This window comes from Primulina huaijiensis, chromosome 7 (genome assembly GCF_012295235.1).
Source record: "Primulina huaijiensis isolate GDHJ02 chromosome 7, ASM1229523v2, whole genome shotgun sequence".
Classification (NCBI taxonomy): domain Eukaryota; kingdom Viridiplantae; phylum Streptophyta; class Magnoliopsida; order Lamiales; family Gesneriaceae; genus Primulina; species Primulina huaijiensis.
The window spans coordinates 3,491,088-3,635,266 of NC_133312.1; the positions used below are offsets into that span (position 1 = coordinate 3,491,088).

Sequence of the window (144,179 nt, forward strand, 5' to 3'; positions counted from 1 at the left end):
ACCGTATTTTATTTAAATAATTTATAAATATAAAACGCAAAAAAATTTCGGTTGCAAAAAATTTTAATTTAAATAAATTCTAGCAAACTATCACATGAGGACATGAAAAAAATTAATAAGACACCAAAGAAAATTCACAATTCGATAATGAGTTATTTTTAAACTTTAATTAATTTAATTTACATAATAAAAAGATAAATAAAAAATCTAAATCATTGGATTGAAAATAACATATTATAATGTCGGTACGCATAAAAAAACAAAATACAATTTTTACATAATGAAAAGATATTATTGGATAAAAATAACATATTATAATTTGGGTAGACATAAAAAATTAAATACTAATAATCACACATATGTAAAATATGAATAAAAAGAAAGAAAAGACACATTTAAAATAAGCAATTAATGTAAAGCAAGAAATTAATAAGGAGATAAAAGGAAATTCACATATAAAGTCACATATTTATATATATAATAGATATATATAAAACCAAACAAGCCTATTGTTTTAGGATGTGAAAAAACAAAACATCCTAGCCCTAATGAAACTTGATGTGCAAACAACAATAAGAACTTAATTAATCCATGTGATTGAAATAAAGTGTGTCTCAAGTGATTCTCTAGCACTTAAAAAGCCCACAATAAGTACCAATTAACCCCAATCACAATTCTTCATACATCTTTGTTATAACAACATACATAAAATACAGCACTTTATAGGAAACAAGGAACATCAAATCTCCCTTTCACAATTAACCACATGTAAGGGAACATGCATGCACTTCTTTTTATTATTATTTATTTTCCCCCAAATCTCTTGCGTTATCACAAAAAATACAAAAAAATTCAGTGTTTCCCACATTCCTGTTTAGCCCTAATAATTACAATAGTAAGACGGGCCTCATGTTTTGTTTTGATAAAATACAAAAGATTTGGTGTATTAGATTTTTCAACTTGATGTGAGGCTTAGGAGAGATGTTATAAGCAATTGTGGTGGGTCTTGTGTTTAAAAGAAGATGCCTCAATTAAACAATAGTGATTTCATGTCAGTCGGAGATGGATTCAATCGGGGACATCTAGATACATATGTACTTGTCGGAAGGTTAGGCTCAACAACTCAAACAACGATGTTCGTCATGTTTTTTTTCTCGATATGATTTTTTTATTGTATGGATACAAAGTTTTTACGTTATCATCTGATATCGAACTCGTGTCTTTCTCTCGTCGATAGATGTTTTGACATTATGATTTTAAGTTGATATTATTTGTGAGAACTTTTGAATTCATCCCGCTAATCGGTTAGATTTCCAAAATCATGAATAATAAATTTAGTTAATTAATTTGTTTAGGCTTGAACTTTTGGATTCATCCTGCTAATTGGTTAGATTTCCAAAATCATGAAAACGGGTGAATAATAAATTAAATTTATTTATTTATTTATTTGGCTGGGCTCTCACGGGACGTGACAACCAATAGAGGGACACCATTTTTGTATATAACTAAATAAGTCACGAGACGTGACAACTTACAAAGTTGTCTCGCAATTTCTGAGATATTTTGTGGAATTCCCATGTTGTCCGTAGCATCTTACCAACTGTATCAAAGAAAAAAAAACAATATTTAAAATATTATACTGTTTTTGAATAGAGTATTAACTCTGAACAACTTATATGCGTACTATTTATTATAATTGAGACATGTTGTGTAATAAATCGATTTCGTCTTTTCAATGTGACATTAAATTAAATTTATTTATATTTCAACTAACTTACATACAAATAAATATTTACAAAAAAATATGTCTATTTAAAAAATCGTTAAATAAGTTTCAAAAGTCGATTTTTCAAAAATCAACATTTACGACATTAATATGTGACTTTTATCACTAATAACTTTATACAAATACAGACGGATGAAGATAATGTTGTATGGCCACATCTGCTGATAGATTAAATTCAGGTTGACATATCCTGTAAAGTTTATTTGATAAATATATATTCTTAGTTTTAATATATAATTGCATGTGGGCAGCTAAGTGACTAACAGATAAATAATTAGTCTTTAATTGCATTTTAAAGGAGTTAACTTCGGATCTTGCTTCTTCATGTGGTCGGTGTTTTCACCCTCTTTTAGTCACAAAACAAAAAGATTATTGACTATGACATGTTATATTGATTATTGAACTCTGATTATAATTATTTTATGACCATATTCATCGTTAATGGATAATATTAATTAATTGGAATTAAATTTTGTTGAAATACAATTTTCTCAAATTTAAGGAGCAAATCAAGTTTATATAACAAATATTAGTCTCAAGCTTTAGCGACATTGATCCTTATTTTAGGTGACTGAATCAACTAAGAACCAATTTAAAACATACATTACGCTTTCTAATGAGTTTCTTTATCTTACCTTGATATGCAGAAAACTTATTGTATAATCATGCATGAGCTTTATCTATGCAATTTTCATGGATATACATATAAAGTAAATGTTATAATTTGATAAAACTGTAAAATACTATTAAAATAAAGATTTTATTTATATAAGAGACAGTAAAGTTCAAACAACAAGTTAACTTGATGGACATTTACTCAAACAAATTTCTCTTGTTACATTATCCGAAAATACTTTCTTTGACATTCAAATATCTGAGAATCGTGAAATAATTAATCTTTGTGTTCTGCATGCCTTGAGCATTCAGTTCCCTGAAATAATTAAGATGTAGAACATCCCGAAAACAAGAATTTAATAATGAAAAGAAAAATTAATTTTTAGTCAGTTCTAATTAATATTTGCTTCGCACAAAAGGCAAATTACTGCATTCGGCCTCAGTTCATTTTTCCATCATTCCAGGTTAATCATAGTTTATATAATACTTTCATATTTTTTCTTCCTGACTCGTTTTTGTTTATATATAAAATTAGCTATTTTTTTTATTTAATTCCAAATCCTCCAATACAATTAATTCCAAGAAGCAAATAAAATTTTGCATCATATTAAATGAAAATATATAATGAGTTATATATGTGATGGTATATGGTAAATAATAATGCATAGGTTAAATTAATATCACACCTAACTATCAAGTCCATGTTTCTGTAGTACATAGCAAGAAACCTCAAGCATCCATTGGCAGATAATCACCAATTGGAAACCAACTCAATGAAACAAGTGAGTCCCCACTTTTCTTAATGTCTTCTACTCTCGAAGCATCTTAAACTTGATTTCAAGCAATCTTTTCAAACTTTAATCTCCAAAAAAAATCTCCAACATAACATGTGCATAGACCCATATAATCAATTTAGTGGCTAAATTCAAAGTCCTTTATGTCAACAATAATCCATCATGAAAAGATTTTCATTAAAAAAAAAATAACAATTGAGATTTAGACATACTTTTTGTAAGGTGGAACATGCATTCTTGCTTGAATTATCTTGATACACTGTCATGTGGAACTATCATATAGAACTAACGACCTGACATACGTGTTATGTGTACATACAATATAATTTATAAATATTAGTTATTTCTTCTGTATAATATATTTTTTTATCGGATCGATTGTGTAGTATCTTAAAAAAGAAGAAAATGGATGAAAAACCAGTATGCATGAATGAAACTTGTCGAAATGTATATTTGTAAGGTATGATTTTGGAAAAGGTAAATAATAATAAATTATAAAGGTTGAAAGAAATTAAATAATGATGTCCCATAATTTTTTTTTTTTTTAAAAATGTAAACTTTGAGATGATTGATTGTATTATTGAGATTGTAATAGGTAGTTGTGGTTGGTTGTTTCTAGGTTTGGGATGCATAGCCTAGGACATGTTAGGTGAACCCATGAAAATGCACCATTATCCTCTCCTTTAATTTCTTTCAAGTTGACTGTGATTAAACAAGTGTTAGCTAGAGACATTGATTCTTGATCTAATGTCAACCTGTCCAAATCTTTTATTATCCGGTCGTTAATGCAGACACAGTGATAGGAAGGCTAGTTTAAGCCAGACAGACTCCTAAAAATGAGATGAACGAGGCTTATTTATCAAGTGATATGATTTTCTCGAGTTTATGAGTCAATCTTTATTAGTTTAATATATCAATATGAGATATTTGTAATATTTTCAACTCCTTGAGAAGCTGATATCCACGACGATCTACTCTAAACGGCGTTTACTAACCTTTTCGGATAGTAGCCATTTTTAGGTATGTGTTAGATGTTAGAAGTAAAGCATAACTTGCAACGTTTAGTTTCAGCAACTTAATTATATGGTCATATATCCCACGGGTTGTGACTGATTGAAGATGGATAGTAAAATCGAGCTTATAATGTTAATTTCTCATATTATTTTGTCAAAATATACTTATCAACAATTTTCACATCTGATCAGAATCGAATACAATTATCTTACTCTGAATTTTTAATAATTAATTAATACAAAGTATTATAAAATTTGAAGTACTTCATAAACCTGATATACTTTAATGATATTATTTAATAACATAAAAACTATGGATTCATAAATAATTCAACCCGTAACTTTGAGTCCCTTAAAATCGTTCCATAAAATTATTTATGTCAAAATATATAAAATGAATCTAAAATACAGACTCACTGAGTTCAAAGTCTTTTGCACAAAAAGTCTAGTCCCAATCGCCACATTTGTCCATCACCAAAATCCGGCCCATATTCATTTATTGAAAAAGAACTTCACATATATAATTCGAGTATAAAATACAATACAAAGCGAAATTGCTCAACTCTGTAGATAATTTTCGAACAAGCTAGGCAAAATATCACATGTTGTAGAGTGGGCCGGTGATTCTTAAAAGGATGGTGTCGAAATTATGTACATGGCGTGCTCCGGATATTTTGATGGCATAATATATATTTTTTCCTTTCTTATGTTTAAGAAAACATTAATCCAACACCTACAAATAGTAAAACTAGCTATTCCCCCCTACAAGTGGTAATTCTTATCATATAATTTATCATCTCTAACTGTAGAAATTTATTAGTACTCGATTGATTTAATGGACTTGGTATAGATTGATAAAAAAATTTGTCTTTAGATGTATTTTGAGTTAAAGGTGAAAATGAGTTGAGTTACTCGTGAGTAGCTTGACTCATGTTCGGTTTGACTGAGCTTGAGTAGCTTGAGACCGTAATCGAGCCGAGCTCGAGAGTATTATCTGAGTCTCTTCGAGTACGCGAGCTACTTGTGTGTGTGTATATATATTAATTATATTTAAAAATAAAAAAAAATCGAAATTGAGTTTTTCGAGCTCAAGTAACTCAATGGAAAAGAAGGAGGCACACAATTAAAGGATAATTCTCTCTTCTCCTTCACTCTCTTCAACGTGAAACACAATGAGGCATATGAATTTTTCATATCTTCTCTAGAATTATAGTCTAAGTTTTTATTTCTGATTCAAAAGATATTTCTATTATTTCAATTTTAGTATTGTGAGGCTTTTTTGAGCTTTGATTTAGTATTCTTATTTGTTCAAGTATTTGTTGATTTATTTATATGAAAGTTATATGTCAGTTAATCTGACAATTTAATTTGACAAATAATTTCCTACTGCTATCCATGAATTCAGTGATCCGTATAGACTTGTCAAATTGGGTTAGGCCCGTCGGGCCAGCCCCGTCCTGCTGTAAAAATTGAGCGGGTTGAGTTGATAAAATGGCAGACCATTTGGAGGCGGGCCAAACGGACTTAACCCGTTTGGGTTGCGGGCCAAGACAGGGCGGGCCTAAACGGGACAGGCTGGCCTGCCAAATAAGAGTAGAATTTTATATTTTTAAGTTTTATATAGNTCAATCTTGATCTTCTACATTAGCATAGAGATTCAGATTTTACCAGAGTGAGTGATGGAGGCGAGGCGCAAGAGAAAAATAAGGNGATCAAGATTGAATAGAATTTAATGAGAATTGACTTTATAGTATTTGTTTAATTTCTTCATGTTTTGTTTAAACACTTTACCTTTTATGCATTATGTTGTATGCTTTCTTAACTTCTTATTTCAATATTTTTAAGTATTTTATGAAACTATTTGACTGAAGTATATTTTTCTTCTATGTTTACTGTGATACTGTGTAGAATTTTTTTCTTAAAAAAATAAGCGGGTCGGCCAGCCTAACCCGCGGCCCAAGGTTGGTTGGGCTGGGTTGGCCATTTAAAAGCCCGTCCCGCCAGCCCGTTTTGACATGTCTAGATCCGTATTTGTTATTAACGATTGGTACATGAGTAGCGATAGATTTGATGTGTTGTGCTATCATAGCATATTTAGTCTAAATAAATTGACGAAAAAAAATTTATAAATTACAGTTATCTCGATTGTTAGATTTTAGGGTTAACTGTTTTCACAAAACGAAAATGCTATTTTTAATCAATATGGAACACTATCGTGTCCAGTTGATTATTAATAAGTTTTGACTAGATGGTGGGCTTCACCAATTAAATTAGGAAAACACAAAGATTTTAGCGGCTATTCATATAATTCTAAAGTTAATTGCTTGTAACTGCATGAAAAAATAATATATTAACCGATGAACAGTGATACAGTTGAATAGGGAAAACCCCTTGAATCAGAGTTTGGTAATATTAAATTTTACATTTCATAGTTATTCTTCTTGATTGTTTATTCCTTCTTGCATGCTAAATTAGTTGTAGTAATTATTTATTTCTAATCAAATAAACCCTTTTTTATTATTATCTTTCCTCGAAAGAAACAAATTTCATGTTTCCTGTAGATTTGATCATATCCTATCCACCATTAAACTCATATTTTATTTAGATAATAGGAATTTAAGTTTGGTAGTTCAACGACACCAAATCAAATATGTTAGTGAAAATAATGAGAAATTTTAAATGTTAGAAAATTAATTTCCTAAGATATTGGAAAATGAGTATATCTCATTTAATACATGTGAAATGTGAGTTGGATATGAATTACACGAGCTTGCTCATTTTTAAGCGTCCACATGTATTACTCGAGTTCGAAAATATTTAAAAGAATTGGGATACATTATTCACGTTCTTTTTTTTAATGACATGGAAACATGCATCAGTTATTATTCAGTGTGCGGTAAGTAAACTATCGAACTAAAACAATATCTTACAAGCCACATTAGTCAGGTAAACCACATTACACAAACCATATGTGACAAGCTCGTTCAAGAAGGTGTTGGTAAGAGGAATCGAACTCCTGACTATTAGTCAAACGCTCACGTATTCCACCAACTCGGATACTCTCTCAAGAACATTATGCATTTTCTTGTTCACATCTTGAACGTATGTATTAACTCAATTCAATAATTTAAATTACGTGTAGAATAACATTTCAAATAAATGAGTCTGGCTTTTGGCCCAATTATTAACAGGTCAGATGAATCAGGCCTAACAATTTAGTACAATTCATAAGCCCTACCCATAATGCTTGACGCCGGTTGAAAGCCCAGACCCCGAGGGCATGTAAGTAATATAGTTTTTTTATATAAAAAAAATTAATTATCAAAATAATGACCTAGCCCGATTAGGTTGGCTCTTGGTACAAATAAGAAAACTAGGTTTACCGAGCTTGATCTAACCATTCCTGTCAATTTACGCCACTAATGCCAAGATTTGCACGATCGTCCATGCAACGTCGTCGCATATATAATACCATGGTAGGTGTTATAAATAGGATCAAAACTCAAAACATAAAAAGTTCGATAAGACAATATAACATATAAATTTAGATTTTCGACATAAATGAATTAGAAAAATAACAATAGTCGTTCTTTGAAAATAGTGTCGCTCTCGGCCATCTTCCTCCCTCTGCCTATGCAAATGTGAAGTCTTATTTTGCAGTAAATAATTTGTGCATTAATTGGAGAAGATGGCACTTAATTAAGTCAACTAACCATTCGATTCCCAAATCCTAAATTGCATTAATTACTCCGTGTCTCAAAAGTTACCTCTTAAAATATTATTATTATTATTATTACTGTATTTTTATAGGGAGACAGAAAATTAAAAGTACGTATAGGCTATGTTGTAAGATTAATGGCAGACTGCATGTTAGACAAATTTGAAATAAATTTGATAGGTATCTCATTGCATGGGAAGCTGAAAAATTCACCAAGCAGCTAGCACAGCTTACAATAAAAACAAAACTTTGGCTATCATTGCACTGCTCAGTTATAAAATACAATTTCTGTTATATATTATTATTATTATTATTATCATGCGCTCCTCCACATATATTTTCGTGATATAGATTATATATTTTTATTTTTTGATAGGGATATATAAATATTATGTTAATTAATTATGAATAATATTATTCGGGAAAATAATTTGTGGTCCGATAAATTGTATTTTTTTTAATTTTTATTTTGATCCATTAACTTTTCGGCTTTTTTATTTTTGTACAATAACTTCTCAATTTCGATTATTTTGATTCATATATCACTGAAATGTTCAATTTCGCCAAAGAAACGCTGATTAGATTATGGTTAAGGTATTTTTTGGTGTCGCAATCATTGAATGATTCTTGTTAATTTTTACAGAGTAAGTCTCTTAGTTAACCATGTGCCTATATTTAAAAAAAAACAATTCTTTTGACATAAAAAATAATATTTTTTCATAAACAATCCAAATAAAATATATGTCTCGTAAAATTGACCTTTTTTCCCTTGAGTTTTGCAATCATAGATAGACATGGAGGATTTTAAATGTTCGTGATTAATATAATACATTTTTTAATTTATTATTTTATTAATCCTGATAAAATGATATTTAAGATTTTTATGATAAGGCATAAACTTTAAACATAAACATTTTCTTAAACATTTTCATAACAACATATTCATATTCATATTAACATATTCATATTCGTATCAACATATTTGTATTCCCTTTCGTGTTTGTTGAATTCAGATCATGATTGTGACTCGTATTCTTAATCGTATTGGGCGATGGATCCATCTAGAGAAAACCACATTACTTGGTGGCGGAGACACAAACGATACTCTCATCTGCCAATTAGATCTCGACCAACGTATTACTTTAAAATTATATAATCGAAACAAAATTAAATAAATGCTTTGTTTCCTATCTTTTTGAATTCTTCCACCTATTTAAGATCGACGCAGCAGACTGAATGGAATAGTCAATTCACGAATGATGACTCCTACTGCTCCCTGTTGTGTACATGATTCTTGTCTGCTTTGGCTGCGTAATTAATTAATTGATATAAAAATCCATACCAGCTCCTCGAACATAATTAGAAATAATTGGTGGGATATTTTCCGATTTAAATTTAAAATCGAAAAGTCAAACGTTTTATGCAACAAAATAGTAGTTAATGTATAATTAAAAGTATTTTTAATCGAATTTATTTTGGTGCTATTTTTTAATACTCGATCGTAATCTACCTTTCAATATTAATTTTCTAAAATATATTTTCAATTTTCGACCAACATAAAAGTCAGTGATAGAGATTTATTTTTTTTATTAATTATTTAATTAGTTTTTTCACCCTTTTATTTTTTCCTTCCTTCTTTTCTTCTTTCTTTGAAATGATGATACTTTTTAGAAATTCATTAATGTTATTATATTTCCACACTGTTAATTGTTAATTACGAATATCAGATACATGTATTACTAAATAAAATACGATAAAATTAATTATATAAAAACCCTCATTAAATCATAAATTATTGTGTATCCATCATATCTTGAAGCATAGGATTTGGATGTTGGGGAAAATTCATATAAACACGGGATTCTCATTTTAAATAACAAAGAATGAAACTATAAATTATAACGGAAATGATGATCTTTCAAATCTATTCGTTCTTTATTTGAGAGTCAGTTTCTCTTCATATCTATTTTCTATAATAAGGTGAAAAATAGAGAATGTCATCAGCACGATCCAGGACAATAGCCATTATATAGACAATTAATGTTTATCATTATTGTTAAGATTTTCGTGTTCACGATTCACACCGCACTCAACTCGATCCAACGCAAGCAAACATTCTATCATGCAAAGCAAGAAAGTTCACGCGAGGATTACGTGGTTCGGCTTGAATTGCCTACGTCCACGGGAGAACACGCCACTCACTTTATTAATCAATCAAGAATCGAAAGTTACAATTGCAAAGAAGAATAGCCAAGAATTGAATCACACAAGAAAGATTCTCTCCTCTCAAATGTTCTCAATCTTCCTCACGCTACGCATACACTCTCTCTGCTCATGAGTTCCCTTTCTATCTTCTGTTGTGTACTATTGTTTCTTTTCCCACCCCTTTATACTCGTCCCCTTATTCCAGACTGCAAGGAGTGTCTCTTAACTGATTTCTCCCTGGTACCAGTAAGTCGTCCAGCTGAATACCTTCCCCAAGCTTATTGCTAACTAATTTCGGTTATGGCCATTAACCTCCCTTAGCATTTCCTTGGTGTATTCCAACGGCTACTAACCTTGGGAGTCATCTCTTGATCCAACAATCTCCACCTTGACTCCAAGGTTGGCGGTTCTCCTACCTGTTATTGCTTAGTTCCAAGCTACTGCCTTTACCAGGTTCATGCAGTGCACGAACTTGTTCTGTGACAGTGGTTTTGTCATCATATCTGCTGGATTGTCCTTTGTATCAATCTTCTCTACTTGGACTTCTCCTTTTGACATGATATCTTTTACAAAATGCAGCTTTACGTCGATGTGCTTGGACCTTTCATGGTACACTTGGTGTTTAGACAGATGTATTGCACTTTGATTGTCACAATGCACCACAACCTTGTCTTGTTTCACACCTAGCTCAGACACCATTCCTTTCAGCCATAGTGCTTCCTTGATCCCTTCAGTAAGGGCTATGTATTCAGACTCTGTTGTTGACAGCGCTACCACGGATTGTGAGTTAGCTTTCCAACTAACTGCTGTACCATACATAGTGAAAGTGAAGCCTGACATGGATTTCCTTGTGTCTATGTTTCCAGCAAAATCTGAGTCTACATACCCCACTATGGGATTTTCCAGGCTACATTTTTTCTCAAACATTAATCCAACGTTTGAGGATCCCTTCAAATATTTGAACACTCCCTTTAAAGCGTGCCAGTGAGCTTCACCTGGATTAGCCATGTATCTTGACACCACACTCATGCTATAAGACAGATCTGGTCTGCTACAGACCATTCCATACATTATACTTCCAACTCCGCTGGCATAGGGGATGTGTGACATGTCTCTTAATTGCTCTTCATTAGCAGGGGATTGTTCCTTGGACAGTTTTAGTGATTGAGACAGAGGTATCCCAGCTGGTTTGGATTCATGCATGTTGAATCTTCGGAGGACTTTGTGAAAGTATGAGTTTTGGCACAAGAAAAGTTTGTTTTCCTTTCTGTCTCTCACAATTTCCATCCCTAAGATTCGTTTGGCTTCTCCTAGATGCTTCATGTCAAATTCTGAACTCAGAAGTTGTTTAATAGCTTCCATGTAGACCTTGCTTGTGCTGGCAACTAGCATATCATCAACATACAATAATAGGTAAGTTTTAATCTCATTTCCTTGCTTGTAGATGTACACACAGTTGTCGTAGCTACATCTTCTAAAGCTATTGTTCAACATGAATTCATCAAATCTCTTATACCATTGTCTAGGGCTTTGCTTAAGTCCATAAAGAGACTTTGACAGTAGGCACACCTTACCACTGGTTTCTGGTGTGACAAAACCTTCAGGTTGATTCATATAGATAGTTTCTTCCAGTTCCCCATGTAAGAAAGCAGTCTTGACATCAAGCTGTTCAAGTTCCAGGTTTAATTGTACTGTCAATGCTAGTATCAGCCTGATGGACGAGTGTTTAACCACAGGGGAGAAGATTTCATTGAAATCTACTCCTTGTTGTTGTGAGAAGCCTTTAGCAACTAGGCGTGCTTTGTATCTAGTCTTCTCTTCATCAGGCATGCCTTGCTTCACTTTATATATCCATTTGCATCCGACCACTCTTTGATTCTTAGGTCTGTCCACTAGCTTCCAGGTTTTGTTTGTGCACAAGGATGTCATCTCTTCGTTCATGGCCTTAATCCACCTTTGACTGTCTTTCCCTGATACAGCTTCTTTATATGAACTTGGTTCATCATGTTCCAGCTTTTCTGCCACAGCCAATGCATAGTAGATCATATCGGCTTGACCAAACTTATCAGGGGGTCTTATTTCCCTTCTTTGTCTGTCTCTTGCCAGCTTGTATGATCTCAGATCTTGATCAGTCTGAGGTGTTTGATCGTTTTGCTCCAAACCTTGGTCTTGATTTGTCTCATTCTCATTGGTTGTGACGTCTATTGGAGGCTCCACCTCGACTTGTACTCCATCGGTTATCAGCTCATTCTGTCCAGTGCTGGTGGGTCTCAGTTTGTATCCCATTTTGGACTCATCAAATGTTATGTCTCTTGTATAGAAACACTTGGTACCGGTGCTTTCTAGATTCCAGACTTTGTAACCTTTTACTCCTTCGGGGTAGCCAATAAAAATGCATCTCCTTGCTCTTGGTTCCAATTTATCTTGTTTGACGTGAGCGTAGGCAAGGCATCCAAATACTCTTAATTTTGAGTAATCTTCTGGGATTTTATTCCAGAGTTCCATAGGTGTTTTGAAACCGATGGCACTGGAGGGGCATCTGTTTATTAAGTAACAAGCAGTGGTAATGGTTTCTCCCCAAAAAACCTTTGGAAGTCCAGCATTTAGCATCATACATCTTACTCTTTCAAGAAGGGTGCGATTCATTCTTTCAGCCAAGCCATTTTGTTGGGGAGTGCCGGGTACTGTCAGGTGCCTTGTGATCCCCTTTAACTTGCACAGGTCTTTGAACTGCTGAGACATGAATTCTAGTCCATTGTCGGTCCTAAGATACTTTAGCTTCGAGTCTAGTTTGTTTTCTGTCAAAATGAGCCACTCTTTGAACTTGGTTAGTGCCTCATCTTTAGCTTTAAGCACAAATACCCAGACCCTTCTTGAGAAATCATCAACAATGGACATGAAATACCTTCCTCCAGCATGTGTTGGGTTTCTTGAGGGACCCCATAAATCAGAATGCACATATTCAAACGGTCTGGTTGTATTATGAGTTCCCCTTTTGAAACTCACCCTTTTAGCTTTTCCAAGGATGCAAGATTCACACATGTCTAAGTTTAGGACCTGGTCTCCACAGAGCAAGTTTTGTTTGGATAAATGAATTAATCCTTGCTCACTGACGTGTCCTAGCCTTAGATGCCACAATTTTGATGCATCAGTGTTGGTTTGTGCCACAGTGGACCTGCCTATCACTGTGGTGCCTTGTAGTATGTACAAAGAATTTCTTTTGTGTCCTTTCATGACCACTAATGACCCTTTTTGAATTATTAGCATGCCATTTCCAGATTTAAAATTATAGCCATTTGAATCGAGTGTCCCCAATGAGATTAAATTTCTTTTGAGATCAGGGACAAATCTTACCTGAGTCAGTAATCTCTCCATTCCATCATGCATCTTGAGTCTTATAGTCCCAATGCCCTTCACCTTGCATGATATATCATTTCCCAACAACACTAAGCCTTCTTCTGCCTCGGTAAATGTCTCAAACCAGGATCTGGTGGGGCACATGTGAAATGAACACCCTGAATCAAGGATCCAATCACTGCAAGGGCTCTGATCTGTGACTGCCAGTACTTCAGCTGAGTCATAGCCATCAGATACCACTGCAGCTTCATCTCCTTCTCTTGATTTGTCTTGCCAGTGCTTCTTCCTTTCAGGGCAATTTCTTTTGAAATGCCCTTCCTTATGACATTGAAAACATCTATATTTATTTCTACTTTTGGATCTTGAGTGTTTTCTTTCAGTCCTTGAGGGCCTTTTATCAGTTCTCCCTCGAATTGCAAGGCTTTCTCCTTGCATGTGTCCATTAGATTGAATCTTCTTTTGTAATTCTTTGGATTGGACTGCTGATTGAACTTCTTCAAGGGAGATCGTCTGTTCTCTGCCATATAACATGGCATCCCGAAGATTTTCGTATGAGCTTGGGAGGGAGTTTAATAATATCAGTGCCTTGTCTTCATCCTCCAACTTCACATCTATATTCTCAAGATCATCCAAGATCTTGATGAATTCATCTATTTGGGTTGAAACCCTTTTATCTTCTGTGATCTTGAAAGAATATAGACGTTGCTTCATGTACAATCTGTTGGCAAGAGACTTCGTCATGTATAGGTGTTCCAGCTTGTTCCACATGGCTGCTGCAGAGGGTTCTTTTGACACTTCCCTGAGGGGCTTATCACCAAGACATAGAATGATGGCACTCTGTGCTTTGGCAAGAATTTGTATCTTCTCCTTTGAATCACCTGGGATCGCTTCTTCTCCCTTTAGTGCTTTTATCAGCCCCTGTTGTATTAATATGGCCTTCATCTTGATTCTCCACAGCCCGAAGTCATTGCTTCCAGAGAACTTCTCGATATCAAGTTTCATCGAACTCATCCTTTTCGATCTTCGTGTTTATGGCTTCGTTTCTCCCTTTTCCCACGGACGGCGCCACTTGTTAAGATTTTCGTGTTCACGATTCACACCGCACTCAACTCGATCCAACGCAAGCAAACATTCTATCATGCAAAGCAAGAAAGTTCACGCGAGGATTACGTGGTTCGGCTTGAATTGCCTACGTCCACGGGAGAACACGCTACTCACTTTATTAATCAATCAAGAATCGAAAGTTACAATTGCAAAGAAGAATAGCCAAGAATTGAATCACACAAGAAAGATTCTCTCCTCTCAAATGTTCTCAATCTTCCTCACGCTACGCATACACTCTCTCTGCTGATGAGTTCCCTTTCTATCTTCTGTTGTGTACTATTGTTTCTTTTCCCACCCCTTTCTACTCGCCCCCTTATTCCAGACTGCAAGGAGTGTCTCTTAACTGATTTCTCCCTGGTACCAGTAAGTCGTCCAGCTGAATACCTTCCCCAAGTTTATTGCTAACTAATTTCGGTTATGGCCATTAACCTCCCTTAGCATTTCCTTGGTGTATTCCAACGGCTACTAACCTTGGGAGTCATCTCTTGATCCAACAATTATCTTATGATATTTATGTTTTATTACATTATAAAAATAAAAATTACACTTTTGTCTCTATACGTCAAAGATCCACAACCTATCAGATACATTAAAGTTCAACAGCCAAAACTTTAATCGATCACTTCAAATTTGAGCTTAATTTAATAGAGAACTCACACCACATAGTTATTCACGTATAAACTCATATAACAAAATTGATCTGGAACAAAAACAACATTATATGTTCCAATGAAACAAGAATATGTAGATGCAGTCCAATCGACCAATCCAGCATGTATAATGTATATATAGAATCCTTGAATCTCTTGTTTTAAAACATAAAAAAATTATATGGGAGACATGTAAGGAATATTGCTTGATAAATGTGAGTTTATTTAACAGTAATAGTCTAAGATTGTAAATTTGTGTTTTATCAGAATTAAGTGTTGTGCGAAATGTTACAACATTTCAGACAACATGCAGCGGAATATTAAAGTTTGTAACACAAATTGAATTTAAATAAATATGATGATCAAGATTAAATTTGCACATGTATAAATATTTGTGCAATGCTTCAGGGAAAAAATTAATCACTATAAAACCAATAAGTTTACACGAAAACAATACCAATATTAATTATGACTAAAATCAATTTCCTCAACATGTTTGGAAAATAAAAGTTTTCTAAAATAACCAACAACACTAAAACATAAATATGAAAGCAAAAATGTGATGTCAAAAACTTGAAGCAACAAAACGATCTTCAGCCAACACTTGCACGCGTGTTGTCTGCAGATATCCCCAACAATCACGGCAACACGTGCAACATCACTCTTCAAACATCAACGTCCTTGGGGATGTTTTTCTTTGAAAACCACGACGTGCAAAAGTGCTTGAATAATTAGTCGAGAGAGACAGCCACCAATAGTGTCTTTGTTTCTCTTATTTATGGACTTTCTCTCTCCTAGAGTTTATCTCCACTAGGAAACCTATTGTACAAGGAAAGTATGAGTTTTATTAGGAACAAAACTTCTTTTGAACATTGATACTTTATAATCATAACATTTGCATAATTATCTCATTATCTAGAAAGACAAAATCTCATAAGATATTTTACACAATCAAATTAACAAAGAAAATATAATATTAGAGAAATCATTTAAATTATTATATTAAGAAATTATATTTTCCTTCAAGACATTTTCATGCATAGAAGTGATGAAAACTTTCAAATATATGTTGTTCAAATTTAGGAAAAAAACTAGAATTTTGCCCACAAAAGAGTAACAAAGTTGTCGGTTTTCTCAAAATATGTTAGGGACACTGAGATGAGTTTTAACTGTTAGAATTTATTATGATTAAAAAAGGAATAGATATCCTTCAAAAAAAAAAAAGGAATAGATAAAGAGAAAATACGAAATAAAGGGTAGAAAAAAGGTTATGAAAAGTGGCAAAAATAAGATGAAGCATGCCTGCCTATATATTTTCACTTCAAGAGATACCATTTCCCGTATTCCAATAGATTCTGCAGGCGTGAGCCTAAAGGCTGGCAAAGCGAAGCCTCCACAACTCCTTACCCCAACTCCAACCTTTAAATTTATCATTAATTCTTATATTAACAAAGATAGAAAAATATTTTGCAAATTTAAAGAAACTTTGATGTGAAAATTTACAATATTTAATATATTACTAAAGGATATTTTTATTTAGTTAAGAGAATCCGGCCATGATTGAGCTTTATTTATTACTAAATTTCTGGATGGCCGAGAACAAAGAAATGAAAATTAATCTCCCATACTCCTGTGTCAAGAAAGTGACCCGATTATTTAAATCTTTTGAAGTAAAAAAAATTCCAAAAAATTTGTTGTTTTGTGAATTCGTGATCATTCGAAAGACGACGCTTTAGACAGCCGAGCATTTAATTATTCGTGAATTAGATGTGTAATGTCACTTAATTTGATACAAACACATTTGAAGATGTGAATTATTTTTTCATAAAACCGAAGGGTGCATACTTTCAAGTTTGCGTATTTCGATGTTGTCTATTTCTGATGAAACGACGGACAATTTTCCTAATATAAAACAAACTTTTGGTACCAATTTTTATGTCAGAATTCAGAAGTTTACTGAGTTCAAATTTCAGTGCTTTTTAATGCACATTTTCTCTTCTTTCACAGTTTCCATTCTCTTTCTATTCTTCTATTTCAAACTCCCATAAAAGATTCCGCTATTCTTATTTCTTATCCCCATTTTTTTTAATAGTAAAAGATATAAGATAAAGGTGTAGTTTATTAGGTAGTGTGCAAGTGGAACACATGGAGTGCACTCAATTTCAAAACAATTAAATTTTGATAAAATTACGAAATAAAAATTTAAATAAAATTATTTGAAGGGATAAGTTTATTTGGTCGCACTGAAAGTTTATAGTAATCTTCTTTAAACATGAAACTTTTAAACCTTTTTAAAGCAAATCAAACTTTTGGATGAACTGATCAACTTTTCTATTCATCTACGTCTTAAAAGATAGTTGGAATGAAACGAATCGAGTCGGTTCGTGAACTTTTCGAACCGGTTCGATAAATATCTTATTTACACGTATTCTATTCGAACATGCTTGAAAAATTTCGAGACCAAATTATTTTTTTCCTATAGTTCATTCATATTATATATACATTTCGAGGAATTAATATATTTCGAGTTTTCAAATCTTTATTCTCGAATCTTAATACTCGAACAATAGTTTGAATAGCTCACGAATAAGTTCGAGCAGTTCGAATTGAACTCAAACTCAAACTTCATTTCGAGTGAAATTTGAGCTAAATAATTTATAACTTTCGATATTCGAATTGAACTCGAACTCAAATATATTCAGTTAGATACTTAAATATTACTAAAAAAATTTGACTCGATTTGATTGTTTTACACTCCTTAATTACTTGCACATAATTAAATACAGAAATTGAGCATTAACTCATTATGTTGAACATCCGCCTCATCTAATCATATATAAAATGTCAACCAGCTTTGAAAATGTGAGGTGTTTAAATTTTCAAACAAATTGAATATATGATATAATATAATATAAAATGACACAATATTGATTTAGTTCCTCGCGTATATCTAATTTCTACAGAGTAGTTAGAAATTAAATGTGCGATAATCTTTTGATCAACAAAAATATAATTTTCCCAGAAAATTTGGGGCCGAATGAGATGTTAGAATCGAATTTAACATTCATTCATAAGTAACAAGATACGACAGAAGTTATATGTTTTTTTCAAAGAAAAACAAGATATGACAGAAGGAAATAAGTAACGAGAACAAGAAAGAGCATTAATTTTTTTATTTATTTTTTTAAAAAAAACAGAGAGTCTATTGTAAAATTTTGTATTCAGTGTATAATGAGAATCGAAAATAAAATTTTTTATAAATTTTTTTAAGATATAACAATTATTGTATAAATCTGATCATACATATAACATTACTCGATATGAGAAAGCCTACCCACCTTGAGACATCCATGTAGGCTCCATGTAAAATGTATTAATTTGTCTTCACCAAGCAAACATGAATGATGACATATATCAAATTTCCATTGTCAGGATTTCATAAATGATTCATAAAGAGTAATACAAATGCAGTGTACGGATGCTAATTAATTTCGAAAATAATCTCATTCACAAATACTATTTCCAACTATCAACGAAGTAAGGATTCACTTCACGGTATCTTTTTCCATGCACGAGAAATTCGTTCGAGGCGAGGGGTTTGTGGCGTGTCAGTGTGGACCGAACCCAATGGAGATATGATTCAGATCTCAGTCTTTAAGCTTGAATGCCCACTAGCCTTACCTGTTGTTTAAATTTATATAATTTGAGAGCGAAAGTAATAGTTTAAATTAGGATTTGTCGAGAATAACTTGTTAAGATAGTTGTTTCATGTCGGTTAAATATGTTAAAAATTGAAACTTGATTCGAACTCAACTTTAAAAACTAGCTTAAGAGTTAAGGATTGTTCAAGTCTATATATGCAACTCCCAGAGATTTTACCGATGTGGGACAACAAACACACCGCTCACATCGAAGAATGAACATATGGAGCGTGCATGAAGTGACCCAATTATGAGCATAACGGGTGGCCCAACTATGGGTAGCCAAACACATAACGGTGGAACCTGAGCTCTGATACCATGTTAAGATTGGAACTTGGACCTAACTTAACCCCAAAAGCTAGCTTAAGAGAGAGGATTGTTTAAGTCCATGTATGAATCTCTCAGATATTTTATCCAACCGATTTGGGACAACTAACAAAATAAAATTCATAGGAGTTGCATATTTGAACTTGGACAATCTCCTTTAAGCTAACTTTTGAGGTTGAGTTAAGTCCAACTCTTAATCTTAATATGATATATCAGAGACATGTTCTACTCCTTGTCTAGGTTCTACCGTGGCTATGATACCATAGTTTGTCATTGCTTTGTCATATCTCCAATCATCGTTTTGAAACGAATGATTTTATTGATAGCTTAGACTTAGATATATCTTCAATGTTTTTTCACTATAAAAACGGATGTCCGTAGCAACAATTTTTTGAAATCCCTTGCAATTTTAAAAAGTGACCACGGGATTATAATGGCCGTGGCCAAATTGCAACCGTTTCCTTTTTCCGTTGCTAAATTTAACAATGGTTTAAGTGAGAAATAAAAACTTTAAGGGATAATGTATCTCTTAAGTTTGTTCATATTCCATAGTTTTGTGTGTACTAATTATATTCTTCAAGTTTTAGATTGTGTCCTAATTTCATCTCCGACATTAGTTGAGTGTTAAAAGTTGAAAACCAACTACATGTATTCATTTTGTGCCCTCAAATCGGACAATCAACACCCATAATTTCATCTCTAAATCAAACGCTGAAACTAGGGTTTATGAATGCAGATGGAGATGAAATTTAAGGATTATGAATGCTGATCGTTTGATTCAGTGGCAAATAGTGAAGTCAAAACTTTTAACATTCAACCAACGATTGTGACGAATCGACGATACAATTTAAGAGTTTAGAACTTTGAAAATATAGTTATTATTAGATATATAATATCATTGAGTTAAGTGCATAACTATGTTGAACAAAGGAGTCAAAAAGAAATCAAAAATAAGTCATGTCACTTATTCACAATTTACCTCAAATGCACGAAATTGTGTAGTCCATTTCCATTCACAGATAGATAACTGTCGCTCGCACCTCATTTATTTTGTTGACTTCGTTACGTACGTACTCACGTGTCCACCAATTGGTTTTAACGTTTTTGGCCTACCATTTCACTCAACTTATTATAAAACTAGATAAAAATAAAAATAAAAATAAATAAAAAGATGGCCAAATGTGTTATTGCACAATAAAAAAAACTAGTTTCTAAATTAACAAAAACTCATATATGACTATTTTACGGGTCAATTTTGTGATATAGATATCTTATTTGGGTCACCCATGAAAATTATTATTATTTATTGTAAATATGGGTGAGATTAACTATCTCACGAATATAAATAGGTGTTATGATCTCAGAGACCTATTATTCTAAATTTCCACATATTTAATGAATCAGCAGTCAGCACGAGCCGTGATTCCAGGGTTACCTTGGAATTTTTGACTGAAAATATATGAACTTCACAAGGATATTTGAAACCCCATGTCAATCTCAAGCTCACCAAATTCCAGAAGATCAATTAATTTTCAAAGTTTCGTTTTCAATTTTTAAGTTAAACTAATCGTGGAAATCATGCCTACTTTTGTATATTTATTATTGAGATAAAAATGTAATTTTGGAAAGTAATAAATCCTCCAAAACCCACGAAACACACAACATTATGATCAGGTACTCAATCAAATCGTATAATTTGGAGATCGCCAGCTATTTGGTCCCTTCTCCCATTGATGTCCTTTTCCACACATTTATCTAACACGTGTGCCATCTGAATATAAATATGATATACTGCTCAAGTTTTTCTATATCAATATTTAAATAATATATATTAAAAGAATTCCACAGTTTTTTGAATAAATTAAATAAGTATAAAATATAAATATTTCTTGTATTTTTTCCTTTTTTTTAATCTTTGGGATAAAAGTAAACAAGCCTACGGTGAGAGGATAAATTTGTATTTTACCTATCATTGCACATTACACGTATACATACACAAAGCACACGCACCGGCCTTCCAAGGCAGAGTCACAAGGACATTTTGGTAAATCTCGCGTAGTTGACAGTTCCGCAGTCCGGTTGTTCCCATATAGTAGGATTTGGATCCAAATCCCATATGGTATTGCCTTTGTCTACTGCATTGCATTCTTTTTCCACTGTAACTCTCCTCCGTCCACTTTTCACACACTATCACGCAGTAATTACATATTATCGTATCAAAAACATTAATAACCAGTGATATGCTTACACACTAGTGTGTGTATATATATATATACACACATGTATATGTGGAGAGAGTGAGTTAGAGGGGGTCCGGTGAAAGGTAAAAGAGTTGTGTACGTTCTTTCAAAGTTAGGTCGGAGATGGCGACTAAATGGATGAAATCTTTGCATTGCAAATCGAAAGCGTTAGACGACGTAGTCCACCACCGGAGTTCAAGCACCAAAACTCACCCCCATTTGTTGTCCAACTCTTCCAGTTGCAAAAACAGCGTTCAGAATCTCAGAGACGTTGTCGAAATCACCAAACAATCAAAATCCAAGATGCTCAAGCGACAGAAGAGACGACCTCAGACACCGCCATCGAGAAGACCCGTCGTGAAAAATCTAGAACCCGGTTTACATCCCCCTGATAGGACGCGTCCCAGCATCACCGAGTCATCGTTTTTTCCATCTCTCACCGAGCTACCCGAAGGCCACGCCTCGCGTAATGTGGTGGAGATAATATTCCACACCAGCTGGGGGGACAAGCATTTCTCAAGTCGGGTCGAAATGGTGTTCAAGATCCACAATTTGACACGTACTATAGCCCGGTTCGAGGAATACAGAGAGGTGGTGAAATGCAGGGCAAGCTGCAGCACCGTGGGCGGCGACGGGGGTGAGGACCACGCGCGGTCCGTAGCCGATGGGAATGAGATGATGAGATTTTACTGCCTGGGCGCCACCGCTCCCGGCGGCACGTGCGTGGGCGGAAGCGACATTTTATGGGCTTTCCACGGCGGCAAAGGGGCTGCTGCCGTTTGCACATTTTCTGGCAGCGGAATGGCTCATGAGAGTGCGGGAGGCGGAGGGGGAAGGCGGGCCATGCTTGTATGCCGGGTCATAGCGGGTCGGGTTCGCAAGCAACTGGATTACGAGTCTTTGATCGACGGGGGAAACAGATTCGATTCGGTAAGTGGGGAAACCGGTGGATTACTTGTATTTGATTCACGCGCCTTGTTACCCTGCTTTCTTATCATCTACAAATTGTAAAAAAAAAAAAAAAACTAACTTCATTTGTAAGTTCAGTTCTCACTTTGCTCTGTTTCAGATCAATTCTTGCGGTGAGAGAGAGATTGTATTTTGAAGAAATTAATATAAAGTTTGATTTTTTATTTTAAATTTTGCAAGATTATATTCTGTATGGTATATTGTACATATTTTCTTCCTAACCCCATAAAAATTTAACGTCTGTAATAAAGCCAAATATTAGCAGTTATTGCATCCGAATTTATCTAGCTGGTTTATCTGATACAATTGATGAAGGTGATTACCATATAATGGGTGAGTAGATTTTTCGTTTTTGTTTTGTATAATATGATTTACCGGTGAAAAAAAAAGAAAGAAAAAAATCTGTCTGTATTTTTTATTTTACGGTGAGATGATATATCAATCATTTTATTCTATTTTTTATTTTACGGTGAGATGATATGTCAATCATTTTATTCAAACACATCGAGAATAGAACTCAATTCACCTACAACATAATCTCCATATTTCTGCCCGCGATTATTAGCCATGTGCATCCAAATATTTAGACTAGAATATCGATTTCCAAGTGGTGAGTTTTTTTCTTCTCAGAAGTGTTCAAATTTTATTATTATACTGTTGGAAAAGCCCTATGAAACACCCATTGGGATTATTTTATATGATATTATATATAAAAAAATGCAAGGTAAACATACCAAATTATTAATTAATTAAGTTTTCGAATAACGACTTAATATGTAGATATGCATGAATAACAGTTGACAATTATCTTATTTTCTTGTGTATGATTGCCTATCTAGCTAGCATTGATCGAAATATAGTGTGGGGTGCATTATTATTATTTTATTATTAAAAAAACAAAATTAGTATTGTAATTTTTATTATAATAGTTCAATAATGTTGAAANGTTGTAAATATTGAAAATTAGTGTGTGATGATGTATTTATTTTTGTATTATTTTCAAAGAAATTCTATAAATAAGTCTCTCAATGTGTGAAGAAAATCTCAATTGAGTAGAGAGAAAATTTTATAAAGTGTGTAGTTTGTTTAATTTTGAGAGTTTGAGATTTTTACTTTTTACCGTAAATTTTTAGTTTTAACACATCATGATTTCTTGTGTTATTAAGATATTTTCTTTTTAATCCATTTCAAAGACGGGTTAGTCGTTTTGCATAATTATAAATTTTTACTTTTAACACATCATGATTTCTTGTGTTATTAAGATTTTTTCTTTTTAATCCATTTCAAAGACGGGTTAGTCATTTTGCATAATTATATATATCGTACCCTCNATTCAATCACTCCAACTTTCTCTTCTTCTCTAAAATTATTCTTCATCAAATTTTTGAAGAAAAAAGAAGATGGCTTTCACAAAGTTATTTTTAATTATTTTGGTTATAATACTCACGAATCTTGTACTTATCGGAGAATATCCTCCTCATGTGTTTTCTTTATTTTTACGAATGCTTGTATTTGTTGTTTATCCATTACTTTGTATTGCAATATTCATTAACTAATAAAATGCATCATAATTTTTTTAGTACCACCATGTCAAACTTGACAAAGCTCGAATTTTTTGCACTCGACATTACGGGGAAAAATTATATGCCATGGACTCTCGATGTAGAAATGCATCTTGAGTCATTGGGTCTAAGCGAGACCATTAAAGAAAATGGTATATCTTCATCACAAGAAAAAGCAAAAGCTATAATATTTTTGCGTCGACATCTCGATGAAGGTTTAAAATGTGAATATCTCATCGAAAAATATCCCATGGCTCTGTGGAAAGGATTGAAAGAAAGATTTGAACATATAAGGGAAGTTATACTTCCGACCGCCTGTGATGAATGGAATATGTTAAGATTCCAAGATGTTAAGAAAGTTAGTGATTACAATTCAGCGATGTATCGAATAATCTTGCAGCTAAAATTTTGTGAACATACACATAATCGGAAATGCTTGAAAAAACATTTTCCACGTTTCACGCATCAAATATAACTTTACAGCAACAATATAGAATGCGTGGATTTGCGAGATATTCTGAGCTCATCGCCTGTCTTCTTGTGGCGAAAAAAAACAACGAGCTACTAATGAGAAATCATCAGTCCCGACCCACTGGATCATCAGCATATCCAGAAGTAAATGCTGTAAGTAAAAATGAATTTAAACCTGTAAACCAAAATCAAATTCAAAGACAAGGTTTTGGTCGAGGTCGATGTCGTGGACGTGGAATTGGTCGTGGTCATGGTCGTGGTTGAGGTCGTGGTTTTGAAAACAATAGAGATAGTTATTTTTATAACTCATCTCAAAAGAGCGTCACGAACCACCCACGGAAAAGGCATCATGAGAACATGAGTGTTAATGAAAATCACTCGAAAAGATTTGAAAGTTCTTGTTTCAGATGCGGCACTCCAGGACATTGGTCTCGTATTTGTCGAGCCCCTGAGCACCTTTGCAAGCTCTATAAAGAATCGATAAAGGGGAAAGAAAAAGATACCAACTTCACTGAGCGAAGTGACCGTTTGAGTGATTCAACTCATTTTGATGCTGCTGATTTTATGAATGATTTCTCTGGAAATGATCAATATGTTGGTGGGATAGAAATGAACAATATTGATGCTGCAGATTTTCTCAATGATTTCTCTGAAAATGAACAATATAGTGGTAGAATATAAATGTACAATAATTTATTTTTCATGTATTTATATGATAATGTTTTATTGTACAATTATGATATGTGTTATATTTAAATATGTATTGTCATTAATTTTTTTTCATTGCATATTTTTTGAAGTTCAAATATGGAAAATGCTATGAGCAAAGCTGAAGTTTGCATACCCGATAGTGGTACAACGCACACTATCCTCCGAGATAAAAGATATTTCTTGGAACTAAAACCAACAAAAACAACGGTGAATACAATATCAGGTCCTGTAGACTTGATTAAAGGATGTGGTAAAGCACAATTTTTGTTACCTAATGGTACAAAATTTTTGATCAATGATGCTTTATATTCACCACAATCGAAAAGAAATTTGTTGAGTTTTAATGATATATATTCCCATGGGTATGATACTCAAACAATGAATGAAGGGAATGAGAAATATATGTGTCTTACCACATATAAATCAGGAAAGAAATATGTGATTGAAAAACTACCAATGCTCCCTACTGGATTGCATTATACACATATACGTCCCATTGAATCAAACATGGTAATTGATAATTCTTCAATATTAACCAATTGGCATGATCGATTAGGACATCCTGGTTCAACAATGATGCGAAGAATTATAGAAAATACACATGGTCATCCATTGAAAGACCAGAAGATCTTTCAGAATAATAAGTTTCAATGTAAAGCATGTTCTCTTGGAAAACTTATTATAAGACCATCACCAGCCAAAATCCAAACTGAATCACCAATGTTTCTTGAACGTATTCAGGGTGATATTTGTGGACCAATCCATCCACCATGTGGACCATTCAGATACTTTATGGTATTGATTGATGCCTCCAGCAGATGGTCACATGTATGTTTATTGTCAACTCGAAATGTTGCATTTGCAAGATTACTTGCTCAAATAATAAAATTGAGGAATCAATTTCCCGATTATACAATCAAGAAAATTAGACTTGATAATGCTGGTGAATTTACTTCCCAGACTTTCAATGATTATTGTATGTCTATGGGAATCATTGTTGAGCATCCTGTTGCTCATGTACATACTCAAAATGGATTGGCTGAATCATTGATTAAACGTCTGCAAATGATTGCTAGACCAATGATTATGAAAACAAAGCTCCCTATTTCTATATGGGGACATGCAATTTTACATGCTGCTTCATTAATTCGCATCAGACCAAGTGCATATCATAAATACTCCCCATTGCAGCTTGCATTTGGTAAAGAACCAGACATTTCTCATCTGAGAATTTTTGGATGTATGGTGTATGTGCCTATTGCACCACCTCAACGAAAGAAAATGGGACCTCAAAGAAAGATTGGAATTTATATTGGTTATGATAGTCCATCGATCATTCGATATCTTGAACCACAGACAGGCGACGTGTTCACAGCACGTTTTGCTGATTGTCATTTTAATGAGGAAATCTTCCCAATGTTAGGGGGAGAACAGAAACATACCGAAAAAGAAATTACATGGTATGTATCATCATTGTTACATCTGGATCCAAGAACAAAACAATGTGAAAAAGATGTACAGCAAATTGTGCACTTGCAAAGAATAGCAAATCAAATACCAGATGCATTTGCAGACACAAAAGGGGTAACTAAATCATATATACATGCTGCAAATGCCCCTGCTCGAATTGAAATTCCGAAGAAACAAATTGAAGATAGTCATGATGTCATTAAACGCCTGAAGCGTGGAAGGCCAGTTGGTTCCAAGGATAAAAATCCTCGAAAAAGAAAATTCATAGAGAAACACAATGATCACAAAATAGAGAATGATGTTCCTGAAGAAACACATAATGATCACAAAATAGAGAATGATGTTCCTGAAGAAACACATGATGATGAAAATGTTTTGTCAGAACCACAAACTGACGAGAATCATGAAATCTCTATCAATTATATTAATACTGGAAAAATATGGAACCGAAAAGATATAGAAGAAATTGATGATATATTTTCTTATAATGTGGCAATCGACATCATAAATGATAATGAAGATCATGAACCAAAATCTTTTGGTGAATGTAAAAATCGGCAGGATTGGATAAAATAGAAAGATGCCATCCAGGTTGAATTGGATTCGCTAAATAAACGTAATGTTTTTGGACCTATAGTCCTTACACCTGAAGGTGTAAAACCTGTTGGATACAAATGGGTTTTTATTCGAAAGCGAAATGAGAAAAATGAAATAGTAAGATATAAAGCTCGACTTGTTGCACAAAGTTTTACTCAAAGGCATGGAATTGATTATGAAGAAACGTATTCTCCCGTGATGGATGCAATTACGTTTCGGTATTTGATTAGCTTGGCAGTATCTGAAAATTTAGAAATGCGTCTTATGGATGTTGTTACAGCTTACTTATATAGATCACTTGATAGTAATATATATATATATATATATGAAAATCCCTGAAGGATTTCAGATGCCTGAAGCACAAAGTTCAAAACCCAGAGAATGTTATTCTGTGAAATTACAAAGATCATTATATGGGTTAAAGCAATCTGGCCGAATGTGGTATAATCGGCTAAGTGATCATTTGATGAAAAAGGGATATGTAAATAATTCAATATGCCATTGTGTTTTCATTAAGAAAAAAACAACCGGATGCGTAATTATTGCTGTATATTTTGATGATTTAAACATCATTGGAACGAATAATGAAATTCATGAAGTTGTGTCATACTTGAAGGAAGAATTTGAAATGAAGGATCTTCAAAAACCAAGTATTGTCTGGGTTTACAAATTGAACAAAAAGAATGTGGAGTATTTGTTCACCAGAAAAATTATACAGAAAAGATCCTTAAACGTTTTAATATGGATAAATCAAATCTTTTAAGTACTCCAATGGTTGTTAGATCATTAAACATAGAAAATGATCCATTTCATCCATGTGAAGATGATGAAGATATTCTTGGTCCAGAAGTACCATATTTAAGTGCTATCGGTGCCCTAATGTATCTTACAAATTGTACAAGGCTTGATATATCTTTTGACGTAAATTTATTGGCAAGATTTAGCACATATCCAACAAAGAGACACTGGAAAGGAATTAAACATATATTTCGTTATATACGAGGAACGACAGACTTGAGACTTTTGTATTCAAAAGATGGTAATTCAAGTATAATTGGTTATGTCGATGCTGGATACTTATCTGATACACACAAGGCACGTTCCCAAACTGGATATATATTTACTCGTGGAGGCACTGCAATTTCTTAGCGTTCACAGAAACAAACGCTCGTAACAACTTCATCAAATCATGCCTAGATTATTGCACTACATGAAGCAAGCCGTGAATGTGTGTGGTTAAAATCAATGACCCAACATATCCAAATCTCATGCGGATTATCATTCGACGAGAAGCCTGTGATACTATATGAAGATAATGCTGCATGTGTTGCTCAAATGAAAGAAGGATACATAAAAATCGACAGAACTAAACATATTCCTCCTAAGTTCTTCGCATTCACCAAAGAGCTTGAGAAGAATAAATGTATTGATGTTCGTCACATTCAATCAAGTGAAAACTCATCAGATCTCTTCACAAAGGCACTTCTTACGACAATATTCAGAAAGCACATATATAATATTGGGATGCGCAATCTACGAAATTTGTGAAGAATTGTTCGTGTTAACATGAGGGGGAGTTTACGTGACTGCACTCTTTTTCCCTTACTATGGTTTTTATCCCAATGGGTTTTTCCTAGTAAGGTTTTTAACGAGGCAGTATAAAAACACGTAATGAAGACAATCATTATGATCATCATAACAAGGGAGAGTGTTGAAAAATAATATTTAAAATGTGTGTATTGAATATTTGAATGTTGAATATTTGAATGTTTAAAATTAGGTAAAATTAGGTGTTGGATATTGAAATTTGTGTGTGATGATGAAAGTAATGATGTAATTCAATTTTGGATTATTTGTAAAAATTTTCTATAAATAGAGCTCTCATTTGTGAAGAAAATTACAATTGAGTTGAGAGAAAAATATTATAAAGTGTGTGGTGTGATAATTTTGAGAGTTTGAGATTTTTACTTTTTACCATAAATTTTTACTTTTTCACAACAAATACAATAATCAACTCCTTATTTTGTCCAATTGAATTATTCGTTGTCGTTGACCAGCTAATAATTTGAATTTTATTTTATCGATGAAGAAGTTACGAATTTATTTTTATATAGTTTTAACCGAATATTCAGACAGCATAATTTGAACTGTAAATGAAATAAAAAATTTCAAATATTATAAACACTGCATGGTAATTAAATAACAAATAAATTAATGTCCTGTTAATAATATATTATAGTGTTGTAACAAAAGAGAGTTTTATTTACATTTATGTTCATAACACTCTATCTTATATAATTAACAATTATTAGGTAAATTTACTCTTCCATTAACTCTTTTGATGTTGTAGAATTTTGATTTATCTTAAAAAATCTAAATAAAAAACATTTTTTTATATAAAGTAAAAAATTTATTTTTTAAAAAAAAAACAACTAAAAATTTAATATTTTAAAATTTTACCATACAAAACTAAATATAAAATGACAAAATGTTTTTCCCACAGAAAATATAAAATAGTAATGTGGAGTTATTGTCATGAAATCGACATTTCTTCTTACCCGACATGTGATAAAATAGTAGTACTATGCTAGATTAGATTTCGTATCTTTTGAGCACGGAATGTGGTGCGCCGATAATGCTTGAAAATACAAACAAGACATTTCACCCCATCCGACCCTTTTTTTTTTACAACACAAGTATTTCTTTTGTATCATGATCATCTAACTAATTATACTTTGGCTCCGTCTCGGCAGATAGAGTAATCGACGCGAAACTCGTATTCAAAGTCGGAATTGAATTATGTTATGATTTCAATTTGATATGAATTTTTGAAGTTTCAAAAGATATTTGAAACTTATATTGATGATTTTGAATGATGTTATTGATTGAAATGAATGTGTTACTCATGTAGATAGAGTTTTTATACTTGAATCTTCAAACTACATTAACTAGAAACGAAGAATTGAGGTATGTTGCGATCGAATAACATACGACAGGTATCTGTATTATATGATATATGTTTGATTGATTTGATTGAAAATACATGTCTATATGCCTTATTTGTTGAGTTGATGTGACATATATGACATGCACGTTGAGCTATAATCTTTGGATATCTTGATATAATTTGATTTGATTCTGGGGTTCGTGAACACAATGCTATGTTTGGCATTATATGACCCTTAAAACATAGTTATCAGTGGCCCCGATGATTTGATTGAGATTTGATGACGCTTTGTCGACGCTATCATACGAGTATCCCTGATTGAGGCCGATGTGCGAGCTCGAGCATTGATTTGATAGCGATTCGATTGATTCTGAGATATGCTCAGTGGATGAGCATTTGACCATATACCTCAACGACATACATGCATTGTATATCATATATCATTGTTTAGATATATGTGGTATATATTGTGGTTGCTTCATACTAAGCTTTGCTCACCTCTGAGGGTTCAAAAATACATTTTAGCATAGAACTATATACAAATAGGAACAGTGTTGGAAATAAGAAATGATTGGACTTTAACCTCATATTTGAGACATATATATGCCTCAGCATAAAAGAACATGGATGTCTCATTAATACATAACCAACATTTCAAACAAACATTTTTACCAACAAATTCCTACTCTGACATATGATTAATCATGGAGAAATGAAATGGGGAAAGGGAAGATTTCCAAGTGACGGCCCAATCAATAGAGCAGCGGAAAAAAGTTCTATTGCGACTCCACAAGAACATAAACCGGCTTCCCATTTAACCGCTCCCGTCCCTAAAATAGACATTCAAGCAATAAATAACATCAACGATGCATAACATATATCGATATGATTTAACTTTCAAATTTAAGTTATTATAAATTTTTTATAGTTATGAAATTTTATTCATTTTTAAAATTTCTAGTTAAATTTATTTTAAAAAAAAGGTAAGGGTCAAACATGAACCAGAACCAACCGAACATCCGATCAAGGGCATCGGTTCGTAACCAACTTGCTGGTTACAGTAGAGGAAAACTCAATCCGATCGGAAACAGCAGTTGATGAACAATGCTCTGGTCTATGTAAAATGTCCCATTTTCGCAACAGTAGTAACAAACTATTTCATGCATAAGATGGAGGGGATCAAAATTCTTTTGTGTCTTCAATTTTAGAAACCTAAAATAAAGTTGACCCATTAGTAAGAAAACGCTGGTGGCCCACTACATTTTGCACAATTTTCTTATTGTAGTAGATACTGATGAACAAAATATTGATAAGAGGTCTGTGAGAGCTCATAGAAAAGTTAGAGCCGAAGAAGATTCATTCCCAATTGACGAATTTGAAAGTGGTCGACATGGAATTGGCGATAAGAAGCAGGATAGTACAAGAATGAGGGAAGACTATGTGCATGATGAATATATTTTATATGCAACTTTGATTTGATCTCGCAAAATTGTGTGCATGTGTGCGTATATAAAGTTTTGCCATCTTCACACAACAAACTTGAAACTTTAAAAGCTAGCGCTGTTTTCAGTCTATCGAGAAATAAATTCCGACGTTGAAGAAGTTGAAAATGTTTGCTGTAGGAGTTGCACATTGGCATTATGAATTGGATGACATATGAGGACAAGGATGTAAAATGCCCAATTTCCCAACATTAGGGACCAAAACTCCTGAACCTCAAAGTAAGAATCTGGGATGGAATATTGAACCAACATAGTTTGAATGAGAAAGTAGAAGAATTACCTTGAGACCTGGTATCTCAATGACACAGGCACATTCGAGCACTTCAGCTCCAGCGCGTTCTGATGAACAAGAATTTCACAACTCGAATCAATCCAAGCACGATTCATGCAAAGAGATAAAATGTTATCATGTTCGAGAATGGTAAGATCCAGACAAACTGAATGTTCATCACACACACAGGTTGAAAGCAGCGACCACAACATTATGCTAATTAGACAACACCATTAGTCGATACAAAGAATGTGTTCTCCAGGACTTAAGTGTACAACTCAAATCAAACCAACCTGAGTTCAGAGCTAAATCGACTCAGTGATAACGCAAATGCTTGTGTTTAACTGTTACTTTCTTGTCATGGCATAGAACGTGATTAAACACAGTTTAAGCATGACCTTTTTTTCAGAAATTGTAAATAATATATTAAAATTTCAAAAGAACAAAGGTTGTGCTTGGATATCAAATCCATGATTTCAAATTACTTGACCTGTTTGGATGAACAAAATTCAAATTAATGTTAAATACACTCTACATCAAGTTAATAGATTTCAAATACACCCTTGATAGGTAGCATTTGAAATACATTCCTTAAATTCTTCCCCTGATCAAATATATTGGACTCGAGACGAAATTTAACTCGGTATGCATAGGACCTGGCTTATAAAAATTATGCCCGGTTCATAGGCATACCGTGGTTTGACTTCTATAAACCATATCTACTTTGTTTAGAGCCAAAACAAAGACCTGGCCCTATTACAAGGGAGTTGATCTTTTTATACACAAAAACGAGAAAATATACGGTTCGGAAAACATTCTTTTATTATAACCAGGTAATTCAGAATCTGACATGGATTCTTATGTTTTAACTAAAAGAAAAACAGAAAGTGGACAAACTGGCCCTCATGCCCAATACACTTGCCAAAACTCTCAGGTCAACCTAGATTGAATACTTCAATATCTATTGAATAACAATGAAGCAAGGATTGGGCATATACATTGAGTTAAAGTAAGTTGACACAAGGGAACGTTGAAATTTACTTGTGGATGTCTTAAATACAAAATAATGTCAAATCCACAAATAAGCATGATCAAGATAGCAGTGTACCTAATAAGTTCATGGCTGCACAAAGTGTGCCACCTGTTGCAATTAGATCATCGACTACTATGGCAAGCTCACCGGGCTCCACTGCTCCAACATGCATCTCAAGACAATCGCTTCCATATTCCAAGTCGTACTCTTGCCTGAAAACTTTACCTGAAATAAAAAATAATGATAATATAGTGGAAATTGAAGCTACAATTTTGATAAGATCCAAAACTTACAAATATTATTGTCTGTTACAAGTACACAGTAAGTTTGAAGTATGAAGTAAGTTAACAAAATATGGTTTTAAATCTAAAAGGCACTAAGCAACCCAAAATTATGCACTTTATCAGGGGGGATTCAGAAGTTCAAGCGAGAAAACATCTAAAAATAACATCAGGTCCATTATTTCATTAACCAAATAATCTAACAATTCCATTGAATATGCCACAGTAAAGTACTTCTGCTAACACAAGGAAACTATATTGGAAATATTACCTGGCAGTTTCTTTGGCTTTCTCAATGGGACAAACTTTGCTCCAATTGCTAATGCAATAGGAGGACCAAATATAAATCCTCGTGCCTCGATCCCTGAGTGGTAAAAACTTACATGAAAAAGGAGACAAAAAAGATGTGCCACCATTGTCAGTGCAGAGAGACATGGCAGTGATATCAAGATCGAAAAAATGAGAAGAATATGGATAGCAAATTGGAACTTTATCAAAAAACTTCACATTTTAATACATTAATTTGGCGGTCAACCATTTAAGATCCCTCATTAGCTAGAATAATTAAGTAAATGCAGGATTGTAAATATTATCATCAAATATAAAAAACTCACGAGAGAAAAAAAAAGAAGAAGTGTTTTGCAGACAGGGCATCAATGATAGTAGACAGTTTTATAACAATACAGAACTTACTAGCCTACATCACTTATTTATATTAACAAGTCCACTTGATTTATTAACAAAGCTAAAAAGTCCAAAAAATTGAACATGTTTACTTAATCCAAAAATGTTATTTAGTAATTCCCCCTAGTGCGCAGCTAAAATAACATGCTTTTCTTTATTATTTCATGCTTTTGTTTCTCACAAGATACTATACACATTCAACTAACAGAAGCCTATAAAACCAACTAGTAGTATCTTTTGAGTACAAAACTACTAAATTTCTGTCCAGTTCACATAAAGTTGGTGAGTTAAGATTCCTAAATGACTGAAACTTTCACAAATGCAAGAAGCTGACAATAACAGTAGATGCACGTAAAGACGAAAGGAGGAGCAGGCATAGGTGTAGATCAGCCTTAATTAAAATCTATATGGTACAACACGGAAGGGTCTACCAACCAACAGAACAAAACATCAACAAACATAAAATGTTCTCAGAGTACTATATAAAATAATGCATGGTAAGTGGACGGTTTTCATATAATAACATTATGACAAAGGTAACAGATAGTCAATGAAAACACCCTTAAAATAATACGGGTGTGAGAATCTTAATTACATCATAACACCATACTTTTTTCACTTGAATCCACATCGACAACATCGCGAAAAACGGAAAAAGATAAAACTAAGAAATGTAGTATCACTCATTGCTGCTTTTAAAAAGTTCACACATAAAAGTTTCATCAACCATTGTATAACAGTGGAACCATTACCAGTGGAAAGAGACAAAGGGGCAACTAAATAAAGTGGACTTTGGACATCCTGAACAATCTTTCCACCAATAATTGATCATCATTGTTTCTAAGTAAAACACAATGCCACTCAAATATAATCATACTTCACAATCATGATATTGTATTCCCATGTATCGAGGCTCGAAAGCAATACTCCCAACAGTGCATCCCCGTTACCACACCAAGATATTGCAAGAATTAAACAACAATAAATTAAATAGAATATAACAAAATAGAATAAAATAAAATATGAACCCATCATTGCCGGGACCTACACCCTTATTACAAAATTTTGGGTTGTGGAAACCCACACTACAGCAACAACCACCACCATGTAACGTTAATCTCCAAATAAGATTGAGGCAGTACATGCCCCATTTCATCACTCTGAACCTCTCATATTCATTGTTCATGAAAATAAATAAATAAATATTCATCAAAACAGCCCCATTGTAGTCAACAATTAAACTTCCCCTACCAATACCCAGTTCCACAACTATTTACTGCAGAAGTTTACTCTCATGTATCAGGGAAAAAGATACAGTCATACAGACATTAACCTTCCAAAAATAACTTCCATCAAGGTATCTTTCCACTCCAATCCATTCATGTAGCGAAACTATAATGAACAAGACCTACAGCTAGAGTGGATTGACTCGATGACAAACAAAAACCAGAGAGAAATTTCTGTCCGCCGTGGATAAAACTGCAAAATTTTAGTTCTAAACGGGACCACAAAGCAAAAACAACAGTAAGAGAAGCGAAAGGAAAGTAAAATTCGCAGGTAATAAATGAAAGAAGACAAAAATCAAACATGTACCAGCGACGACAGAAATTTTCTTGCTTTTATAGCGCTCAACGAACAAATCAACAGTGTCTTTGAAGGTCTTCGGGTCGAGCAAAAGCGTAGTAATATCCTGAAACATTATCCCTGGCAGAACCCCATTAGAAAAACATCATCAGAAAACACACCACGAAAGGGGTGAAAAATGGAATCTTGAACCGGAAAAGCTCTCGGACAACACCAAGAAAACAAACCCATTCGAATAAACAACAGAACCGCACGAATGATGCGTAAACCTGGCTTCGGGAAGTTGGGTACAACGCGGATTGTCGATTGAATGGCAGGAATACGTGGATCATCGGCTTTGAGAGCTGACATTGTGCCCTGAAACAACAATAATCAACCCACAACTATGAATGTGCGGGCGTATTTTGTTTTTATCTCAGTCTCCTGGCTGTTGTGGGTATTTTAAGGGAGGTAACTGAGGGAAGAGAGTGAGAATGACACGCGAGAGCAAAAGCACAAGCCTTTCCATTATTATTTATAGAGAACCGAGAGTGAAAATGTAGAGTTTATTTCTCTTTCCCCCATCAACTTTAGATTAATATCCTGCCGCCCCCTTCAACTACATATCATACCTTTTTTGCACACTGCAACACGAAATTTGGAATTAACAGAAACTAAAAATTAGTTCATTGCCACCATGAATTAAATAAACAAATAACAGAGGGATTTGTGTCCTGCTGTATATTGTTTTTATTATCTTTGTACTGAAAGCTACCATCTGATTAAAAAAATCATAGAAAACGTTGTCCTCCACAGCCTGCATGTCCTTTTCTTTTCTTCTCCATTACATCTGATATGACATAACAAGTAACAAATGTGAAGTCACTAGATGTTCTTCCATACCAGATGTGTTCCATTGGTAATGTCATACTTTATAACTTCGATTTTTTTTTTTAAAAGAAAAAGAAAATGAATGGATTGGCATACAAGTGGGAATCAACGCATAGGAAATCTTGGAAGATTTCTCTTTGCCTATTTTAGTTTTTGCATAACGTGGCTATCTCTTTCTTGGTATGTCACAAGTTGCTTTCAGAAAATCTAAACAATATTCTCTTGCCAATTCAATCTTTTTTAAATGATTGGTAAATATTTGATAATCCATCCTTCATTAGGCTCTAATTTAATGACTTTATGATACTAGGAAAAAAAAAAGTAATTAATTTAGCTTTCACGTTTTAAATTTCATTTCCACCTTCGAATTTAAGTGAGTTAAAAACCTTTCAAATCAAGTCTTTGTCTTTTTTACTCTTTCTCCGTTTGAGTGGATTTTGAATGTAGCTCAATTGTCGAATGTATTTATGGTTGATTATTTTCGTAAAGCAACGATTGAAAACAAAATAGTTAATTACTGCAAGATCTTGTTGTTGTGTAATCGCATTATGCGGTTGTTTTACATATGGTTATGACATGGTAATGGTTAGCACGCAACTTGTTGCTTGTATTTCATTTTCCTATTCATAATAATTTGGTTTTGAAAAAATATTGTATTTAGAATTAATTTTGTTATTTTATAATATGGAAATATTATATTTAAAAGTTTTGTAATTCTGGACTAATTTGATTGATCTGATAATGAGATTTATTCTTAGATAATTTATTTTTGGTAATTATCTTTAGATAATGTATCTTTAGTATTTATCTTTAGATAAGTTATCTTTGATTTAAAATAGAGTTTTATTCTTAATAAACTCTTGTTTCATATTTGTAAAATTGATTTTATGGGAAGATAATTAGGTTAAGATATTGTTGAAGTATATAAACGAAATATTGAGAGAAGAACAGTGTGCAGCTGTTAGAGTTTTTCCGAGCATACATAGAGTTCAGAGTTAAAGATTTTCGTGTGAAGAATTTGTGTGATTGATTCACATACTTACCGTGTTACTGATTGGTGTTGACGACACTCGAAGAACACCACTGTGTGAAGTGTTGGGTGATGGATGATTTCGTTTGGTTTTAAGCAATACGTCTTTTAGTTTATGCATCTAGCATTTGGTTTGAGTTTTTTTTTATGTATTTTAATTTCTTAGAGTATCAAGGAATTTGATTTTGTTAATCTCACTAGTATTGTTTCGTATAAATGATTTACATATTTTTCTAGTTAATTTTTGTCATGAGGCATTGTACAAGTTTTGTACTTGTGCATAATTTAATCTAACTTATTCTGGCTATTAAAGTTTATCCGTGTTAAATAATTAATTTTTGCTGCATATTGTGTGCTGGTGTTGACAACATCCAAGCACAATACTAATTCCTGATACACATATCATAATTAATTTTCTGTTCGTTTATGATCAATAACACTCTTTCAGGTTTTCTTGACGTTTGAATGCAGAACTTAAATGAATATAAAGTCAGCACGAAAATTATATCCAACAGAAAATACCTAGTGTTTTTAGCATGGACAGAGAATAATGTTGAAGTCGTTATTAAGCCAAATATGGTGTTAATATTAAATATATAATTTAAATTCGTTTTCATAAGTTGATTAAAAAATGTGTTATTTTTTTAAGTCCATTTTGCATGTACAGTAAAGACAAAAAAGTCAATTACATATAAATTAATCAGCCAAAATGAATTTAATTTATACGTAAATATTATGGTTTTTCAAAATGTATTAACCAAAAAAACTCGTCCTATTTGATATAATTAATAGAATATATTACGATTTTTTTAATTTTTTTTGTCAGTTACGATGTGGCCTAAATCATTTAATGTTTATGTATTAAACGTCGGAGTGGTCCTGAACTATCGAGGTTGAATGAAAAAAGTTGTTGACCAAAACAAGTCGCTATATTAGATTAGATGCCAAAAAGGAAAATAAAATAAAAAAATTGATATAATGTAAATCTATAGTCTTACATTTTTAAGTAATTGTTTGAAATAAGTTTTAATGCTTATATGAAAATTAAATGATAATGTATTATTATTGGTTTTATTTTATACCAAGATGTTTCTCGAATAAATTTTTCATGTATAAATGGTATGATTTTTTTTTTCTGCGGGAAATTTGTATGGATATTTTACGTTTTAATAAAAACATATATTTGTTTTGTGCATAGATTAAGGGGAGAAAATTATTTTTTGTAGTCCATTAAATTGTTAATTTTTTTGGTTTTTATCATTAACTTGCACAAACTTTTAGTTTACGACTATTTTGGTCTAAACAGCTTGACAAATCATTATTTACCGAAATCACGCCAACATTTTCTGGTATCACGTCAGCATTTTTTTGTGCCTTTTCAACAAGAGTATGTCTCTTGTGAGACGGTCTCACGAATCTTTATCTGTGAGACGGGTTAACCCTACTGATATTCACAATGAAAAGTAATAATCTTAGCATAAAAAGTAATATTTATTCATAGATGACCCAAATAAGAGATCTGTCTCACAAAATACGACCCGTTAGACCGTCTCACACAAGTTTTTGTCTTTCAACAATTGGTCAAAAATAGCTAAAAATTAAAAGTTCGTCTATCAAACCAAAACTTGAAAATTTAGTATATCAAAACACAAAAATAAACAAGTTAGTGGACCACAAAACAATTTTTTCTATTAAGGAAGCATAATTTCAGCTCTTTTTTTAACGTAACAATTCAATTTAACGAAAGAAAAAAGGTGATATTAAATCCTATTTAAGAGCGCAAGATTGAAATTTTTTTGTTTTTTTTGACATAAATTTAATATTTCTCACTTTTGATAGAAAAATCCAGTTGGACTATGTAAAACATGGCAGAATCCAAGTTTTGGACCACCAAAATCAATCAATTCCTCATGTATACATTGTCCATATACATGAGACGACTCGATAAATTAAATTTGAGTCGATGAAACTTGAATTTTTTAAAAAATATACAACACAATTTTAAATTTTCATGTGGGTTGATATTTTGACTGCCAGAAATGATTAAACGAAAAATTATATATAAAATTTTCTTCCGTTTTCGCTTGAATGGAGCGATTTTCCTCGTCGCTCTTCCGAATCATTCGTCCATGGGCTTCTGATGAATGAATGTGTAGATTGCATCTCAAATTTTCACATTTTAAATTATCAACAATGGAATGGATCCAATTTTATAAGCTTTCGTTATTTAGCTAAGTAACATCTTTTTTCTTCCAACTTCATACGGTCTCATCAATATATCACCACTCATATTTAATTTACAGTTGAATGATTAGATACACAACAAACCTTTTTATTTTATTCAAATTTAATGCCAAACTAATTGAGGTCATATTAAAACTTTTATTTTCCATGAAGCTAATATCGATTTAAAGAACAGAAAATGGCGACACGAAATGGAATGCAGTTGGATCTCAAATGGTTTAGATTTTAAGACATTAAAAGGTTGACATGTTTTTTTTAAGGAGAAAAAGACTTAATCATTAGATAATTCCAACGAAGCTACATCCATTAGCCAAGATAGGTACAAAGCATCAAACCAACACGAAGGTGAAGGGTGAGACAAGGAAAAATGCGTGAGACTATGCGCTACTCGATTAGCACATCTGCAAACGTGACTAATACCATTAAATCTATAAGAATTAGGAAGATCCAATATGTTGGAAACTATTACTCTTTGATATTTTAGACATACAGTCTGTGATGTCATATCCTTGACAACGACAAGAGAATCTGAAAATAGCCACACACTATGGAAAGCGCATTGCGAGGCTAGCATCATGCCAAAATGGATTGCATGAAGCTCTGCATCCACCACTAAACCTGAGAAGCGACAACAAGTTGTTGAGGCTGTGCAAATCATACCAAGGTGATTACGAATAACAGCACCCACACTACAAATACCAAGACTCTCCTTAAACCCTGCATCAACATCAAGACGTAATTGTCCCATGGGAGAAGGCTCCCATTTTTCAATTCTAACAAGCTTGGCCATCTCAGAAGAAGCACAATAATAAAGACGGTTTCTGAAATTATTCAAGGTAAGAGAAAACCCAATTTACCTTAATTTCTTTGTTAGGAATATGAACATTGTGCTTTACCTTGCATAATTCTATCAATATAACCCAAGCTAGCATGGAAAACTGCTCAAACTCAGAAGCTAAGGCCACAATAAATGAATGGCAGTATCTTGCCTTTCTTTAGGCAAGGCCAAAATATGGTAGCTTTCCAAACGTCACGAATTTTGGGGCAAAAGAAAAGACTATGGCTTGTAGTGGCTTCAGGCGATCCACAGAAAAAGCAGCATCATGATGCATGGATATGTCTCCTGAAAAGGTTTCCTTTAGTAGGTAACGGGTCTTTGCTCGCACGCCAAAGAAATATCCTGACTTTTTATGGGATATGAATCTTCCATATCATTTTCCACTAACACTCTAAAAAATAGGCAGATTGTGATTCAAGAGGATCGAAACATCCAATCTCAAGAAGATACCGAGATTTAACTAAATAATGACATTTTTTACCCCATTTCCAATATCTAATATCTTCTGATTCAAGATTCTGCAAAGGGATTTCCAGAATATTTGTTGGGTTTAGCCCAACTTTCCTCTAGCCCTTTACTGTAGCCCAAGCCCTTCCACCCTTATTGTTTTCCACGTCTGGGCTATAGGGCTTAATTAATACCTCTCTTTCTTTCGTTTTTTAGTTGGCTGCCTTAGATCGTTTCTTATATAACAGATCGTTGGAGCTGCCGAATTGCGTAGAGAGAAAGCTTGAGACTTGAGAGAAATAAAGGTTGCTTCGTGTGCGTCCTCCTTCCTTCGGTGACTGAGTGTCTTCGGTGTTCTCTTTGCCTTGTGCTATTCAGTGTGTTTCTCTCTCGTTCTGTCACAGGCTAAATCTGTGTGTGTGCGCAACCTGCTGGCCGTGTTAGAAAGTGAGGAAGAAAGAGCGTGAGTTGAGGGCATTAATCAGTTTTCTTTTGGGAAACCTTTTGTGGTCTTCGCCTTGGTTTACTGCGTATTTGGAGAGACCAAAATCAATTCGTCTAAGCTCCGTTTTTATCCTAACATATCGTATTGTATTGCTTCTTGTTGTGTTGAAAGTTTCAGGTTGTCCAGCCAGATAAAGAAGATACGGCATCACCCGATGGGCACCTAACAATATTATCTGCCTCAAATGAAGGGAATTTAGTGCGTACCTTAATCTCGTTCCAAGTTCTATCTAGAAAAATTAAATCATGCACCAACAGTGATTCATTCGATCTCCAAAAAGAACTCATCAGAGTAGGCTTTAATTTGAAGACCATTCCCAACTCGCCACAAAATTCCTTTTTGAATAAGATCTCGACTCCACGGAATGGATCGCCAAACATAAGAAGGTTTAGACCCTAAATGAGCAGTCATAAGGAGCTTTAAGAACATGGGCCATAAGTGATGATGGATCACAGATTATCCTCCAAACTTGTTTCGCCAAAAGAGTCCGATTGAAATCATAGAGGCTCTTGAATCCCATACCACCATACTGCTTTGGTCTACACATTTTCCTCCACCAAACCCAATGCAAACTCCCACCAGATGATTTAGAGTTCAACCAGAATTTAGAGCAGCATTGACACAACGAAATACACAGCTTGAAACAACACATTGCATACGATGTAATAGCCTGTAATACTGATTTAATGAGAGTTTCTTTACCACCTGCAGAAAATAATTTATAAGCCCATCCATTTTTTTTTTTTTTTTTTTTTTTTTTGCAATATTTCTCGTAACCCATCAAATTGAATCATTTTACTCCTCAAAGAAAAGGTTGGTAGCCCAAATATAGCTCGTCCTTTTATACCACTTCGATGGAAAATTTTTTTGGATTGCATTGATAGTATAGGATAAAGCACTTGGGCTGAAATGTGAGTGCTGATTTTTCATAATTCACCAGTTGGCCAGACGCTTTTTCGTAGATTTGCAAACATTTTCTAATATGAAAGCACTCTGTATCCATAGCACGAAAAAATATAAGACTGTTATCTGCAAAGAATAAATGTGAAATAGAAAGGCATTGAGATGCAATGTTAACTCCCTGAAACCATTTATCATGCTCCGCTTGAGATAGAATAGTCGAGAGCCCTTGAACACAGATAGCAAACAAATATGGCGATAAAGTATCCCCCTGACGTAAACCACGCTGAGGGATAATCTTACCATAAATAGCATGATTAATTCGAATCGAGTAAGCCACTGATGAGGTACATCTGATAATTAGCTCCAACTTTCAAAAATTATCATCACCTGCAAGTAAACTTGACGAAAGACGTAAAACATGAAAATAGTGCAACTATAAGTGTGTATATAGCTGGGGTGAGTAGGTTTTATAAAGCTTAAGGTTTATTGGCAAGTGTGTGAATTATAGGGTGGTTGTAATTTGGATGAATTTGCACATTAATTAATCGTGTTTTTTTTTAATACAAATTAAGTTGGTATACTACAAGGAATTTTCAAGGGCTAGCTAAACTAAATATGTCGAGAAATCAGATAAGAAATCATTAGAAAATACAAATTAAGTTGGTATACTACAAGGACTCGAAAATTTCAAATAAGGGCTAAACTAAACTAAACATATCGAGAAATCAGATAAGAAATCATCAGAAAATATCGTGCATGGAAAGTTACTTATAGAATTGAGACAATTAGCAAAGTAGCATCGTGAGTTGTGGGATTCGGAGCTCAGCAATACCAAAAAAAATTAACGGCGAGCCGGAAATTTTGAAAAATGAAATTTTCTCAATATGTATATAAAAAACGACCTACGTTTGTTAAAATAGCATAACACAACTGTGTTGCATTATTACATATTTATAGCAAATGGAGGTTATTTTAAACAAACTATAGAAATAAGCTAAACCGGTAGAGACAAAGGCAACAAAACATGATTTAGATCACATCAAGATTATTGGAAGACACGAAAGCCCGATCAGAAAAATAAATTGGTTTTTCGCCAAGAAATTGAGCCAAAGGTGTCGGACTTTGCACGCACCCCTCGACAAGGCTACAGTTTTTCTTATGCTCTGCCTCAAATCTTTACAGAATTTAAGAAGAATCAATATATATGTATTTTGAAAACGAAGCAAAAACATGAAATAAATGTTTCTTTTTTCCTTTATATTCTTTTCTTTTTTCATGGTTTAATTTGTTCAAGCAGTGTCTTATTATATATAGAAAAATAAATGTAAAAGTGTTTATTTTGACGATCAAACTAGATTTGATAAAAACAAGTGATTGTTTGCGAGTTAAAAATATTTTTTTTTTATTATAAAGACATGAAAAAAGCGTCTATTGAGAGAGGCAAAAACTTGTGTGAGACGGTCTCACGAGTCGTATTTTGTGAGACAGATCTCTTATTTGGGTCATCCATGAAAAAGTATTACTTTTTATGTTAAGATTATTACTTTTTATTGAGAATATCAGTAGGGTTGACCCGTCTCACAGATAAAGATTCGTGAGGCCGTCTCACAAGAGACATACACATTGGGAGAACTAGGGGAAAAAAATTCTTATTAAAACGGCTAAAAATTAAAAATAGTAGTAGATAATATTTCTGTTATATTAAATACAAAATAACATACTTAACAATCAAATTGTCACATTTTTATTAATAATGAATGGATTTAAATTGTAATGGAATTAAAGAAATAAATTAAGTTTGAGAAAAAATAATTTATGAAATATTTTCCATAATATAGTTTATTATAAATTATGACAGAAGAAAAATTATGTGAAATCAATGACATAAGTAAAAAAAGATGGAATTTTGATACAGTCTAATTTAACTCGTAAACCAATTAATAAAAGCAGTCTAAATGAGAGTCATATTTCTTTTATTTATTANATGTGTTAGGTTTAGTTTTGAGAAAATATGATTAATAATATAAATATCAAAATTTGTTGGATATATTATTTTACATTTCTACTATATTATATTTTAGGTTAAAATTATTTTTTAAAAATAGTGAAAATTTTAATTTAGAATTAAAGTAAGAGTAAGTGACTTTGTTTATTTTATTCTGAGGAACGAAAAAGGTCTTGGAAACAAAAACAAACATGACAATATGTTTTAAGAATCTTGGACAGAACCAATGTTATAACAGAAATAACTGTTCTTATCATATGGCATACTTCAAACAGGTGCAAGTGTTCAACTCCTAAAACTAGTCTCACGCATTACAAATCAAAGTAAAAACAGCGTTTAAGAGTAACATCGTCGCCTTCCACGACTATGCCCTGATCCCTTACTCTTAAAGGGAGAAAAGCGATCACTTATTACTCTCATCTTGGATCGATTCTTGTATTCTCGCGATTTAATAGCTCCGCGCATGATTCTTATGTCTTCACATATCTCTTGTCTTGAAAGGGAAGCTAATCCAGGCAGAATCTCCTTTCGAAAATCTTTCATTCTCCTACCTCTTTTCAACTTTGTTCCATAATCCTTTGCATTTGAGAAGTTCACTTCAGATGGAGTAGATGTCACACTATACGCGTCTAAGCTGATCTCCGGTTGCTTCAACACCATTGACTCGTATGACTCAGATGAACATTGTGGCACGTCCCTTACAACATTTGAGATTTCTCTTCTTCGAATGGAAATAGGAACATATTCTTGATCCTTGGCTGAACAAGCTGACGAGAGATATAAAAGTGAGACAGCTCCATTTTTTACCGAATTATCTTCTGGCAACTCGTTATTCTTTTGATTGGAGGCCTGAAATTTCCTTTTGGGTTTACTTGAAGGGATACTACTCTGCTGACATAATTTCTTGGCAGGAATAAAGGACTCGCGATCTTGGAATGTGGTAGATGATCTATCCATAGGAACACCACATTGCCCCATCTTTATGTTGCTAGATATGTCCTCCCGTGTCATATCAGACTTGCTTGAGATGGGAAACTTATTGCTCCCTGCACCTTCAGCTAATACTTGACTCGATGCACGGCGTTTCTCAGCATTCACTTCATGCATAGATATCGTCTGACAGCTTCTGTGGGGTAACTTTAGCTTGAATGCTGTATTGTCACTGCAGCTGCCGGGTTTTTTAGATGTGGATGGTGGTCCACAAATCGAGGAAAGTTCAACACAATTAACTTTACTGGTATCTTTGCTTGGAGAAGTTGCCAATGTTGAATCCATCATCTCTTGCTGATCTGAATTAGAAGAATCATTCGAGCATTTTATCTCTTGTTCATTTCTATTGAGGCTCGAAAAGGTACACTTTGACGTATAGGATAGCAAGGGATCAATTGAGTTGAAAGACAACTCTTCCGGAAGAGCAAGAGCCCTGTTAAGGTCCAATTCAACCACTTCATGAGAAGTAAATAGCTTTCTCGTCGTTGACTTAACTTTGCATGTGAGATCGTCATGGCATTGTTCAACCCCTGCAGAAGTAGAACACAAATTAAAATCGAACTAAATAAAATTAGGACAATGTTCTATCTTCGATTGAGGAGCAGCAGAAATCTTGGAGTAAAGGACACGCCTTGGATTGTCGGTTTCTTATCCTGAAAATTTGTTCTAAAATCTGCCAGCGGATTGATTCTTGCATTCCAATAAAAACCATCATTTTTCTTACTCCTTGTACAGCTACTGCGTTCAAGGTTGAGCTTATAATCAGAGAAAGTAGAATATTCAGGCGAGGTAATGGTAACTAAATTGCCATCAGAGGTTTCAATAGAATTCTTTGGAATCGTGTAGTGTTGGGAAGGTGAACAAATAATCTGACCCTCCCGAGATTTTTCGGCAAAACATGATTTCCAAGTTTCTGTATTTATACTCAGAGAGAGCTCAAGTTCTGCTGTGGGAGATACTCTAATATTATCGAATTCACACTTCATTTGAACAAATGCTCCAGTAGCAACACGCCCACACTTCTCATATAGAACGTCTCCACTCAGATTAGTGTTGAAACTGACAGGACGTTCCAGATCAGGTCTTTGCTCGGGTTTCAAGCACGTGCTGGCATGGTCTGGCAAAAAAACGTCCTTCATATGTCTTGGCATGAAAATCTGAGGAACGTGACCATATTCGAAATAAGTACTGTGACAACTTAGACATACATATAAATATATATGTTAATTGTACAATTTCTTTTCCATGCCAAAATTTTGAGTTACAAAAGGACTAACAAAAGAATTTGGGCATTCTCCGCGGAGATGAAACTGACTGCGGACTGTTTGGTCCATTTCCTGCATGAGTATCTTTTGAACTTGATATAGCCGATGGAGCTCGGTAACCTAAAATCATGAACAAATCAAGAAATTCAGTGAAGCACAAATTTCAAGATTTCTCAAACGTGAACAAGATGTGTGGACATTTCGATCTAAACAATATTGTTAGAGCCAATTAAACTACCTGGTTCCTAAATATGTTATCCTGCCCGACCATAGTTTGAGCTAGAACATTTTGCGATGATTTGTCAAATCCTTGCAGCGAATTCAGTTCAAAATCACCTTCTCTTATCAACATCCTCACCTTGGATCCTCCGGGCTTTCACGAAGGAAATTTATGAGGATCTTCTATAATGTAATATAAACTTGTGGTCATAGATTCTAATATCAACATAAAACACAATGGCAGAACCAAAAACAGGATGACAGCAAATATAACACATATTATCATCATCTTATGAAATAACGATCAAAATTCTTCGGAAAAACATGGGAAATTAAACCGTTGAAGTCATTCTATAAAACAGAAAAGAATGCATCTTTATGTCATCTACATGTATATTCTGAGAACAGCACTAGATGAGTGCGAAGGAAAAGAAATTGTCAATGGTTTAATTTATTTAACATTTTACCAAATGAAAAAACACCACCAAGGCAGCCCGGATATTCGAAGTGCAATGGCTGATTTTACAATATAACTCAAATATTGAACCTTGCAAAACTTCTACATATATCAATTTCCTCCTATTAGAACACTTGTGGTGTGCTTATTGCGAAACGCATACAAAACTGATCAAGACTGGAAAGGTCACAATGGCTCAGGATTTTGAAAACGGAAACCGAGGATCGACAAGGGAGGACTTGGAGTTTTAGAAAATCCGTAGATAAACTTTGATTTTTATTCCTATTGAACGGGTAACACCCTATCTCCTGTTAAGTCCCCCTTTCCAAAAGACTTCACCTTTAGCCCATCCGTTCACAATATGTGATTCGTTATTCAATCCACCAAACAAGATTAATTTACTCGAAGTTAACGACTGTTTTTTTTCCTTTTCATTTTTATTCTACAAAACTTTCTTGCATTCCAAATTATAGTTCAAGAAAATCATAGTAGTCTCCTTAGGTACAGGCAAAGAGATATCTCAACTGGCCAAAGAGTTCCAAGTTGGTACCGAACATAAAACAAAAATAAAGGGATAAAAAGCAAAATAAAATAAAGGTTGACAAAGACCAAGACGGTTTCGAGTTATTCACAATAATATTTAACTAGGCAAGGCTTCCTTTATCCACTACTGCAAATATACAAATAAAGTCAACACAGAAAAACGAAAGGAACATGCAATTTGCTGTAAGACCCTGTTTGGTTGGATATCAAATACTCCGATAAAAAATAACATTTCGACAAATTCTTGATTTTGCTTCCTGGGTGTATCAAAGATCAGAGCAATATGCACAACATCGGAAACAGAAGATGAAAACAAGAGCAAAATCACTCAAAACTTGTTAATAAATTTTCCCATCTTCTAAAATTCTGAAGAACCGTCCAATTTTATTCCAATAGAATGTGAAACCGTGGAAACATATTTCCGCCGTTTCCCGGATTTTGCCAAGTTATATACAGGCAGTGTTCTACAATATATATATATATAGATAAAGAAAAAGAAAGAGATTGGACTTACAGAAGAGAAGAGGAGATCGAGAAACAGGGAGCGCTAAAAACAACACAAGGCGGAGACTTTAGCCATTGGGAGTGTAAAGCGCACCAAACAAACCATATTAAGAGATTCTACAACATAGAAATAAATGCTCTACGCAAACACGCACGCGGCCTTCACGCATGGGGAAGAGAAAATGGGTCAAAAAAATTTTTAGAAAGAAATGAAAGATCGTGGGATGGATTCAGAAAACCAGCGGTAGGGAAGGAATGGTAAGAAAAATTCCTTCTTTATGGGCTCTGTGAAGTGATTTTATGTAATTGCGATCTACGCATATTTCATATCATTTTGTGNCAACTCTAGGATTTGCTGCGACAGTTACTACTGCAAAAAGGACAAAAGTGTGAAATCATTTCATACGATAAATTATTAGGAATAAGTAAATAACGTATCTGGATTCGCGAAAAAATATTAATTTTGTTTTTTTCATAAATTTTATACTAAATAATAATAATTTTTTTTTCAAATAATCCAAATAAAATAGATATATTATAAAATTGATTTATTAGACTGTCTCAAAAATTTTATGAGTTATTATATTATTAATTAATTGAATAATGAGTATATCAAATCTAAGACGATTTGAACATTTCAGTCTATCTATTAATACGTAAATTGTGTCAATACATCTGTACAAAAATTCGTTAAGCTAACACCCTTAGGAAACAAATTTGAACATTTTAGTCTATCAGTTATATTTTTTGAGCGTGCATACTTCTGTCTCTATAAGAAAATTATATCAAATATTCATCGACGTTTTTTTCATGTATTTGATTCTTTTTTGGCATTCAATATAGGATTTATTGTCGCAATTAAATCTAAACAATTGTGGTAAGCTTTGATTTGTAGTAGAAAAAAAAGAATTTTGTTAATTAATTGACTAAGATGTTGAACAAATTTAAATTTTCGTTGAGCTAATACTATTATAAATAAGGGTATTGGTTCAATATCTTAGCCAATTAATTCCAAAAAATTTCATCTTCTATTACAAATCAAATTTTCTCACAATTGTTTCGATTTAATTGCGTCAAGTAATCTTACATTGAATGCGAAAAAAGAATAAAAAAATGAAAAGACGTTGATAGGTATTTGACGTCATTTTATCATAGAGACAGGGGTCTGTATGAAAAAAAAAAGCATATGGACTAAAATATTCAAATCCGTTAAAAAGTATGTATTAGCTCAAAAATAATTTTCACATGAGTATTAACACAATTTACATATTAATAGAGAAACTAAAATGCTCAAATCCGTTGCACAGAAGATATAAGTTTAACGAGAATTTCAAAAGGATATTTAATGCAATTATCTCCCAGTGAAAAAATATTTATTTATGTGAGATGAGTTAACTGAATCTATATTTGGAGTAAAAAAAATGCATTTGATATAATAAATAATAACATTTTTCATAGATCAGATTGAATAGAAAATCATCATCTCAAAATTAACCCGTGAAACGGTAAAAGCTTTTTTTGTTAATAATCAACTAATGATTTGTGATATCATGTTTTGAATATTGTATTTTGAAGCTAATATAAAATGAAGTTCAATATTAATGACATTTACATACAAATAAATACAATTGCTATTGAAAAAGATCATTTGGGTAGGAAGTGAATTTCGGATTTGTACCAATCTATATTTCTCTATATAATAACTGATTTTCCTAAATGTTAATTGAGTTAAAAATCAGAAAAATCGACTGGACGTTGTGTGCTTGTGTGGGTTAGTTTAGATAATGAATTTACATTTCATAACTTGAAATTAATAATTCCGAATTATTTCTAATAAAATTAAACAAAATACGCCATATCCTATGATTAATATTAAAAAAAAAACATTTTTTTTTCTTACTTGGTTGCCCAGGTGAGGTGCTTGGTCAAATAAAACTTTCGAAAATTTTAAAACAATCGAAATAAAATTTTATTTAAAGGAAGGAAGGAACAAACATAAATTAGTATATTTGATTAATTTATCTGGATTGAATAATATTCAAAACCCAACTCAAGTGTTTTGCTTTTGTGACAATTTGGATACGTTAGTCCTTTTCCATTCAAATAAACGAAAAAATTGACAATATAAATCCACACACACTCAGGAGCTTTGAGATTGGAAGGCAAAATGGATCTTATACTTTGCTTGTTTCATAATCCAAATAATGATTAAAAGCAAAACAAAACAAATATATTATTGAAAAGTAAGAGAGTATTCGAAGGTGTGTTAAGTTTCAATTTTTTTTTAAAATTTGAAATGGGCTTTTCTGATTATTTATTATATATTTGTCGACTATTTGGTTAGAGAAGTTAATTGACCAAAAAGCATATTATTTATCTGGAAATTTTTTTAGTTTTACTTAAAAATAAAAACAATCAACGCCTGCCTAGGTTTAGTTAGATTGAATAAACTGCATTAATTATGTTTTAGCTAGTATTTAACCTCTTTAATTATCATTATACAATAATATGAAAATGTAAAGAATTTGGAAAGCAAAAAGCTTAATGCACCAGCCGGGAATCGAACCCGGGTCTGTACCGTGGCAGGGTACTATTCTACCACTAGACCACTGGTGCTTGTTGGAATTGGCTGAACAAGTTTATATATTTTTTGTATAACAATCACTTCCTACTTTTAATTTCAACCCCTTTCACATTCATCCAAGTTTAAAATATGTTGCAAAAAAAAAAAAAATCTTTAGAAATTAATTTTGTCTATTCAAATGAACATTCTCATTCCAACGCCATATCAATCATGAGTATAAGAAATGAGATGTGAATGTTCATTCAATTATAACACATTTCCTTGCTCTTAGTTTTTAACTATTCCATTTCACTTGTCCTGACTCCATTTCGGCCCATTTGGGTTTCTTACTGCAAATCACCTTATCGCTTGTTCGATTCCATATAAGCTAATTAATTGTTTATTCTCCATTTCTTCTCCTTTTAATTTGCTTCCTTTAAGGTCTTAATGTATTGTTGTATAAGAAGGAGTGAAACAATTAATTTTTTCATACATCCTCTCTTAACAATATAATTTAATACAAAAAGACGAAAAACAATCTACAATTACATGGAAATAAAAAAAAAAGTCATTGATCCGCAAATTCTTCAATTCTTGATTTGATCCTCTGCAAAGTCCCCTCGACTGCAATGTCAAATGCATCTTTCTTACTTCTCAACCCCAACGAACCCCCGTGTTTTCTATACATTAGTCTGGGAATCATCTCGACTAATTTTTCCCTCATTCTCCTTACTTCACTTCTTGGTATACTAATCAATACATCAATAATTTTCAACCCTTTAAACACAACATCTTCCTTTGATATAAACACAGAGAATTCATTGTACTCCTCCTCTGCTAAGTGCCACCCGTACTGCTTTTTCGAGGACAAATCCTCGAAAAAAACCGGTATGCAACCGGCGAGAATGCCATCAAAAGTCGAACGCCTAGTCGGCGTATCCCCCGGAGGCTGCAGGCAGAAAATAGCCTGCAGCATTGGCTTCATCACCATTATAGGATCATGTTCACATACCCCATTTGAGCAGTCCACAAATTCGCAGAACTTACCGTATGATCCAGTGCCATTAGCATTCATATTAGTGCTATTACCACATTCAAGCCTAATGCTTCTTCTGATATTGGGATTAGCGGAAATCCCACCTCCAGCAGCGAATAACATCAACGTGTTTCTCCTAGATTTCCTCACCCTATTGATCCAAGACTCTAGATAAGCTAAATTTGGAGGGTGAAACGAGGTCGGGTATGGGATTGCTTTTTCTTGCCATGGGTAAGCCCTCGATTCAAGTGTCAACGCCGTGACATTGAAAAATTCAGGCAATTCAAGAAATGAGGTCCCGAAAATGGGCGGATCGTTAGATAATGGCTGGCTGAAATCCCACGCCGGGCGTGCCATGACCAAGAAATGATCGTGGCCCTGATTCTTTCTCCATACCGAAGGGTTGTCTACATGTACTAAATAATGAAACAAATCCAAGCCATGGTTGAAGCTGGAATTGACTTCAGGGCCGAAAAGGTATTTCAAGCTATCGATGCCAGCATAATAAGGGATGTAAACTGCGTTTGCGAGATTCGGATCAGAGGTCAAACAAGGGTATTCAAGCATACGGCGGTGGAAGATGAGTTCAAGCATAAAAGGGTCGGTTCTGTACCAGCTGTGGGAATTGTTGTGCGTCTTCTGTCCGAGGCCATGGTTGGAGAGATAAGGGCAGAAATCGTCGAACAGAGGATATTGGGAGCAGTTGGCGAGGAGGTGGAGGTTGAATTGAGGCGGGAGGTGGCGGATGTGGATCCATTTGTTTGTGCAGTCAGATTCGGGATCGGAGTCTTGGGATTTGGTGGCGTCGGCAAGGAGGAGGAAGATGGTGGTTAGTACAAGGAAGAGAGACGACGGGGGCTGAGGAGGTGGTGGTCGTGGCATGGTGGTTATTTATGGTTGGTGGAGGCGATTTGTTGGGTGAATGAAATTGAATTCTACGTGGTCCCATTTTTACCGCGGATAGCTCTGTCGGTGATTATTGTAACTTTGTAAGTGGTCTCATTACCGAATCTAACGGCTATAATTACACTCTTCAGATTATTTATTATTAATTACTACGTAAATAAAAGCAAAGTTTTTTCATATTTAATTTTTTTTTATAAAAAATTACTATAAAAAATATTTATTAATATTAATGTATTCATTTATATTAAATATTTGAAAAAAAATAAAAAAATAAATACATATTCTTTTAATTTTTTTAAAATTCAAATATGAATTTAATGTTATTTGAAATCAGTTGAGCTATTGAAAGTTTGAATATTTAACTTTATTTGATAATTCCAGATAACTTAACTGATTTATAAGTTCTTTAATTTATAGATTTGGATCTAACGGTTAGTAAAATCAAATATTATTTCTCACTGTCCCTTCTGAGATTTGGATCCAACGGTCAGTAAAATCAAATAATTAAATTTGAAATCAGTTGAGTTATTTCTCATCGTCCCTTCTAAAAAATCATACTATGTAGGTAGTGCTCGCAGATTTTTGACAATTCATAAACTGTTTGTAAGGAAGACGTTATCCATAATTCAACTTTAGAACCCTGAGTAGCATAACTGATTTTTCGGAGAATGTCTTTCCAGTTTAGATCAACTATAGATATCCGTTAAGCTTCAAACTATCTATCTAACAAAAATTTCAGCATAGCTCATGTCTAGTTTAACTTAGTTCAGTTTAACTCATTTTCAGTTTAGTTCAGTTTGTTAAATTAACAAAACTTAATTGATCCAACAGTTCATAACATCACCTTATAGTTCTCAAAATCATCTTATAATTCTGCTTGCTGTGATTGAATGATATTATTGAGATGATATAAAATTCTGATTTTATTAATTTAATAATTTTTTATTTTTAAAAATAATTAAAAAATACAATTATAGATAAATAATGTTTAAAACATAATTAAATATTACACGTAATTAAAAAAAACTAAAATACACACAATTAAAAATTATACATGATTAAAAAGTCGTCGAATTCTAATGTGCATATCAATGTAAACTCAAAATATAGGCGGTCAAGTAAGCTTGTAGTGCAGTTCTCCGTTCTGAATGTCAACACATTCCCTTTTTCAGATTTTTTTAAAATTTTCCAGATTTTTCCTACTTTTCTGATTTTTTATGATTTTAAAATATTTTTAAATTTTTAGTAGTTGGTATTAATCATGTAAGTTGATCTTCAGCTACTATATCATCCCAGCTAAGAGTAGTATTGAATAGTAACCCGTCCCGTAACCCTCTTATCTAATTTTCGTTCTGATAAAAATTCAGAATATTTTCTTCTCTCTATCCCGTATCCGACACATGTCGGGACTCCAATATTCGGGATCATGTCGGACAAGGACAAGATATCCAGATAAATTTTTTTTTTCATGTTGATGTTTTATTTAAAAAAACTAAAATAAATTCTTTTTATTTTTTAAAAAAATTTAAAAAAATACTATTTAGAAACTTATATTTCTAAAGGGAAAAAATATTTCATTAAAAACAAATAAGATTAAAATGTTCCAGATTAAATTACAAAATACATGCAAATTACAAATTATCGGATAAATTTTGTTAGATAGAGGGCATATTGCATCTCTTATTCTACATATTTTATAATTAAATAATTATAAATATGAATTAATTAAATTAATAATATTTTTTTTTAAATATCTAAGAATAAAATGTCATTTCGTGATTCTATTATTCGATCATTTCAAAAATAAACAATAAACAATTATTAAGTCCACAATTAATTCCTGTATTGGCTTATGCCCAATTATTTTAGTCCAATATTTTAAAAAAATTAGTAATAATAATTATGGCAAAAACTTGTGTGAGACGGTCTCACGGGTCATATTAGTGAGACGGATATCTTATTTGGGTTATCCATGAAAAAGTATTATTTTTTATGCTAAAAGTATTACTTTTTATTGTGAATATGAGTAGGGTTGACCCGTCTCACAGATAAATATCCGTGAGACGGTCTTACATGAGACCCACTCTAATATTATTTATGGTTGGGTCGAAAATATCATCGGGATGAGATTTTATCCTCGATCCCTCTCCCTATATTAACATGGTCGGGAAAACATCGGGTTGGGATTTTTTCATGACATAGATAAGACGAGATTCGGGATAAGTCTTGATTTTGGAAAATTTTGCCACCCTAATCTCAATCACTAATAATTATTCTTTAAATTTTAAAATTTTTTTTTAAAACAACAAGATAAATCTTGAAGTTGGATCAAACAAAAAAAACAAAAAAAATTTAAAAAAATTGGGCACTTCACTGCCTGAAGAGTCTCTGCGAAAGGCTATGCATCTACTTCCTCCCACGCGGAAATTAGGTCCTCACACCTTGGAGTACGATGAATTCCATGGGCAGATGAAGCCGCACGATGACATGCTCATACTACACTGTGGCAAAAATAAAATAAATGGGAAATTTTACTTTCGGACAATGTTCGCGTGTACTTCATCGGCTATTATACATCTATGCTCTTACTGCAATGGGGCAAAAATAAACGGGCAATTTTACTTTTGGACATTATTGTTTTCAAGTCTTTTTTTTTTTTTTTAAAACAAATCTTTTGACATTAATATTTTCAGATCTTCTGGAATTAAGATTAAGATACATTGATTTGTCTCATTTTAAGTTTTTTCCCTCACTTTTTATTGAAAGAAAATATAATTAATTTCTGGTCTATATTGTCTATATATATTATTGAGTACTATATTATAAAAATTGAGGGGGTAAAAATAACTAATCTTGGTGTCATATTGTCCATATTTAAATTTAAATAACCAAAATACTCATACTACAACGATTAATTTACCTGATAATTATCCATAAAATAACAAGATAATCACGCGCTAAAATAACTAAACTATCACATTTCCATAATACCAGTCCTAACATATCTACTCGAAGAGTCGTTTTGCCTAATTAATCATATGAAAAATCATTACTAGTTCTTAAATTTTATTATAAGTTCTCAATTATCTATACATTAATTAAATAATAACACTAAAAAACTTAAATGTAACAAAATACCCCTTCATATCATGTTAGTTTAATTTGAGTAACTCAAAATTCAAACAATTATTATTCTCCAATATAATTCTAGTTGAAAATGGCTTACAATTAATCCATCCATAAAAATTAGGGTAAAATTATATTTTTGATTATGAAATTTACACGTTTTTTAAATTACTTTTCACTGAAATGTTGACAAATATCGATTACGTCGACAAAGTCTGTTGTTATATCAACAAGTTTTGATTAAACATAATCATTTTTCGATGACACGTCATATTTCTTGTATCACGTTAATATTATGATAAAAAAATACTAAAATTATCGCTTTTGTGACATAAATAAATTATAACTAATTTATCTCTAAAGCTTCTAATTGGATTGAACCCCATAAAACGTCTATCCCGTCACCGTCACCCCTCCCTCTTTTTTCCTTCTCACGCCCAAAAATACAGAATCCATTTCTACATCTTTCCCAAAGATGTTGAAATCAGCTCTCTTCAAAAGCAAGAAAGCCGCCACTTCAAAACCCTTCAAGATTTTCTACGACGAGTGGTTCGCCACCCTCGCGGGCACACTCCTCCCCCAGCTTCGCCGTGCTCTCTCATCTGTTTCCACATCCCCAGCCCTTCTCACCGCCCAAGTCGACGCCATGCACCACCACATCCGCTCCTACTACGAAACCATGGACCTCGCCGCCGTTGAAGACGTTGCACAATGCCTTTACCCCGAGTGGCGCAACTCTCTCGAGAAACCATTCCTCTGGCTCGCCGACCTCCACCCTTACCTCTTCACGAATCTCCTTAGATCATTTCTTGACGATCAAGAATCCGAAGATGGTGACGTTCTTGATACAATTCAGGAGATTCGAGAATCTCGCGAGTTTCTTGACGAGCGGTGGCACGTAGCGGTGGCTTGGAGGAGCCCATCGAAGGCTTTGACGACAAGGGTCGATCAGATTGAATGTGGGTTAAGGCTCATGGTGCCCGCCCTTGTGGCTCGTGCGCGCCACGCACAGATGAAGCTGGTGAGGAGCGTGGGGGCGGAATGGGGGAGGATGGATGGAGTGAAGGTTGCGGTTGAAGAGGCATTGGCGGCGGAGATGGAGGAGCTTGTGGGGGTGGTTGTGGATGCCAACAGGCTGAGGAAGAGCGTTTTAGCCGATATATTGAGCGTAACAAGTGTATACCAGGCTGCTTTGTTTCTTGAAGCACTTGCTGAATTCTTGGTTGGATTTAGAGATGACAAATTGCTCAAAGAATTTGACAAGTGCAAAATGGGTATCAATTGATACAAATTGGGGAATTGAACATTATATTGACATTGGCATGCAGCTTAATTATAGTATGGTTTCTTTCATGAGCTGTTAAAAATGATTCGATTTCTGTGCAGAATTGTAGATTCTTTGTAGTGTTTCAGCAGAAAATTTGAATTCCACATTTTCTGGTATATCAAACAAGTGAATAGAGTTTACCATTTTGTATGGCGTGAATGTGTGTTTTCCTTCATTTGTAACTACAAGTTTATGGTAAGTAGCTGAAGAGTCGTTTACAAAATCCTTTGGGCTTATTTGGATTGGAAAGAATAACTTAATTTCGACAAAGAGAAAGTTTGGGCGACGTTTCGATTATTTTAACTATTCCAATTCTTTTTAGAAAATTTATGTATTTTTATTTTACGTTCGAATTTTTTTTAAATAATTAAATTATAAGTAAATTTATCTTTCCGTGGAGTTAATTAGAAGTGAGAATAAATATTTCGATCCATTTTTATTTGTTTCCACTTATTCATTTCAGTACTAATCTTATATTGAACTTAATATAAATTTTTTACAAGGTATAATTTACACGTTCCTTTATATATTTAATATATCACAAACTTCTTTGAGCCATCTTACAGAAATTCGTGTGACATATTTTTCACCTAAAAAATATTTGAGCTATTAAAGATTTTACATTTTTATGTCTAGAATATTAATTTTCACAGTAAAATATTGTTTTTTTGTTAGTTATGCTATTAATTTTTTTTTATATGTTCTGTTTGAGTGAAAAATATATGAAATATGAAATGTGTTATATTTTATGTACAAAGTATTAATTTTTCCATAAAAATATAATTTTTTGTTAATTATGTTTTGAATAGATATCGTGTAATATATGGTGAGTTGAGTGAAAAATATTATTTTTTATGTCAAAAACATATTATATAATATATGATGTTTTGAGTGAAAAATATTAAATTTTACGTTAAAAAAATTTATTTTCACTGTAAGTATAGACCAGATCAATTCAACTCATAGATATAGATATATAATACTAATGCACCAGATAACTACCAAGAATATATACATTTATGTATAAATTACTGAAAATTGTACATTTAACGTCATTTAATATAAGTTATAAAGATAGTAATAGATTATGAGAATTCAGGTACCGAGTCACAAGTATACATTATATATTAGCTCAAGACAAAGTACTCTCCAATAACCACGTCCATCTCGAGCATTCATGTGTACAATTAATGTTTTCTTATTCAGATGCGATAGGAATTATGATATCCTGATAAATCTATGGGGTCTCACAAGGTCTAACCCATGTAAGCAGGCCGAGAAAAAAGTGATGGGCCTGGGCTGCAGTAGGGCTAGGATGTTAGTCAGGGGTGATTATATTTGAACGGAAGGAACTTGTGTGAAGGAGCGACATGAACAATATCGTTCGACCTGTCAAACCGAACTTAGTTCAAAGGGATGGCGAGGGCGAGGGCGAGGGCAGGGTTATACGAGATCCAAAAAAAGTTGTCCTTGTTGCATGATGATACTTGGATTGATATGGCAATCTGCCAAGCAGAGATGTGTACTTTCTCTGTGAAGATTTTTGACCTGATTAGATGAGCCTGGGTAAGATGATTTGCACACACTCAACAAGCAAATATCTGTGGACAACGGAAGAACTTCCGGTATGGTCACTCTGACGCTCAAGTTAGTAAAGTGCACACTAACTAGAATAAGAATTTATTGAATGCAATAGATGTAATATCTCATGTCCCAAATGAATTAGCAAATCTGTTTATTTATAGAAGAGAATATTATCTTGATTGCAGCACCTGAACAATATTCCTGATTAGACATCTACCAGTGCCTACTGTCTAGACATGGCGGCCCATATTGTCCTTGGTTTTGTTATATGTACTGATTTGTCATATTAATCATTACGATGTACGATATATTTATGAGCCCCGCTACCATCTCCTCATGGTCGTTCTAAATAGAAAGGAACAGACTTTGACAATTCCTGCTGGTGACCGGATAAGGTGAGCCAAGGTCGGATGACCTAAAAATGTTGAGGAGAACAAACACCTCGACTACCGGTTGACAGGATCCACGATCATTTAACTTAATCTTCTTGTGTACTCTGCCTTGCTTGGTCAAGAAAGACTCCAAAGTGCTGCAAATGTCCGGGATGCCAAGCGAGACAACTTTTCAACCTGGGCAATATCATTCAACATGTCTTGCCCGGCCAAGAATATGAGCACATGCTTGTATGAATCCATAGCGGTCTGATATGGTTCCCAAGTTGTTTAAACATTTTACTCTTTCTTTACCCTGACTGATTTGTACTTTGTCTCTCTTGACTTCCTGAGACCAACTCTAGACTGGTCTTATTTTGGTTTTCCCTTCTTGTGAGAGTCCACTTCCCCAAAGCCCAAACAAGAAGCCCAACCCATTTTCTTTTTATTATTAATGAAGCTAATAAAAATAAAAAAAAAAATAAAAAAAGAAAGAAAGAAAAAAAAAGATAAGAAGCACTTTCTCTCCCCCGACCGTTTGTAAAATTCAACAAATTTTCGTCTGTCTTTGACCGCCCGTATCTCCACTGTCGGTCATCGATTTTCGAAAATAAGCATATATTCGGAAAGATCTCGACAAAGGCTATCCATTGATACCCATTTTGCAAGGTTTTTCCACAACCCTGTTCGAACCCTTCGGCCGTGGCTCGTTCGAATTTTCGCTCTTCACCTCGGTTTCGTGTTCTTTAGAGCTTGGACAACTGATTTTATAGTTGTACTCGAAAATTGAATTTTGGTCATCACCAGTACTAGAAGACGAAAACCTATCTATGAGAATACTTGTAAGTTCGACTTGTTGGTAATTTAGTTGTTGCAAATTCAACTAGGGAAACAAAACTGTAAAAGTTGAAACAAATCTGGTTCCGTGCAGGTGGATCACTCGATTGTCGAGAGCTTTGCTCAAGGCGGGAGGACATGCATCACATCGCGCATTTATCCTACGAAAGCCATATACGAAGATGCTAAAATCTTCTTGTTCAACAATGCTACCGATGCTGGGATCACTGCATCACTACAGATATGGCAAATGAGTGATGTGCCCATTGACCAAACCTTTCCAGCCTAATCTTTGTTCATTTTTAGAATGTATTGAGTTAAGACTTTCTTTTTTATCGAGTTCTTATTTTTGTTCCTATTAGAAACACGACGCATGTTTCTTAGTTTATACAAAATCAATGGATTATGGTAAAGATAGGCGCATTGTCAATTTGTTTTTTAAAACTGAAAATTCATTCGTGATTAAACCAAATCCTCATTCTAAAATACACGAGGCTGAATGTAAACTCGGCCTTCAAGACCTGACAAAAAACATCAGCCCTAGCTAAATAATGAGTAACATGATTTTCCTATCTCCTAATAAAAACAAATGATAAAGATTGAAAATTTAACGCTTATATTTTGCAATCTTCCAAAATAAGTCCAACTGAATAGGAATCCGAAATTGAAGAATTTAATCTATGAACAATTGATAGAGCATCATATTCAATTATGACATGAGAGAGAGCCAAATCTTTGATCTATCTAAGGGCTTCCCTAATTCCTAGTGCTTCGGCTACCGAAAGATTTCGAATATCTGGCAAAATCCCATGAATAGCTCCAAGTACATATCCGAGATAATTCCTTATAATACAACCATATCCAACATGACCCAACATGGAAAAAATTGCTGCATCAACATTACATTTCAATAATGCTCTGGAGGTTGAGTCCACCTAATAATATTGAGCTGAATATATAGAAATAATAGGCAAGTTCAAAGAGATCTCATATCCAAAGCTGTCATATTTTGATTGCCATTGTGCTCTTTTGTATTAATTGTTTTATTTGGAATATTTCTTGATATCAATACTCGGATATTGCAGAGCCTAAGAAGTGGCGAAACATTCATAAGCCTTCTCAAAATTTTGGTATGAAACATTCATAAGCCTTCTCAAAATTTGGATAGTCTAACGAGAATAAGCAACAACGTGCTGATATTGGCTGCAACAACCAAATTATACACATGAGTTTGTTATAAAAACTAATACCTAGTGATCCTGTGACGTTAAAAAAAGTTAGGATCTTTTTTCAGCCTCTGGACTAGGCACAGCTCAATGAGCAGTTGAAGAATCTTGCAAGTGTTGTTTAATAGCTGGTATTTGATTTTTGTCTTTGCAGGGACATCTTGTGATCCTTTACTATGTAACCAACCTTTACTTATGGAACTTGTGTCCTTACACGGAGTGATCTTAGGGGTGTCGTAATTGAACGTGCTGATTTTAGTGATGCAGTTATAGACCTTCTCCAGAAACAGGTACATATTAACTTAAATTAGCATGATTTGTAGTGTATATAATATAGGACCTGAATTGTTGTGTATTCACAAGGTTAGAACGACAATACTTACATTGTTTGGGTTTTTATGCAGTCACTTTGCAAGTATGCGAGTGGCACCAATCCTGTAACAGGAATAAGCACCAGAAAATGTCTCGGCTGTGGGAATACCCGGCGAAATGCATATGGTTCTCCATCTTCTCTTCTCAGTGCTCCTCCACCCAAACTCCTTGATCGTGACGGTTTTTTTGATTCAGACACTGGACTATGTGATGTTAGCTGAATCATATTGGTTTATGTGTATGTACATGAGGTAGAAGAAAATATGAGGTAACATTTGTTTTTTTGGGCCTAGAAACAGTCGGTAGCCGAGTAAATGGGTGATGTATATACGTAAATTTTTTCAAGAATTTTTTGTGTTCCTTTTCAATCAGTAAGCAGCTATTCCACGTCTGATTGTAACTATCTTGTATTGATTACTTTATGAAAACACGATCAATTCAAATGTTGGAAGAATCCATTGTAATTTTTTATTAAATCATTGCACCCCTCGGACATGCATCAAATGATACTTCTTTTCTCTAAGTTGAAGCTTGAAAGTAACTCACATCTCAAGCAACTCTAATCAAATAGATATTTGCATTAAAGAGCACTCAACAATGTCAGTTCTATGCAGTACCATGCATTCTTATTAGAAAGCTCCAGTAATATATATTATCCTGTAGTATATACTCCATACATGTTTGGATACCAGTTTCTTCACTATTTCTTGATCAATTTGGGAAGCTTGCTGATTCAAAAACCTGATCAGAAGCCCCATTGGAGTTGTTAACCCTTTCTTGACTCAGCTGAGATGCGACAAACTTGTCGAGAAATCTCCAGTCGGTCACTTGCTCAAGTACATCTTGATCGTTGTATAGTGCGTGAAAGTCCATTTGAATAGTTTTGCTTTCTTGAAGTCGTTCTTCTTGGAGACCATATGGGACGTCTATCGAGCTGCTACAGTGAGCATTATTCACTGTGGATGGTGGTTGTATTTTTGGACTTTCTAGATAAGGAAGCTTGTGAAATGCTGCACCATGATCAGGAATGTCGTATTGCGATTCGAGTTCTTGTTTACAGGTATAGTGAGGATGAGATTTTAGCTTAGTTGAATCGAAATATTTCATGAAGGAAACTTGATCGTCGCAGTTATACCAACGTACCGAGTCTTGTTCTTCCTCATATCGTATAGTGGCAGCAATTCTTTTCTTGAATACCCTACATACTGCCCATCCTTCTTCCTGGTAAAATCAATTGATGGGGATCGATCGTTGTATTATTTCAATTCAAGAAAATCAAAAGACCGTACCCTACATCACATTAAGTTAGACCGTGAAATTTATCTGATGTGAAACTTGTATTCTTTAAATAATGAGGTATAAAACTTTATCTTTTTAAATTTGACAGGAGATGATAATCAAACATGCAAGACATGCACTCGCCTGAGGAGTTCCATTTTCATTCGTTTCGAGTCGATATTCATGCATGATCCAGTCAGATTTTAGGCCGTTCGGGGCTCGACCTTTGTAAAATACCAATGTTTTTCTCATGCCAATCAAATCATGCTTAGAATAAATAGCCTTATCTCTTCCTGTAGCTTTCCAGAATCCAACTTTAGTAGCTCGATTAGTGCGAGTCCCCGTCGGATATTTCTTATCCTTGTGGCTGAAGAAGTAAAAATCATCCTGTTCTTCTGTTCCAATCCTGCACAGTTCTGGTTTTCATTCAAAGATTAAAATGAAGTCGAATATGATCTAACCATGAACACTGAAAGGCGCTAATCAATCAAGCCGGTTCGCAACCCTTTTTTATTGACATGAACACGACATATTTCATTTATAATATTCTACAATCAAAATCGAGGAGACCCTGAAATGTAATTTTTTTTAATTATTAAGATAAACAAATTAGCTTGATGAGATATAGTTTGATAATACTGAAGTCTACTACGTACCTTGAAGATCCCATGGCTCTATTTTGTATAAATCAACATCTTTTATGACATCTAAATCAATTTTTATCGAAGCAATCTTTTTTCTGAGATAGTAATCAACTAATTCTTCATCAGTGGGGTGAAATCTAAATCCAGGAGGAACATTTGAAAAAGAAGTCATATTCTTTCAATGTTTCAGGTTCCACGCCTGCAACATGATCAGTTACGAACATTGTGATGCTATTGAAGTTATCAAAATTTCTAGCAAGCAAAATAACATGCACGTAGATGTACAAGCTTTATATGTATGCGTGTATAGATATACATTTCTTGAACTGACCCTTGTGTGATTTTTTCAAAGAATGATCAGATCCCGAGGAACTTACGAGGAAAGGGAAAGGTTTTTTTTCCTTCCTTTTATGATCAAATGAAAGAAAGAAGGATACATATGACTATATATACAATATTATCTTAGTTTTTCATTAACTGAGTTTATTAATTAATTAAAAAATATTGCTTAGTGTTTAGTGTATGATTAATTAAATAGTTCCACATGATGTGATAGCTAATTAAAAAAGGAAAGAGGAAACACATGTAGTGTATATCATTTTGCCAAAAGTTACCGCTGATGATAATTGTAATAGCCAAAATACTACTGTTCGATCGAAATCTTAATAGAGATAGTTATTGCGTCCCAACAATCTTCCACTCAATAATTACAATTCTTGCAATCAATTGGAATCGAACTCGTGACCTTTAGCTATGATATCAATTGTAGGACTGATTGCTTGTCGTTTTACGAAAAACTATAGCTTGCAGTAATGATACAATTCAAATATTCTAAACTGTATAGTCTTTCAAACAGCACTATTTGATCGATATCTCAACATAAATAATTATTGCACGTCAAGAATATGTATACAAAAACAACGAAATTTTAATTTAATTACGATGAATTTGGAGTGTGGGAAAAGCTAGCTCAGCGGGGAAACGGGAGGCGGTGGCAGGTGAAGCTCAAATATATATAATACTCCACCAGCAATTGGTATACGTACACTAACAATACTAGTACTACGTACATACTGTGTTCTTTATTTTGAGAGAGTGGTTATGAATTGAATAAAAAGAGAATTAATTTGATTTAAAAATTAATCTATACATATTATAAAAGTGTGAACCAAGGTCAAAATTTTTCTATTGTGTATTGTCAACTTTGTCCTTAGTTTGTACATACAAGAGAAATTTAGTAAGGATATTTTTGTAAAATCAGTTATTATGATCAGGACAAAATTGTCAAACTACATTTATGCTAGATAATGATCAAGTTGTCAAGAAAGCTTAAACTCTAAAATTATTTGATTTTTATTTTCTTGTAGATGAATTGAACAAACTTTTTTGACAAAAAATATTATTTTGAAAAGATTGAAATACCAAAATACATTGGCTTTATTTTCTTATAGATGAAGTGAAAAGGATTTTTTCACAAAAAAACTTAATTTGTAGTTTTTTTCACAAAAAAGTTAATTTACAGAAGATTAAATACAAAAATTTTTTGGTTTTATTTGCTTGTAAATAAAGTGAAATATTTTTTTCACAAAAAACTTAATTTTTATAAGGATATGATGTTAAATATCTTTTATTTTACCTTAATTAAGATTAATTATTTTAAAACGAATAAGTAAACTAATGAAGCCAAATAATTAAACTAATTTTCTTTTTGTTTTACCAAGGTCGGTGTCATGAAGAAGGTTAGACATTTAATTACATTTACAAAATGATACAAGAATTATCAGATATAAATATAGATAATCCTAATAAATATTTCGTGGGTATTTATTCTATCTATATTTCTTTATAAAAAGGAAAGTCGACTAATAATTTTCAAAGCCTTGGTTTATTACTAAAATTTAACGATATAAGATTGCATAAGTATATTTGTATTAATTTTATCTATTTTTTCCTCTTTTTAAAGGCTAGAAACTATAACAATTACTTTAGGAGATATTCTTGCGATTAACGAAGGAGTATTTTTATAAGAGATATATATTGACAAAACAGTTACAGCTTTTTGTAAACTTAAAAATATATATTTGAATGTTAATTTTTAAAATTATGATAAATAAATTTTTATAAAAATTATTCATTAGCATTACTCACTACTTCTCCAAAGACAATGTCAAAATTATTTTGTTTTTATTTACTTGTAGATGAAGTGAACAAATGCTTTTCACAAAAATATTTGTTAATTTGAATGTGATGTATTTTATTTTGTAGATTTATAATCTTTTGAATGATTTTATATATGAAAGAAGTTTATCTTTAATTTTGTGAGGATGTTTTTGTAAAATCAATTATTATGATGACGTCAAAATTGTCAATCTACGTATGTTAGGTAAGGATCAAGTTGCCAAGAAAACTGAAACTCCAAAATTATTTGGTTTTTATTTTCTTGTAGATGAATTGAATATATTTTTTTTCACAAAATATTAATTTGAGAATATTGAAATACAAAAATTCATTGGTTTTATTTGTTTATAGATGAAGTGAAAATAATTTTTTCCCAAAACAATTAGTTTGTAAAATATTGAAATACCGAAATTCTTTTGTTTTATTTGGTTGTAAATATAGTGAATTTTTTCCACGGAAAACACATAATTTGTGTAAGGATATGATGTTAAATATCCTTTATTTTACATTAATTGAGATTATTTAACTTAAAATGACGAATTAAAATAATGAAGCCAAATAATTAAATCATGTGGGTTGGTGTTACGAAGAAAGTTCGACAGTTAATTACATTTCACAAAAATGATACGAAGCATTATCGGATATAGAAGAAAGACGACCTTATAAATATTTCGTGAGTATTTATTCTATCTATATTTCTTTATTAAAAAAAATCCAACTAATATTTTTCAAAGCCTTAGTTTGTTTTTAAAATTTAACAATATATGATTGAATACATATAGTTTTACTAATTTTAAATATTTTCGTCTTTGTAAAGGTCAGAAACTATAACAATTACTTACTTGATGATCTTGCAATTGACAAAAATGTATTTTTATAAAAGATGGATATAAGAAAATCAATTATAGCTTTATGTAATCTGAAATGACATATGTTTGAAGGTAAATTTTTAAAATTATTATGAATAAATCTTTACAAAAATTATCATTAGCATTACTCAATATTTCTCCTTATGATTGATAATAAGAAAGGACGAAATTATTTGGTTTTTATTTTGCTTATAGATGAAGTGAACATATATTTTTCACAAAATATTAAATTGAATATGATTTGTTTTATTTTGTAAATCTATAATCTTTTGAATGAGTTTATATATGCAAGAAGTTTCTCAAGAAAAAAAATTAATATATAAAAATTTGATACTTTCAATAATATAGTATGAAATATAAAAAAAATATGTTGATCGTAATTTTGAATTTTTGTATTTAAATAATATATTGCATAAATCTGTTATATCACTAAGAGTTGAACACTTTTTGATAAATTAATATCATATTAATTAAATCATATTTTTCAGTTGTCTAGAAGATGAAATGACCAAAATTCATTGGTTTTATTTGCTTGTAGATTAAGTTAAAAGATTTTTTACAAAAAAGAAACATAATTTTTAGAAGACTGAAATAACAAAATTCTTTGGTTTTATTTGCTTGTATATTAAACGAAAAAAAATTTCACAAAAAAACTTAATTTGTGTGAGACCTGTAGAGGCATCAAATAGAGAAGAATATACATTTCTTCTCAAAATAAACTAAATGATTTAAATAATTTATAATTGAACACATTCAAATATAAGAAAAAATTTCAACAACGAAAACATTGAATGCAAAAAGATATCAGTAGATTCCAAACAACAAGAAATTTAAAAAAAAAAGACGATCATCAAATGTCTCAATTGTAACAATATTGAAATATAAATAATAGAAGACAATAACAACACAAGAATGAATATTGAGGATAATTAAATTGTTGCACGGAAAGATTTTCAGCATCAAAATTATTATAAAAAAAGAAGTCGTCCAACAAAAGAATCAAAAAATACAGATATGAAAATGCAAATGATTGATGTCGACAGCACCATAAGATTTGCTAATGAAAATGATGAGAATATTGTTTTTTTTTCACAAAGAAGAAAAAGATAATGAAAAAAAAAATCGTGAAAGCAATAAAAATTGAAAATATAAAGGAAGAAAACATTTGATACAATAATTTAATTTAAGATTTATAATATATTATCTAGCTATATTGTATTTTTATTTTTCATAAATAAGTTGCACGTGGTAAAATAAATGATCAACGCTATGTAATATAATTTTTTCTTCTCTCAAATTTAATTTTAATTATTATTATGATATCAATTCTATACTATATTTTCTCCCTAATTTATACAAAATTATAAGATTTATTACTAATATGTTTTTCAACAATTATTAATTTATTTAGATTGCGCTTGGATGAATTGATTTCAAATTCATGTATTAGAATTATAATTTTATTATTAACAATGAAACGATAGAATATTGAATCTACAAACGACTTATTTACATATTATTATTTATATGAAGTAGAATGAATTTCAAAGTACATCATTATTGGGTGGACTTAAAATATATCATAATTAACATGAAATGAGTGGATTTGAAGTTTACGATGTTACTTCACTAAATAACAAAAATACATTTGAATGTATTGAAATCCTTCCATTCAAGAATAACCTTAGATTTATAACACATAAAATTTTTAAACAAATATCTTTTGCACTCATTTTATAATACTTGTTGTACAAATTATATTACATTGAATTTTCTACGGATAATGTTAAAAGAACAACCAATATATCGTACTACGATATTTACAACAATTATATCGTGAGATTTTGTTATTGTCTAATGAGATTTTATATTTAATTTAACATGAGATTTTGAAAAAAAAAATTTGTTGATTTTTTTTTGTTGTAAAAATTATTGTACAAATTTAGTTGTACATGTAACATTACTCATTTTCTATTAACTAAAATAACATGAAAATCATTAATATATAATTTTTTGTAAATTAATCTCTTCTGATCTCATTTCTTTAACAACAATTATTGATAACGGAAATGTATTTTCACGTGCGTCACACGTGTCTTTACCTAATATGAATAAAAGTATCTAAAAGTATTGTATAACATGAAGAGAAATTTTGACAAATTGTTTAGTGACAAATGAATCAGTATATATCATACTATACACACACATGCACATGCATATGCATAAATGTATATAATATGTAAGTAAATAATAGATTGAAAAATTCATGTGTAGACTAACAAGCTTGAAAACGATCGTGTAAGCACATTTTTTCTTTATCAGTTCTTAATTCCGATTTTAAAAGTTATGTTCCGTGAGGATTATAAAATAGTACTGTTTGCAACTTCTAAAAAAATGATTTTGCAATAAATATTTTAAAAATCAATTTTTATGTTCATTAATATCATATTTTGTATTAGCTTTTGCTTAATTTAATCAAAGTCTCGTCGTTGGTCTCATGGTGATTTGATTTTTAAAAAATGATTATGATATTTTGGTAAATAAATGAAAATCTCTTTGAACACTCTCATCTTTAACAATTTTGAAGAGAGATGTGTTCTCTAATTCAAGATTTTTTTTTATATTTTAATAAAAAAACTAATATTAGAATGATTTAATTATCAAAAAATCTAACTAAAAATTTAACTTTTCATTTTTATTTTCAAATAATACATTCTTTTGAATTTTTAAAATTCTTCACAATTTATCTGGTTTGGACTTCTCTTCGGTGGCGGCAGCTGGTGTGACGTGGGTTTCATATTTTTGAGTTAACTAGGTAAAGACACGTGCGACGCACGTAAAAATACATTTCTATTGTCAATAATTGTTGTTAAAGAAATGAGATCGGAAGATATTAATTTACAAAAAATTATATATTAATGATTTTCATGTTATTTTAGTCAATAGAAAATGAGTAATGCCACATTTACAACCAAATTTGTACAATAATTCTTACAACACAAAAAAATCAATACAATTTTATTTATCAAAATCTCGTGATAAATTAAATATAAAATCTCATTAGACAATAACAAAATCTCACGATATAATTGTTGTAAATATCGCAGTACGATATATTGGTTGTTCTTTTAACATTATCCGTGAGAAATTCAATGTAATATAATTTGTACAACAAATATTAAATAAAATGAGTGCAAAAGATATTTGTTTAAAAATTTTATGTGTTATAAATCTAAGGTTATTCTTGAATGGAAGGATTTCAATACATTCAAATGTATTTTTGTTATTTAGTGAAGTAACATCGTAAACTTCAAATCCACTCATTTGCAGTTTCATATCTGTATTTTTTAATTCTTTTGTTTGACATCTTTTTTTTATAATAATTTTGATGCTGAAAATATTTCTGTGCAATAATTTAATTATCCTCAATATTCATTCTTGTGTTGTTATCATCTTCTATTACTTATATTTCAATATTGTTACAATTGAGACAATTGATGATCATCTTTTTTCTTTTTAATTTCTTGTTGTTCGGAATCTACTGATATTTTTTTTCATTCAATGTTTCGTTATTGAAATTTTTTCTTATATTTTGAATGTGTTCAATTATAAATTATTTAAATCATTTTCTCCATTTTGAGAAGAAATGTATATTCTTCTCTATTTGATGCCTCTACAGGTCTCCACACAAATTAAGTATTTTTTGGAATTTTTTTTTGTTTAATCTACAAGCAAAAAAAACCAAAGAATTTTGTTATTTCAGTCTTCTACAGATTATGTTTTTTTTTTAAAAAAAATCTTTTAACTTAATCTACAAGCAATTAAAACCAATGAATTTTGGTTATTTCATGTTCTAGACAACTGAAAAATATGATTTAATTAATATGATATTATTTTATCAAAAATTGTTCAACTCTTAGTGATATAACAGATTTATGCAATATATTATTTAAATACAAAAATTCAAAATTAAGATCAACATATTTTTTTTATATTTCATACTATATTATTGGAAGTATTAAATTTTATATATTAATTTTTTTCTTGAGAAACTTCTTGCATATATAAACCCATTCAAAAGATAATAGATTTACAAAATAAAACAAATATTCAATTTAATATTTTCTAAAAAATATATGTTCACTTCATCTATAAGCAAATAAAAACCAAATAATTTTGACCTTTCTTATTATCAATCATAAGGAGAAATATTGAGTAATGCTAATGAATAATATAAATTTTTGTAAAGATTTATTCATAATAATTTTAATATTTTACCTTCAAAGATATGTCATTTCAGATTACATAAAGCTATAATTGATTTGTTTATATCCATCTTTTATAAAAATACATTTTCGTCAATTGCAAGATCATTAAATAAGCAATTGTTATAGTTTCTGACCTTTACAAAGACGAAAAATAGTTAAAATTAGTAAAACTATATGTATTCAATCATATATTGTTAAATTTTAAAAAGAAACTAAGGCTTTGAAAAAAATTAGTTGGATTTTTTTTATAAAGAAATATAGATAGAATAAATACTCACGAAATATTTATAAGGTCATCTTTCTTCTATATTCGATAATGCTTCGTATCATTTTTGTGAAATGTAATTAACTGTTGAACCTTCTTCATGACACCAACCCACATGATTTAATTATTTGGCATCATTATTTTAATTCGTCGTTTTAAATTAAATAATCTTAATTAATGTAAAATAAAGGATATTTAACATCATGTCCTTACACAAAATTATGTTTTTTTTTTTGTGAAAAAAATTCACTATATTTTCAATCAAATAAAACAAAAGAATTTTTGTATTTCAATATTTTACAAACTAATTGTTTTGGGAAAAAATTATTTTCACTTCATCTATAAACAAATAAAACCAATGAATTTTTGTATTTCAATATTCTCAAATTAATATTTTGTGAAAAAAATATGTTCAATTCATCTACAAGAAAATAAAAACCAAAGAATTTTGGAGTTTCGGTCTTCTTGGCAACTTGATCCTTACCTAACATACATAGATTGACAATTTTGACATCATCATAATAATTGATTTTACAAAAACATCATCACCAAATTAAAGATAAACTTCTTGCATAGATAAAATCATTCAAAAGATTATAAATCTACAAAATAAAATAAATCACATTCAAACAAATATTTTTGTGAAAAATATTTGTTCACTTCATCTACAAGTGAATAAAAACCAAATAATTTTGACATTGTCTATGGAGAAGTAGTGAGTAATGCTAATGAATAATTTTTATAAAAATTTATTTATCATAATTTTAAAAATTTACATTCAAAGATATATCTTTTAAGTTTACAAAAAGCTGTAAATGTTTTGTCAGTATATATCTCTTATAAAAATACTCATTCGTTAATTGCAAGAATATCTCATAAAGTAATTGTTATGTCGACTTTGTTTTTGATGTTTATGCAATCTTATATCGTTAAATTTTAATAATAAACCAAGACTTTGAAAAATATTAGTCGACTTTCTATTTGATAAAGAAATATAGATAGAATAAATACCCACTAAATATTTATTAGGATTATCTATATTTATATCTAATAATTCTTGTATCGTTTTGTAGATGCAATTAAATGTCGAACTTTCTTAATAACACCAACCTTGGTAAAACAAAAAGAAAATTAGTTTAATTATTTGACTTCATTAGTTTAATTATTCGTCTTAAAATAATTAATCTTACTTAATGTAAAATAAAAGATATTTAATATCATATTCTTATACAAATTAAGTTTTTTGTGAAAAAAATATTTTCACTTTATTTACAAGCAATTAAAACCAAAGAATTTTTAGTATTTTAATCTTTTAAAAAGTAACTTTTTTGTGAAAAAAAATCTACAAATTAAGTTTTTTGTGAAAAATTCTTCTCACTTCATCTATAAACAAATAAAACCAATATATTTTGGTATTTCAATCTTTTCAAATTAATATTTTTTGTGAAAAAAGTTTGTTCAATTCATCTACAAGAAAATAAAAATCAAATAATTTTAGAGTTTTATTTTTCTTGGCAACTTGATCATTATCTAGTATAAATGTAGTTTGACAATTTTGTCCTGATCATAATAACTGATTTTACAAAAATATCCTCACTAAATTTCTCCAGTATGTACAAACTAAGTATATAGATTTTTAAAAAAAAACTTCAAAAAATTATATATATGAAGGACCCATGATAATCTATACTTTATTTATAAAAATCCAAAAATTCAATAAGGATATATATGTAAAATTCTAACAAATTGCTAATGAATTATCATTACAATTACATTGATTGTAGTAATTTATATCATTTCAAGAATAAAATGTAACTCCTAATTAATTTTCTCAACTAATTCATATTTATACTACCTTTAAATGTTTTATCTTTTTAATTTTCTCTCTATATCATATTTTATTATTTTAATGCAAATTTATAATTATATTTTTAGTGCATTTTCTAATTAAGCAATAAATTATAGTATCACAAGAAGAAATATGAAAAAATTAATTATATATGCAATACGTAGAATAACATGATAAGTATATAATAATATAATAATATGAAGTTTAATACTAACATATTTTTTGGTTTTTAAACTAAGAATTGAAAATAAAGAGTTTAATAAATTATTTAGTAGAATTCAATTATGAGTGTTAATATATTAATAATATCATAAAATATGAATATCTTAGAAAAATTCAAATATTTTAGCTATAAATAATAAGAAATTTAAAGGTTTTAATAACACTTTTTAACTCGATCATTATTTTCAGGAACACTGAAACCAAAATCAAAACTAATTTTTCTTGGCTTCAGTTCCAAAATCAGTTCTCATAATATATAAATTTAACGCATAACTGTTAAACAATTAATTTCATTGTCTCACATATTGTATAACTATTTCATTTAATATTTAAAAATAGATGATAATAGCAATTTTTTTAAAAAATATACAAATTAAGTTTTTTGTGAAAAAAATATTTTCACTTTATTTACAAGCAATTAAAACCAAAGAATTTTGGTATTTTAATCTTCTACAAATTAACTTTTTTGTGAAAAAAATCTACAAATTAAGTTTTTTGTTAAAAATTCTTCTCACTTCATCTATAAGCAAATAAAACCAATATAATTTGGTATTTCAATCTTTTCAAATTAATATTTTTTTTGTGAAAAAGTTTGTTCAATTCATCTACAAGAAAATAAAAATCAAATAATTTTAGAGTTTCATATTTTTTGGCAACTTGATCGTTATCTAGCATAAATATAGTTTGACAATTTTGTCCTGATCATAATAACTGATTTTACAAAAATATCCTCACTAAATTTCTCCTGTATGTACAAACTAAGCACAAAGTTGACAATACACCATAGAAAAACTTTGACATTGGTTCACACTTTTATAATATGTATAGATTGTGTCACATTTTCTTCGAATTCTTGCATGATCCAATATACATGGATTGTATATTATATTAAATTTATCTAAGGTCTACAAACTATCAAAATCAATATCGTTGGCGATATATGTTCGTATTGTATGCTTACATAATCGTTCTTTATGTTTAATATTTTTAATGAAATAATTTGGAATTTGACGTTGTCTTTTTTATGTATTTTTATTTTTATTGTTCTTTGTTATATAGGGGATCGACTTCTTATTTTTTTTCTTAATTTTTTTCCAAGCTATTCGTTATAGTTATCTAAAAAAAATTATTTAATTGATTAAAAAATATTGTGTACTTCTGTGAGTAATTTTCATTTTTGTTAGATAAGTTATCAAATAAATAATTAGTAAATTAATTAAAAATAAAAGTGATAATTGTAATTTTGAAGTGGTCATACCAAGATAATTATTGTTACTGGTGGAAGAGGTGCAAATCTAAAATTGAGCAAGAAACATAAAGTAAGTCGATACTAGAGTCGAGCTCTATATCTTTAACACGAATTTATCCCACACATGGTCCTTATGTAATGAAGAAATCATATTTTAAGATATAACAACTTGTGATTTGCGAAATGAACATTCCAAATCACAAAACCAGGGTAAAATTCTAATACGCTTCTTGAACTTTCAGTATGACAAATGAAAATTTTATGCAGTTGATGAAAATGCACGTTTATTTTTTTGAGTTTTGATAGTGTAACCTTATTTTATTATGAGGCAGAGGTCTATTTATACCATTCCATGGGTTGGAAGGGCCTTCCGCGATTAGTTGTGACTCTAGGCTTAAATTTAATGTTATTTGTCATATCATAATCTAATGGTATAGATCATGCCCCATTTAGTCATCCACAACTACTGGATCACATCTTTTGAACAAATTCGCTATAGTGCGTCCATTTGAATTGTACGATCCATATCAAATCTCTTTAAGATGATCACAACCTTTGAATGCAAACATGCCAACCTAGATCCAGCAGATCTCGACCAATGATCTCGATCTAGATTTAATCCCCTTGATCTAGATTAATCTAACACATCTGATCATTATCCAACGGTTCTGATTGCACCAACTATGAAAAGATTACATCTCTTCATTCTTACTCTTCAGATCACCATCCAACGTCTCGTGACGGCTACCATCTTACTCGTCCTAGTGGCGCATAGTAGTCACTCGCCATATCACCAATTCATTGACATGTGTACGCTGAGTAGACCACATGCACGTCATCGAACCCCATTTTCCCGGTTATATAATTAAAGTCTCCTCAATTCTCTTAGCGAAGATGCGTACGTGCACCATAAAGTGTGAGATTCTTCGAGTAACCAATTTTTGGTGTCATGGTCTGTTTTAATAATTATATAGATTAATAAAGTTTTAAAACTTCAATGTAAGTCATATGTAACTTAGCGGATAGATCATTTGTATCATAAACTTCAAGTTGTAGGTTCAATTCATATTTTGCTCTTTTTTTGCTCTTTCTTTTTTCTATTTATTTTTTAATTCATATATCAAAATTATAATGTAGTCCATCACTATTTTTTATTATTAAATTTTGATCATCATTTAAATATAAACCAAATAGATTATAAAAAATATTGTTGCATGCGTCAGGTGCACTAACTTTTAGAATGTGTAAACCTCTTAGAAAAACTATATGTGGTAATATTAATGAATGTTATTCCTATATTTTTTTACACAATAACTATGGATTGTAAAATGGGTCCACCTACTAAGTTATGAAGTTTTTTGGTGTCTTAGGCGTGCCGATATGTTAATCTCTATACCTTCACTTGATCTTCCTTCTTCCCCTACAATTTAGGGGAAAAAGCCCCTCGCCAGTATTATTAACTTGTTATTGATAAGGGGAAAAAACTTTTACTACAAAGAATAGCTTTTTATAGCTATATTTGCAAACAATAGAAGTCGATTAAGGATATATGTGAAATAAGCAAAGCAGGCATAATATTGAAATTTATTTGTAGTAAAACGTAAAAGGTAAAATTAATATAGTTCAGCAAGTAAATATATTGTTTATTTATTTTTTTTTATAGTTTTACAAAGAAAGCAATATACAATATATAAAAGTAAAGCAACAGCTTAAAACATGGCGTCACTTGTCGTCTGTTTATTTGTCTCTAGACCCATTTTGACATTTTAATTAATATTTATTTTATTTTATTTATATATATTATTTTAATGGGATTTTTAGAAAAAGAGGTTTGGAGTAAAGTTGAGGCAAACTCAAATAACAGTAGGCCATACGTAAATCAAACCAATATAATTAATATTTTCGAAGTATTAATTTTATATCGATCGTATATGTACATCAAACTTTATTATAACAAACGTATATTGAGATTGGGGACTCTTCAACTTTTCATATCAATATAAAATATAAAATAATTATATATCTTTACCTTAATTTTATTTCTGAATCAGATGTAAGGCTCAACTCATCTGTACTTCAGGCCCATGACCCAAAATCAAAGTGGACTTAATACAACACATCATAGCCCAATGCCTAAACCCAGAGTAAAGAAAAGGTAGAAGAAAAATGTTTGTTGAAACAAAATAAACTAAAATAGAGAGAGATGATGATGATGATGATGATGATGATGATGATGATGAAGAAGAAGAGCGAGTTGGGAAAAATTCTAATCGGCATATTTTAATCAGATATATTTCCTAATCATATAAATATCAATTTCATTACCATTCTTCATTGAATTTTAAGTTTCCTGCAATAAATATACATTTTTGTCTTAAAAAATATATGAGATTGATGACGTGAAGGCCGATAGGATAATTATGGTATTTTTTTTGGACAAAATATAAATGCAAAAACTTGTATGAGACGGTCTCACGGTTCGTATTTTATGAGACAGATCTCTTATTTGGGTCATCCATAAAAAATATTATTTTTTATGCTAAGAATATTATTTTTTATTGTAAATATTGGTATGGTTGACCCGTCTCACAAATAAAGATTCGTGAGACCGTCTCATAAGAGACCTACTCAAATATAAATATGGTAAACTCTAGTCTCAGATTTTTAGTGTATTAGATTGAATGATTGTTTTAAAACTAATGCAATATAATAATACATAAAAAGTTAGTGTACACTTCCTAGAGCAACTCCAACCCTGCAAACACCATTTTGGTGCAGAGTTAATTGCTCCAACCAGCGCTATGTTTGACACCAAAATAGAGATTTGCTACCGTGTTGCACCAAATTTGGTGCAACACTGTAGCAATAGCGTTGTTGTTTTTTTTTTTTTGGAATTATTTTTTATTGTAATTTTACTTAAACTCTAAATATTATATAATTAGTTTTATAATCTAATATAATTATAAAAATGTATTATTTCAAACAATAAATTTTAACAAAGTGATTTAAAAAACTTGCATATTTTAATTTAATACATAATTAATAAAGATAATATTATTATGTTAAAAAATTATTTGTGATAAATTAGTTGTAGTAAATAAAATAGTATAAAATATGCCATGAATATCTTAATTATGTAGTTATAATTAAATTAATTAATATTGAATACAAAGATACAAGTACAAAAAAAAATTAAGATTTCAAACACTACTTTTTTGAAAATCAAAGAAAATGATACATAATTAAATAAACAAACATAAAAAACACTAAATTATTAAAATGGACATTACAATACAACATAAAATAAAATAAGATAACAACACTTAAAATCAAAGATAATGATACAACATAAACCTAAACAAGATAATAAACAACAAACTATTAAAAATCATACCACAATACAATAAAATAAGGATGACAAGCATTTAAATTTAAAACGGAGGTAAGCTGGATCCAGATCCTCCAATGTCTCAAAAATATTTTCCATAGTCGAGACTCTCACGTGCACGTTTCCTTTCTTCCCTCTCACTCAAAATTCTTGACTGTTCGGCCCTAAAATTTTCACGCAAAGATGGATCTTGAATTGAGTTGAGATCGATTACCAAAATTTTGTTTTATTCTTGAAACCTAGTCAAATCCAACATTTGTCGATTTTGTTCTATTTTTGTTTCATTTTGTTCCAATTTTCGTTCAGTTTGTTGCATACGTTTTATCTGTAATTCTTTGTTATGTTCACGATAAGCATTTCCAGTTTGGATTATTTTCAGAATTTTTTCTTATCCTAATCTCATTGATTCGATTGTCTGTGACATATATTCATCTTTTTCTTTTTTAATTTTGCTTTTTTCACTCCAAGTGGCCGCTATGACGAAGTACCACCAATATTTTCATCACTTAAATTAATCTCAAATGGTGATAATCCAAGGGACGCTGATTTGGGGTAATCCGTTGCTTGTGTGTCCGATTGTTGAGAGTCGAAAAATTCAATACCTCTTTGAATTGTTGACCGTGAATGATTTGACGAAGCTGCAAATTTTTCCATATCTTTCATAATAGACCATACATGATCAAACTTAAAACCTTTCTTGAAATTAGAACCCTGTTTCATTAACTCTTTTGCACGAATTATCTGTATATGAAATTAAAGTTAAGTTAAATAATATAAAAAACTGATAATAATATAAGTATAGATATTCTATCAAAACAAAACTCACAATATCCATATCTGAAGCACCGCTTGGATGGAGTTGTTCAACTTGTTGGATGCATGCGTTCAATTTACTAATCGCCGCCAATATTAAGCCCATACGAGATTGCACAGATTTTTGTTACGAACTTCAGTCATGTCGGGTGCTCTGGAACTGTTGTAGCTTTGCTCGACACGACTCCAAAATTGATTTCGAGATTGGTTTATGCCTATGATAGGATCTTGGGAAATGTCAAGATAAACATGACAAAGGTGTATGTCTTCTTGATATGAATAAGAAGCAGTTCGTGCATTCGAAGCCATTGAAACAAAAATATGTTGGGAGATAAGTATAATATTTATTATATAGAGAATGATAATGGTGACTCGAAATGAAATTATGTTATATCTATATATAGAATGAGTGATACTAGATGATATAAAGTTAATGGTTGTGATTGAATGAAATCTAATCCAATGGTGAACAAATCAGATCAGATTTTTCGTATAGAGGATAAAGATCATGCGGTTCCGATTAAATGAAATCTAATCCGACGGAGTATAAATCGGATCAGATTTTGTAGATATAGGATAATGATCATATGGTTCCAACTGAAAGAAATCTAATCCAATGGTGAATAAATCGAATCGGATTTTTTGGATATAGGATAATGATCCTATTATTATTATTATTATTATTATTATTATTATTATTATTAGGCAATTTGTGTGTATTGTATATAATATCATATCCTTATCATCGATGTATGATAACTTTATTATTATTATTATTATTATTTATTTTTTATTATTATTAGTACTTATCATTTATTTATAAATGATAAATAAAGATCTTATGGTTTTGATGAAATGAAATCTAATCCGACGGTGAATAAATCAGATTAGATTTTTTTGGATATATGTTAAAGATCCTATGGTTCGGATTAAATGAAATCTAATCCGACGGTGTATAAATCGGTTCAGAATTTTTGGATAGATGATAAAAGATAATGTGAATAGATTTGGTTTTGTTATATAATATCAATCATATGAAGTTATCCAACTCGTACTTCAAAATTTTCAACTATCAATATACATCATGGATTATCAAAATTTTCATTTTTTTAATTCAGCATCATCTAGCTCATCTGATGAATTTGATTCACATGTTCAAGATCAATTTGAGTCCATCAACGAAACAGAAAATTTATTGAGGAGTCCAGCAACCAATAACACAATTTTAGCGGCTTCATATGCTGAGCAACATGAAGTTGAAGTCAAACATGGAGGGTCGATTCCCGGTCATATCGTAATTCCGCGTGATCGAGAATTGGCGGATCGTAATCTTTTCAACGATTATTTTGCTGATAATCCAAGATACAATGAAGCAATGTTTCGAAGACGTTTTCGAATGTCACGAGGCCTTTTTTTCGTATGGTTGAAGCTGTAAAGAATCATGATCGTTATTTCCTACAACGAGTAGATGGTCTTGGTCAGCTGGGACTCTCTACTAATCAAAAAATTACTGCTGCAATGTTGATGTTGGCATACGGTACACCAACGGATGCTGCTGATGAATATATTAAGATAGGAGAATCAACTACAATTCAATAATGCCTTCAACGTTTTTGTCGGGATATTGTAGAGGTGTTTGCAGAGCGATACGTAAGGTCACCTACCTCCATTGATATTGATAGACTACTGCATATTGGTGAAAAACGTGGATTTCCTGGAATGTTGGGAAGCTTGGACTGTATGCATTGGAGATGGAAAAATTGCCCAACAGCATGGGCAGGACAATACGCGGGTCGTAGTGGTTCTCCGACCATTATTTTGGAAGCGGTTGCTGACTATGATCTTTGGATATGTCATGCATTTTTTGGTATGCCAGGGTCTAACAATGACATCAATGTTCTCGAGGCATCCAATCTTTTTTCAAATCTTGCGCAAGGTATCGCTCATCCAGCAAATTACTTTATTGGTGGAAAAGAGTATCATCAAGGATATTATTTAGCCGATGACATATATCCTAAATGGTCAACTCTTGTGCAAACAATTCATGATCCACGCGGTCCCAAAAACAAATATTTTGCAATGAAACAAGAGTCATGTAGGAAAGATGTCGAACGCGCATTTGGAGTACTTCAATCACGATTTGCAATTGTATCATCTCTAGCATGTGCTTGGCAGAAGAAACACTTGCAAGATATAATGAATGCATGCATTATAATGCACAATATAATTATCGAAGATGAGCGTGACTTGGATACACCAATCGAAGATGCGTTGAAAGCACCAACTCCAAATGTGAAAATGGTTACGGATCAAAATATAAGATTTCAAGAATTTCTTGCTCGGTATAAAAACATAAGGGACAGAGAGGCTCACTTCGCACTACGAGATGCACTAATCGACCATTTATGGGATTTATATAGTAATTCCGTTAATTAAAAGTTGGATATTTGTGTGTCATTTCTATTTTATAAGCATCATTTGAATATTGGTTGTATGTTAGTAATTTATGTTCAAAATATTTATATGTGTGATTGTAATTTTTTTGAATGATTAGTTAATTACATTTAATTAAGTAATAATTTTAAGTATTTAAAATTAATATTAAATATTAAAATTTTTTAAAGTAATTATAAAAATATATTAATTAATATTTTAATTCATTACTATATTTAATGAATTTTAATATAGAAATGATTTAGATATTAGTGATATTTTAATTATTGTGTTTATAAATATTTTGTGAAATAAATTATTTGTTGTTAATAAAATAATAGAGAATATTCCGAGAATATTCCTTTTAATGTAGAGTTTAGAGTTGATGGGTTGGAGATTAATTTTATATTTGGTGTAAGAATTACACTATTTTAAAGTTAGTGCGACACTAAGATAGCGTAATAGGTTGGAGATGGCCTTATGCTCGCAGTATGACTTGCTAGTTGCCAAATGTTCATAACTATCGAAAGCTTTTTTCTCTCGATAAACTCAAAACGTACAAAAATAGCCTTACACATTTCTCTTCTGTGCTGATTTTTGTTTCAAACCGGCTAGACATATGAACTTAGACAATCACATTCTTGAGTTAGTTTTTGTAGTTACGTTAGGTTTAAATCAACCACAATCTTAATATAGTATCAAAGACAGACTAACTGTTATATATTAGACTGTTTCACGCTCTAATTATTCATTCTTGGTTATGATAAATGTGCCATAATCGAAAAAACTAGTAAGCAGTTATATGATATATTATGATAAAGAACTTGTTAGTTCTCTCTAGCATTTTAAAAAATCGCAGCATTTGGATTTATTAAAAATTGCAATTGAATATTAGGTAAGCTATAGCATCAAATACACTCAACATCAAATATCTTTTGCTTGGCTAAGGAAAAAAATACAATAAACTAAAATTTTAAAAATATATTATTTATTTTTAAAATTTCAGCACATTTTTTTTTTAATTTTATATACAATAAATTAGATAGGATCTGTTTCCAAGATATTATCAAATAATTTTAACTATTGATTTGTATTTATCTCAAAATTAGTATATAGTAGAGTTTATTAATATACTGGGAATCGATTCTGGGCAACCATATTGTGCACATGTTAATAATTACATTATACGATAAAATGTTTAAATTATGGGAATATAATTAACAAGGAAATATAAAAAAGTTTATAGTCAAGAATTTCAGAATATTACCAGTATCTTAATGTCAAAATCTAATACGGACCTCGAAGCATTCGATTCGATTAAGATTTAATTGGTGGACTTGCGATCTTCGAATTTATGTTTGAACAGCCTGTGTTCCACGCACAAACTTCGGATTTCTTATTTAAATGTTGAAATTTGAATAATGTTAAAAGTACAATCAATATATTCGATATTTACAACCATTATATCGCGAGATTTTATTGTTATATCACGAGATTTTGTATTCAATATCACGAGATTTTGTATTCAATATATAGTGAGATTTTGACAAATTGAATTTTTGCATTGAATTTTTTGTGTTGTACAAATTGATGTACAAATATGGATATACATGTAACATCACTCTTAAATGTTTGAGATTACAAAATATCATAAAAGCCAATATCATTTAATATTTGTCGTGACACTCGAAAATTAAATTATTTTACATCAAAAAAATATTCGAAAAATTATTTTATAATTTTTGAAAAATTTATACTACATCCAATTATTTTTTTCTACTATTTTAAAATCTATCACTCTACATAAATATGTGATTTTTTTGAATAATTTGACGGTCCGACGCCTCAATGGTTATAATGCTCCTTTTAGTTTCCACGTTTTTTTTTTGGGGGGTTCATTTTAAACATTATTTATTAACCAAAATTCCAAACAGCCCCTTGTGAGTTTCACTTCTTCCACTCCAAGAATGTCCACCTCCACGCCAATGCGTCCTTAAATACACAACTCAGCATCCAACAATGGTGGCACTGAAAACAACGCACAACAGCGGAAATGTGCAAAAGCATACCGATTTTGATAAGTTTTCGTGGATTTTGAATAAAGCTCATCCAAAACCATCATTGAGCCTTTTCGCTCGTATTCAAACATGGGAAAGACCAGGGGATTCAGGCTCGGACGCAAGCTGGTCAAAGTCTTCAACTGGTTCATCCACCGTCGTGCGCGGCGGAGAACCGCCGCGTACGAGCGTCTGGAACCGCAGAAGGGACCTGTTTCCAAGCTCTGCAAGTGGGTCAAGTTCTTGAAATTGGGAACTAAGGGCCTCTGCTCACGCAAGACCAGTTCGGGTTACATTCGGGTTGGGCATCGACCAATTGGACGACCAAATTTACAGGCCGCGAGTGTACCGAAAGGGCACCTTGCGGTGTACGTGGGTGATAAGGAGGACGACACTTCTCGAGTTTTGGTGCCTGTAATTTACTTTAATCATCCGTTGTTTGGTGAGCTGTTGAAGGAGGCTGAAAACCTTTACGGATTCAATCACCCTGGCGGGATTCAGATTCCTTGCCCGAAATCCCAGTTGGAGAATATTCAGATGAAGATCGCCGCCGCAAGAGGCGGTGGAAGCTTGCGGAAAAGGCGCAGCTAGTTGGACTTTTTTCTAAAATCTAGTTCGTGGCATGTGTTTTTTTCCTTCCAACTTTTCATATTTATACTGGCCTATGGACCATGGAGGTTGGTTTTGGTTAGATTTTAGAAAACTTACATGTACAAATTTGTTGGCAATGCCTGGATTACATCCTCGAAGTTCTTAATCTTGAAAAAATGAAATCAATTTGTTCCGATTTTTAAAATGAAACTGGTGCAACTACTTGAAAAAGTCTCCGGTAAAAAGTACATTACAAATTATGAAATATAGAGTTCCATGTTTGCACTCATCCATGTTACATGAAAAAATGTATGTTGAAAAATCTAAAGAGGAACACAAATTCAATTCTGTCAAGAACTGAAGAACCTAAGCTAAAGCTCAATGAGCTGAAGAAGGATTGTATTCCAGTCAATTGATCAGAATAACCGCTAGCTGTACAAATGTTTATATACACTACAAGAGATGAGCTAAGAAACGTGCTTCCAAAAAGCTACACAATACAATCGTGTTTTTGTATTTAGTACAATTAACACTCCCTCTTCAAGCTTGGTGTGGATGTGAACACAAAGCTTGAACAGAAAAAAAAAACACATTTAGACTATGCAACAAGCTTGAAATGTGTATGACTCCCCCTTCAAGGTTGATGCAGGTCATAAACACCTAGAAGCCCGAGTAAGTAAGCATGTGAAGTCTTCCCCAAGCTTTTTGTAAAAATGTCCCCAAGCTGTTGGTGTGTAGGAATGTATTGAGTGCGTATAAGGCCTTCTTTGATTTTCTCACGAACCAAATGACAATCGATTTCGATATGTTTGGTCCGTTCATGATACACTGGATTGGCGCCAATGTGGATGGCAGCCATATTATCACAAAGCAACGTTGTAGGTCCACGAATCTGAATTCCCATGTCACGCAAAAGACCAACAATCCAGATGATTTCACAAGTAGTGTTTGTCATTGCACGGTATTCTGCTTCGGCAGATGAGCGTGAAACAACATTTTGTTTCTTAGATTTCCAAGATAGGAGGGAGCCCCCTAGCTTAACACAATATCCAGTAACAGAGCGGCGAGTCATGGGGCAAGCAGCCCAATCGGAATCACAATATGCAGTAAGAAAGAAGGAGGTACAGGGTCGTAACAAGATACCTTGACCTGGATTTTTTTTAAGGTATCTAACCACTCGAATGGCAGCATCGAGGTGCGACTTCTTCGGAGCATGCATGAATTGGCTTAGAGATTGGACCGCATAACAAATGTCAGGTCGAGTTATGGTCAGGTAGATCAACCTGCCAACCAAGCGCTGATATTTATGTGGATCAAGCAGTAAAACATCATCATGGGTACTTTTGTGATCGTGTTGCAGACTAGAATCCAGCTCGTGGCTGGTGAGCCTTCGGTTTTGTTCCATAGATGTATCAAATGGCTTGGCCCCTGCCATGCCCGTGTCAGCAATGAGTTCCAAAGCATACTTCCGTTGATTAAGGTAAATACCGTGTTTGGAACGAGCAACTTCAATGCCTAAGAAATATTTGAGAATCCCAAGATCCTCAAGTTGCAACTTGGAATGAAGAAACTCTTTAAGCTCTGTGATTGCTGTCAAACTACTCCCTGTGATGACAATGTCATCAACATAGACGACGAGCAAAGTAATTGAAGCATCAGCATGTTTAAAGAACAATGAATGATCATGTTGAGATTGACAGTAACCAAACTCAATCATGATATTTGAGAACTTTAGATTCCACTGCCGAGAGGCTTGCTTTAGACCGTATAAAGATTTTTGTAATTTGCAGACCTTGTTTTCTCCTTGTACGTTGTATCTCTGGGGAAGATTCATGTAAATATCCTCATCCAAACTCCCTTGGAGAAAAGCATTGGTCACATCCATTTTGTATGTTATGATTTCCTAGTAGCTTTAGAATTTCAGCATACTGATCTGGGGTGAAGATATGTGGAGCTCCAGCTGATATTTTTGATTGAGCAGCAATGCTTTCTTCTACAAAGTTAGCATCTCCTGAAATTCTTCCTTGCTTCCCGTTGTCTCTGTACACCTTCTTGTTCAGTCCCTTATTCGGAGCTCTGTACAAGTTATGCCATGGAGGGTAACCAACAAGCTTATAGCAATTCTCCTTAGTATGTCCATTGCAACTACAATTATCACAGAATAAATTCACTCGATCCTTCGTTGAACTTCCTGCCTTTGTCTTGTTAGTGTAGAAAGCTGCTATAGGAGCCTCAACTGATGATAATGCCCTATGAGATTCTTCCTGAGACAGCAGGGAAAAAGCTTGCCCCACGGTAGGTAATGGATTCATCAGTAAAATTTGGCTCCTTACATTCATGTAGCTGTCATTCAGCCCCATTAGGAACTGAAGAAGCCTCTGCTGCTGGTCGTGCTCTAAATATCTTCTAGCAGCATCACACTCACATGAAGGCAAGATCACAAGAGCAGAGTATTCATCCCAAAGTTGCTTGAGCTTACAGTAATATGTTGGGATAGTACTATTACCTTGGGTTAGGCGACCAATATCTCTATGTAATGAGAAGATTCGCGATCCATTGATCTTGTCAAACTGCTCCTTCAGATTAGTCCACACTGATGAAGCATCTGATGCGTAGATGATTCCTCCGAAAATCTCCTTTGAGACTGTATTCATTATCCATGACAATACAAGAGCATTGCATCGTTCCCATTGAAGAAGATTTTGGCTACCTACTGGGGGTCTTAGACAACTGCCATCAATCAACGCAATTTTGTTCTTCGCCCGTAGTGCGATCAGCATAGCTCTGCTCCAAATACCATAGTTTTCCACACCAATCAGCGGATCACTGACCAAATTCATTCCCGGTGTATCCGATGGGTGAATATACAACGGATCATTGAAGCTGCAATTGTTAGCCATCAGCTCTCTGGAAGAAATCAGGAAGAAAATTGCGTCAAATTTGTNTCCCCTATTCGACCAGAAGAAGGGCGGGGCGTCGTTTGTTTCAAATCATCGATCTGTTCATAAAGTTCAGAGATATTTTCCTAGTCCACAGAAACGGACAATATTTTTGTTTATAAATAAAGACCACCATAATTTATGAGGCTAGAAAATTAGAAATAAACACGTGGGGTTATCAAATTTCATTCACAGAGACATCTTTTGATTATTGTTCTTCAATAGTGTTTGAACAACTGGCCATCTCATTAATCGTCCATTTCTTTGCGAGTCTTCATCTCGTCCTACTCTTCGGGTTGCATATCTTTTCCACCTTGGGACATGAGAGTATCGTTTCATTCATTGTCTGATTGCATTTTTGTGCACAATTAACATCGATGTAGCCAAAAAATTGAAGTTAACGGATTAGAGAAAATTCGAATAGCCGGTGGAGATTAATGTGGTAGATAATACTTGAATGAGTCTCATGAGTTAACTTAGTGGGTATGCGTCACAAAGCAAAGCCAGAGACGCCAGGAGATTTCCGAGATCTAATTTTCTTGTTATTTCAAGATTGTTATATTTTGATAGTGATTTGTGATTGTATATTGATTGATTTTGGTTGTGGACTTGTTGTAGTCTTGTTATTATTTATATTGGAGATTATTTATGTGGACTATGGTGCTTGGTTTTTACTCATCGTAGCGTGGATGTTTTCTCCATTAAAAATCGTCTGTCTTGTTTATTTTGCTTGATTGTGCTTGTGGAATTTTAGTCGATCTATTTAAATTATTTTCTGCTAGTTTCACACAAGAGATAAATAATTTTTTTCATTGCATTATTGTTTATCCGTGTTTATCCCAACATATGGATAACGACGTGCGGGAAGCGCTAACGTGATGGCGACGATGGAGTGGAGTGGACTCACCGGATGCAAGAAGTTGACTTATCTGGTATTTTTTTGTAGTCACTAGGAATTGCTGAATTTTTTACTCTCCGTGACTTGATGATTTTTTTAATAGTCGTTATGACTTAAAAAAAGTATTTATACTCGTTAGGATTGTTGCATTGTGACTTATTTGCCATAATTGTTGCTTTGTGAATTATTTAATTTATTTTTTTAGTCTCTAGGATTTCTTAATTTTATTTTTTATAGTCACTATGAATTTTTCATTTATTTTTTATAGCCGCTATGACTTCTTTGTTTATTTTTTATAGTCTCTATGACCTTTTGAATTTTTTATAGTTTACGTGACTTCCTAGTAGAATTTGAAAATAGTAACATAATATGCAACTTGAGGTGGTTGAAAAGTGGATTAGACTTCCAAGATTTTGTCTCATGGGAAAGTCTTGAACCCACCCCATGGGTGTTAATGTACCCCATGAGTCAAGAGGCAGTCGCATAGGGCTTGCCAAACCTCTTACAGATGGGTAGCCTTTAATGACTACAGGTGTTGGTGACATTTAGTTAAGCATTCGTTGACAGAGGTAAATTTTTTCCAGCATAACTAAATCAGGAAATAACAAGTTTATTAATTAACATAGAAAAATAATTGAGATCACGACCAAAATATCTTTGATCTGCACAGAAACCAAAGAAAACTAATAAAATATTCAAAGAGTCGACATTCTTAAACGTAGAATTTCTTTAGGTTGGCGTGGTTTCTAGTCTTATGTATTATTTTGTCGATTTTTTATTCTTCTCCGAATCTTTTTCTTAGGAAACTTGGTTCAATTTCTTCCTCAATGCTTATGTATTTTTCACCTCTTTCCAACATTTTTTCCTAGGTCCTAGGAGAATTTCCCGCTATCGATTCCTTAAACCTTTCGTGGCTAAGGTTCTACAGCATTATCCCAGTAGTAAGTCGTGGTTCTTTTGAAAATCTTGTGTAAATCATGTCAATTTATATGAATAAAATTGTAATTTTTCTTTTTTATTACTTTGTAAAAATCTTAGAAAATGACGATTATGCAATTGATTCTAGAAACTGACAATTATTTTTAACGTATTAAAATATCATAGAAAAACAAACTAATTATCATTAGAGATATATTTAAAAAGTAATTGGAGAAATTGCAGTTTTGGCCAAATTTATTTATGTTTTTTTTGCAATTTTAGTTATTTTTTTATTGTATTGTTGATATGATGTTAATGTGATACCGACATGACTATGAATCATGAAAAAAAAATTAAAATGGTAAAAAATTGAAAGTAACATAACTTTTGAGAAAATAGAAATCAAATTGATAAAAAGACAAAAAATTACAATTTCCCCATACTCTCAATATAATATAAATAAATAAATTCGACATTGTATCCTAAACAAAATTGTTTAGCAATGAGTCCGGCGCCGCACTCTCCCATCCCTTATATACAAACCAATGACACAAAAATTCGGAAATATATAATCGAATAGAATAAAATACAAACAAGCTAGCTATGACTCTGATATTTGTATTAGGAAGAAAATCTTAAATAGATCACAAAATCAATATTTTATATCTTAAAATAAGTAATTATACTTTTACAGAAAAGGTTTAGTACTAATAGTTCGTACTTTCTCCCTCGAGACTCACTCATACACAAAATGGATAGCACTCTAAGCAAGGCTGTTTTCCTCCTTACGCTCCTGTTAATAGCATCTGGTTTGTGTTTATTTAAATAATATCTGACGCACACCACACTTTCTGTATACATATAAATTTTTACACACAAAGATTATATTAAAATGATATTTTTATGAGTGAGATCAGTTCCAAAATTTTGNCACAAAATACGACCCGTGAGACCGTCTCACACAAATTTTTGCCTTCCTCCTTCCGCTCACGTTAATAGCATCTGGTTTGTGCTTATTTAAATAATCTCTGATGCACACCACACTTTCTGTATACATATAAATTTTCACACACAAAGATTTTATTAAAATGATATTTTTATGAGAGAGATCAGTTCCAAAATTTTAGAAGTTTGGTTTTGGTCAATTCTTGTTTCTTTCAATAGTTAGAACTGTAAATGACTACAATGTAACAAGATAATTAAAAATTTCTATATCAACAGGAAAAAGAAAATAATAGTGTTACTATACATTCATTTTAATTCCCAGATAAACAATATTTCCAGAAACCAGAACAAGCGAAAGCCTCTCTCATTTATTGAACAATTTGCAGGTTAACAAGTTTCGATGGCTCTAGGAGAACCAGGAGACTTTCCAGTATCGAGCATGAGTGATGGTCCAGCAAAAAAGTTTGAAGCAGTTTGCAGAACAGAAAAGGATTGCATTAAACGGCGACACCCCGAATGTTACAGCAAGAATTGCATACGCGGACATTGTTTTTGCGGATGCAAGCGCTAGAACATTGTGATTAAAACATAGCTCGACTTCTGATGTTTTGCTCGGCCCTTGCATCTAAGCTTTCTATTTTTCTTGGTTCTGCTTTCTTTGGCAAAATTTGCATCGAACAGCAGTGGAGAACAATGAGAGACGGCTGCTTTAAATTTTATCAAGAACTTGTGCTCATATATTTGCCACGGACACTAATGGTCTAGTTTACTACAAACAAGACGACATGATGATTTTTATTTGGTTTAATGATTTCAGGTTTACCATTTAATCTTTTCATCGATATTCTTTAGCCAGACCAGAAATTTGTGCAAGGTCCAATTTAAACAACTCCCAAGTTTATTATGTTACAGGAGAAACTATCCAGTATTAACAGGTGCGAATAATTGCAATGATTAAGCGCTATCTATAGGATTCCATTTCGTGGAATAGTGTCCGCCACAGGCAGCCATACAAGCTTCCTCCATTTTTGCGCTGGAAACCCCGTTATTGCACATATTTGCAAATGCTCGCATGTGTTTCATGCCATACTGAGTCAACGAACCACAATGCGTCTCAAACAAACGGACCTGAGGTGGAAGGAGTCGTTTCAATTGGATTGGGAAAAAAATTCAAGAAACACATGCGCATGCAATACGATGAAAAATTAGCTTACCATTGATTTCAAACACTCCCAGTCATCCACTAGCGGCAAACCACGACCTCTCGTGGAATTCAGAACTGACGGTCCATTTTCTGGACCAAATAAAACTAGGCCAATAATATCTATGCTGCCATCCAACCGTTTTCTGTGCAGTATTGTGTCGGTAATCTGCTTCAGATGTTCCGCCTTCTCTGTAGGGTCTTTTATGATTTTGTACTGCGAAGATAACAGACTCATGTTCAGAAACTAAGCTATAGCTGGTACTCTCTCTATGTATGACTTTAAGGTAAAGAAAATGAATTTTTGAAGCAAAGATTTTTATTCACTACAAGCTCCATCTCGAATATTTATCTAAAAAAAAGGCTTACCCTTTCCCATAAAAACAGAAGATCTGCGTCCCTCTGGTTGACAACATCCATGTGATATTTGGTGTGGTGCATCCTATTTGGTGGAAGGTCCATGGTTGCAGGATCAAAACCTTGAAACCGAGATAGCTTCTCGGGTTTGAAGCTTTTATTTCCGTATTCCATCACATGAGATCCAGCATTGTAGGTATCATGGTTAGACGTTCTGTCCTTCACCTGCATAATTACGATTTTAAAAATTCACATGTTTTCCTCCTCGCATGGAGTTGGCAAGAGTTTGATTCGAACATCACCTGTTGATATTGTTGCTCTATTGTCTCCCTTTTGAGGTTGTGAGTTTCACTGTAGAAAAAATGATTTAGAATGGGTAGAAGTCACTTTCCACCAGTAATACTAATAAGAAATCTCAGCTTTAAAAACTACTCAACCTATATCGATGCACTATATTTATGAAAAATCAAGATATCGCAAATTGCAAATTAAAATCAAGTATCTTAATTTCCCCGATAGAAAAAACACTTTCAATATGCATGGAACCATAAATTCTTTGACGATGTGGAGGAAAGTTCATACAATCAGGGAATTGGCTGTGTAGCTCCACCAAAAATTTGAAATGAAAAAATACAAGGACAATATTTAACAAAACAACTCGGTCATAGAGCAAGAATACCTGTCTTCCATCCAAGCAACACTATACAAATCTCCCAGACATGTGATATATTCTGGAGGTGGAGGAGGATTCATCCCCGGACAATAAGTTCCCCAGCTATTCTCTTCTGCATTTGATGCAGTTGTAACATAGATGTTCAGGTTATCTGGCATCATCCCTTCAAATAAGCTTCCACTCTCGCAAGCTTCAACATATATAACCTACAAATTCATAAAATGTATTTTATGTGCACAGGTCAGTTTATAAGAAGAACCTGACGGGTAAAAATTAGGCCTATTGCTAAATATGACATGGCATGCCATTCAGTGAGATGAAACAAAGACATATAGATTGGAGGGGGTGGGGTGGAGGAGCCTGGCAACTTTCATAAAATTAGAATGATAGTGGCCAAAGCCAAATTTCTGAAATTGTTTTCAAGTTGAGGACCTTCATGTCGGTTCACCTCTAAGGTTAAAGTAATTAAACATATCATTTGTCAACCAGCAATGCTTGAAAAATAAATCCAGAATCGCGAAACCACTTGCCATTTCTTTGTATGTTCCAGATGCATGCTTCTTTTTCAGAACTTCGATAAAATCATTTGCATAAAGGTATGGCATGTTCGGCATTCCTGAAATTACAAATAATCCAGTAATTCTCTCCTGAAAATTAACATAACTTCTTAATACAAACCAGAATTTTACAACAGGTAAAAAGTACACTATTAGTGTCCAGTTAATTTTTTCATTATCAACTGATCAAGCATCGAAATAATTTACCTAGGACTCCTGGGCCACCGTGATCAGAGTAGTATATGAATATTCTGTCATCAGGTTTAGTGTTGACAACTTTTCCGCTTCCACCTTTTACAGCACTCTTGTCTCCAAGTATTACAGCATATAAGTTCTCAGCCGTAACTTGGTCACCAGTGTAATCCTAGAATAAGCAGCCGCCAAGGTATATTTAGTATACAATTGTCAACTTGGTAATGTCATAGCTTAGATTAAAAACTAACTCCCAACAACGACTAAAATTTTTTCACCTCCACCCTGTCTGAATAATCTAAAGGGTTGTTTTCCTCAACTTCATAAATTTATCCAGAACCAGATTATTTCAACAGTAGTCTGTTACAAGTTCTTCTGTCTATCCCCACATATTACAAAGCAGAAACATACATTTCAATAACTTTTGCCTGACACAGAAACAAAGGAGTAGATCGAGAACTAATCAGAAGCTTGAAATATTATGCTAGAGTGCTATATACTTATAATTCCCAAAACCACTCGCAAAAACTAATAAATTAGACCAATAACGGTTCCAAACAAAACAATAGCCATTTCTTAGACCTATGATAGTTCCAAATCAAACAATAGCATGATATCCGCGATACAACAACATTTCTCAACTGTAGTAACAAGATTACTCATCAATATATATAAAATGAACTTAACCAACAAGCAAAAATGCAAGAGCAAATTTCCTTTCGTGCAAATTCAGAATACCTTCGGAACGCCTTCATAGACATCCCCACCGGTCGGATGGTTAATTATAACTCCTTTCCTTGGATTTAAATCATTATTTGCAATATCATCATACATGAAAACTATAATGTTCTCATCTTTTAGACCACCTCTTTTCAGTATCTGGAATGCATGACATATATCAGCCTGCATCATCAAAAGCACGAAGTTACAAATCAGAGAGTAAAATTTTTGATACGACAACACTCTGGTCCTACAAATGTTATAATCCAAGATCAAGTGTTTGACTCCATGAGTCGTAAATTACTGCAATAGGGACCATTTGCTAGCAAGAATGGTCCCCATAGAGAGCGTCTCGTGGCAGTTGAACTGCTATACACACTCTCGAACGGTTGAAGTTATTTATACCAACTAATTAACATAGCCAAGTGTCCAAAGTTTTAAAATCAAATGCCAACTCCAACTTTTTCTATTAAATACGTCGTGGATGGCCACTGACTGAATACACCTCCACCGTACAAGTTCATGTCTTGGATATTAGTTCCAGATATAATTCTCCTTTTCCCTCCAAGATGAAATTCACCGGGCATAAATTTATACAAGCAATCAAATAACCAACCTAAAATTCTGAGGATTTAAAACCAAATTATGACTACTTTGACCAAAACACAAGGGAGGAAAACTCAGAAGACTGTTATGGCAATATCCCTTTTACTGTTTAAAACATAAAATCTTTTTACACGATTTTTGAATTTAATGAATCGATCAGAAGTTGAGGTGATTTAAAATCAACTCAAAATTTTTAATTTGAAATATTATGAACAACCTTGATGAAGGCGAACTAGAGAACGAAAGCCACAAAATATGACCACCACATATTAATCTAACACCACTTGGCATATAATCAATGTCAATAAATTGATAGACCTTGGAATCAAAACTTCACCTGATGCCGATAATTCCCATACCCACTTGAACCCGCCACCAGCACCGCCCATCTCGTAACTCCCTCCACCGGCGAACGAATTATTGGGTCCCATGGGTGTTGCCGCCTTCTTCCTCTGACTTCGAAAGGCAGCGTCAGGACCAGAATCATCAGCACAAGAATCGAAGTAAAACGAGAAAAGGCCATCTTTGAAACGCAGTACACATTCTTCAGCTAGCGTGCCTACTGTTTATATGGAAGGTGGTGTGCAGCCATGCAAAGCTGAAGAGTGACACCTGGTGGGAAGAATGGTAGGTGGGCCCGCAACTGGAGATCGGGTAACATGTGGACGTGCACCGGTCCGGAGATTGAAATCAATCATTAAAGTTGCCATAGGTGCTTCCGGGGTTTTAACTGACTGAATCGTGTGCGGTTTTAGCTGTTTTTTCTTTAGGACCATTTTTCTGCTTTCACTTTTATAATTTATCGATTTCTTAAATATTTTTGCATTCGTAGACTAGGTTTTAAATACTGTTACAGCAAAATACAACCCTAACTTATGTTATCGAATAGATCTCTTCTGAGACGGTCTGATGAATCTTTATTTATGAAACGAGTCAATTATTCACAATAAAAAGTAATACTCTTAAGATAAAAAATAATAGTTTTTCATGGATGACCCAAATAAGATATCCGGCTCACAAAATACGACCCGTGAAACCATCTCACATATGTTTTTGTCTATGTTATCGTAGCATTCAACCTCTCGAAACCCTTTTTTTTAAATAAAAATAATCAATAGTGCTGATTCAAACATAGATAAGAACGTGTTATGTTTTTTTCCAATTGACATAAGCTTCGACCAGTCTCATCAAAATAAACGCCCACGTATTTCATTTGTGGCATAGGTGGTCGTCCCTGGATTTTAAAGTTTCTAGAATGGCTGACCACTCTTTTTCAATATCAATTTGCTTCTCAGTGCATCCTCGTCTTTTGGGCCGATTAGTATGGCGTGGGGAATGCAAAATCTTAAATACGATAGCATAATTGTCATTTAAAAAAAATTAGAGATAAAAATTATTATTATTCATTATGGTAATTGGGCCACAAAACGCAATATCATTTGGATTGGGCCCATCACACTCAACCCACAAACCATTTGGATCGGGCCAATCGGTTGGAACAATTTAGTTACAGGAGTTTCAACTTTCTCAGATTGTTTCTTTTGAGCATGGATGATAACGAGATTTGATTAAGAGAATAATAATAAGAAAAATATATTAAATTTCGCAAAAATTACATCAAGGAGGAAATAACATAATATTATATATAATTTATCTCAATACCATTATTCTACAAAATTAAATCAATTCTATATTAATAATTTTTTTCGTTGATTCAATTATTATAATTCAACAAAAACATAGAAGAATTAATAAAAATATATGTATAAAAAAATTATATATATGAATTATAATATATATTTATATTTATTATATAATATATATTTATATTTATTATAATATAATTTATTTGGATATCGGATAAGGAGTAGGATTCAACCAAACTTGTCTAGTCTCCAAACCAAAAAATTCTCGAGTAAGTCTCTTATGAGATGGTCTCACGAATTTTTATTTGTGATACAGGTCAACCCTACTGATATTCACAATAAAAAGTAATACTTTTACCATCTTAGCATAAAAAATAATACTTTTTAATGGATGACCCAAATAAAATATTTGACCCACGAAATTAATCTGTGAGATCATCTCACAAGAATTTTTGTGAAAATTCTCATACTCGATTATAATTAGATGCTAAAATTTTCCTCTTTGTTTCCAAAAATATATATACATTTCCGATAAATTTTTATTATTTTATTTATTTTATTTACAAAAATAATGTGACAACAGTCTCGATCTTTCTAGAAACTCTCCATTGAAACCTCTAGGCTCTGGCAACTGCACCTTCTTTATTTTTCCTCCTCCATTTATCTGTTATCATCGTAGACCGGATCTTGCTTATATGAGCACTAATTTCATTTCATCTCAACGAGTAAGATCTCGTCACACATACAACTTTCAAAAAAAAATTAGGTCCTAAATATATATGATAAATCTTAGCCATTCATCCTGTCAGGCAGAAAATATCAACATAGATGGGATTAAATAAACCTCGTAAACCCTAATAATCTTCTTCAATCAAACGCTTCTCGTAATCTGTCTATCATCATAAACCCTAATAGTCTTCACACAATCAATATTCATCTTTCGCTTAATTCTTGAAACCGTTCATGGCTGACGAAGCCAAGGCCAAAGGGAATGCGGCTTTCTCTGCCGGAAACTTCACCCACGCCGTCATGCATTTCACTAAAGCCATCAAGTTGTCCCCCACCAACTACGTTCTATACTCCAATCGATCTGCCGCCTTCGCGTCCCTCAACAATTTCTCCGAGGCCCTTTCCGATGCTCAGAAGACCGTCGAGCTTAAGCCTGAATGGAGCAAAGGCTATTCTCGTCTAGGTGCGGCGCACATGGGGCTTCACAACTATGAAGATGCTTTATCCGCTTACAAGAAGGGTCTCGAGATCGATCCCAGCAACGAAGCACTGAAATCGGGATTGTCCGATGCCGAGAGGGCCTCTTTTAGGGCCTCAATGCCTAGGACGGGTCCGGGAGCTAGCCCTTTCGACGATGCTTTCGGTCCGGAGATGTGGGTGAGGCTAGCGAGCGACCCTAATACACGGGGTTTTCTTCAACAACCAGATTTCGTGAAGATGATGCAGGATCTTCAGAAGAACCCCAATAATCTCAATTTGTACTTGAAAGACCAGAGGGTTATGGAAGCTTTGGGGCCTTTGTTGAATTTGAAGTTCCAAACAAGGTCGCCGGAGGAGAATGCGAAGATGCAGTCGGATGCAGATTCCGCATCATCTACTGCTGGTGGGTCAACTGAGTGGAAGAGGCCCAAACCCGAGCCCGTGCCTGAACCCGAAACTGTCCCAATGGAGATTCAGGAGGAGAAGCAGAAAAAGGAGATTAAGGCTCTGGCCCAGAAAGAGAAGGATAATGGAAATGCTGCATATAAGAAGAAGGATTTTGAGACCGCGATTCAGCATTACTCTAAGGCCATTGATCTCGACGATGAGGACATATCATTTTTAACTAATCGTGCAGCTGTATATTTGGAGACGGGCAAGGTAAATTAAATTATTCCCTAATTGGTTTGTTTCTTAATGATATTTTTCTTATGATGTCTAGTAATTTGGCGGTCAATTTTCTCGTGGTAGTGTGATCCCAGTATAAGACGTGGAGCAAATTGTTTAATGAATGGATATCATAGGTTAAGCTAAAAATAAGAACTATAGTTCCAGTAAATTACCGGGTTAGCTATGTCTAGTAATTCTTTTGGAAATTTCGGCGCAATCCAATTATTGTAACTCAGGATGTATGAACTTTTAGAAAATCATGTTAGATAGAAAACTGGACATGTAACATCCTCCCCTCCCACCCCTGTAGCTATTGCATCATCGACACATGATGTAACTTTCATTAAAATGTGGAGACCCACATGATCGACGATGTTGGGATACAGGCATAGTTATTCCCGGTGGAAGATAGACTAATTCCATTTCTTAGATGTTAAACATTAAATTGGGTATTAACATTAGGAAAGTGGTGACTTTTTTTGTAGCGAAATTTGGGTAAAAATGTGATTTACTCTACAAACTTTAGTGATAATGCCGTGTTTTGAAGTTGAATTATGTCAATATGCAATCATTTAGGTGTTTCCAGATATTTAATTAATTCTACCTGCTAGAGCTGCTAAGCGTGTCTTTATTAGAGTGATTTGAGATTGTAAAATGTGCATGCTGTGTAAAGCACCGAACTAATTAATCTGTATTTAACGATTTGACGAGCCTAAGATATTATCACATGGATTAATTGACCTATTAGGGGCATAATATTATTTAATTCTCATATGATGTTTCTGAAATGTGTGTTCACTTGCTTCTTGTGCCCATGCTTGGGCTATATGAATTGATCGCTTTTATGTTCGTTTTACGATGTTAGTAGTTTAGAAAATATAACTTTTCGAGTGTTGTGCAGTGTCTTCTTTGAGATTATAAGTTTGTAAGTCGGCTAATTTCAGAGAACTGGCTGTTAGTCTGTTACATATGAAGGTGCTTACGGGTGAATGTGTTATTTAATATGGTTTCTTTCAGATTTATTCTTTTTGCGGCTAAAAATTTAAAATAAGTTTGCATTCTTCTGATTTTAAAGAAAAACATGATTATGAATTTATGTGGTGGCAACATTACTCTCAGTTACAAAGAACAGCTTCACTGGGTTGACTGCAGTATACTCCTTGTGATGTATAAAAAATCTGAAAACCCTCCAATGATGAATAGATTTACGTTTAAAACGAAATGCCATAGCTTTGTATCAACTCAAATTATTTTTAAATTATTGTTGATTTATTGTTTACATTTTGTACGGAGTATTAGTCTTTTAATAATTCACTAGGGCCAGTGTTGTTGTCTATCATTTCTCATATTGCATGGGAGGCATCTTTGCAGTGCTCTATAAAGTGATAGGCGGTAGTCGGACGATCATCCACCTGCTAGCGTCTATTATTTTATTTTTAGCTGAATATATAATTTTTATTGTTTATCTTCATATTTCACCAATAATTTCTTTGTATCAAATTCTAACTCAAATTTAATGGCATATCATCATCTTTATCCTATACAAATTGATCAAAAATATGTTAAATAATATTTTCTAAAAAATAAAAAAAAAGTTCTATGTATTACATTAGGCAGCTGCATAGGCGCATTTAAAAATCGGGACGGTGGGCAACCGTTTAGCGCCTGGTCTAGGCGGCGTCTTTTAGAGCAATGCTTGTTTGTATGTTTAATGTATGTTTAATGTATGTTTAATGTTATCCACAGTGTTTTCTCTGCTTTGTTAAGGTGAAACGGGGGTGAATTTTGTCATTTTGCCCGAAGCCAGCCAAATTTTCGACTGTGTTTCTCCATACTGACCTATTACTGCAAGTAAAATAACATATTTGCTACTATTGTGTATTGGATTTGAAGCTTGATGTCTTCGTTTTTCTATTGATTCAGTACGCGGACTGCATTAAAGATTGTGACAAAGCTGTTGAAAGGGGCAGAGAACTCAGATCAGATTTCAAGATCATAGCTAGGGCTTTGACTAGGAAAGGAACCGCCTTGTTGAAGATGAGCAAAACTTCGAAAGATTTTGACATTGCCATTGAGACTTTCCAGAAATCCCTCACCGAACATCGAAATCCCGACACTCTGATGAAACTCAACGATGCTGAGAAGGCAAAAAAAGAACTAGAGCAACAAGAATACTTTGATCCACAAATAGCTGATGAGGAGCGTGAAAAAGGTAGTGCAGCCTTTTCTGCTCATCTAATATAATCGAATCTCATCATACAATAGATGTTAGACAATTTTTTATCGTTCAATTGTAGGTAATCAGTTCTTCAAAGAGCAGAAATACCCTGATGCTGTCAGGCACTATACTGAAGCGATAAAAAGGAACCCAAAGGATCCGAAGGTTTGTTAGACTCGGGGTTATAAGCCTGTTTGTGCAAATACAACTTCCTAGAAGTTTGTATCATTTTTGAATTGTTGAATTTGCAGTCATATAGCAATAGGGCTGCTTGTTATACAAAACTTGGGGCAATGCCTGAGGGACTCAAAGATGCTGAAAAATGCATTGAGCTCGATCCAACTTTTTCAAAAGGTTACACCAGAAAAGGGGCCATCCAGTTTTTCATGAAAGAGTACCAGAAGGCATTGGAAACATATCAGGAGGGTTTGAAGCATGATCCTCGAAATCAGGAATTGCTTGATGGTATCAAGAGGTAGTTTGATTTATTGCTTCTTTTTGTTTATGTTTCAACGCAGGCTGCAGTTATAAGTGGTTTTAATTCCTATAGCGTAATTATTTGGAGCCCATCGTGTTTTCTTGCAGATGTGTGGAGCAGATAAACAAGGGTAGTCGTGGAGATTTGACCCCGGAGGAATTGAAGGAGAGACAGGTCAAACACACTTTCCTTTTGGCATTCTTGCGATCTAGCTATGACTACATGTATTTATGTGCTCTATTTTGCAGGCTAAGGGAATGCAGGACCCAGAAATTCAAAACATTTTGACAGATCCAGTAATGAGACAGGTATGATTGAAAAGATTCTTGATGCATGTATTGTTTTGTAATTTGAAGTTTCTTTTGTTTGCTGCACCCCTCATCATTAGATTATGCATATCTTATGGATATGTCTGGTACTCCTCATGATCAAATGGTGGTGAATGCATTTGTTGGGTATCGCTGTGATAGGTCATAAAGTGATTTTGGCATAATTTTCTCTAGCACTTCTTGACCCCGTTTCTAGTTTCATTAGTCATGATAATGATGACACCTCTTGAGGTTGGGTTTCTCAGCCATACCTGCGGTTTGGTTAATTTATTGACATATCTCAAGGTTAGCTTTAACCTTTGTTATTATTCAAACATAGAGTATTGATTGTCGCTGTTGTGCTTCTCGTGCTGAAATAACAGGTCCTAGTGGACTTGCAAGAGAATCCAAAGGCATCACAGGAACACATGAAGAACCCTCTGGTGATGGACAAGATACAGAAGCTAATCAATGCAGGAATCGTCCAAGTCAAATAAGCAAAGCACAACAGGATGCGGAGGAAAGGCAGTAATTAGATATCTCTGTATGGGAATTAATGTGACCTGCCTCATTTTTGTAGTTTTGTGATATTTTGATCAATGTGTGTAGTGGCCCTTATAATAGGTGTTTTTGTCTTTTGGAGCTTGTACGACAGAGTTGCTACTCAAAACCGATTAAGTTCAATCGAGATATTTCCTTCTGAATTATTTTGTCGTTCATTCTTTAGTGAAGTCATTCTAGATTTTTGAAGTTATCGAATATTTTGATGGAAAACTTTCCATTGATGTTGGTGTGGTGGTATTTTTTATGTATCGATCGATTTTCTGTTGGAGCCATTTCATGAGAAGAACTTTGGTCTGACCGTGGCTAATTTCTTCATTTGTGCATGAGGTGATGGAGACGATAGTTTATTGTTACGATAATTTGCAAAAAGTTGAAACGAAACACCCCAGGATAATTGGCTTGCTTCCACATTTCCTGGTTGGCTTTTTGCTTGTTTATTGCCGTGGACTTTTGGTTATGATCTGTTAAGATTTTGCGTACATATCAATTATGCATCGGTTAATTAACTGAGACCAGCTTGTTCATTGTTTGTCATTATAGTTTTTTAGTAACTGTTCGTTTGTATAATTTTCGAAGACAGTCAATTTCGTTCTTTGTTAATAGCTTTTTGGGAGCAAAACAATTAACGAAGCAATGCAAAGCAAAGGGAGATGAGAAGCTTTGTTTGGTAATACTCATGTTGTCACTCGTTTTCTACATGTAATTTTTTCTTAACCTTTATGTTTGTCTCCTCGCCGTGAATTCATTTCAAACTGACTTCAATGACTAAAGATTAAAATGTATTGTTTTCGTTTAAAGAATCTTCAAATTGAAATTAGTGAAATCAAAAGTCACGGATTTAAATTCACAAAATAATCAATGTTTTTGTATGAATGATTTTCATTTAAGTGAAAAGCTTTCATTTGAAATATATTTCAGATGAATGTTATTTTTGTTACGATATAATGCTTACTACGAAGTCAAAAGTTATAACTGTTAGTCAAGACGTAAATTTATTTTCTTATACTCGTGGCAACATAGAGTGCACTTTACTTGATGATAATTATTCGGGCTGTTAGGTCCATTGAGTTTGGGGAGGTACATTTTTATTTGTTGGTGTTGTCTCACATTTCTTAGTGATCAGTCTTACACTTTTCCTATCATCAGTTATGTTCCCGGCAGTGACAATATTGTCCGTTAAGATATCCGTCAATCTTTTATGTCCTACCTAGCATATCAGGTCACGTGCTAATTGCTCGAGCTGTTAAGCCCATGAGTCCGGAGAGGTACATGTCTATCTATAGGTGTTGTCTAATATATCTTAGAGATTAGTCATACCATTTCTCTACCGTCCTCCCTATTCCCAATAGAGACAATATTATCTGTTATGATATGATGTATCTCTTTTATGACTCACATAGCCAAACAGATCAAGCAAGGCAATGTCAGCAATTTGACGTACGAGAACTTTTCAGGATGCCGTCCATCTCAGTATTACTTCCACGCTTAACCCAAGTTTCCTCCCCAAGAAGTATAGAAATATGTTTATTGGGAGATGAACTCATGACATCGCTCTGATGTCAATTGTTAGTATCAAGTACTTACATTTAGGCCGAAAGCTATAGTTGTTATCTAAGTTGCAACTTTATTTCTTTATACTCGTGGTAGCGCGGAGCATAGTACACTTACTTGAGTTCTAATGAGTCGCCTATTAGACAAACAATTCAATGACATAAATTTATGGCTTCAAGTCTCTCAATTCAGATATACAACAAAGTAAATTTAAAATTAAGGATATAAATTTCAAACCCATCAAATTTTTCCTTGCAGCCTTATGATATATATTTTTTTTTTCCAATTTCATAGTTTTACTTTTTTCGATATTATACTATATTTAATATTTTGGTCGTAATAAAAAAAATAATTGATGTGACGTCACTTTTCCACTCGTCCCACTTTTATTACGTTGTTTTACTGTAGGTAAAATCGATAAATTGGTCCTATAAGTTTGACACTTTTGGTTTTTGATCCGATATCTTTGTCATATTTGACTTACGTCCGATATCTTTCCATTAGTTAGACATTTGAATTTTTTTTACCCAATTTTCATCACAGTTGTTAAAATAGCATTTTTACTTAGAGACTTGAAAACTTTGAATTGCAGATTTTGTCATATCACACATAATATAGAATTTAACATAGACATCAACTTTAATTGGAGGGAAAGTAAGCACTTCTCCCTTCCCATACCCATCGACATTTATGTGGAGGGAGAAATAAGTCTTTTTTCCTCTAAAAAATCCTCAATTTTCTGATATATATAAGAGAAGTTATTTTTGCAAGAAATGTGGATTCGATCTTTTCGTCGATTCCCCAAATGACTCCCTCTTCTCTGCCTTTTCTAAGAAATTATCTAATAATCCAAACAGAAAAAAAAATGAAAATCAGTCATATGATCCAACAAGTAAAACTTCAAATTTTGATTGTCCTTTTCAGTATTTTTCTTGTAAACTTCGAGCATAACCAATTTTCATTTCAAGTCAAGAATTATCATCGATATACGACGGATTGGTCTACGATACATTGGTGGATAATCCAATGTGAAACAATCACTCACCACTCTGCCATAGATAGTAACATGTTTTACCAAATAAATTAATATAAGACTATAAAAATCAAAGCACAAGAAAGCTGTAAAATCAAAAAATTGAAAATTAAGGCATTTGCCTTCCAATTTTGGCAGCCACGGAACATTCGACTTGGATAATGAATTGTCCAAGAAACCCTCAATTGTGCTATTTTTTTCACATTTACGGAACAATATTCATCCATCAGAAATAGATGACGATGTAATCTCATGTAAAATAACTTTTCTTCTAAGAAATTTAGGGATTTGTTGAAAGAAAATTAGAGTTTTGCTTTATCTAAATAAGAACTGATGCCAATGGATATGGAGAGAAGATATGATGTTTATGTTAAATTCTACATTATATGATGTGACAATACCACAATTCAAAGTTTACAAGTCATTAAGAAAAAAATGACAATTCAACAACGGTATTTGAAATTAGGTAAAAAAAATATTTAAATAATGGAAAGATATCAGACATAAATAAAAAAAATGACAATAATTCCAAACCAAAAACTAAAAATAACAAACTTATAAGATTGATTTATCAATTTTCATATGCTATATATATTATTTGGATATACTTGGTGTAATGGTGTAACACCATATGATTTTACTTTTCTACACCATTTTAATCATTTTACACATTTAGTTTATTTAAAATTTGCTAATTCAATTTTAAAGAACTTCATCAAATTAAAATCGTGAAACTTGTGATTGTGATTTTAATTTTTAGACTCAAAATTTATTTCTTTATAAAAAGAAAATATTATACAAACATATATCACGTGCACAAAAAAAAACTAGTATCAATTAAATATCTCCATTTAAATTATACATTGGCATTACACTTAAATCATATATACAATTTAATGTTGATATTTAATTGGGATAATGTTAGATGTAAATTTCCAAGTTAATGTTTGATTTTAATTATATATTTATTTTTAAAAAAATAAGCATATCAAAATAAAAAGGCATATAAAACCAAAAAAAAAAAAAAAAAAAAAAAAAAAAAAAGAAGTAAAAACTTGTGAGGAGAGTGTTCTAAAAATAGTTAAATTATTAAATAAAAAATGAAGCTCGACGTTATTAAAAGATTAACAAGTTATTAGTTTTATAATTAATTTTTTTAACATCGTTATAATTATATACATATAATTTTTTTTTACATATGAACAAATATTGAAAAATAGTAAAAGAAAACTTCTTGCTATATTATTTTAACACACAAAATAAATATTTAAGTGTACTTTTTGCCAATTAATAAGATAAAGAGTAAAAAATATACACATAATGAAGTATTACACTTTATATTCTTTCTTGTTAATTTACGTGACAAGTTTTAGTTTCTTCACGTCTCCTATTTGTGAAAAAGATGATAAATACTACCTCCAATATCCACAGAAAAAATTATTATTATTATTAATAAACAGCAATACACCTGCAGACAGTATTCTCAGTTCGATTCTATCTTAAATTATATATCATTTTTTTTTGAAGAGATATAACGACATATTTTACACATGTATTATTGATTTACACGCCTCCATTTCTTTTACTAGTTATTTCAAAATACGAACCAAAAAAAGGAAAAGAAATCATTGGACTTAAATGATAGCATTTCAAACTCTAGCAGCGTATCTATTGATGAAGGCCAAAGCAACACTCGCCAGACGAGCAATTCTTAGGATCAATCCTCGTACCACAATTTTCATCTTCCCATTGACATTAAAATCATCGATGCACGTGTCATCATCGGTTAGAGCAGCACTAACCCATGTTTGAACATCATTCATTTGAAGCACAAAATTGTATCCCGTTTCAGTATGATTCAATCTGCTCAAGGATCTGTGAAGTTCATACACCGAGTCACCCACCACTTCCACGCACTCTAACAAAGAAGCAACTTCTCGAGGTTTCAACCTCCCATGGCTTCTTTCCATATTCTTCAATAACTTTAGTGCCGAGCTCGTACTGTTGAGCACCACGGAAAGCGCGGTGAGGGCTAATGTTCTAGGGTTGGATTTAACTATCGCTTCATATCTTGAAAGAGATTCGTAACAAAAATTTGGGTAGAGTGTTGTTGCACATGACTTCTTTATGTATCCAAGAGTGTTTGAATTTGTAGGAGAGGATCTCAGGGGATGGCATACAACCCTATTATAGCTGATACAGAAAAATATAAGAATCTGGACAATCATTAAAAGATTGTGAGAATAAAAGAATTTGTTTTTCATTATAGTCTTGTTATCTTTTTTCTTTGGGAGAAGTGTAATATTTTTGGTGTGATTTGAGAGAATATATAGGATGGAAATTAAGGTTCTTTAGTTTATTTGAGAGGTATGGATATTATTTGTCGCCTTTCTTGTGCAATTCTTGTCAATTTGTAGTTGTTTAGATAAGAACTACACTGGTTAAACTCCATCCCTAAAACTGATAATACAATAGAAAATCGCAAGGTGACAAAGATTTAACATCCATGTACTAAATTAAGTCGTGACGACTCTGCTGGTTGGCAACTATATCTGTCTTGTGTTTGAATCAGAACTCATGGTGCAACAACATAAAGTTTAATTGTTTTAATCAAAAATTAAAATGGATTTGCAATATAATTAAGAATTCCTAATTTAAACCAGTATAATTTTAGTTTACATATTTTAAGTTTTAATCTTGTAACTTTTCACTTTTTGGTTTGCATCAGATAACTTGATTTTTTTTTAAATTTTGGTCCTTAATATTTCGTTCGAAAGCACTAAATTCACAAAATATTGTTTATTTGACACTTATACTCTCTTATATATCCCATGTGGCGACAACACACATTAAGATCTATCTAAACAAAAATACAGAAAAATGAGAACTTTTTTCCTCACATTTTGAAATATTGAATGTCGTTTTGACTTATTTTCTTCTTTGTTTTTGTTTAAATATATCTTAGTGATGAAATATAGGTTCAAATAATTTATCGACTAATGGGAAAAAAATTTTAAACTATTATATGAAAACCAAATATTAATACTAAATTACAAGATTAAAACTAAAATTTCAATATCTGTTTGAGATCATTGCTTTCACAAGTAAACAAGAAGGAGAGCCTTGTCATCGATGTGATAATGGGGTGATGTTTAAAAATTTAATGGGACAGGATGTCGCACAATATGATTTTTCTTTTTCACGTAATTATATTACGTAAGCTAGTGGAACCGTCTAATTAGGAGGACTATAATATAACAGTTATCTTCAATAATTGTAAAATAATTCAATTACTTCTTCTCTTTTCCAAGTCACCATCCAAAGAACATAATATATAATCTGATATAAGAAGGTTTTACGGATCTATAATTGTGAGACGGATTAATTCGATTCATAATTGTCATGAATGATAATGTTTTTGGCATAAAAAGTAATATTATTAAAGAGTTCGGTCGGGTCAAATATAGACATCACAAAATTGATTCATGAGATCGTCTCACATGATTTTTTGTGAATGAGATTATATTATATTCCATCCTTTTGTTTAATTTCATCCTTGAATAAAAAATAATAGCAACTTGATTAGTATCAGTGTGATACCCCTGGAGATATCTTGGAGGTACCCGGGTCATCTTTAGCCCGGATTCTAGGAAGTCAGGAAGCCAAGGAAGCGGGGAAAGGAGCCAGCCCAGATGAACATTTGGATACCCCAGGACCAGGGAAGTTGAGCAAATCGTCCAGTGCTAGGCTGGGCTCTCAGCTGAACCCGAGTAGTGTGATCTCAGGTAATATAATTAGTAGGCAGTACTCCACGTTAAGATCATCGACTCGGTGCAGTGGTGATACCCCCGGAGATATCTGGGTCATCTCTAGCCCGGGTTCTAGGAAGCCAGGGAAGCGAGGAAAAGAGCCAGTCCAAATGAACTTTTGGATATCGCAAGGACAAGAGAAGTTGAGCAAATCGTTTCGTCTCCAAAAAGGTTGCACTCTCAGCTGAACCCAAGCACCGTGAGCTCGGGTGGTATAATTAGTATGCAGTACTCCACGTTACGATCATCCACCCGAGCACTCTGGTACAAGTGTCACTTCTGGGCCCACATGTATGGGACTCCATGTCTAGATAATCATTGACAGGTCTTTCAGCGCACGTAGGAGTGATGTGACTAAGATAAAAGTAGTATGAGTTGTCAGATTTGACAGTATCAAGGAACATGGCATAAGTGACCATCTCGCCATGAATAGCAACTCTGCACTGAAAACAAAATCATTATTGACTTTTATCTTATAAATATTAGGTTTGCTTGACATTAATGTATTTGGATATTCTTACACAAAAGAACATACATTATCCTTATACTTTCCTTCGCGTAAACAGTGGACTGACTTGAGCTTCGAGTGACCACGCCGGAAATCTTTGTGGCGCGCGATTAACTATCTTTGCTTTCTTAAGTGTGCAGATTCTTCGTCTCAGGTATTGGTCATCCCAGCTCCAATGTAAATCTTCAATCGATATCTCAGTGCTTTGTNTTTTTTTTTTTTTTTTTTATGATAAAATAGAATTTTATGTGGATAGCAGGAAAAAAAAAAAGCTTGCCCTCGTCAACAAAAGAATTATATATTCCTATAAATCTTAAAAATAAAATCTTGATAACAATCCTTTTGGCTGTTTTTGGTAGAATATAAACTTATGTGAGATTGACACCTCTGAGACAGAATTGAAATAAATGGAGTCTTGTAGCTATACTCTGTGACGTAGATAAATTATGTCGACGTGATTAATTTGCGGAGGAAAAGATAAGACAGAATTGATACATGCACTTGTGGTTCCTATTTTTCCAAAAATTCCTTCGATTTTTAACGAAATTAAGTATTATTTACAGTCCAGCCACCTAAACTTTGATTCCACTTGAATAAAAATCAGTACCTCTAAAGACAATGAATTTTTTGTTATTTTTATTTCACCCTGTGTGCATTAGGACCACGTATTGTACGTATTTAATTTAATTTAATTTGTTTGAAATTTTTTTTTTTGAGTTATAAAAGATTAGGTTTGTTACTACTCAATATGAGTAAGATTGATGAACCACAAATTTTAAGCACTTTTTTTTTATCTAGTAAAAGCTTTTGAAATATTAAATAAATGCTACGTGTATTTAGTAATTGCATCTAGGTTGAAAATAATATTCTAAGTGTCAATTCTTCTTATTTTTAAGATAATTGATCAAAATATATTCATGTATTTTCTCTATTCGATTTTACGCTACCGATTGATTTCTTTTTTTCCACTCCTGTCGTATCTCATTACTGACCCCACAACAATTGAGCAAAATAATAGAAATTTAAATTGCTTTCTTAATTGTGAAGTAGATGACGATTTTTTGAATCACAACTACTGTCCATGATTAAACAATATGAATAACACAAATTAATTAAATAAAACATATTAATAGAATAGAAGAAACTATAGAAATATTTTATTTTTTCACATAATTTTTTTTCATATAAGAGTGTTATAAAAATTTCTGATAAATTCATTTGAGAGGGGGTAGGGATGGCAACTTTCTCCACGAATTTGGAGCCCCGTTTCGGGTTTTTTCGTGTTTGGGTTCGGGTTCGGGGATTTTTTTAAATACCCGATGTAGTTCGGGACGGGTATGGGATTACTATCCTCATCTCCGAACTCACCCCGAAAATAATATCAATAATAAAATAATAGTATTATTAGTATTAATAATATAATAATAATATTATTATTATTTAAAATATTAATAATATTATTATTAATATTAATATTATCATTAATAATAATAGATAATAATAAGTTTTGGTTTGAGAAAATATATGAATCCGTCATCGTCTTGTCATATTAATATTTTTTGAACGGGGATGGGAAGTTGATTTACAAAGTTTCGGTTCGAGGATTCCCCGAACCCGAAAAAACTGGGATCGGGGCGGGTATGAGGGTGAGGATGGAATTCGGGGACGGGACGGAGATGGTGATGACAAACCGAGCGCCCCCGCTCTCCGCTCCATTGTCATTCCTAAGGGGGATGGGGTGGTTTGAATAATTTTAGACTTTAAATATTCATCATTAATGGGGAGCAATTATCAATCAATTTATAGTTATGAGTAACTTTATCATTCTTAATATCATTTAAAGTAATTTTAAGTTTTTGCTTCATGAGTTAAATATAATTTTTTCCCAAAAATGAAAAGAAAATTATCGAGATGCTATCAAAATTTGAGCTCGATTGATAAAAAAAATTCGAGATTATTATAAAACCGCACTCGAGCTATTAACAAATTCTTCAAGTCAAATTCAAACTCAAGAATTAATGTATTACTACCAAATTAAATCAAACCAAGAACTCGAGCTGAAACACTAAAAGTTTATCCGGTGATCCCTAGCTACCTTCAAAGTACATAACAATACAATTTTCCTTTTTTTTTTTTTTTTGGGAAAGCTTCAAATTAATTATAAAGATTTAGACATTTAGTACAGTTGAGGAGTGCATCATATAATAATTGAGACACAATTTTTTATTTATTTCTGAGTTAAGAAAATATGTGATTACATATTTGATCTGTCATATGTCCATTTTCAACGAGGAGACTGCTTCACAATTATTGTGAATGTTATTTTTTTCGATATTTATATTACTATCATCCCCTTAATTCTTTTAAAAAATCTTAAGCTGGCGTTAATTTAATCACAAAAACTCTCGTGGGACAGTCTCATGGATAAATTTTGGGAGACATATATTTTATTTGGGTCATCCTTGAAAGTACTATTTTTTATACCAAAAGTATTATTTTTTATTTAAATATTGACAGAGTTAGATCTGTCTCAAAAATAAAGATATGTGAGATGGTTTGAAAAGAGATTTGCTCTAATATAATTAACATGGACCCGATATTTATTCTTTTAGTTTCAGATACTGTCTTTAACAAATGCTTAATCCGTGCATTATTCGATCGGGGCTAGCTTGGGCTTTCTCCTTCTGTTTTAGCTGTCCTAATCATTTTTATTGGTGGCCGTCACGTCTTAATTTTCAATTCCAGGAAGTTTTGGAGTCCGATGCCATCACCGGAAATAAAGAAATATGTATACATCATGAAATGATCATTTGAAGATGGATTTGGAACTACCGGAACAAACTGCTCGGAGATAAAATAATAGGAAATAATTTTTTTGGTCCACTAAATGAGTTTATTTTGGATATAATTCACTAAAACATTCAAATTTTGGTTTTAGTGTATTAAATTTTAATTTCGGCTAATTTTCATTATCAAATCGGTGTTACGTCAATATTCTAGCAAAACAATACTAAAAGACAAATAAAATCAAAATTATTGCATTAAAGCCAAAATTTGAATACTATATTAAGCAAAACTCAAAATGAGACAAGTTAATGGATCAAAAAAATTATTTTCTCTCAAATAAACTAGAGAATCTAAAAGACAGAAGAAAAATTCATATTTTTTTTTCTCGAAAATTAAAATTTCATGATTGGAAAACTTTGTTGGTGGCACGATAAAAAATTCTCGACAACCATTCATAAAATTTAGTAGAGAAAAAATAGAAGCAAAATTCACAAAGAAATATAACCCGATCTCACACACATCCAATGAAAAATAAGAATATTGGATACTTTTAGCAATGGATTGCATTATTAGATGGTCAAATCTAAAATCAATTTTAGTTAATTTCTTAATATTAGAACTGTCAAAACGGATTAGGCTCGTTTCGCTACATGAAATAAGAGATTGGGTTTGCAATTTCACACCCCACCAAAATGGGGACTAGCCTACTCCAGTCCATCTCGTCACATAAAATAGGTAGGTTGAGTCGACAATTTTCTGACCTACACCGGTAGCCCGTTTTGAGTACCACCTGAAAGATGATAAATATTATCACGTCATTTTATTTATGTATTCACCATTTTCATGGATGAGGTCGACGGGAATAGGGAAAATTCTAATTTTAGTTCTGTAAGTTGGTCCATTTGATATTTTAGTCCTGTAACATTTCAGAGTTTGATTTTCATCTAGTAATCTTGATTTTTTTTGTCTTTTTTACGGAAGTTATCAAACTTATCCAAATATTGCTTGTTAAAACAGATACTCTCATATGTTGCTCATGCGGCGTACATTAAAATCTATATAAGCATAAATAAACTAGAAAAATAAAGCAAAATAACATTCAAAATTTCAAAATTGAAGAAAAAAGATTGTTATAATCCTTTATTTTTGCTTAGGTATATTTAAGTGTGTGTAAAATAGGCTTTATTCTGGTCATATGAGTCATGTAGGATAGTATTGATGTCAAATACGTAATATTCCACGAGTTTAATGACTTCCAACAAAAAAAAGACCAAAATAAAAATTCAGAGTACCGGATAAAAAAAATTTAGAAAGCTAAAATACTAAAATTCAAAATAAATCACCTTACAGAACTACAGTGGTAACTTTTCACGAGAATACAAGTGAAACATAGTCTTACACAAATTGATTCATTGTATTTATATAATATTATATCTTTTATTTTCATTTTATGTATATAATTGAAATGATATAAATATATGTTAGATCATTATATATTTTGATACGTTAATTTTGTATTAATGACTTGTTTTAAAATTCTATAATATAGTTTGTGAAAAATGTTGTGTTTACATTGAGTGTTATATAGAGGTTGTCCCACATCAAAAAAATCAAAGATTTAAAATGAGTTTATAATGGTTTACAATGGACTTCTATAGCAACTTGGGTTAATCATACAGTCACGCAGGCGCGGGCTTGGGCTCGGGGTGTGACAGAATGGTATCAGAGCCGGTCACCTGCATGGAACACCGGGAAATAAGTGCTATACAGGGCAAAGTGCTACGTACATGGGAGCCACCTCTTGAACCTGCGGGGCAAAGTGCTACATGACGGGAGCCACCTCTTGAACCTGTAGGAGCCACCTCTAGATTCTCGGTGCTGGTGGATCGAGGGGTCAGGCCGCGACGAGGACGTCGCGTTCTGAAGGAGGGTTGATTGTGATACCCTTGTCCCACATCAAAAAAATCAAAGATTTAAAATATGTTTTTAATGGCTTACAATGGACTTCTATAGCAACTTGGGTTAATCATTTTCGTAAAGTGAGGACGAATACGAAGTAGTTGCTATAGAGGCCCATTATGCAGTCACGCAGGCGCGGGCTTGGGCTCGGGGTGTGACAGAATACACGCTACTATCAAATTACAAAACTATCCCAAAACCTTTTTAAAAATTATTTCATTTCAACTACAATTGTTTGTCTTGCTTAAAATTACGTCTAAGTAATTGATTGAAAGGCAAGTTTATGCAGGCCTTGCTGCAAAGCGATTAACCAATGCCAGAGCATTACTTGTAACTTGTGAACAATACGAGACTCTTCTCTTTACAGCAACCTTCACATATCCGTCCATGCCAGGGCCTGAAAATCCATCCAGGCAAGTAGTTTGGTCCGTCAGAGCCGTGCTAACCCACGTCTGCACGTTGCTAGCGTGTCATAAGAAATCCTGATCGTTCATAGGACGATTCATCCCCACAAGATCCTTTATTGAACTTGTGAGCTGATCCACTGCGTTCCCTATATTGTCAACACAATCTTTTGTGGCTCGGAATACAATCGGTTTCATGCCCTTTCCCCTAAGCAGTTTGGAGACGAAGCTACACACGTATAGGGCTCGACTTAGACATATTGAGAGTGCAGATTGAGCTAGGTTCCAGTGGCTTTTGTGGATTGTGGTGGAGTATTTGGAGAGGCATTGGATGCAGAGAACTGGATAGCGAGTGGAACCGCATTCTTCTTCGATAAACTCTATGGGTTTTGAGTGGAGCAAATTCTGCTGATATTTTAACAGGTATGTCTTGTGAAGATAAAGAGGAGAAGTACCAAGAAAATAACGTGTTTTGCCATTATAGTTTTAAAGTGTTTATGCAAGCAAGTGTGTTCGAGGGAGTTTTATGCTGAGTTTAGAGGTGCTCATTTGAAAGGAAGGGTCACCTAATAACCATTTTTTTTTATATAGATAACAAACACGATTGCGAAAACATCTTCAACTCGTTGCTAAAGATGAAGAACGAAAGGAGATTGCTTTGTAAATTGTTAGCTCTGTTTCAATATAAAATGTGCCGTTAGTGTATAAAATTATGCAAAAAATTATTCAATGTTCGGATGAGTATAGAGCTTTGTATGGAGTTTAATTTTTGAAATATTTGTGCATAAGTTGATCCTTGGTCAAAACAATTATATATACTAAGTAGACTGTGACACATGTGATACGTGTGTTGTGTAGAAAAAATAGAAAATGAAGTAGTTTTTTTTTAAAAAAAAATTAAATAAAATTGCTAAATTTTGAAATTGAAATAATTGGAAATAAATAGTTGGATGGTTGGTTAATGGTATTTTAGAAATTACAAAAAAAGTTTTATGCCATAAGAAAGTTAGCAAAAGTACATAGACACACAAATCATACCGTATGTGCTCAATAAGTAATATATCACGTAAGTAAACATTAATGCTAGAAGGAATAATAGAAAAACATTAAAAATATTGTTTATAATAGTATAAATAATCAAAATAGTCCTTCAAGTTTCCTTATTTTTTCTGTTGATTCCTTAAATTAGATTATTTTATTTTTTGTTCTTTTTGTCGAAGTACTGATGCAATGCCAATGAATACTTACGTGTTTAGCACCACCATGTCAGTACGTCATAACAAAGGACAGAAGACAAAAGCACAACATAACTTACAAACCAAAACTCAAATTTAAATGTTTAAAGAACCAAAACATCAAATATGCAAATTTAAAGAATATATTGTAGCTATTATACCTTAACAATAATGGACAAGTCAAATCTAAGTCATGCTTGTGATGGAGTTTAGTGCTCAACTAAGATTTTACGTTAACAATAAAACATTTGTCGGGTTTTAAATATCTCAGACAAATTAACATTTATTTTATTCACACATTTGGTAGAGAACATCGCTTGGATAAAAGAACCCCACATGTTCTAAAGGTTGTGTTGTACTTGGATTAGATATTCGGTGTAACATAATCTCACTCATGTGATCTTTGCATAGTTACGTCCTGTTTATATGTTGTTCTTCGTTGTTCAGAATTATTTTNAAGAATAATTAATTTTGGTGTTATGACATGTTTTTTTTATTAATAACAAATATCATCTTCTCAAATTATAAAAGCTGCTTATGTGTTCAAGAAGTTGCATCATTTTCCAAAAGTTGTTTATGCATTATAAAAATAATTTCATTTTTGTAATAAAGACATACAAATTTTTGTTAGAATGATTGGTCAATATGAACTTATATTAAGTTATACTTTGTGAAAATGTTAGAACGGTTGGTCAATATGCTCTCTCAGGTGTGTGCTTGAGCAGGAAGTGCAAATCAACGGCCTAATTTACACTGAAAAAGGCTTGACTTGTGTGCCAACGAATCTGGGTGCGTTGAATGTCAAACCGATCAAGACAAATTGCCCGCCAAGGTTCACCTGACTTTTGCTATTTTCCGAAACTTTTGTTTTCAAACATTCACTTCAGACCTTTCTGGATCTAAGCTTCCAACTGCCTGCCTCCTGCTGCTCTGCTCCAACTCGTGATAAAATTCAGATACTTCTTCAATTCACTGTTAGTTGTATCCCGAGAAATATTTGCCTAACTTGATCCTCGAAGCACATATCGGAGATGACGAATATGTTTAAAGGACATTGTACTTTATATATCCTCAGTTTCCTTTACTATTTTCGTTCTTACATTTTTGTTCGACTTTCTGCGTCTGTTAAAATTTTACGCTACTTCATTCATCCATAGAAAACTAAGACATTGGCTTACAAACTTGACTCTATATCAATACGATGAGTCAAAATTATTTTATTATATGGGCCCATTAAGAAATGTATTTTGGCTCATGAGATACATATATATATATATATATATATATTGCTTTTGAATATCTTTGATTTCCAGCTCGATTAAGTTACTTAATTGGATAATCAAACATGCATTTGGTTCATAACGGAGCCAGAATCCCCTCAAACGATTGATAGAAATATATATTTATGGAAAGTGATTGATTACGTGTAAGATATAGAAAGTCAAGACTTGCGACTGCATATTAACACATAATTTACAATCTAAATCATAGTTTAAAATTAAATGAGTGATTATTTGAATCGTCAATAAAATGGGCATGTTTTTTTTTATTATTATTGTCTTGAGGTGTTTATGTTTATTTGAAGTAAAATTTTCTTATATTTGTTGGAAAAGTTCGATGCTTAATGAATGAAAATTAAGTAAATTAATCAATGTGTTTGATTGGAAAAGTTCGAAATGTAGAACGAAGCTTAATGAACGAATATTAAGTTCGGTGGTTCTGAATAAAACTCGAAAAGAGTTCATCAAATGTTGAAAGAAACTCAAACGAGTAGTCAGAACATGTAAGGGACGAATATGAAAAAAAAAAAAATTAATTCGGGCATGACAATTGAGTCAAGAAATGCAGTATTTTTTGAAAATATATTTCCTTGTAAAGAAAGGAAAGAAAATGGTTCTAGCAAGCGAAAATTTGAGACGGAGCATGAAGGTCAAGGACCTACACATGAGCCAACTCTAAATGAAAATGCTACACCATTGGAAAGTTCTTCAAAGGAGCAAGAGCAAAGAAGAAGCAAAAGGGCTAGAATTTCAAAGTCCTTTGGTCCAGACTTCCATACTTTTATGTTGGAGAATGAACCAAAGGACATACAAGATGCTCTGGCTAGCCCTGAATCTCCCTATTGGAAAGAAGCCATCAACTCTGAAATGGATTCCATATTGCAAAACCATACTTGGGAACTAGTGGATCTTCCATCAGGTACCAAGCCATTGGGATGCAAATGGATATTGAAAAAGAAAATGAGAGTTGATGGAAGTATTGAAAAATACAAAGCCAGGCTTGTGGCCAAAGGCTATAAACAAAGAGAAGGTCATGATTTCTTCGACACGTATTCACCAGTTTCAAGAATAACATTCATTCGTGTGCTCATTGCTATTGCAGCATTGCATAACCTTGAGATACATCAAATGGATGTCAAAACGGCATTCTTAAATGGTGAACTTGAAGAAGAAATATATATGGAACAACCTGAAGGCTTCATTGTTAAAGGACAAGAAAGAAAGGTCTGTCATTTAATTAAGTCACTATACGGACTTAAACAAGCGCCCAAGCAGTGGCACGAAAAATTTGACAAGGTAGTATTGTCAAATGGATTTAAATTAATGAGTGTGACAAATGTGTTTACATTAAAGGCACTCGAGAATCTTATGTAATATTATGTCTATATGTGGATGACATGCTAATAATGGGGAATAGCCAAGAGTTGATTAAGAGTACAAAGAAAATGTTGACAAAACATTTTGATATGAAAGATATGGGTATTGCTGATGTAATTCTAGGGATTAAAATCTTTAGAACTCCAGAAGCAATAATCCTATCTCAGTCTCATTATGTAGAAACAGTGTTGAAGAAGTTTAACGTTTATGACTCTACCCCAGTAAAACGCCTTTAGACGTAAATGTCCATTTGGCGAAGAATCGTGGAGAACCAGTGTCACGCCCCGAAACTCGAGATTTGACACCGGCGTAGTTTAACAATCACACAACTGAAACGACCAGCCTCGTAGCATAGTATACACCAAAAACCAGTTTATTAATCATGAATCTCAAAAAAAATAACCATGTCTTTACAATTGAAATAAAATAAATTTGCGGAAACGTCCAACCTAAAATTTTAAATTTCTAAAATTAAAAAAAAAATAATCCTGTCTACTAATCACCATCCCCAAAACTGTTCCGATTCTTCTTCTTCTATCTGTTCTTCGGACTTATCTGGGAAAAGGTTGTAAGGGGTGAGTATTTTGGGAATACTCAGTAAATGGGGGAATTATCGAACACCACATAAAATTTCATATTTTCGAAAATAACATATATTTACAGCATGATTTTCATAATTTTTAACACTGAAATTTTTCACCTTTCATGGTTTACTGACGTCAGTCCCTAAGTTTTAATCCTCTAAGGAGGCGAGGCCGTAAAACAGTTCTATCCCACTGTTAAGGGCCATATGATGGAATTCCACCCATTTTCAGGGAATCCTCACAGTGTCCTCACAAAACGTAACAAGATTTTAAAAAACGTAGACGGTGTTCGACCGCATTTTTTTCTTTAAAAAGAAAAACACATAACCCAAAAATTTAAAATTTAAAATTTGCCCACTTACCTTAAATTCTTGATGCAAAATTACGTGAATAATTAGGGTTGCTTGCACAGGAATTTCGAAAATTCCTCTTCAACGGCTGGACGGCGGCAGCGCTTCGCTGTGCTCGAAAATTCCTATGGAGACTAGAGGGGAGTCTCGAAATTTTTGAGAGAATTTGGGTGTGATTTTTCGACAATTAGGGCCCTTCTATTTATAGGAGTTGGCTGCTATCGTGATAGTGCGTTTGAACTGTGAATCAAATCTAAAATCATGATATATCCGTGATCTAGGTAGATATTCGAAATCTCCTTCTTCCTTCCCCACCTAATTTTTGAAAATGGCCTAGTGTATATTGTTAGATTTCGAATTCTAGGGATTTTATTATCTCTTGCTTGATCTTTTCTCCCGGTATCTCAATATCAACTTAAATCTTAGACATTTATCTGCTTATTTTCAAAATTCCTTAGATTGAGATAAATTTATTCCTATCAAATTTTCAAGTTTAAAAATAAATAATATTATCTTAATTTCGAGCTTCATAATTCTGTACACGATAAAATTATCTACACAACTTAGATAACCTTAAACAAATCTTATATTCTGAATGATTTAAATATTAATATCCAAGATTACACCATCAAATTATTAACCTTATATTAAACTGATATGATCACAATATTACAAAATCCCGGGTTTTACAACCAGTTTCCCAACTGGAATACTCCAGAATTATTGGAAGCCTTATGTACATCACTAACTGTACTAGACCTGACATCGCTTGTGCATTTAACAAGTTAAGTCGGTTTACAAGTAATCCTAGTGATGCACACTGGAAGGCATTGACAAGGGTGCTTAGATATTTAAAGCACACCTCAGAATACGGACTAAATTACACAAGGTATCCTGCAGTACTTGAAGGATACTGTGATGCAAATTGGATTTCTGACACCAAGGATTCCAAATCCACCAGCGACTATGTATTTACCATTGGTGGAGGAGCAATCTCTTGGAGGTCATCGAAACAAACTTGCATTGCTAGATCTACTATGGAATCGGAGTTCATAGCGCTAGATAAAGCTGCAGAAGAAGCTGAATGGCTTCGTAACTTTCTAGAGGACATTCCGTGTTGGACAAGTCCAGTGCCAGCAATAATGATACATTGCGATAGTCAGTCGGCAATTACAAGGGCACAAAACAGTATGTACAATGGCAAGTCTCGACACATTCGTCGAAGACATAATACTGTACGACAGTTGATCTCTAATGGAGTTATATCTGTTGATTATATTAAATCAAAGGATAACTTAGCGGATCCGCTTACAAAATCATTAAATAGAGATCAAATGTACTGTCTGTCAAGAGTAATGGGTTTAAAACCTACCAAATAAAGTTTTCATAGTGGCAACCCAACCTTGTTGATTGGAGATCCCAAGATCTTGGTTCAATGGGACAACTAAGTTATGAGAACTTGAGGAATCGCTCCTCATTCCTATGACGATGAGTGAAGTTGCCTACAAAGGTAGTGAGGTTAAGTATTGTACTTTTAATGATTATGTAGCTTGCAAAAACGGGGTAAGCAGGATACCCTTTTACAAGGAGATCACCTATGTATGTGTGAGGACGGGCCGCCTCGATGAAACACGTATGAAGCCAAGATGTGTTCCATGGCCAAAACGGACACAACCGATAAAACAAAATGGAAATGGAAGAAAGGTTATCATGTGGGTACAGTTGTCTGGGTTTACATGAACCGCCAAGAAGTTCAAGACATCACGTTCACTTCGTGGCCTAGTAAATCCGATTTTATTCCACTAGGGAAGGTTCAAAGCCAAAAGCCACCTCTCCTGATATGATAATTTTTTCATCTATACTCTCTCTTGTGCATCACGAGCATTCATGCATTAATTTCATTCATGTGGGGGATTGTTGGAAAATTTCGATGCTTAATGAATGAAAATTAAGCAAATTAATCAATGTGTCTGATTGGAAAAGTTCGAAATGAAGAACGAAGCTTAATGAACGAATATTATGTTCGGTGGTTCTGAATAAAACTCGAAAAGAGTTCATCAAATGTTGAAAGAAACTCAAACGAGTAGTCGGAACATGTAAGGGACGAATATGAAAAAAAAAATGAATTAATTCGGGCGTGAACAGTGGCAGGCGCGCAGGTGCGCCTGCCGAGAGCTCTCGTCTCGGCAGGCGCTGTCGAGCGCTGCCGAGAGCGCTCGGCAGCGCGCGGGCGCCCCTGCAGGCCTTCGTGTCCCTTCGAATTTTTCTTGAATTTTTTCATTTCCTTGGCATTGTTTGATGATTGTGATCAGTTACAATGGCCAAGGGACATCCCTATGAATAAAAGATCATGTCTCTTCATTTGAAAAACATTAAATATTTGATTGATTGAAAATCAAAAATACTTTTTGAACAATACATCATTTTGCATCTTCTTCTTCTTCCTTCTTCTAAAAGAGATAGTTTTATTCATTTTCTTGTGATAGAACTTGAATAGTTGAGTGCTCATTATTCAAGTGTTGTAGTTGTATCTTGGGAGAAGATTGCCACAAACTCTAGCACATTGCGAGGGCAAATTCTTCTTAAGGAGAAAGTGTTCAACACTTGCCTCTACAAAACCATTTTCATTGTTTTCTTCTTGCTTTCCTCTCATATTTGAATACCCCACACAACAATATTACACCATTTAGATCTGTGACACGTGAATCATAATTTTCAAAAAAAATTATTAGCATCCTCGTATAATATACGTGACACAAATCTAAATCATATTAAAGGATATGTTACTTGCTTTGAATCATATAATTTTTTTGAATTAAACATTTGTCACAAATTTAAACCACGTTACAGAAGATGTTAACATAAGATTTATGCCAAGTCAAGAGTGAAAATATTATCATATATATTTAATTTATTTACTAAAAAGACAGCCAGAAAGAATTAATATTTCGAATCAACCACGACATATCCTGGCCCGGATTGGTTTTGAGCCAAGTACATGCCTACCAAGGTCTAGTAATGTTGTGGGCCTGTTTATGTAGACTGATCTTAATTCGATGTAATATGTAAAAATAATGTCTAAATTTGGACTAATTAATTCATAACTCATAATAGGGGTATTTTATTTTTTAACCTCGGTCAATTCTTTTTTTTAAAATACACTTGAGGAGATTATATTCTCAAAAAAAGAGTTGACCGAGATTATTTAACTAATTTCTCGCTCAGAACATTGGGATGCCGAAGAATTTGGATTATAAAATTTCTCGCTCAACTAACAATTTTGAAATTATAAAATTTATTATGATAAAGTTAATTTTGTCATTACAATCTAATATATAAATTTTTATTAAAATCATACCAAACATTAAATATAATATCTTACATCTTATTTATCATTAACTTATCTTTATATTATATATATATATCACATGTTTATCTTATCATGTGTATCAAACTATGTATATAGATGACAATACGATTATCCCACCTTGAAAAGTAAACAAGAATGTAAAAAAGACTTCTAAGGAGACGTGCATCAAACGAATTGAATTGAATTTGAGTGGTGGCATGTGTAGGAAAATCTTCAAATCTGAATATTATAATATAATTATAATGTTTAAATAATAATAAAACAAAAGCATTGCACACGACATCAGAATTAATTCAGATTATTATTTAAATTATTATTATTGATTTTAATAATTAAAATAATAAATTGTGTGGTAACAATCTCAACATCCAATGTACTTTTTCGAAATTGAACAAGTACATATGCATAAAAGATGTTCGTGTGTTCAAGAAGCTACATCTTTTTCCATTTATAAATATAATTTCTTCTTTGTAATAAAGAGACCAATTTTCGTTTTTCCTCTTTGTATTTTTTAATGAATTTATATATTTGTTTCCGAGTATTATTATAGAGGAAATTTTCCATTAAATTCAGCAGCAACATAATGAAGACCAGATCTCCTCAAAGACAGCGAAATCAAGCTTGAAAAAAAATCTCAACATTTCAATATTATCTAAACGTCGTTGAATATTCCGAGTCTCAACCCGGAAAGCTACCATTACTAATTATTAACCAAGAAAATAAGTTAAATCTTGGATTTTTCGTACCAAAGAAGAAGCCTTAGATGGAATCCCCCGAGTCATTTATTAATCTTTTGTGCCGTAACCCAAAGTTTACGTTGGAATATTATATCGTTCCAAATATTTTTTAAAAATAAAAAATAAAAATAAGAAAGATCATTTCGGCAGACTCTAGCGAGGCTAAATAATTGAGGGAAAAAAATAAGCATTCGATTGTGTAGATTTTCTTTGGAAAGATGATTTAATAAAAATAATTTACTAAAGCTACTAGAAATAATATATCGCATATCTTGGATTGGTAAATGATTAATATTAGATATTAAATTAAAGTTGATTATTCCTTCCAATTGCATTTAAGTATTTGTCAAACAATTGACTTGGAATTGTCGTCTCGACTTAGCAAGTCTTTTTTGAGGTTAGAATGTTTAAATCTAAATAGAATACTTTATGCCACCTAGTCCATTTTATCTGTTCTATTCACACTGAATTATAACAACTGTAATCGCTAATGGCAAATCTACTGTATTGGTGCTTGGTCGTGTAAGTTCCCTAGTCGCAACTTTTAAATATCTATTTCGGGATGAAGCTCATGATCTAATGTAGATAATAATATTTTATAATTAATAAATCAAAAAATATATAATTTTTCTAATTAATTAATTAATCATTATTAAGTACTATAAAATAATTATCTTATAATTAGTCTTTTCAAGTAGGCAAAAACTTGTTTGAAATGGTCTCACGGATCGTATTTTGTGAGACAGATTTTTTATTTGGGTCATTCATGAAAAAGTATTACTTTTTATGCTAAGAATATTACTTTTTATTGTGAATATCGGTAGGATTGACTCGTCTTACAGTTAAAAATTCGTGAGACCATCTCACAAAAAACCTACTCTTTCAAGTGTTCTTATTTTGAAACTTTTGTACAATATTTTTAGTATAACTATTAAAAATATTTTTTTCTATACATAGACAATGAATTATTATTCATTCAATGATCACTCATTTAATTGAAAACATTATATCTACATTCGCAGTCCCAACTAGTAGAAGTAATAGAAAATATATTTATATTAGCAATTTGATTATCTATTTAAAAGTAATTTATTGTGATTATATAATAATGAATGATAATTTTTTTTTAATTTTTTTCTGAATTATATAACATATGACATAAGATATTTAATTAGAATTTTAAGAAGCAACAATAACTTAATCATTATTATGATAATTTATTATTTTTATAAATTTGATTAAATTTAGGCAAAAACTTGTGTGAGACGGTCTCACAGGTCGTATTTGTGAGACGGATCTCTTATTTGGGTCATCCATGAAAAAATATTATTTTTTATGCTAAGAGTATTATTTTTTATTGTGAATATGAGTAGGGTTGACCCGTCTCACAGATTAATATCTGTGAGACGGTCTCACATAAGACTCACTCTTAAATTTAATAAGAAAATATAAGGACATGCAATTTGATTTTTAAAAATTATTTTTATGTTTTTTCTGAGCCCAGTGTGAAAGGACGGAGCTACATGTATGCCCCCAAATGGGCCCTTTTATTTTTTAATTTTTTTATATTGAAATTTTAGCTAAACTTGTATTTAGCCTAATTAACTCGAGTAGAAAAGAAAGACAAATCCCAAAAATTTAATATTTTGTACTGAGCCCATAGTCAAGTAAAAAAAACCTAAAATAATTTAGATTTTAGGGCAAAAATCTAACTGTTGTGAAGTTTATTGAAATGTATTTTTTTTGTATTTTGTTAGAAAAATTTTAACCCAAATATTATCAAATTTTACTCTGTCACATTGGCTAAGAGAAGCTCCGCCCATGTGTCTATACGCTCCTATTGAAACAACCCTAATTTTTTTTTTTCAGATAAGAACTGCACTCTTTTCTTTAAAATATTTTTACCTTGATATGTTATATGCCTATTCATACATGATTTATCTCGTCAAAATTCAGTTATTTTGAGTTATATAACCTTCCATTATGAATCTTGAAATCAATGATCGAACCCATATGCGTTGTTATTTCATATTGATCTTCTACATTAAATGATCTTAGATTGTATGCGTATCAGGTCCCTTACAAAATAACATGTAATGATAAAAATAATTTAGTGATCTAAATTTGGATTAAAAGATATGTTAAGTTAAACGTGCATGAGTGAGAGTAGTATTGAGATGAGTGGCTTCTTGGAAAATTCTCGTGCGTCAATCTCCTGAAGTTGCGCCGCTTGATCTGGTTAGCTAAGTGGACCGTAAATGAGTGACATCGTATCTTAACGGATAATATTGACTTCTTGGAAAATTCTCGTGCGTCAAACGTATCCTCACACTCTTTTCTTGGGTTTGCTCTCTTCTGACTTGTTTCCTTCTTATAATATGTTCATGCTTTGGATCCCATCAAAATCTTGTTGTTTGATCTTTTGTACTTATGGTCTCCAAAGATAATATAAACGTTTGAAAATTTTTGTATTGTTTCTAACATTAAAACAATCATATTCGACTTGTTGATAATTTTTAGTATCAGGATTATTTTATGCTGGAGCGGTTGGAGTTGGTCCTGTCCGACTGTGGCTGGAGTTGGTCCAAGTGTAGGTGCAGGTGGAGTTGCTCCGGTCCAATTCGAGCTGCACCAAGTTGAGTTGGTCTTTTATCTTATTTTGACTCTTGATTCGTCGATTTTTGGGTGATGAACTTTAAAATTTTAGTTATTTCTCTTAAATTTTCACAGAATCAAGATCACTCAATTTCGATTATATATGATAGATATATAATCAAAATACCTGATTGTATATAAGTTGGTATAAGTTGAACTATAACTCTCGATTTATCGATTTCTGGGATATTGATGAACATAAAAATTGTAGCACTTTCTCTTAGATTTCCAAAAAAATCAAGAATCACTCAATTTCGAGTTCATATAAGAAAGACATGCTCAAAATATTATACTGTTTATAAGCTTTAACTTGTTCTTCATTCAATGCAAAACCAACAAATTTATCGTGGTTTATCAATTTTTTAAATTTTGATTCGGACTTTGACTTCAGAGTGGTTTGTATATCATTGTCTTGGATTTTTAAAGCATGATGAATCGTTCCATTTCGATAATCGAGCTGAGTGATATGACCAAAACATCAGAACTGCTCATGTCCAGCCGACAGCTGATCAATCTTATAGTATCCAGTTAGCTTAGATAACTTCCGAACTAGTTGAATCTACCTGTAATATGACTTGTAAATAATTGAGTTTTCTTTACAATCATTTTTCCCGCTAGTCATTTGGATCTCTGGTCTATGCGATATCATCGAAATACTTTAGCTCATCAGATTTTTAACTTGACTAAATTTGAGTTTTAGCTTGTCAAATTCCATTTTGACATCTATCAATTACTTGAATAAATGTATTAAAAACCACCATATAATAACAAATTTTATTATTAACAAAATCAAGATTACTAACATTTATGTAACCCAACAATTAACATCTTGTATAACTACTCATTCGTTGATCCCACTTGCCATTAATCATCTGTTGGTGTCTGATCATTCAATTTTTATAACATAATATTATATTTTAACTACGCTTATCATATACCTGCTATTTAAAATTGGATAGGCCACCTCACATAAGATTTGATGCTCTTATAGTTTTATATTTATTAATAATTATTAAATACAAAATGTTATTATGCGTGCTTCTATACTCTTCATAGGATACATATCAAAACTATATATATAAAATGAAGTTTTATATGNGTTCGAATGAAATTGTCATCCCTACTTATAATTTTTGACGCGTACCCCCACAGGTTCCTCCCGTATCCCATCCCAGCCTGTCCAACATTAAATAAAATAATTGACCAACAATGTATATGATTGATTGTCTCACATTTCTTTACCCATATTTTATCTTTCTCCGAGTTCCCACTTTCAGACGACAAGCATAAAGTATCTTCCACTTCGATCACAACCCAAATCAGAACATGGCAACAAATACCACCACGACTGCGGTAGTTTTGACGGTGGCGCTGCTGGTGATCGCCACCAGCCAAATGGCGGAGGGTCAGTCGACGGACTGCGTATCTAAGCTGGTGCAGTGTGCACAGTACCTGAACACCACAGGCCAGCCGGGGTCAGACTGCTGCACCGCCATCAAATCCGTGGTGGAAAATGAGCTTGATTGCCTGTGCAAGATTTATAATCAGCCAGGTGGGTTGGGTGCTTATGGGATTGATGTCAATCAAGCACTAGCGCTTCCCAAACGCTGTGGTCTCCCTAATGACGTCAGCACCTGCAAAGGTACGACTCCCGCTCCGGTATTTTTTTTCTCTCCCGTGGCGTTATGATATACTTCGTTCATTCCCTGAACATTTCAATACTAAATTAATATAAAAAAAACAATAAATAAAGAAAATGAAATAATATATGTTAAAATTGAAACTTAGACTTAACTCAACCCCAAACTATCTCAAAAGAGAATTGTTCAAGTCCAAATATGTAATTTCTAGATTATTTATCCAATTTATGTGAAATAACCTGGAGTTGCATATTTAGACTTGGTCAATCTTCCATCTTTGAGTTAGTTTTTGGGTTGAGTTAGGTTCAAGTTTCAATCTTAACATGGTATCAGAGCTCAGATTCAACCGTTATGTGTTGGACTGTCTATAGTTAGGTCATCCGTTCAGACCATAGTTGGGTCATTTGTAAACTTCTAGCATGATGGTTGCGTTAGTTGTGCCACATCGGTTGGATAAATAACCTGGAAGTTACATAGATGGACTTGGACAATCTTCCCCTGAGCTAGTTTTTTGACAATATCATCTCTAGGATAATACTTGTTTGATGGTTCATCTTACACTATAAATCTCGATCACGAGACTCCATATTTAATTGGTATATTAGCCACAAAGTGTAACTAATTTGCTAATTCGATATCACTTGGTCGATCGTTTGTTAAATGATCAAGGTTTTGTTGTATTAGTGCTTCAATTTTGTGCAAAAAATCGAGTTTATTTTGCTCCTAATTATGGATATTTTTACTGCGAGTAATTATCGATCGTATAATTGGATTTTATTCGTGGACTAATAGAGTGTGCTTTTAATTTCTTCTGCCTCTACAGCTTTTGCTCCAGGCTCTTCGATTGTTCCTCCTCCTCCAGGTAAAATAGCTATTACATTGCCTTTTTATCACTCTATTATTATTAAACAACATTAAAAAAAAAAGAAAATCAAATGTGATCACAGGCGCCGATGCTCTTAATTTAAGATTGAATAAATCGTGTGGAAACACAAAAGAATCTTCGTTTTCAATGAGTTGACCATGGCTTGTCAAATTAGTAGGCATAACGTAGTCTTGTTGTTCCCACCTTATAGATTGAAACAATAATTTACCTTCTGAAACCTTCTGAAAATTCCACAAATTGATATAAATTCACTTGGTAATAGTTTTTGTAAAATTGAGGCCTCTGAAGCCAGGTTCTGGTTCTGGTTCATGGATTGACGAAATGATTCGAAATTTGAAAGGAGGATTTGGATCATATATGGATTTAGATTCTTTGCTATCACATCCTTAATCTAAACACAATGTTAGAAACTTTGTAAATCCTAAATGTTTAAGTTATCAGTTGAGGTTATGTCAGTAGGAGTTCTCGGATAAGACTGAAAATTTAATTTCTCCGAAAAAAATTGCTTTCTGAAATTCTTGGTTATATTGTTCAACTGTATATATTCTTTGGCCAGTTATTAAAATTGATTTTGATAGGGGCACCAGATAAGGGGAATGCCGTGGACAGAATTTCATGGATTGGAATGCCAGCCTTACTCTTGATTTCGACTACTATATTTCTCTCTTGAGCCAACACTTTATTCTTACTGATTTTCTGAATCAACATGGATTTTCATGTTTTTCTATGATGAATTTTTTTCCCAGTAATGCGTTGTTGATAAGTGATATCGCAGAATAATGTGTTCGATTTTATGTTTCCCTGTATGACATGATAATCGATTTATGTATTTTGTTTCCCTGTATTGCATGAAGTTTGATCTTTTGGGAACGCTCGAGTTTGCGAATCAAGCTCAAAATAATTCAATCTAGTTCTAGATTGAGCGTGTATCATGCAGAATAGATCAGGCCATGAGCATGACTCGTTCCAGTTTATGGCACTCCCTCCTTCCCTTAATTTGGTGGCAGTTTACATACCGACTGAAAACTGAGCTTGCATCATCTTTAAGGATATTTTAAAAATATAAAAACTCTAATGAGACTTATCATAATTCAATTTTTGTGAGACAAATCTTCAAATTTATCCGTCTCATGAAAAAAATATTAATAAGTCGAGCTATCGTATGGATTTATATCCATGAACTACTCTTTTAAAAAAAAAATTTAACCTCCATTTGACGTTGAATTTGAAACATAACTCTCTTCTTAATTAATTCATTTATTTTTTAGTATTTTACCCTTTTAAAACATTTTTTCATTAACCTCACGTCCTTCAATCCATCTAAAACTCAGATTGTCAGCAAATTTCATTTTCCGTATATCTTTGTCCAACGCTATAGCGTTCGTAGCATTTCGAACGAAACGACAGGCTAGTAATACTAACTGTAACATAATATTTAGAAATCATCAGCTAACTTGTATAGTTAGTGAACAATGTTCTACAACACTTATCATGAATAAGATCTTGATTAATTATGCGGGAGGCTCATTTTTTTGGGACAAAAACTTGTGTGAGACGGTCTCACGGATCGTATTTTGTGAGACGGGTCTCTTATTTGAATCATTCATGAAAAAATATTACTTTTTATGCTAAGAGTATTACTTTTTATTGTGAATATCGATAGGGTTGATCCGACTCACAGATAAAGATTCGTGAGACCGTCTCACAAGAGATCTACTCTTTTTTGGGTTAGGGTAATTGGGATTTAGGAGGCCAAGGAAATTTTGGAAAAAGTAGTGTGAAAATCCTAAATGAAAGTTAATTTTCAAAGATTAAAGGTAACCAGGTAAATGAAGATCAAAATTCAAAAGAAAATGAGATATGAGCTTATATGTCTAATTATCCCTACAATCTGTTGAAAATTAACCGACTATGCTCAATCCGATTAAACCTATATTCATCAGCCATTTTTTTATTTTAATGTTACCTTACCCCATCTCGAACTCCTGCTGGGCAGGTCCACTAACCCAGCTTAACCCAAAAATTAATAGGTTAATACATTTTTTTGTGAGATTGTTTAGTTAAGAGAGAATAAAGAACAAGTTTCGGATATTTCATTTATGAATAATTTCTTACTATATTTTCAATTTATTTAAATTATTATTTTTGAAAATATATGTAAAATATACTAATTAACTCGAATCTAGATTATTCCATATCGATTTTTTTAATGAGAGAGACTAATTAACATTATTTTAAATATAGCATAGCTTGAAATCTGACTACAATTTATTTTCGCCAATTGATTTGGAGTTTCAAAATCTAGCCCATCCTACATCGACACCGGTCGCTATTTAATACGGTTAGTTTATACTATATTTGAAGTAGTCCTCTGTATTATACGAATCTTTTACATTTTAATTGTATATGAAATCATATATTGATTATCAAAATATTAAAATTTCGACAAATTTCAGAAAAATACCTAAATCAATGTTTCAATTAAGATTCAGTACCTAGCCATAATTTTTTAGGATTCAGTACCTGACATATCCATACTTTTAGTTTTGAATCCTCATAAAGCAAAATTTACATTTTTACCCTTTATTATTTAAATAAATATATTATTTTATCCACAAAAATTATATCTATCTTCTCCATTTAAAATATAATTTTAAAAAAATATTGTTTGTCAATTATCATGGAATAAAAGTAAATACTTATTTTGACATACAAAGTACCTATTATGGGGTTTCAGATACTTGATTTCGCTCTTTGAATACTCCAAATATATAAGAAAATACTATATTTTCGAGCATTCGCCATAAATTCAGTCATTGTTGGTCTTTTCATGAAAAATACATTAAGATGACTTATTCATGTCATTTTATTTTTTAAAAAAACATAGGTCATCACTCATCATTAAATAAGATTAAGTATTTATTTTGACATACAAAATACCTGTTTCGAAGTTCTAAATGCTTGATTTGACTCTTTGAATACTCCAAGTGTGTAAGAAAATACTGGATCTTCGAGCTATCACAATAAATTCAATAATTATTGGTCTTTTCATTGAAAATGCATTAAGATGACTTATTTATGTAATCTAATTTTTGAAAAAACACAGTTTCTCACTCATTGTTGAATTAGAAAAAATACTTATTTTGATCGATAAAATACCTATTTTGGGGTTCCAAATATTTGATTTCGCTATTTGAATACTTCAAATGTGTAAGAAAATACTTAAGTTTCAAGTAATATGGTGTCATTTGTGAAATTAAAATGTGATACTTAAATTGGTACAAAGAATATCTAATTAGAGTCTATAAATACATGATTTTACCCCGTAAATACTCATATCCAATTATTTGAGGATGCCAAAATATAATTTGAAGTTAATATTAAGTGACACCAATGATAATATTCGTGAAGTAAAAATGTGATACCTAAATTAATACAAATAATACATAATTCGAGTTCACAAACACTTGATTTTACCTTTTAAATACTCAAATTCTATTGAGTATGTCAAAATATATAGTTTGAAAATAATATTGAATGTTCTTTGATGATGAGATTTGTGAATAAAAAACGTGTTACTTAAATTGGTACAAATAGTACCTAATTTGATTTGACATATACTTGATTTTACCCTTTTAAGACTCAATTTTGATTATTTTGGGATACAAAAAAAAATAGTTTCAAGTAATATTGAGTGGCTTTTGATGTGTCATTTGTGGGGTTAAAATCTGATACCTCAATTAGTAAAAAAAATATCTAATTCGAGTCTACCAATACTTAATTTTACTCCTTAAATGAGAAGTACTTTAATTTGAGTTTGCAAATACTTGATTTTGTAAATGAGATACTCACAATATGTATTAAAATACTGGATATTCGAATAAGCAACGTAAGTTCACCAAGTGTTGGTATTTTTATAGAAGATATATTTGGATAACATATTCATCTCATTTAATATTTTTTTAAAAAAAAACAAATTCTCAACTAAGTATGAAAATTTTAAAGTACTTAGTTTTACTTGAGAAGTACCTAATTTGAGTTTGCAAATACTTGATTTTGTAAATGAGATACTCACAATATGTATTAAAATACTAGATATTCGAATAGGCAACTTAAGTTCACCAACTATTGATATTTCCATGGAATAAGCATTTAGATGACATATTCATCTCATTTAATATTTTTTATGTAAAAGAAAAAACAAATTCCTAACTAAGCAAAGAAATTTTAAAGTACTTATTTTTATTTGAGAAATACCTAATTTGATATTGCAAATATTTGATTTGGTACATGAGATACTTATAATATGTAATTGAATACTGGATATTCGAATATGCAATGTAAGCTCACCAAATGTTTATCTTTTCTTGGAAGATGCATTTGGATGACATATTCATCCCATTTAATATTTTTTTGTAAAAACAAAAAAAAAACCCAAAAAAAAATTCCTAACTAAGTATTGAAATTTTAAAATACTTAGTTTTACTTGAGGAGTATCTAATTTGAGTTTGCAAATACTTGATATCTTGAATGAGATACTCACAATATGTATTAAAATACTGGATATTCGAATAGGCAACGTAAGTTCATAAAGTATTGATTTTTTCATGGAAGATGCATTGATATGAAAAGTATCTAAATTGGTGAAGTTAAAATATTATAGCTAAACTGATAGAAAGAGTATCTAATGCGAGTTCGCAAATATTTGATTTTACTCCCAAAATATTTATATCCAAGTATTTGGGGATGTTAAATTATATAATTTGAAGTTAATATTGAGTGGTCTTTGATGATGACATTCGTGAAGTAAAAATGCGATACCTAAATTAATACAAATAATACATAATACGAGTTCACAAATACTTGATTTTACCATTTAAGTACTCAAATTCGATTATTTTATGATGTCAAAATGTATAATTTGAAGTCAATATTGAGTGGTCTTTGATGATGAGATCCGTGAAATAAAAATGTGATACATAAATTGTTACAAGTATTACATAATTAGATTCAACTGATAATTGATTTTACCCTTTAAAAACTCAAATTTGATAATAAGTATAATGAAATAATATTGATACATATAATGAAAGATTACCAATAAATATTAGGAAAGAATACTGATGAGGATAATATCAAATAAAGTATTGCCTTGTCATTTAATGAATACCAACAAGTATTGTGAATGAATATTAATGATATTATAAATTAATACTCATAAGTATAAAGAAAAAAACACTAATAAGTATAATGAATAATTACCAATAAGTATTATGTCAAATAAGTATAATTGTCAAATAAGTCATTCAATGAATATCAAAAAGTATTGTCAATTAATATTGATGAATATTTTAAATCATTAATCCAAGAATCGATAGATATGCTTAAAGTGCAAATTTCAAGCTCATTTACGAACTATGTTCATAATGTATCTCCCAATTAGTCCATGATTAATAATGAACTATGTTTATTTATTTAAATTACATGAATAAGTATCCTAATGAATTTTCCATGGAAATATTGCCTATTCGAAATATCCAGTATTTTAATGCATATTGTGAGTATCTCATTTACGAAATCAAGTATTTGCAAACTCGGATTAGGTACTTCTCAAGTAAAACGAAGTACTTTAAAATTTTCATGCCTATTTGAGAATTTTTTTACCAAAAAAATATTAAATAAGATGAATATGTAATCCAAATGCATCTTTCATGGAAAGACCAATACTTGGTGAATTTACGTTGCATATTCGAATATCCAGTAGTCTATTACATATTATGAGTATCTCGTGTACCAAATCAAGTATTTGCAATATGAAATTAGGTACTTCTTAAGTAAAATCAAGTACTTTTAAATATTCATGTTTATTTGAGAATTTGTTTTTCTTTTACAAAAAAATATTAAATGAGATGAATATATCATCCAAATGCATCTTCCATAGAAAGACAAACACTTGGTGAACTTACGTTGCATATTCGAATATCCAGTATTCTATTACATATTATGAGTATATCATGTACCGAATCAAGTCTTTGCAATATGAATACTTCTCAAGTAAAACTAACTACTTTAAAATTTGCATGCTAATTTGATAAAAAAAAATTTTACAAAAATATATTAAATTAGATAAATATGTCATCCAAACGAATCTTCCATGGAAAGCCAACACTTGGTGAACTTACATTCGAATATCCAGTATTCTATTACATAATATGAGTATCTCCTGTGCCAAATCGAGTATTTGCAAACTCAAATTAGGTACTTTTCATCCAAATGCATATTCCATGGAAATACCAACACTTGGAGAATTTACGTTGTCTATTCGAATATCCAATATTTAATACATATTGTGAGGATCTCATTTACGAAATCAAGTATTTTCCAACTCAAATTAGGTACTTATCAAGTAAAACTAAGTACTTTAAAATTTTCATTCTTATACGAGAATTTGTTTTTTTTTTTACAAAAAATATATTAAATGAGATGAATATGTCATCCAAATGCATCTTCCATGGAAAGCCAACACTTAGTTAACTTACGTTGCATATTTGAATATCCTGTATTCTATTACATATTATGAGTATCTCCTATATCAAATCAAGTATTTACAAACTCAAATTAGGTACGTCTCATCCAAATGCATATTCCATGGAAAGATCAATACTTGGACTATTGGAGAACTAACGTTGCCTATTCGAATATCCAATATTGTAATACATATTGTTGGTATCTCATTTACGAAATCAAGTGTTTGCCAACTCAAATTAAGTACTTCTCAAGTAAAACTAATTACTTTAACATTTTCATTCTTATTTGAGAATTTGTTTATTTTTTTTACAAAAAAAATATTAAATGAGATGAATATTTCATCCAAATGCATTTTCCATTGAAATACCAATACTTAGTGAATTTACGTTGTCTATTAGAATATCCAGTATTATAATACATATTGTGAGTATCTCATTTACGAAATCAAGTGTTTGACAACTCAAATTAAGTACTTCTCAAATAAAACTAATTACTTTAACTTTTTCATTCTTATTTGAGAATTTGGTTATTTTTTTTACAAAAAAAATATTAAATGAGATGAATATGTTATCAAAATACACATTTCATGAAAAGACAAACAATGATTGAATTTATAGTGATTGTTCGAAAATATAGTATTTTTGCAAACATTTGGAGAATTCAAATAACAAAATCAAGTATTTGAAACATCATAATAGGTACTAATACTTTGATAGATGGAAAACACACAATTAATTTGGTGGATAAAATTATATCTTTATTTAAATAATAAAAGGGCAAAAATGTAAATTTATCTTTGTAGGTAGTTAAAACTAAGATTGTAGTGTTGTCAGGTATTAATTTGTAAAAAAAACATATAGGTACTGAATTTTAAATCAAAGATGGACAGATATATTTTTTTCAAAATTGCCCTTAAAATTTTACCATGAGAAATACTACGTACGAAAAATACCTAAAAATACCTATTCAATGTAAAATCGTCCTATGATAATCGTATGATGTGATGTTAAAATATAAATTTTGTCGAAATGACACGTCATATAAAATTGTGACCGACGAACCAAACTCAATTCCGAATCGTTCCTATGAAATGTAGTAATTATTATTACCGTTTACTTTTTCCAAAGTGGAAAAGCAATTGGGCAAAAGTCCATCAAAGTCATCAACGTGACTGATCATTTTGAAAAATGAAACAAATTAATCCAATCATCTTCTTTGAATTTGGATGGAACGGAGCATGAATTTAAATATATTTTTATTATTCAAATAAATTAGACAATAAAAATTCAAATTAATTTTCACACTTATTTACATTACAATTATACTAATCATAATACATTTCAAATCCTTAAAATATTAGAATCATTTGAAATCTATCGTGATACGTATAATTATAATGTAATTAAATAGAAGATGAATTTGAATTTTCTCTATTTAATTTATTTAACAATGAAAATAAATTTGTTCCTAGATAGAACAAAAATTATCGACTCTTCGTTCCTAGTTAGAACAAAAATTTATTTTAATTACTTGGACGTCGATTTATAATATACATGGACATTATCGACTCATCGTTCCTAGTTCAGAACAAACATTAACTAATCTTAGGACTCAAAACATCACGCAACACACACGAAAAATAAAATCTAAAACTACCTGTCTCTCCGCGTCATAAACAACATATCAGGGTTTCTTCCACCTAGGGGTGTCAATTTAGATGGGTTGGGTCGGGTTGAACAATAGTACTATTCAAAAATTGCTCAACCCGAACCTAACCCAAACCTGAGCCAACCTAATCAACCCGATTTTAATTTTTTTTAAAAAATAAATAAAATTCAAATAATAATAATAATAATATTTTAATTTAAACGCATAATAAAAAAATCTTCCTCATATATATGATTAAATTTGAAAGTCTAATTGTAGAAAAATAAATTATATTTACTAAATCAAATAAACAATTGTTTAAAAAATAAAAAATGTTCAAAATAAATATTAAATTATGAAAATTTAAGATATAAATATACAATAAATATTTTTCAGACATACAATATATAAAAACGTAGGCAATATTTATTAATTATATATTTTTTTAAAAAAATTAAAAATTTTCAAACCCAACTCAATCCGATCATTTTTTCGGGTCAGCTATCGGGTCCAACCCGATTTGATCCGAACCCGAAAATCTCAAACTCAAACTTGATTTTTTTCGGATTACACCGTATCGGATTGGTGAGTCGTGTCTGATTTTGACACCCCTACTTCCACCATCTGAGACGAAAGAAGCAGCATATCATCATCGACTTCAAGAAAGACCATCTTCTCCAAGTCCTGTCATTAGTCCATTAATTATGGAGTTAACTTTGTAAGTACTCCTAACACTTGTTTAAAGTCTTTAAGTTGGCCGACAACTCCATGTTAATTGTGAAAATAACCTGTCAAAAGGTAATTTTAGGTATTGGCCGAAGAGATCATATTGTACTTCAATTTTCAACGACAACTCCCATTTCATTATAATTATCACCAAGTTCCGCGTGACGATGAGATTGCACCCAAGTTCCGTCATATTTACAGGAGGCGCTTGGTGATCATAATATATACATCTTGTCACATTCCAGGAACATATTATTACGAGTATATTTTAGAATATATTTAATCTGAAATTATTTTACAACTATTATTTAATTTGTTCTGAGACAATTTTGTTACAACCATTTATCATATTTGTAGGGATTTCTGTTTAACATAAACTGTAAAAAGTTGTGTGTATCAGATATTATAACACCTAGTGACAACAAGTAGTAGAATAATATAACACACAAATAAAATAACATAAATAAAAATAACTCAGTGATAATTATGCACAAGTTTATATATAAACTTGTACGATGTTTTATGGCAAAATAATCACTAAAAAAATAATTTCGAGTTTGGAGAATTTGCAAGCCAGCAATAAATTGCGTGATTGATAGTTCCAAAGTCATAATGAAATAGTTTTGCCTTAGTTGCATTTGAGTTGGAGAATGAGACTTTTCTTATTAATGGAGATTAACCTGATGATGACTTCAGGATTAGCATGTAACGTGCTAATTAATAAAAGCTTTAAATTAATTAGTTGATTAATTTTTTTTCCCAATAATTTTTTTTGAGAGCTATGGGGGCCAGGGCAGTCAAGGCAACTACGCAAGGTAAGTGGAAAATTGAATAATTAACTTGTTTTTCAATTATTTCACAAGGGAAAACAAGGATAAATTTACGTATTTATTATTATTATTATTATAGATAGAGTCTCATATAAAAAGTGTTCAATTAATGGCGTCACTATATCAATATACACTTAGTTTTCTAATGGTGCAGTGTCGTGTATTTCAAAATTTCAATATTTAGGGGTATGTCAGAATATAATATACAACTAGAATATTTTTAATGTGTTATGACAATGAAAATTAAAATCAATGGTCATGTCGAGAGTTTTAGAACTATGATAAAAAATTTGGAAAAAAAACAATAAAAAATAAAATGAAAATATTTTATTTTGTAATTTGAAAAGGTAAGGATAAAATATAAATCCAAACATAAACCAATATTTTCACATAACGTATTCAATTGATAAATGTTCGATTTTTCTTCAAAATAAATAAATGTTCAATTCAGCTCGGTTCATAATTCGGGATCAAACCTAATTGGACTCATAATGAGAAAAAATCATGTCAATATACACTTAATTTCTTCATTTACAAGGCTTAAATTCAAAATATTGTTTAAAGAAAACTAAAATTCTTAGCCTCGCACAAACAAATGTTTGCGACAAATACCGTTTTAGTTACTTTAAAATAAGATATGATTGAGGGAAATTAAGAGTTCAATTTTGGTATATATCAATCTTTTCTGATCATATAAAGACGATGAATCCAAATTCAGGTATCCAAGAGGGACATACGAAACAAAGCTTTTGACAAGAATAGCCTGTCACCTGAGTCTCCCGTCGGTAAATCCTCTTTCTTTGATTAACTAGCTAAAATTTATTTATTTTTTGTTTCTCAACTCGGGTTTTGTTCCACTAAGTTTTCAAATTTTGATTTTGATAAACTAAAATTAAATTATTAGCTATTTAATTCCAATTGTTGACATGACATTAGACAAGTCAGAAATTTCTGACGCAACGTCATCATCTCTTTCAATGTCATGTCAGTATTTTCTGATTTCCCGTCAGCACTTCGACGACATAAGATTGAAAGCCAAAAACAATAAAATCACTGCACCAAAACCAAAATTTGAAAACTCGGTGAATCAAAAAAGTTGTTTTTTCTGCCTAACTATGATAAATTGTCATCACCTCTTTATATATTTTGTGACTTATTGTTGGAATCTTATAATTAACTTGATAGAAGAGTGATCGACATATGATATTTGATCTATTATATGATTTAAAATATTTGAATTGTTTGATAAAACGTCAAGCTATCGATTCTATAATTGATATCAGAGTCAAGATCAAGTGTTCAGTTCATATAGATCACAAGACATACAATTACTATGATAAATATTGTTGATATGCAATAATAACACTATTAAGAGAACTACAACGATTGACATGTAATATTTAAACTCTACAATTTAAAAAAATTTGAATTTCATACATAATTACCACAATCTAATCTATAATTTTCATTAAACTTCTCGCATTTCATCTTATAGGTTACACCTGTGATTTTTATATATTTTTATATTATTATTATTATATAGTCGCTTGATATCTTTAATACGTTATTTGATCTATTGATTTGTCAAACTACGCTTTATTACACGTCAGGAAATTATTTCTTCCACCAAATCCATCTTTCTTTAACCACAATCAAAATTTTTATTGATGTTAATCTGTTTCTTATTATTTTATCATCTAAACTATGCTTTACGACAAATTATACCGAACTTTAACAAATATATACGTCGATTCAATTCAGTGACACTGCTGTATTTTACCACACTAGTTTCGTTTAATATTTAGCATGGCAATATTCCTGCCTGTAACTAATATATACTTCAGAATTTAAGATTAAAATAATCCAAGTTCCGCAAAATATTTCGTATACAAGAAAAAAGTTTCTTACATGGACCTAACTCGACCTCAAAAGCTAGCTCAAGGGAGGAGAATTGTCCAAGTCCATATATGCAACTCTCAGGTATTTTATCCAACCAATGTGAGACAACTAACACACTTCCTCACGCCCAGGAATGAACTTCTGGTACGTGAAGTTTACAAATGACCCAACTATGAGCAGAACGGGTGATCCAACACATAACGGTGGAACCTAAACTCTGATAAGATGTTAAGATTGGAACTTGGACCTAACTCAACATCAAAAGCTAGCTCAACGGGAGAGGATTGTCCAAGTTCATATATGCAACTCCCAGTTTATTTATCCAACCGATGTGGGATAATTAACAAACGGTATTGATCGGTAAAAAAAATAATAATAATATATTATAAAAATAAAATAAAAAGTGAACCCAGGTAGTTGCTCAAAGTCAAAGACCAAATTGTTGAAATTATTAGCTGCCACCATTTTAAGGCTCAGATAACATAATTTATTGCAATTTGTGTCCAAATCACAAATGACATAATTTGTTCAATCCGACTAAAATAAATCTTCTACATAAGACACGTACCACAAAATACAGGTTAAAAATCTTAACAGTATGTTATTCAAATAACTTGTACAAATTTCATTAACAAATTAAAGCACACAAAGTTTTCCAGGGATCGACACGGCCGGTTCTCTAAAAAAATTAGCAACCTCAATAATTGATTGAAATTGATAGAACAAATCTCGAAATTTGTTTTAATCGATCGGGAGACAAGATTTGATGCCAATTATGATTCGCAACGTGAAAAAATTAATATTAGAATATTAATCATTGTCCTAATCAGCAAAAAAACCGGATGAGAGCTGGCAAAAACTTTTCCTATTTTTTAAATTAAGTTTTTTTTTTTCGTTTCACTGCATTGATTTTTTAAATTTTTTTAGAGCAAATTTCACTCAGTTTTATTTATTTAAGTAAAGTTAAAGGTTTGTCTTCCTAGTCACTTCGTGACATTCAAATATAGATACACTCATGATCGCGCGTCAGAGGTCCAACTCGTAGTACTTGAATATAATGTCGTTCAGTTTATCTAATTTCAATATTTTTTTTAGAAATTGAAGGGGGAAACCCGCAAATTTTAACATTCCAACCCTAACGATATTAAATCTAGGTCGTCTAACTGAGACGAGAGCTTGGTCCAATGGATTCACCGGAATTTCCCATGTATTGACTCAAGTTCGAGTCTTCCCCACACCCTAGATTAGGATATCAAAAAAAAAAAAAAAAATAAAAATTCTAGGTCCTCCAGCTAACTTATGAATATTACGTAGCATCGAACTAATCTTTTTGAAAAATTGGATCCTTAAAACATATGGGTTCCCAAATTGCCCTAACGGTTAATTTGATGACTCAAATTCTTTCAAATGTGAAGAACTCAGAAGTTTTAATAATCAAACCTCAAATGATGTTAAATCTGGCCGTCCAACTATACCATATGGATTCTATCCCACATGGTAACATCAAACTAACATATTGAAAAATTCGATCAAAAAAACATGTGAGTTCCCCATATTGACGTCCTAACTCCTAAGGGTTGATCTTATGACCCAAATTCTTTCAAATTTGGGGAACCATCATGTTTAGTGGGAAAAATACAATTTGGTCCTATAACATGACAATTTGTTTATTTTTAGTTATGTGCATTTTCAAGTTACAGTATTAGTCGTGTAAGTTGGTATTTATCATCATTTTTTATCTTGTTTTCATCATATATAATGTGACATTAGATACGTCATCAATTTCTAATGTAATGTCAGTAATTTATGATGCTACCTTATCAATTTTTGGTATCACTTCATCAATTTCCAACGTCACGTTAGCACTCTAGTGAAAAATGACTACATGTGATAATAAACACCAACTTACATGAATAAAACTGTAAATTGAAAACTTACACGATTAAAAATGAAAATTGATGAAGTTTTTAATTATCCTGTTTTAACACTCAGATTTTAAATGATGTTAAATCTGGGTCATCCAACTATCCTGTGAATATTACTCACAAGATAGCATCTGTCTCAAAGAAGCTCATTGCAAAAAAATTATTTTGAAGCAGATATGATTCATAGTATTAAAAGTTCTTTATACACTTTTATATATAGATTAACTTATGTAACAATTAAAAATATTTTCTAATAAAATCGTTTCCGTATTTTAAAACTTACGAGTAATAATAATTAAAAAGGAAAGATCTTAACTTGTATTTTATAAAATGAAATAAAGATAGCAATTAGTTTATCAGTAAAACTGCTGTGTATTATTTTTGTGGGTTTCTTTTATACTAACTGAAAATAAGAAAGTCCTATTTTTGTATCAGATAAATGTATAAATAAATAAATACTGGGTAATGCTACTAACAAATTTTATGGTCAATACTAGGAATAGGCAATCGGATCGGGCACTTGACCCGACCAGTGCATTTTTCGGATAACTTGTGTCTGATCGGATTCGGATAGAAAATCCATGCCCTAAGTACCCGATCGGGTATCTGAAAACTCGATTTTTAAATTTTTTTAAAGATGAGATATGGGTTTGGTCTTGAATGGAGTGGTCCAAATTTATGGTATTATCTTGATTTTATTTTAATTGGTATTCTTGTTATTAGAAAGTTCTGAACTTTTTCAAATTTTGGTAAAGGTGTTCATCGAACGGTTCGGTTCGATTTTCGATTTTTTATTTCGGTTTTCGGTTTTAAAAATATATAATCTGATATTCGAACTATTTTTCTTCGGTTCGGTTTTCTACCGAAATGCATGGTTCAGTTGATGGTTATCTCGGTCGGTTATTTCGGTTTTGATAAAACTATTTAAATTAATAAAATAAATATATTGTAAAATATAATATGTTATTTTTTACATAATNTTAAGATTGGAACTTGGACCTAACTCAACATCAAAAGCTAGCTCAACGGGAGAGGATTGTCCAAGTTCATATATGCAACTCCCAGTTTATTTATCCAACCGATGTGGGATAATTAACAAACGGTATTGATCGGTAAAAAAAATAATAATAATATATTATAAAAATAAAATAAAAAGTGAACCCAGGTAGTTGCTCAAAGTCAAAGACCAAATTGTTGAAATTATTAGCTGCCACCATTTTAAGGCTCAGATAACATAATTTATTGCAATTTGTGTCCAAATCACAAATGACATAATTTGTTCAATCCGACTAAAATAAATCTTCTACATAAGACACGTACCACAAAATACAGGTTAAAAATCTTAACAGTATGTTATTCAAATAACTTGTACAAATTTCATTAACAAATTAAAGCACACAAAGTTTTCCAGGGATCGACACGGCCGGTTCTCTAAAAAAATTAGCAACCTCAATAATTGATTGAAATTGATAGAACAAATCTCGAAATTTGTTTTAATCGATCGGGAGACAAGATTTGATGCCAATTATGATTCGCAACGTGAAAAAATTAATATTAGAATATTAATCATTGTCCTAATCAGCAAAAAAACCGGATGAGAGCTGGCAAAAACTTTTCCTATTTTTTAAATTAAGTTTTTTTTTTTCGTTTCACTGCATTGATTTTTTAAATTTTTTTAGAGCAAATTTCACTCAGTTTTATTTATTTAAGTAAAGTTAAAGGTTTGTCTTCCTAGTCACTTCGTGACATTCAAATATAGATACACTCATGATCGCGCGTCAGAGGTCCAACTCGTAGTACTTGAATATAATGTCGTTCAGTTTATCTAATTTCAATATTTTTTTTAGAAATTGAAGGGGGAAACCCGCAAATTTTAACATTCCAACCCTAACGATATTAAATCTAGGTCGTCTAACTGAGACGAGAGCTTGGTCCAATGGATTCACCGGAATTTCCCATGTATTGACTCAAGTTCGAGTCTTCCCCACACCCTAGATTAGGATATCAAAAAAAAAAAAAAAAATAAAAATTCTAGGTCCTCCAGCTAACTTATGAATATTACGTAGCATCGAACTAATCTTTTTGAAAAATTGGATCCTTAAAACATATGGGTTCCCAAATTGCCCTAACGGTTAATTTGATGACTCAAATTCTTTCAAATGTGAAGAACTCAGAAGTTTTAATAATCAAACCTCAAATGATGTTAAATCTGGCCGTCCAACTATACCATATGGATTCTATCCCACATGGTAACATCAAACTAACATATTGAAAAATTCGATCAAAAAAACATGTGAGTTCCCCATATTGACGTCCTAACTCCTAAGGGTTGATCTTATGACCCAAATTCTTTCAAATTTGGGGAACCATCATGTTTAGTGGGAAAAATACAATTTGGTCCTATAACATGACAATTTGTTTATTTTTAGTTATGTGCATTTTCAAGTTACAGTATTAGTCGTGTAAGTTGGTATTTATCATCATTTTTTATCTTGTTTTCATCATATATAATGTGACATTAGATACGTCATCAATTTCTAATGTAATGTCAGTAATTTATGATGCTACCTTATCAATTTTTGGTATCACTTCATCAATTTCCAACGTCACGTTAGCACTCTAGTGAAAAATGACTACATGTGATAATAAACACCAACTTACATGAATAAAACTGTAAATTGAAAACTTACACGATTAAAAATGAAAATTGATGAAGTTTTTAATTATCCTGTTTTAACACTCAGATTTTAAATGATGTTAAATCTGGGTCATCCAACTATCCTGTGAATATTACTCACAAGATAGCATCTGTCTCAAAGAAGCTCATTGCAAAAAAATTATTTTGAAGCAGATATGATTCATAGTATTAAAAGTTCTTTATACACTTTTATATATAGATTAACTTATGTAACAATTAAAAATATTTTCTAATAAAATCGTTTCCGTATTTTAAAACTTACGAGTAATAATAATTAAAAAGGAAAGATCTTAACTTGTATTTTATAAAATGAAATAAAGATAGCAATTAGTTTATCAGTAAAACTGCTGTGTATTATTTTTGTGGGTTTCTTTTATACTAACTGAAAATAAGAAAGTCCTATTTTTGTATCAGATAAATGTATAAATAAATAAATACTGGGTAATGCTACTAACAAATTTTATGGTCAATACTAGGAATAGGCAATCGGATCGGGCACTTGACCCGACCAGTGCATTTTTCGGATAACTTGTGTCTGATCGGATTCGGATAGAAAATCCATGCCCTAAGTACCCGATCGGGTATCTGAAAACTCGATTTTTAAATTTTTTTAAAGATGAGATATGGGTTTGGTCTTGAATGGAGTGGTCCAAATTTATGGTATTATCTTGATTTTATTTTAATTGGTATTCTTGTTATTAGAAAGTTCTGAACTTTTTCAAATTTTGGTAAAGGTGTTCATCGAACGGTTCGGTTCGATTTTCGATTTTTTATTTCGGTTTTCGGTTTTAAAAATATA

At 32.1% G+C, this 144,179-nt stretch overlaps 12 protein-coding genes, 1 long non-coding RNA gene, 1 other non-coding gene and 2 pseudogenes across 20 annotated transcripts; 6 read left to right on the forward strand and 10 right to left on the reverse strand.

Annotated features, from left to right (window-relative positions):
- Positions 1–21,246: 21,246 nt before the first annotated feature.
- Positions 21,247–22,668, forward strand: LOC140981075 (uncharacterized). Its single transcript, XM_073447329.1, has one exon. It carries the CDS (start codon positions 21,634–21,636, stop codon positions 22,519–22,521), a length of 888 nt encoding a protein of 295 aa, XP_073303430.1. The 5' UTR covers positions 21,247–21,633; the 3' UTR covers positions 22,522–22,668.
- An 8,140-nt stretch (positions 22,669–30,808) lies between these two features.
- Positions 30,809–36,089, reverse strand: LOC140981201 (adenine phosphoribosyltransferase 4-like). The gene is made up of 6 exons (XM_073447516.1): positions 35,862–36,089; positions 35,602–35,712; positions 33,596–33,688; positions 33,119–33,268; positions 32,020–32,078; positions 30,809–31,067 (listed from the first exon to the last, which is right to left on the reverse strand). The coding sequence occupies exons 1-6, from the start codon at positions 35,941–35,943 to the stop codon at positions 31,014–31,016; spliced, it is 549 nt and encodes a 182-aa protein (XP_073303617.1). The 5' UTR covers positions 35,944–36,089; the 3' UTR covers positions 30,809–31,013.
- An 8,516-nt stretch (positions 36,090–44,605) lies between these two features.
- Positions 44,606–48,745, reverse strand: LOC140980380 (uncharacterized). 4 transcript variants are annotated; one of them, XM_073446168.1, is made up of 4 exons: positions 48,423–48,745; positions 46,928–47,062; positions 46,702–46,809; positions 44,606–46,581 (listed from the first exon to the last, which is right to left on the reverse strand). In XM_073446168.1, the coding sequence occupies exons 2-4, from the start codon at positions 47,039–47,041 to the stop codon at positions 46,009–46,011; spliced, it is 795 nt and encodes a 264-aa protein (XP_073302269.1). In that variant the 5' UTR covers positions 47,042–47,062; positions 48,423–48,745; the 3' UTR covers positions 44,606–46,008. The 4 variants fall into 4 exon arrangements, with proteins under 4 accessions (XP_073302269.1, XP_073302271.1, XP_073302270.1 ...); XM_073446170.1 differs by having other exon boundaries at positions 46,928–47,088; XM_073446169.1 differs by having other exon boundaries at positions 46,928–47,091.
- A 2,212-nt stretch (positions 48,746–50,957) lies between these two features.
- TRNAG-GCC (transfer RNA glycine (anticodon GCC)) lies at positions 50,958–51,028 on the reverse strand. Its single transcript has one exon. It is a non-coding gene; the product is annotated as a tRNA-Gly (tRNA).
- A 433-nt stretch (positions 51,029–51,461) lies between these two features.
- Positions 51,462–52,940, reverse strand: LOC140981264 (probable xyloglucan galactosyltransferase GT19). The gene has a single exon (XM_073447617.1). The coding sequence runs from the start codon at positions 52,891–52,893 to the stop codon at positions 51,544–51,546; it is 1,350 nt and encodes a 449-aa protein (XP_073303718.1). The 5' UTR covers positions 52,894–52,940; the 3' UTR covers positions 51,462–51,543.
- Positions 52,941–56,491: 3,551 nt separating this feature from the next.
- LOC140980801 (protein INAPERTURATE POLLEN1) lies at positions 56,492–57,328 on the forward strand. The gene has a single exon (XM_073446853.1). The coding sequence runs from the start codon at positions 56,519–56,521 to the stop codon at positions 57,326–57,328; it is 810 nt and encodes a 269-aa protein (XP_073302954.1). The 5' UTR covers positions 56,492–56,518.
- Positions 57,329–59,833: 2,505 nt separating this feature from the next.
- On the forward strand, positions 59,834–62,223 carry LOC140981266 (uncharacterized). 2 transcript variants are annotated; one of them, XR_012176063.1, is made up of 4 exons: positions 59,834–60,167; positions 60,257–61,292; positions 61,543–61,678; positions 61,793–62,223. It is a non-coding gene; the product is annotated as an uncharacterized lncRNA (long non-coding RNA). The 2 variants fall into 2 exon arrangements; XR_012176062.1 differs by having other exon boundaries at positions 60,257–61,678.
- Positions 62,224–62,327: 104 nt separating this feature from the next.
- LOC140981265 (NAC domain-containing protein 7-like) lies at positions 62,328–63,902 on the reverse strand. Of its 2 annotated transcripts, none has more exons than XM_073447618.1 (3): positions 63,695–63,902; positions 63,183–63,454; positions 62,328–62,981 (listed from the first exon to the last, which is right to left on the reverse strand). In XM_073447618.1, exons 1-3 carry the CDS (start codon positions 63,852–63,854, stop codon positions 62,472–62,474), a joined length of 942 nt encoding a protein of 313 aa, XP_073303719.1. In that variant the 5' UTR covers positions 63,855–63,902; the 3' UTR covers positions 62,328–62,471. The 2 variants fall into 2 exon arrangements, with proteins under 2 accessions (XP_073303719.1, XP_073303720.1); XM_073447619.1 differs by having other exon boundaries at positions 62,328–62,977; positions 63,179–63,454.
- Positions 63,903–78,017: 14,115 nt separating this feature from the next.
- On the reverse strand, positions 78,018–79,471 carry LOC140980280 (uncharacterized; annotated as a pseudogene).
- Positions 79,472–83,219: 3,748 nt separating this feature from the next.
- Positions 83,220–84,063, forward strand: LOC140981503 (auxin-responsive protein SAUR36). Its single transcript, XM_073447919.1, has one exon. The coding sequence runs from the start codon at positions 83,364–83,366 to the stop codon at positions 83,862–83,864; it is 501 nt and encodes a 166-aa protein (XP_073304020.1). The 5' UTR covers positions 83,220–83,363; the 3' UTR covers positions 83,865–84,063.
- Positions 84,064–85,708: 1,645 nt separating this feature from the next.
- LOC140980802 (uncharacterized) lies at positions 85,709–86,764 on the reverse strand. The gene has a single exon (XM_073446854.1). The coding sequence runs from the start codon at positions 86,762–86,764 to the stop codon at positions 85,709–85,711; it is 1,056 nt and encodes a 351-aa protein (XP_073302955.1).
- Positions 86,765–90,389: 3,625 nt separating this feature from the next.
- On the reverse strand, positions 90,390–94,599 carry LOC140981811 (legumain-like). The gene is made up of 9 exons (XM_073448285.1): positions 94,208–94,599; positions 93,283–93,447; positions 92,560–92,716; positions 92,326–92,411; positions 91,802–92,001; positions 91,425–91,473; positions 91,135–91,347; positions 90,779–90,982; positions 90,390–90,692 (listed from the first exon to the last, which is right to left on the reverse strand). The coding sequence occupies exons 1-9, from the start codon at positions 94,391–94,393 to the stop codon at positions 90,519–90,521; spliced, it is 1,434 nt and encodes a 477-aa protein (XP_073304386.1). The 5' UTR covers positions 94,394–94,599; the 3' UTR covers positions 90,390–90,518.
- Positions 94,600–96,344: 1,745 nt separating this feature from the next.
- On the forward strand, positions 96,345–101,105 carry LOC140981341 (hsp70-Hsp90 organizing protein 3-like). The gene is made up of 7 exons (XM_073447713.1): positions 96,345–97,385; positions 99,318–99,606; positions 99,692–99,777; positions 99,864–100,087; positions 100,198–100,264; positions 100,339–100,398; positions 100,782–101,105. Exons 1-7 carry the CDS (start codon positions 96,480–96,482, stop codon positions 100,893–100,895), a joined length of 1,746 nt encoding a protein of 581 aa, XP_073303814.1. The 5' UTR covers positions 96,345–96,479; the 3' UTR covers positions 100,896–101,105.
- A 4,090-nt stretch (positions 101,106–105,195) lies between these two features.
- Positions 105,196–107,774, reverse strand: LOC140980804 (21 kDa protein-like). Its single transcript, XM_073446855.1, has 2 exons — positions 107,608–107,774; positions 105,196–105,739 (listed from the first exon to the last, which is right to left on the reverse strand). Exons 1-2 carry the CDS (start codon positions 107,772–107,774, stop codon positions 105,196–105,198), a joined length of 711 nt encoding a protein of 236 aa, XP_073302956.1.
- Positions 107,775–112,815: 5,041 nt separating this feature from the next.
- LOC140980805 (pectinesterase inhibitor 9-like) lies at positions 112,816–118,950 on the reverse strand (annotated as a pseudogene).
- Positions 118,951–125,748: 6,798 nt separating this feature from the next.
- Positions 125,749–127,997, forward strand: LOC140980087 (non-specific lipid transfer protein GPI-anchored 7). 2 transcript variants are annotated; one of them, XM_073445759.1, is made up of 3 exons: positions 125,749–126,243; positions 127,065–127,103; positions 127,706–127,997. In XM_073445759.1, exons 1-3 carry the CDS (start codon positions 125,928–125,930, stop codon positions 127,795–127,797), a joined length of 447 nt encoding a protein of 148 aa, XP_073301860.1. In that variant the 5' UTR covers positions 125,749–125,927; the 3' UTR covers positions 127,798–127,997. The 2 variants fall into 2 exon arrangements, with proteins under 2 accessions (XP_073301860.1, XP_073301861.1); XM_073445760.1 differs by having other exon boundaries at positions 125,752–126,243; positions 127,715–127,997.
- Positions 127,998–144,179: the final 16,182 nt, after the last annotated feature.

Excerpts from the sequence above, each read along its gene's own strand:
- LOC140981075 (XM_073447329.1), top strand. The coding sequence starts at position 21,634 with ATGGCGACTAAATGGATGAAATCTTTGCATTGCAAATCGAAAGCGTTA.
- LOC140981201 (XM_073447516.1), bottom strand. The coding sequence starts at position 35,943 with ATGTCAGCTCTCAAAGCCGATGATCCACGTATTCCTGCCATTCAATCG. Across the intron at positions 33,269-33,595 it reads AAAGCCAAAGAAACTGCCAG|GTAAAGTTTTCAGGCAAGAG; the intron begins GTAATATTTCCA and ends TTTTTATTTCAG. Across the intron at positions 32,079-33,118 it reads TGCAGCCATGAACTTATTAG|AACGCGCTGGAGCTGAAGTG; the intron begins GTACACTGCTAT and ends CTTGTTCATCAG.
- LOC140980380 (XM_073446168.1), bottom strand. The coding sequence starts at position 47,041 with ATGTTGATAAGAGAAGGTGATTTTGAACTGAATTCGCTGCAAGGATTT. Across the intron at positions 46,810-46,927 it reads ATAACATATTTAGGAACCAG|GTTACCGAGCTCCATCGGCT; the intron begins GTAGTTTAATTG and ends TCATGATTTTAG. Across the intron at positions 46,582-46,701 it reads GAGAATGCCCAAATTCTTTT|ATTTTCATGCCAAGACATAT; the intron begins GTTAGTCCTTTT and ends CACGTTCCTCAG.
- LOC140981264 (XM_073447617.1), bottom strand. The coding sequence starts at position 52,893 with ATGCCACGACCACCACCTCCTCAGCCCCCGTCGTCTCTCTTCCTTGTA.
- LOC140980801 (XM_073446853.1), top strand. The coding sequence starts at position 56,519 with ATGTTGAAATCAGCTCTCTTCAAAAGCAAGAAAGCCGCCACTTCAAAA.
- LOC140981265 (XM_073447618.1), bottom strand. The coding sequence starts at position 63,854 with ATGACTTCTTTTTCAAATGTTCCTCCTGGATTTAGATTTCACCCCACT. Across the intron at positions 63,455-63,694 it reads AGAGCCATGGGATCTTCAAG|AACTGTGCAGGATTGGAACA; the intron begins GTACGTAGTAGA and ends AATGAAAACCAG. Across the intron at positions 62,982-63,182 it reads ATGAAAATGGAACTCCTCAG|GAAGAAGGATGGGCAGTATG; the intron begins GCGAGTGCATGT and ends TGATTTTACCAG.
- LOC140981503 (XM_073447919.1), top strand. The coding sequence starts at position 83,364 with ATGGGAAAGACCAGGGGATTCAGGCTCGGACGCAAGCTGGTCAAAGTC.
- LOC140980802 (XM_073446854.1), bottom strand. The coding sequence starts at position 86,764 with ATGGCTAACAATTGCAGCTTCAATGATCCGTTGTATATTCACCCATCG.
- LOC140981811 (XM_073448285.1), bottom strand. The coding sequence starts at position 94,393 with ATGGCCTTTTCTCGTTTTACTTCGATTCTTGTGCTGATGATTCTGGTC. Across the intron at positions 92,717-93,282 it reads TCTATGAAGGCGTTCCGAAG|GATTACACTGGTGACCAAGT; the intron begins GTATTCTGAATT and ends TGCTTATTCTAG. Across the intron at positions 90,983-91,134 it reads TTCTGTTTTTATGGGAAAGG|TACAAAATCATAAAAGACCC; the intron begins GTAAGCCTTTTT and ends TTATCTTCGCAG.
- LOC140981341 (XM_073447713.1), top strand. The coding sequence starts at position 96,480 with ATGGCTGACGAAGCCAAGGCCAAAGGGAATGCGGCTTTCTCTGCCGGA. Across the intron at positions 97,386-99,317 it reads TATATTTGGAGACGGGCAAG|TACGCGGACTGCATTAAAGA; the intron begins GTAAATTAAATT and ends CTATTGATTCAG. Across the intron at positions 100,265-100,338 it reads AGGAATTGAAGGAGAGACAG|GCTAAGGGAATGCAGGACCC; the intron begins GTCAAACACACT and ends TCTATTTTGCAG.
- LOC140980804 (XM_073446855.1), bottom strand. The coding sequence starts at position 107,774 with ATGGTCACTTATGCCATGTTCCTTGATACTGTCAAATCTGACAACTCA. Across the intron at positions 105,740-107,607 it reads ACTTGTACCAGAGTGCTCGG|CTATAATAGGGTTGTATGCC; the intron begins GTGGATGATCGT and ends TTTCTGTATCAG.
- LOC140980087 (XM_073445759.1), top strand. The coding sequence starts at position 125,928 with ATGGCAACAAATACCACCACGACTGCGGTAGTTTTGACGGTGGCGCTG. Across the intron at positions 126,244-127,064 it reads TGACGTCAGCACCTGCAAAG|CTTTTGCTCCAGGCTCTTCG; the intron begins GTACGACTCCCG and ends CTGCCTCTACAG. Across the intron at positions 127,104-127,705 it reads GATTGTTCCTCCTCCTCCAG|GGGCACCAGATAAGGGGAAT; the intron begins GTAAAATAGCTA and ends TGATTTTGATAG.